General features: G+C 44.7%; 2 protein-coding genes and 2 long non-coding RNA genes across 8 annotated transcripts; 2 read left to right on the top strand and 2 right to left on the bottom strand.

Moving 5' to 3' along the window:
• The first annotated feature begins 58,282 nt into the window (after nt 1-58,282).
• LOC136621303 (uncharacterized) lies at nt 58,283-67,182 on the top strand. 3 transcript variants are annotated; one of them, XR_010791229.1, is made up of 3 exons: nt 58,283-58,510; nt 66,524-66,669; nt 66,895-67,182. It is a non-coding gene; the product is annotated as an uncharacterized lncRNA (long non-coding RNA). The 3 variants fall into 3 exon arrangements; XR_010791230.1 differs by lacking the exon at nt 58,283-58,510 and adding an exon at nt 63,408-64,625; XR_010791231.1 differs by lacking the exon at nt 58,283-58,510 and adding an exon at nt 66,446-66,464.
• A 3,788-nt stretch (nt 67,183-70,970) lies between these two features.
• On the bottom strand, nt 70,971-73,805 carry LOC136619907 (uncharacterized). 2 transcript variants are annotated; one of them, XR_010791083.1, is made up of 4 exons: nt 73,570-73,805; nt 71,629-71,774; nt 71,305-71,403; nt 70,971-71,215 (listed from the first exon to the last, which is right to left on the bottom strand). It is a non-coding gene; the product is annotated as an uncharacterized lncRNA (long non-coding RNA). The 2 variants fall into 2 exon arrangements; XR_010791084.1 differs by lacking the exon at nt 73,570-73,805 and adding an exon at nt 72,160-72,187.
• A 6,639-nt stretch (nt 73,806-80,444) lies between these two features.
• Nucleotides 80,445-110,808, top strand: LOC136621302 (mitogen-activated protein kinase 12-like). Its single transcript, XM_066596719.1, has 12 exons — nt 80,445-80,616; nt 85,128-85,257; nt 86,606-86,664; nt 87,389-87,500; nt 99,389-99,418; nt 101,160-101,207; nt 102,982-103,096; nt 104,305-104,376; nt 104,679-104,758; nt 106,009-106,087; nt 106,291-106,464; nt 108,822-110,808. The coding sequence occupies exons 1-12, from the start codon at nt 80,498-80,500 to the stop codon at nt 108,881-108,883; spliced, it is 1,080 nt and encodes a 359-aa protein (XP_066452816.1). The 5' UTR covers nt 80,445-80,497; the 3' UTR covers nt 108,884-110,808.
• A 3,070-nt stretch (nt 110,809-113,878) lies between these two features.
• Nucleotides 113,879-133,692, bottom strand: CCDC51 (coiled-coil domain containing 51). 2 transcript variants are annotated; one of them, XM_066596717.1, is made up of 4 exons: nt 133,549-133,692; nt 130,314-130,634; nt 125,983-126,147; nt 113,879-114,682 (listed from the first exon to the last, which is right to left on the bottom strand). In XM_066596717.1, the coding sequence occupies exons 2-4, from the start codon at nt 130,608-130,610 to the stop codon at nt 113,909-113,911; spliced, it is 1,236 nt and encodes a 411-aa protein (XP_066452814.1). In that variant the 5' UTR covers nt 130,611-130,634; nt 133,549-133,692; the 3' UTR covers nt 113,879-113,908. The 2 variants fall into 2 exon arrangements, with proteins under 2 accessions (XP_066452814.1, XP_066452815.1); XM_066596718.1 differs by having other exon boundaries at nt 133,545-133,685.
• Nucleotides 133,693-144,179: the final 10,487 nt, after the last annotated feature.

Here is a 144,179-nt window from a genome sequence, read left to right as displayed (position 1 = left end):
TCCGGAGCGAAAGGTCCACATCATTTAATTCATGTACTGATGTCCATGCTTCTCTATAGGCGGCTTGATTTGCGGATCTTTCACACGGGTGACCAGCACGGATTCCGCAAATCAGATCTGCCCGTGGACATTTGGCCTGAGTCTTCCAGACTCAAGTAACGATGTAATAACTTAAATGAGGACTTTATCTTTCAGACTCAAGTTCACATACCAACCAATACATTTAGACACCAAATCCACCCACATTAGCGAGCGATGTCCCACCTAATGGAAAACCGCGACAGCATAAATCAAAAGAGGAGGGAGGGTGGGGAGTTTTTACTAGAATTCTTCAATTGCTGATGAATCACTGAACTCCAAACTTCTTATAGCTCAACTCCATCCCGCCGTTTTACCCTCGACCAATCAGACCTTGTTGCTAGGCCAGCTGTTCCTCTCCTCTTCTTTCCGCCATTTTCACACTGGCCAATCCGACCCTGTTGTCAAGCCAGCTGTTACTGGGGCAGATATTCAGGAATCTTCCATTGATGATCTCATTTAACCCTGAAATGAACTCAAGCACAAGGTAAGATACCTAAAACTCTCATTACTGAGGGTATATCTACAAGACACTTAACCATTAAACGCCCAGATCCCATGCCACTTTTCTGCCTAATCGCCATTCAGGCTTACACTATCTAAGAGCCATGGAAGCCCTGTACAACACTCTAGAAGGGTATCTAAGTACTTCTGAGCTGTTTTTAAGGCAAAACTAATGAAGAAAATAAAAGAAAACAGAAAGAAAAAGTAAAATGCCATATAAGGAGGAGGAGGAAGAGGAGGAGAATGGATAGGAAGAGGAGGAGTAGTGTAGGAGGAGCAGGAATGAGAGGCAGAAGAGGAAAAATAAGAAAGATTCTTTCTTCTTCTTTTTCCTTCGTATTTTACCTTCTTCTTTTAGCAGATTCGACCAAGATGAACCACCCAATGTTCAGGTCCTCGCCGAACCAAACTTTTAAGAAAGTTCAATCCAAAACTATGTTCAACTGTTTTGGTTCACTCAACACTACTCAAGATACCTGTGGGTGACTGGAGGAGAAAAAAATGTTTAGACTACAATGGTAGAAAGGATTCTTTGCATTAAGGGCGCCCACCCACTGGCGTTTTTTTTCCCTGCGAAATTCGCAGCATTTTTTTCTCTGCAGGGGTCTATGGGACTTGTAATGTTAAAATCGCGATCGCGCAAAATCGCAATTTACCGCGAAATCGCGATTTTGCGTGATCACGATTTTAACATTACAAGTCCCATAGACCCCTGCAGAGAAAAAAATGCTGCGAATTTCGCAGGGAAAAAAAAAGGCCGGGGGTTGGCGCCCTAAGAGTGAAACAGCAAATTGCTGAAAATAAATTCTATATGAATTCTTTTATATGATTCCCAGAAGTTGGCCATTTTTCTTCTTTACTTTCTGACAAACCTCACATTGGACTAGTTTCAGGCTGTATGGCAACTGGCTGTTACAGGAGCCCTCCTCCATTTCTCTTGTCCATGGTATTCAAGTAAATTCAACTGTGCGCCAATACCAGACACAAGACATAGACAAGAAGAGTAATTTAAAGTGGTTGTCCAGTTGTAAACTATTGGTGGCCTATCATAAGGGCCCATGGACATATATTCCATCCATGTGCTGTCCTTGTATTTCATGGACAGCACACAGAACCATTATAGACAGTGAAGCTATTCATATGTGCGAGTTTTCACACGGACTGTTGGTCTGTGTGAAAAGAAAATGTAACATGTCCTATTCCGGTCCGTATCACATGCAATGCCCACCGCCCGCGGAGATCAGACAGCAAACAGACGTGTGCCCATGTGCTGTCTAATGCATGTTGCGCATGAGATTCGTGGGCGCAACTCGCATATGCCCATGTCAATGGGCCCTTAGGATAGGCCATCAATAGCAGATCATTTAGAACACGCCATCCAGGACCCCCACTGATCTACTCTTGGTGAACTGTCCTAAGGACAGGCCACCAATAGTTTACAACTGGACAACCCCTTTAATCAATCGCAGGTAAATACTAGGCATTAGGCCTCATGCACATGGGTGGATTTGAATTGCAGAATCTGTGGCGGGCATCACACCATGCTCCATTTTTCTGCAGGCCCCGCACGGATGGGTTCCATTGAAGTCAATGGAAGCCGTCCGAGCTGCGGCCCATCCGCAAATAACATTGCAGAGAGGCATTGCGGGACCTGTGTCATTGTCTAGCGTCAGCGCAGGAAAATCTGTACTGCGCATGTGTGACGGCCGGACCAACCACAGCACAGAAAAAGTTGGCAAAGACAGGTACTCAGGATAGCTGGTCGCGATCAGGGCCAGATTCTGCTGCCGGATTCCGCATGCAGTATCCGACTCTGCTGTGTGCATGTATCCTTATATATAAAATCAGCTTACAATTTTTTTTTCCATCCACTTACATATTGCAGTTGTACACATAGAGAGACGCAACTGAAGAAGCTGCTTACATGAAGATTATACCCTGGAAGTAATAAAGTAATCTTCTCGTCCATTAACACCTGAAGTAGTCTTACCACAAGAATAGTGAGTGCTGGGGAAAATAAGGAGCCCTGTAAAGACTTACAGCAACCAAGAAACAGACACAAACCCTCAGCCGCCACCTCCCCCCCATTCATGACTCTAAGCACTAATCCATTTTGTAACCCCACTACCAGAACAAATGTCAGGAACCCCCCAATCCCAGCCCCAACTCCCAGAGCTCTCAATTTAAAGAGGATAGCAGAAAAACACGGGAAGGGGAAATGAGAAAGGGCGGCTTTATGTGTCCCCCTGAGCCCAGGCCTGCAGTGAAGTACTGCTCTTGTGTGTTACGTATCTTGGGAGTGCAGAAAAGACAGGAATTGCTGAGAGGAGGACACAGTCAGCCTCTCACTGAGCCCGCCATTCAGTCACCCCGAACACTGGCTCATTCATAACCTCCAGCCTGGAATCTGTACCCGGAGTATTCACCCTGAGCAGCGAAGCACAGGACATGGGGGGAAATACACCCGGCAAGACGGGGACAATATGTTCTGTACACAGACACAAGTCACCTCACTAAAATCACAGAATATTGAGAAACCATGAGAAATCTATCTATTGATCTATCTATTTCACATCTATCTTTCTATCTAATATCTATTTATCTAACTAACTATCTCATATCTATCTATATGTCTATCTAGCTATCTATCTCATATCTATCTATGTCTATCTCATATCTATCCATCTCATATCTATCTATCTTATATCTATCTATCTTATATCTATCTAACTATCTCATATCTATCTATCTCGTATCTATCTCATATCTATCTATCTCGTATCTATCTATCTCATATCTATCTATCTCGTATCTATCTCATATCTATCTATCTCGTATCTATCTATCTATCTCATATCTATCTATCTCGTATCTATCTATCTCATATCTATCTATCTCATATCTATCCATCTATTTCGTATCTAACTATCTATCTCATATCTATCTATCTCACATCTATCTATCTCACATCTATCTATCTATCTATCTATCTATCTATCTATCTATCTCATATCTATCCAAAGGCTCATTTACACGGAGCGATGATTGCTTAAATAGCGCTCAAACAACAGTGTGAGTGACAGCTTTGAGCGATCATTTTGCATAAACTATTAAGTAGCTACTCAGCTACCTAATAGCAATTAAGTGTGCAAATGAAGCCTTTAGATGAAAGCAGTTAATAGCCATAGGGCTCTTATCTGCTTTCAGTTCGTTTGTTCTCTGACGGGAAATAATGCTATTAGCAATAGCCGTGGATAACTACTAATAAGGCTGAACAACGATTTTTAGTTTTGCCTAAACTTAACGATCACCTAGCAGTGCACGAAAAGTGCACGATGGCCATGCGTTTTACGCAACGATTATCGCTCAAACGATCGCTATTTAACGATTTTTGAGCGATCATCGTTCCGTGTAAATGGGCCTTAACTATCTCATATCTATCTTATATCTATCAATCTAGCTCATATCTGTGTATTGTATCTATCTATCTCACATCTATCTACCCATCTATCTATCTCATATTTACCTGTAGCAGGGGTGGTAAATCTATTGCACGTGTGCCAGAGGAGTCATGCAGAGCTGTCCCTGCTGACACACGCCGCTGTCGGACGCTCACCATGATGGTGATTACTGGCTGGGATGCCGCAGCTCCCCAATGGTAATCACGCAGCAGCACTGCTGGCAGCGCTGATCCTGCTGCACACTCTGATGTCAATATGCACCAGGGATCCTCCTCCCCTGAGTCCTCTCTTCCTTGGTTCTATCTTATATCTAACTATCTCATATGTATCTATCTATCTTACATAGATCTTGTATCTCTCTCGTATCTATCTATCTAATATCTATTTATCTATCTAATATCTATCTATCTTATATCTATCTCTCTATCTACCCCATATCTATCTATCTCACTCCCAGCTCAATTATTGCAACTCGTTGCTGATTGGCCTCCCCTGGTCCAGACTCTACCCTCTCCAATCCATCCTGAATGCTGCAGCCAGGCTCATCTTCCTGTCCAGCCGCTACTCAGACGCATCTGCCCTGTGCCGGTCACTGCACTGGCTGCCCGTTAAATACAGAATTCACTTTAGGCTCGCTACCTTCATCCACAAAGCCCTCCACAGTGCAGCGCCCCCCTATATTGCCTCCCTCATCTCAATCCATCACCCAGCCCAGGCCCAAAGGCTTCCAGGACAATCCAGGACTCGCAGAACTTCAGGCGTGCTCTAAAAACGCACCTCTTCAGGGAGGCATACCACATTCCCTAAACAAACTCCTTTCTACCCCCCTGATAACATGCTCCCTGACCTATTGACTGCAATCCCTGCTAGTCATAATAAACGGCTCCTGCAGTCATACCGATTCTGCCTTCACACGGCCAAATGTCTGACCATTGTCTATGGTATAACATCCCTCACTCTCCACCTCGCCATACCGTGCACATCTCCAGCCCTTTACCTTCTGTATCACCCCATTACTTGTAGTATGTAAGCTCTGTGGAGCAGGACCCTCACCCCTATTGTTTTCATCAACTGATAACTATGTAACCGTTGTTCTGTAATTTTTGTATTTTTTGTCTTTCTGTATTCCCCCTGTCTATGTAAGCGCTGCGGAATAATTTTTTAGATCTATCAATCAATCTATCTATCTCATATCTATATATCTATCTAACTCATATCTAGCTATCTATCCATCTATCTTATATCTATATATCTATCTACCTACCTCATATCTATCTATCTATCTATCTATCTCACTCATATCTATCTGTGTATCTCATATCTATCTATTGTATCTATCTAATATCTAATTATCTATCCAATATCTAGCTCTCTGTCTATCCCATATCTATCTCATATCTTTCTATCTATTAGATCTATATTTCTTATATCTATCATTTTCATATCTATCAACCAGTCTATCTATCTCATGCTTATCAATCAATCTATCTCTTTCATATCTATCTATCTATCTATCTGTTATCTATCTATCTACCTACCTCATATCTATCTATCTAAATTGGCTCTGCCTCATTGGGGTTTTTTTTTGCCTTCCTCTGGATTAACAAGGAGGTGGGGTGCAACAGGATGAACTAGGTGGACATTGTCTTCATTCAGCCTAACATACTATGCATGCATCTATCTCATATCTATCTATCTTTTTTGTATCTATCTATCTATCTATCTATCTATCTATCTCATATGTATCTATCTCACATCTATCTATCTATCTCTCTATCTATCTATCTATCTAGCTCACATCTATCTATCTATCTAGCTCACATCTATCTATCCATCTATCTATCTATCTATCTATCTTTTTCATATCTATATATCTACCTACCTCATATCTAGCTATCTATCCATCTAGCTGATATCTATATATCTATCTACCTACCTCCTATCTATCCATCTATCTAAATTGGCTCTGCCTCATTTTTATCTGTCTATCTATCTATCTCATATCTATCTATCTCACATCTATCTATCTATCTCATATCTATCTATCTCACATCTATCTATCTATCTATCTATCTATCTCACATCTATTTATCTATCTCATATCAATCTATCTATCTCATATCTATCTATCTTACATCTATCTATTTCATATCTATGTATCTATCTCATATCTATCTATCTATCTATCTATCTATCTATCTATCTAATATTAATTTATCTATCTCATCTATCTAAGTATCTCATATCTATCTCATATCTATCTAGCTCACATTTATCTATCTAGCTCACATCTATCTATCTCTCATATCAATCAATCTATCTATCTATCTCGTATCTATATATCTATCCATTTATCTATCTCATATCTATCTATAGCAGTGGTGGCGAATCTAAGGCACGCGTGCCAGAGGCGTTACGCAGAGCCCTCCCTGCTGGTACGCACCGCTGTCGGCCGCTCACCATGATAGTGATTACTGGCTGGGGTGCCGCAGCTCCCCACTGGTAATCACGCAGCTGATCCTGGTGCACACTCTGACATCAGTGTGCACCTGGGATCCTCCTCCCCTGAGTCCTCTCCTCCTTGGTTCCGCAGGAGAGGACCAGGGTGGAATGGCCACTGTAGGAGTCACTATTACAACTGAGGCCACTGTGGGAGACATTATTACTACTGAGGCCGCTGTGTGGGTCACTTACTACTGAGGCCACTCTGCAAGTGGCAGCTTGCCTCAAGCTGACTCAGGGTATGTTTACACATGGTGGTAACACTGCGGAATGTCCGCCTCAAAAATACAGTAAAAATCCACACTATTGCAATGGATTTTGACTGGAAATCAGTTGCATACCCACAGCTGATTTCATACTATGCGGCGCTTCCCCTCACCTCCTCCGAGGGCTTCCTGTTTTCAGTGTCCCCCAGCTTCCGGAGGCCTGGTCAGGTGCGGTGCCACTAGTCAGATGAGGCCACTACAAGCCGCTGGGAACCAGAATCGGGGGAGCGCTGACAGCAGGAAGCCTACGGAGGAAGTGAGGGGGAGCGCCACATAGTATGAAATCAACTGCGGGTACGCAACCGAGTTGCAGTGAAAATCAGCCCCAATAGTACTCCAGGGCTCCAGCTAGGAAATAAAACACAGGGCATTCCTCCCTGTCCATTTTGAAACGTCCCTGTAGTTTTTATAATGACGGAGGAAAAAAATCATACGTTGCCATAAGCCGTGCCCCCTGACATGTTGGCACTTTGCTATAAATAAGTGAGTTTGGGCACTCAGTCTCTAAAAGGTTCACCATCACTGATCTATTGTATCTATATTTCTCATATCTAGCTATTAGAGATGAGCGAGCGTACTCGGAAAAGCACTACTCGCTCGAGTAATTTGCTTTATCCGAGTATCGCTGTGCTCGGGTCTGAAGATTCGGGTGCCGGCACGGAGCGGGGAGCTGCAGGAGAGAGCGGGGAGGAACGGAGGTAAGATCTTTCTCTCCCCCTCTCCCGCCCGCTCTCCCCTGCTCCCCGCTGCGACTCACCTGTCAGCCGCAGCGGCACCCGAATCTTCAGACCCGAGCACAGCGATACTCGGATAAAGCACATTACTCGAGCGAGTAGTACTTTTCCGAGTACGCTTGCTCATCTCTACTAGCTATCTATCCATCTCATATCTATCTTTCTATCTCATATGTATCTATTTATATATCTCATATCTATCTTATATTTAACTATCTAATATCTATCTTATACCTATCTATCTTGTATCTATCTAATATCAATTTATGTATCTATCTCATATTTATCTAATATCTATCTATCTCATATCTATCTAACTTAATCTCTATTCCATATCTAACTATCTATCTTATATCTAACTATCTATCTTATATCTAACTATTTATCTTATATCTAACTATCTCATATCTATCTATTTATCTATCTATCTCATATTTATCTATCTATCTTGTATCTCTCTCGTATCTATCTATCTAATATCTATTTATCTATCTCATATCTATCTATCTTATATCTATCTCTCTATCTATCCCATATCTATCTATTTATGTCTCTATCTATCTCATATCAATCTATCTCATATCTATCGATCTATCTATCTATCTAGCTCATATCTATATATCTCGTATCAATATATCTCATATCTATCTTATATCTTTCTATCTATCGTATCTATATTTCTCATATATATATCTATCTTTTTCATAGCATGCTGCACTTCTGCCACAGCTGTCACAACTGTGACAGCTGTGGCAGAGGATTCCTTTATCCCCGCGGTCCCCGCGGGGATGAAGGAAGCTCCTGCCACAGCTGTGGCAGAAGTCCGCGGTATTCTCCCTATCTTTTCATTTGGGCTAGCGCTGCTGCCGCTGGTCCCATTAAAAAGACTGGCGCTCATCCCGGCGTCTTTCTTGCGCTACGAGGCGAGTGTTTTCACTTGCTCTCACAGCGCAAGATAGAAAAAAAATCGCCAGTGGGTGTCCACCCTAACTGAAATCTATCTATCTACCTACTTCATATCTATCTATCCATCTATCTAGCTAAATTGTTTCTACTTCATTGCTTTTTTTTACGTATCTATCTATCTATCTCATATCTGTCTATCTAGCTAACTGATATCTATCTATCTACTTCATATCTATCTATCTAAATTGGCTCTACTTCATTTATTTTTTAGTATCTTTCTATCTCGTATCTATCTATCTCGTATCTATCTATCTAATATCTATCTATCTCATAGCTATCTATCTTTCTTATATCTAGCTATCTTATATCTATATAGTTATTTACCTACCTCATATCTATATATCTATCTACCTACCTCATATCTATTTGTCTATTTATCTATCTATTAAAATTGGCTCTGCCTTGTTTTTTTTTTGCCTTCCTTTTGATCAACAAGGAGGTGGGGTGAAACACAATGAACTAGGTGGACATTGTCTAAATTAAGCCGAAAATACTATGCATACTATGAGTATCTTTCTCATCTATCTGTTTATCTCCTATCTATCTGTCTGTCTATCTCATATCTATCTATCTATCTATCTATCTATCTATCTATCTATCTATCTATCTATCTATCTATCTATCTATCTATCTATCTACCTACCTACCTACCTCATATCCATCCATCCATTTCTCTGCCCCTTTGTGCTGTGCCCCGGTACTCATCACGGAAGAAGACATGTAATGACTGTACCTGGGGTGGGGTGAGTATATAAATAGTCGTGCGGGGCTCCCATCTTGGATAATTCTCTCTCAGTCTTCTCCAGCAGGTCATAAATAGAAAGTCATTTGTTCTGGAAAAATAAACATCACATCAACTGTACTGTAATTAGACAAAGACGCCCTTATTCACAGTCAGGTTGCAGTGTTATTTCCATTGCACCATCAAACACTTTGACATCTCTCATTCTGTCCTTATCCTAACCTAATCCTAATCCTAATCCTAACCATTACTAGAAGACCGCTGCACTGTGAAGGTAGAGAACTATAGCGGTGGAGTTCTGGCTATGTACCATAGTGTCTCAATTTCTTAGGGCTTAAACAGGAGTGTGTCTTTGTACTATTTGGCCTCATACGCACGGCAGGGTTGGACCCCGACTGCGAAATCTTGCAGCAGAATCAGAACCGGCACCCCTAGAGACCCATACTCACCTGTCTGGATCTGCTATGTGTGTCTCGCCGGGTGAGCAGCGCGCATGCGCAGTGCAGCGCATGGCATGCCGGTGCTGGGCTGTGACGTGGATTTCCGTAATACCCCACAGTGCCCACAGCGCGGAATATCGCGGGATGGATGGCTTCCATTGACTGGAATGGAAGCCGTTTGTGCGATTTTCCGCATATAATAGAACCTGCTGCGATTCTCCCCCGCAAGCGGAAAATCGCAGTTGATTTCCACTCGTGGGCAGGGGAGAATCTTTTAATACAGCATGTCTATGGACAGACATTGCTGCGGAATTCGCGGCGGGCGTTTGGCCGTGAATAATCCGTCCGTGGGCAATAGCCCTTATGCAGTCGTGAAATCACAGCCGCATAACAGGACGAAATGAAACCACTCATTTCAATAGTTTCATTTCCACTACTGGGATTCTTGTGCGTTAATAGTACGGGTGAGAAGAGATAGGGCAGGCTTTTTTTTTTTCAAACTTGTGTGCACTAGTACAGAGTTTGAATAGTCTAAAAAACCCAAACGCGGTAAGCGTATTAGCGCATACACCCATGTGGTTTTACCCTCATTGTGTTCAAGATCTTTGCTTCTTGTTGTTAATGAATAAGAAGATTGCTGTGTACATTCAGAGGCCCTCATTTAAATGGCTATTTATCTAATGAGTCCCAGATGTGTTCTTTTTTCAGCATAGACTTCTATGGGGACCTTACGCACAAAAATAGAGCATGCTGCGATTTTTCTGTACTTATCCTGAGTTCCACCCTGTATCATACTCCAGAGCTGCACTCACTATTGTGTTTATGGAGTCACTGTGTACATACATTACTAATCCTGTACTGATCCTGAGTTACATCCTGTATTATATTCCAGAGCTGCACTCACTATTCTGCTGGTGGAGTCACTGTGTACATACATTACTAATCCTGTACTGATCCTGAGTTACATCCTGTATTATACTCCAGAGCTGCACTCACTATTCTGCTGGTGGAGTCACTGTGTACATACATAACTTATCCTGTCCTAATCCCGTATTATACTCCAGAGCTGCAATCAGTATTCTCTGGTGGAGTCACTGTGTACATACATTACTTATCCTGAACTGCTCCTGAGTTACATCCAGTATTATACTCCAGAGCTGAACTCACTATTCTGCTGGTGGAGTCACTGTATACATATATTAGTATTAGAATGCAGAGAGCCATACTATAATATGGAGGAGCTACGTGTTCAATGCAGGGCTGGGTCGAGTGAGTGGCTTGACTATTAGTCTGCATTGAACAAGTAGCTCCTCCATATCATAGTATGTCTCTCCGCATTCTACTAGGGTCTATGGCGATTGAGCCTGGCCTGCAGTCTATCAGGTGTTGCATTATTGGCTTCCTTTTCAGTGAATAATGTCCTTATTTTTTCTCTCACCTCAGTGATTTTAAATTACATCCTGTATTATACTCCAGAGCTGCATTCACTATACTGTTGGTGGAGTTACTATGTACATACATTACATTTTATGTTACATCCTGTATTATACCCCAGTGCAGTATGCACAATTCTACAGACCTAAGACCCAAAACCTCCCTACCCTACCTCCCTTACTGCCACAATGTTTGCACAAGGCTTGTTCTGATAATTAGGTCATTCTGGAATGTCTTTTCCTAACTCCAAATCCCTCTAGTTATAAATTCTGTCTGCCTGCAGCCACCACTAGGAGGAGCTTACCACATATGGATTTATTCTGCAAATTTATTGGGAGCTGTATGTAGTGAGCTCCCCCTAGTGGTGGCTACAGGTAAGCTGCATTTTATCATGAAGTGAAGCATTTGTACCAGAAAAGGAGAGGGGTATGTCTGTACGTTAAATCGTACTTAAAGCTGAGACTACGGGAAGATATAGGTGCAGGAGATGAACACGTGGAATCTCTGTGGGTAGAAATACAGGGAGAAAAAAAATAACAAAATCCTGATAGAGGTTTTCTATAGGCCACAAAAAGCAACAGAAGAAACTGAAAACTTACTGTTAAGGCAGATAGAAGAGGTGTCAAACCGGAACAAAGTAATAATCATGGGGGACTTTAATTATCCAGATATAATATGGGAAGATGAAACCTGCAAATCTGACAGGGTTGATAAGCTCTTGAGAACAATTAAAGATAACTACCTTATCCAACTTGTGCAGGAGCCAACTAGAGGAAGGGCAATTCTATTAGTACTAACTATTAGAGATGAGCGAACGTACTCGTCCGAGCTTGATACTCGTTCGAGTATTAACGTGTTCGAGATGCTCCTTACTTGAGACGAGTACCACGCGATGTTCGAGTTACTTTCACTTTCATCTCTGAGACGTTAGTGCGCTTTTCTGGCCAATAGAAAGACAGGGAAGGCATTACAACTTCCCCCTGCGACGTTCAAACCCTATACCACCCCCCTGCAGTGAGTGGCTGGCGAGATCAGGTGTCACCCGAGTATATAAATCGGCCCCTCCCGCGGCTCGCCTCAGATGCATTCTGACATAGTTCAGGGAAAGTGCTGACTTGCTGGAGTTGCTATAGGGAGAGCGTTAGGAGTTATTTTAGGCTTCAAGAACCCCAACGGTCCTTCTTAGGGCCACATCTGACCGTGTGCAGTACTGTTGAGGCTGCTTTTTGCAGTGTTGCACATTTTTTTTATATATATCGGCCATGCAGAGCATTGCGTCCTCAGTCTGCAGTAATTTTACATAGTATAGGGCCAGTAGTGCTGAGGCAGGGACAGTGAAAAAGGTGAAAGACATATACTGTCTATATAGGCAGTGGGCTTTTCCAAAAAAATTTGGGAAAAAACATTCTATTTCGGCTGCCTGTGACCGTCCTGAGTGTACTGCGTCTCTGCTGGGGGTAGTAGTCCTAATTAATACGCAGCCAGCTAAGTGTTACAGCAGGCTTGCGCAAAATTCTTTCCTGGCTCTGCGTTGGCCGTTACATCACCGCTGTCATCCTGTCCAGAGGGAAACAGTCTGCAGTAATTTTACATAGTAAAAGGCCAGTAGTGCTGAGGCAGGGACAGTGAAAAAGGTGAAAGACGTATACTGTCTATATAGGCAGTGGGCTTTTCCAAACAATTTTGGGAAAAAACATTCTATTTCGGCTGCCTGTGACTGTCCTGAGTGTACTGCGTCTCTGCTGGGGGTAGTAGTCCTAATTAATACGCAGCCAGCTAAGTGTTACAGCAGGCTTGCGCAAAATTCTTTCCTGGCTCTGCGTTGGCCGTTACATCACCGCTGTCATCCTGTCCAGAGGGAAACAGTCTGCAGTAATTTTACATAGTCCAGGGCCAGTAGTTGTGAGGCAGGGACAGTGAAAGAGATATACTGTCTATATAGGCAGTGGGCTTTTCCAAAAGAATTTGGAAAAAAACTTTCTATTTGGGCTGCCTGTCACCGTCCTTAGTGTACTGCGTCTGTGCTGGGGGTAGTAGTCCTAATTAATACGCAGCCAGCTAAGTGTTACAGCAGGGTTGCGCAAGATTCTTTCCTGGCTCTGCTGTGCGTTCCGTAAGCGAAGTCAGCCTCCAACCACAGGCCAATAAGCGGCACATTTAATTACAGCGTTCTGTTTCTGCACTACTGGTAATACACCATGCTGAGGGGTAGGGGTAGGCCTAGAGGACGTGGACGTGGACGCGGGCGAGGACGCGGAGGCCCAAGTCAGGGTGTGGGCACAGGCCGAGCTCCTGATCCAGGTGTATCGCAGCCGACTGCTGCGGGATTAGGAGAGAGGCACGTTTCTGGCGTCCCCACATTCATCTCACAATTAATGGGTCCACGCGGTAGACCTTTATTAGAAAATGAGCAGCGTGAGCAGGTCCTGTCGTGGATGGCAGAAAGTGCATCCAGCAATCTATCGACCACCCAGAGTTCTGCGCCGTCCACTGCTGCAACTCTGAATCCTCTGGCTGCTGCTCCTCCTTCCTCCCAGCCTCCTCACTCCATTACAATGACACATTCTGAGGAGCAGGCAGACTCCCAGGAACTGTTCTCGGGCCCCTGCCCAGAATGGGCAGCAATGGTTCCAAATCCTCTCCCACTGGAGGAGTTTGTCGTGACCGATGCCCAACCTTTGGAAAGTTCCCGGGGTCCGGGGGATGAGGCTGGGGACTTCCGGCAACTGTCTCAAGAGCTTTCAGTGGGTGAGGAGGATGATGACGATGAGACACAGTTGTCTATCACTCAGGTAGTAGTAATTGGAGTAAGTCCGAGGGAGGAGCGCACAGAAGATTCCGAGGAAGAGCAGCAGGACGATGAGGTGACTGACCCCACCTGGTTTGCTATGCCTACTGAGGACAGGTCTTCAGAGGGGGAGGCAAGTGCAGCAGCAGGGCAGGTTGGAAGAGGCAGTGCGGTGGCCAGGGGTAGAGGCAGGGCCAGACCGAATAATCCACCAACTGTTTCCCAAAGTGCCCCCTCGCGCCATGCCACCCTGCAGATGCCGAGGTGCTCAAAGGTCTGGCAGTTTTTCACTGAGAGTGCAGACGACCGACGAACAGTGGTGTGCAACCTTTGTTGCGCCAAGATCAGCCGGGGAGCCACCACCACCAGCCTCACCACCACCAGCATGCGCAGACATATAATGGCCAAGCACCCCACAAGGTGGGACGAAGGCCATTCACCGCCTCCGGTTTGCACCGCTGCCTCTCCCCCTGCCCAACCTGCCATTGAGATCCAACCCCCCTCTCAGGACACAGGCACTACCGTCTCCTGGCCTGCACCCACACCCTCACCTCCGCTGTCCTCGGCCCCATCCACCAATGTCTCTCAGCGCACCGTCCAGCCGTCGCTAGCGCAAGTGTTGGAGCGCAAGCGCAAGTACGCCGCCACGCACCCGCACGCTCAAGCGTTAAACGTGCACATAGCCAAATTTATCAGCCTGGAGATGCTGCCGTATAGGGTTGTGGAAATGGAGGCTTTCAAAGGTATGATGGCGGCGGCAGCGCCGCACTACTCAGTTCCCAGTCGCCACTACTTTTCCCGATGTGCCGTCCCAGCCCTGCACGAGCACGTCTCCCGCAACATTGTACGCGCCCTCACCAACGCGGTTACTGCCAAGGTCCACTTAACAACGGACACGTGGACAAGCACAGGCGGGCACGGCCACTATATCTCCCTGACGGCACATTGGGTGAATTTAGTGGAGGCTGGGACAGAGTCAGAGCCTGGGACCGCTCATGTCCTACCCACCCCCAGAATTGCGGGCCCCAGCTCGGTGGTGGTATCTGCGGCGGTGTATGCTTCCTCCACTAAACCACCCTCCTCCTCCTCCTCCTCCTACGCAACCTCTGTCTCGCAATCAAGATGTGTCAGCAGCAGCACGTCGCCAGCAGTCGGTGTCACGCGGCACGGCAGCACAGCGGTGGGCAAGCGTCAGCAGGCCGTGCTGAAACTACTCAGCTTAGGAGAGAAGAGGCACCCGGCCCACGAACTGCTGCAGGGTCTGACAGAGCAGACCGGCCGCTGAGCCTCCAACCGGGCATGGTCGTGTGTGACAACGGCCGTAACCTGGTGGCGGCTCTGCAGCTCGGCAGCCTCACGCACGTGCCATGCCTGGCCCATGTCTTTAATTTGGTGGTTCAGCGCTTTCTGAAAAGCTACCCACGCTTGTCAGACCTGCTCGGAAAGGTGCGCCGGCTCTGCGCACATTTCCGCAAGTCCCACACGGACGCTACCACCCTGCGCACCCTGCAACATCGGTTTAATCTGCCAGTGCACCGACTGCTGTGCGACGTGCCCACATGGTGGAACTCTACGCTCCACATGTTGGCCAGGCTCTATGAGCAGCGTAGAGCTATGGTGGAATACCAACTCCAACATGGGTGGCGCAGTGGGAGTCAGCCTCCTCAATTCTTTACAGAAAAGTGGGCCTGGTTGGCAGATATCTGCCAGGTCCTTGGAAACTTTGAGGAGTCTACCCAGATGGTGAGCGGCGATGCTGCAATCATTAGCGTCACCATTCCTCTGCTATGCCTCTTGAGAAGTTCCCTGCAAAGCATAAAGGCAGACGCTTTGCGCTTGGAAACGGAGGCGGGGGAAGACAGTATGTCGCTGGATAGTCAGAGCACCCTCCTGTCTATATCTCAGCGCGTTGAGGAGGAGGAGGAGCATGAGGAGGATGAGGAGGAGGGGGAAGAGACAGCTTGGCCCACTGCTGAGGGTACCCATGCTGCTTGCCTGTCATCCTTTCAGCGTGTATGGCCTGAGGAGGAGGAGGATCCTGAAAGTGATCTTCCTAGTGAGGACAGCCATGTGTTGCGTACAGGTACCCTGGCACACATGGCTGACTTCATGTCAGGATGCCTTTCTCGTAACCCTCGCGTTACATGCATTCTGGCCACTACAGATTACTGGGTGTACACACTGCTCGACCCACGGTATAAGAAGAACCTTTCCACTCTCATACCCGAAGAGGAAATGGGTTCGAGAGTGATGCTATACCACAGGACCCTGGCGGACAAACTGATGGTAAAATTCCCATCCGACAGCGCTAGTGGCCGAAGGCGCAGTTCCGAGGGCCAGGTAGCAGGGGAGGCGCGGAGATCAGGCAGCATGTACAGCACAGGCAGGGGAACACTCTCTAAGGCCTTTGACAGCTTTCTGGCTCCCCAGCAAGACTGTGTCATCACTCCCCAGTCAAGGCTGAGTCGGCGGGAGCACTGTAAAAGGATGGTGAGGGAGTACGTAGTTGATCGCACGACCATCCTCCGTGACGCCTCTGCCCCCTACAACTACTGGGTGTTGAAGCTGGACACGTGGCCTGAACTCGCGCTGTATGCCTTGGAGGTGCTTGCTTGTCCTGCGGCTAGCGTCTTGTCAGAGAGGGTGTTTAGTGCGGCTGGGGGAATCATCACGGATAAGCGTACCCGCCTGTCAACCGACAGTGCCGACAGGCTTACACTCATCAAGATGAACAAAGCCTGGATTTCCCCAGACTTCTCTTCTCCACCAGCGGATAGCAGCGATACCTAAACAATACGTAGGCTGCACCCGCGGATGGAAGCATCGTTCTCTATCGCCATCAAAAATGGGGACCTTTTAGCTTCATCAATCTGTGTATTTTATTCATCCTCCTCCTCCTCCTGCTCCTCCTCCTGAAACCTCACGTAATCACGCCGAACGGGCAATTTTTCTTAGGCCCACAAGGCTCAGTCATATAATTTTTGTAAACAATTTTTATACGTTTCAATTCTCATTAAATCGTTGAAACTTGCACCTGAACCAATTTTTATTTTAACTGGGCTGCCTCCAGGCCTAGTTACAAATTAAGCCACATTAAGCAAAACGATTAATGGGTTTCACCTGCCCTCTTGGTTGGGCATGGGCAATTTTTCTGAGGTACATTAGTACTGTTGGTACACCAATTTTTTGGGGCCCTCGCCTACAGTGTAATCCAATTAATTTTTTGCCCACCTGCATTAAAGCTGACGTTACATCAGCTGTGCTGGGCACTGCAATGGGATATATTTATGTACCGCCAGTGGCTTCCTGGGACCCACCCATGCTGTCGGTCCACATGGACTTCCCATTAGGGAGATGTACGTGCCTGTGTATACTTATAAAAAACTTGAGCCTGACTGGGGCATGCAGTTTGGGCCGAAGCCCACCTGTATTTAATCAGACGTTAGCTCTGCTGTCCAGGGCACTGCAATAGGATATATTTTTGTACCGCCAGTGGGTTCCAGGGAGCCACCCATGCTGTCGGTCCACATGGACCTCACATTAGGCAGTTGTACCTGCCTGTGTCTATGTATTAAAAACCCCGGTCTGACTGGGGCATGCAGTGTGGGCCGAAGCCCACCTGTATTTTATGTGACGTTACCTCAGCTGTGCAGGGCAATGCAATGGGATATATTTATGTACCGCCGATGGCTTCCTGGCACCCACCCATGCTGTCGGTCCACACGGAGTTGTAACTGCATGTGTCCACTTCTAAAGAACCCCAGTCTGACTGGGGCATGCAGTGTGGGCCGAAGCCCACCTGCATTTAACATGACATTACCTCAGCTGTGATGGGCAATGCAATGGGATATATTTATGTACCGCCGGTGGGCTCCAGAGAGCCACCCATGCTGTGGGTCCACAGGGAGTTGTAACTGCATGTGTCTACTTCTAAAGAACCCCAGTCTGACTGGGGCATGCAGTGTGGGCCGAAGCCCACCTGCATTTAACATGACATTACATCAGCTGTGCTGGGCACTGCAATGGGATATATTTATGTACCGCCGGTGGGTTCCAGGGAGCCACCCATGCTGTGGGTGCACACAGTATTCCCATTGCGGAGTTGTACCTACCTGTGACTATTTATAAAAAACCGCGGTCTGACTGGGGCATGCAGACACCTTGACAGAATGAATAGTGTGTGGCACATAGGTTCCCCATTGCTATGCCCACGTGTACAGCTCCTGATGGCGGTGGCACAGGATTGGATTTCTCATTGCTTCTGTACAGCATTGTGGGCTATCGCCCCGCCCCTTTTAAAGAGGGTCGCTGCCTAGCCGTGCCAACCCTCTGCGTGTGCCTGCGGTTCCTCCTCATGGCAGACGCACTTATAAATAGACATGAGGGTGGTGTGGCATGAGGGCAGCTGAAGGCTGCGCAGGGACACTTTGGTGTGTGCTGTGGACACTGGGTCGTGCGGGGGGGGGGCAGCATGTAACCCAGGAGAAGTGGCAGCGGAGTGTCATGCAGGCAGTGATTGTGCTTTGTTGGAGGTAGTGTGGTGCTTAGCTAAGGTATGCATTGCTAATGAGGGCTTTTCAGAAGTAAAAATTGTTGGGAGGGGGGGGCACTCTTGCCGCTATTGTGGCTTAATAGTGGGACCTGGGAACTTGAGATGCAGCCCAACATGTAGCCCCTCGCCTGCCCTATCCGTTGCTGTGTCGTTCCCATCACTTTCTTGAATTGCCCAGATTTTCACAAATGGAAACCTTAGCGAGCATCGGCGAAATACAAAAATGCTCGGGTCGCCCATTGACTTCAATGGGGTTCATTATTCGAAACGAACCCTTGAGCATCGCAAAATTTTCGTCCCGAGTAACGAGCACCCGAGCATTTTGGTGCTCGCTCATCTCTACTAACTAACAAACCAGACCGAATTAAGGGGGTACAGGTCGAGGGCACTTGGGGAACAGTGACCACAATATAATCAACTTCCAGCTGTCATTCCATAAGAAGCCTCATCAGGGAGTAACAAATAAACTAAACTTTAGTAAAGCAAAATTTGATCAGCTTAGAACTACTATCAGTAACATTAATTGGGACAGCATCCTTAAAAATATCAGTACAGAGGACAAATGGGAAAAGTTTAAAAGGATCCTAATCACCTCATGTGAGCAGTTCATTCCCTTTAAAAATAAAAGAACTTCAAGTAAAAGGAAAGCAATGTGGCTCGATAAGACGGTAAGAGGGGCAATAAACGAAAAAAAGAAAGCGTTCAAACTACTAAAGCAAGAAAGCAGTGAAGAAGCGCTAAAATCGTATAGGGAAAAAAACTAAAATATGCAAAGATAAGATCAAAATTGCTAAGGAGGAGGCAGAAAGACTAATCGCCAAAGAGAGCAAAAACAACCCGAAACTATTTTTCAATTATATTAACAGCAAAAGGATTTGCAGGGAGAGCACTGGCCCTTTAACAAATAATGTAGGAGAAATCATTGAAGATGATGGAGGGAAGGCAAATCTATTGAATAGTTTCTTCTCAAGCGTATTCACAAAAGAAACGGAAATGCCACACGAGATGCAGGGGAATAAAATGAACGCCTCACAAAATATCTCATACCTAACGCAGGAGGAAGTGCGGAACCGGTTAAAGAAGATTAAAATTAATAAATCACCAGGTCCAGATGGAATACACCCAAGGGTACTAAGGGTACTAAGTGATGTAATAGCTAGGGCGCTATATCTAATATTTGTGGATACTATCAAGACCGGGGTTGTACCATTGGATTGGCACATTGCCAACGTGGTTCCAATTTACAAAAAGGGGACCAAAAGTGAGCCTGGTAACTACAGGCCGGTAAGTCTCACTTTAGTAATGGGAAAAATATTCGAGGGGTTTCAGAGAGACGCCATCGAAGAGTACCTCAAGGAGAACAACGGAATAACTCCTCACCAGCATGGATTCATGAAGGGTTGATCATGTCAGACCAATCTAATCAGCTTCTATGATGAAGTAAGCTCTAGGCTGGATCTGGCAGAGTCTATTGATCTTGTACATTTGGACTTCTCTAAAGCACTTGACACCGTGCCGCATAATAGGCTCATATTTAAATTGAGACAGCTCGGACTGGGCGAAAATGTGTGTATTTGGGTAAAGAATTGGCTCAATGATAGAAAGCAGAGGGTGATAATAAAGTGTTCGTACTCTGATTGGACCACATTCGCTAGCGTGGTGCCACAGGGTTCAGTATTAGGCCCCATTCTGCTCAATATATTTATTAACGACCTGATAGAGGGGCTGCACAGTAAAATATCAATATTTGCAGATGACACAAAATTATACAATATAATCAATGCAATGGAGGACAATGTGCGGCTACAAATGGACCTAGATAAGCTGGGTGCTTGGGCAGAAAAATGGCAAATGAAGTTCAATGTTGAAAAATGTAGGGTTATGCACATGGGCCGGAGAAACAGATGTCACCAATATACACTAAATAGGGTACTGCTAGGGAAAAGTGATATGGAAAAAGACCCGGGGGTACTAGTGGATTATAGACTAAACTGGAGTAACCAATGCCAGTCAGCTGCTGCAAAGGCTAATAGAGTCTTGGGGTGCATTAAAAGAGGTATAGGGGCGAGGGACAAGAGCATTATTCTTCCACTATATAAGGCACTAGTCAGGCTCCACATGGAATACTGTGCACAGTTCTGGACACCGGTGCTCAGGAAAGATGTTGCAGTGCTTGAGGGGGTTCAAAGAAGGGCAACTAAATTAATAAATGGAATGAAGGGACTGGAATACCCAGAGAGGCTATCCAAATTGGGATTATTTACTCTAGAAAAAAGGCGGCTAAGGGGTGATCAAATAACTATGTATAAATACATGAGGAGACAATACAAGGATCTCTCCCATGATCTGTTTATACCCAGGACTGTGATGGTAACAAGAGGGCATCCGCTACGTCTGGAAGAAAGCAGGTTTCATCACCAACATAGAAGGGGGTTCCTTACTGTAAGAGCAGTTAGACTGTGGAACTCTCTGCCTGAGGACGTGGTGACGGCAAAATCCATAGAGGAGTTTAAAAGGGGACTAGATGTCTTTTTAAAGTGGAAGGATATTACAAGATATAAATTGATTAATTGTTCATCTGGGTATACAGGCAGGTAGGAACTATTAGGGGTTGATCCAGGGAACAGTCTGATTGCCATTAGGGAGTCGGGAAGGAATTTCCCCCCCAAAAGGGCTAATTGGCTTTTGCTCTTGGTTTTTTTTTGCCTTCCTCTGGATTAACAACACAGGAGGATAAACAGGCTGGACTAGATGGACACTGTCTTCATTCGGGCTTACAAACTATGTTACTATGTTACTATGTATGTTCCTACTCTTTGTACTTCCATGTTTTGTCTCTATGGTGGTTATTAATGACATTTTTAAATACACCGGACCCCTTTAAATTGTATATATTTTTTACTGTTGTATTTCTTATCTGTAAATAAGCGCACTAATTTAACGCACTGTTTGGCGCACATCTCACTAAGAGGAATCACGTCAAAAGTTCTCCCGCTATGAAAGATCTTTCCGAGGCTGCCGAGGACTGATTCAGAATATAAAAATATCATTATTCACACACACCGAACCGTCCTAACTACCGGTGAGACAGATCCCTCATTAAAGATGAACAGACGCCAGATGGTCCTGAGCGATACGTTATAGACATCACTCTCCAGAGCCGTCATCAGCATCCTCACATACTGAGAGATAAATGACACAATCGCAGATTACGGAACGGTCTGGAAAATTAAAGGGATATTACCCATAAATAAAAGCTGGCCTGACACTTAGCTAAAAATCCTACTGGCTCCTATCAGATGTGTCTATTTTTGGGAAAGCTGGGTAACAGTCAGCATGGCCATTTATGGTTCGATCATCCAGCTTTCTCAGAACCCTATGTAGGAACATTACTCAATTATGCACAATCCAAAACTTCCTGCTTTTTGTTTTTCATTTTGCCCTAGATAAGCTTAGAGACAACCCTGTGAGTTTTAATATTAATTTTCACCCAGCTTTCCCAGATTCCTAAATGGCAACTTTAATTATACAATGATAGATATATTTCAGCAATATCATATTACAGCAGTGGATATAGCATATCTTGACTTCAGCAAAGCATTTGACAAAGTATCTCATACCATCTTTATTGAAAAAATGACCAAATATGGGATTGACAAGGCAACTATTAGGTGGATTCACAACTGGCTGAGTGATTGTACTCAAAGAGTGGTCATAAATGGCTGCACATCCAAGTGGAAGAATGTGGCAAGTGGGGTACCACAAGGCTCTGTCCTAGGCCCAGTGTTGTTCAACATTTTAATAAATGATCTAGAGGAGGGAATTGATGGGAGATTAATCAAATTTGCTGATGACCTAAAGCTAGGAGGGATAGCTAACACTAGGGAAGTGAGAGAGAAAAGATCTAGAAAAGCTTGCACAGCGGGCAGTGACTAACAGAATGGTATTTAATAGGGGGAAATGCAAAGTCCTACATCTGGGCAAGAAAAAATAAAAAAACATATGCAGAATGGAAGGAATTGGGCTAAGCAGCAGCACATGTGAAAAAGACTTGGGTATACTACAGGTAATATGTTACCATGCGGTAGCTGCCAGGGGCGCGAGTGGCTTGTTCGCACGGTGCGCGTGCTCACGGGCCCTGGTGGCAACGTGCGTGCGCGCGCCTGTGAGTGCAGCTCTATGCACGAGCCCTGGTTATGGGATTCTGCTGGGAGGTAGTCGCCTCCCTCTCTCCGCCCCTGGGCAGAGGCTTCTGTTTATAAGGCTGGCAGTGAGGTCCATTCATTGCCAGTCATTGGTTTCTGTTCAGTGTGCTAGCATCCTGCCTCTGTCAGTCTCCTGTGTTTCAGCTTTTGCTTTATCTGCCAGGTTATCCCATCTGCCTCGGTCTGCTTGTATTTTCTGTTGGTTTTTTTATCTGCCCTTCCTGTCGGTATTCTACCCTGTTCCATCTTGGTACGCCAGTGTCCCTCCTCGGTCCCTAGTGAGAGCAGGGACCGCCGCCCAGTTGCCCGGCTGGGGTTAGCCAGGAGTGGAGGCAAGTAGGCAGGGACAGGGGTTGCGGGTAAGTTCTAGGGCAACCCAGGCTGGCGTATCATCCGGTAGGATACCGTAACATAATAACTGGCCCTTAAAATTACCCTGTAGGTTTTTGTTTGCTCTCCAATGGAGACTATGAATGCCATTGCTAGTCAGTCAGTTGCAGGGTCTAGTGGGCGTGATCCAAGATCTGTCCGGTCGTATGGTGGCCCAGGAGCAGCGGGTGTTGGCGCAGGTTTCTGCTGCCCCGTCTATCCCTAAGCCCAAGTGTCCTCTCCCTGAGGTGTGTTCCGGGGAGAGAAGCAAGTTTTTTGTTTTTCAGTAGGCATGTAGACTATATTTCCGGATGCGGCCCGGATCCTCCGGCTCAGAGTCCCAGAAGGTGGGATTGATTATGTCCCTACTGCGGGGTCCCCCCAGACATGGGCCTACCCCTTACCCAAGAGTTCGGCTTGCCTGCAGTCTGTTGATTCGTTTTTTCGGGAACTAGGAGGTATTTTTGATGAGCCGGACCGGGCGGGGTTAGCAGTGACTTACCTTATGGTTTTGCGTCAGGGGCAGCAGTGTGCTGAAGACTACTGCTCTAAGTTTAGACAGTATGCCGGTGAAACCTCCTGGAACGAAGGTGCCCTTAAAGATGTGTTTTTGTTGGGTCTTTCTGATGCTGTCAAGGATCTAATTATTTCCCATCTCGCTCCCGCAACACTTAATGAGGCGATGGAATTGACAGTAAAGGCTGACTGAGATCTAGAGAAAAGGAACGTCAGGCCTGTAAAACTAGGGGGTCCTGCAGACCCGCTCCTACTTCTCCCGTGCCAACTCCTGGGGCCGAGCCTATGGAAGTGGACCAGCTAAATTCCAGGGAACGGCGACGGTTCCGGATGACTCACCATCTTCGATTCTGCTGTGGGGAAGGCGGACATCGGGTAGCAACCTGATCACAGAAACAACGGCAACATCAGTGTGAACTGGCGGAAAAACTACAGATCCTAGGCGATTGTCGGGAGGATCACCTAGGATCACAGGTATTCCTTAAGTTGTTGGTGCCTTGTCAGGTTGGCTTCCGAATTTTTGTTTGGTCCGGTCAAGCCTTTATTGATTCAGGTGCTGCCGCCAATCTGATTAATTTAAATTTTGTCAGACCTCTGATGACTGAATTTTCCATGCTGAAGCCCCCCATATGCTTCATCAGTATTGATTTGACCCCACTCTTCTTGTTGTTTTTTTTCATCTACCCTTTCTGACGGTATTCTACCCTGTTCCATCTTGGTACGTTAGTACCCCCTCTCGGTCCCTAGTGAGTGTAGGGACCTGGCCACCCCCGCCTGGGGTTAGCCAGAAGTGGAGGCAAGTAGGCAGGGACAGGGGTTGCAGGTAAGTTTTAGGGCAACCCAGGCTGGCGTATTATCGGGTAGGATACCGTAACATAATAGATCATGGATTGAACATGAGTCAGCAATGTGATGCAGCAGCCAAAAAGGCAAAGTGTTATTTAACTCAGAATTTTAAGCTGGGGATTCATAGTGACAGATAAACAGGCACTTTGGACCTGAGAGCTTAAACACATGACTGTGCTTGCAGAGATGAAAATCAGGGCTGCAAAAAATTACTAAATGAAACCATTGATTTAAGTGGTTTCGTTTTCACTAGCGTGATTCTCACGTAATATTACTACTTGCAAGAAAAGATTGGACTTGCCTTATCTTTCTCGAACATATGTTTTATACGTGCAAGAAAAGTTAGATCCTGCCTAGAGATGAGCGAGCGTACTCGGCCACGCCCCTTTTTCGCCCGAGTACGGAAGTACTCGAAAATCGCGGCACTCGGGCGAAAAGATTAGGGGGGCGCCGTGGGTGAGTGGGGGGTTGCAGCGGGGAGTGGGGGGGAGAGAGAGGGCTCCCCCCTGTTCCCCGCTGCTACCCCCCGCTCCGCCACGCCTCCCCCCGCTCCCGGGCGCCCTCGAATCTTTTCACCCGAGTACGGAAGTACTCGAAAATCGCGGTGCTCGATCGAGTAATTACTATAACGAGTAGGTTCGCTCATCTCTAATCCTGCCCTATCTTTCAGCTTTCTTTTTTGAACAGTTACATTTCACTGCTTTATGTGCAAATACTCTATGTTGCACTTGCCATCATAAGAAAGCCCCGTGGATGTAAAGCGTTTTCATGTGAAAACAGTTGTGTCTGAACAAAGGGAATTTCCTCCCCTTCGCCAGCTTTTCAAACGCCATGCCACAGCACAAGAGTTTAAAATAAACGCAGGAATATAGGTCCTGCCCGATCTTTCCAGCACATAGTAGTCACTACATACTGGAAAAATAGGGCAGGTCCTATCTTTTCTCGCCCATAAAATCCAGATAGTGGAAAGGAAACATCTGAAATCCATTGATATCAGTGGTTTTGTGTTGTTCCGTTATGTGGCCGCATAACGGGAGCAAACCACGTTCATCTGAATCTACCCTCAGACCCTCATCTGAATCAGGCCTTTATAGGGCCTTAGGTGCGCAAATGTGCACTAAAATAGAGCATGCTGCCGTCTTTTTCGCGTGCACAAAAACGATAATTAAAATAAACTCATTTAAATGAATAGTTTCTATTCTCTGCGTATTGTGCGTGCAAATTTTGCATGTGAGGCAGCCCTTAAGGCCCATTTAGATGGGACAAACTGTCGGGCATACAATGCCCGACAGTGCGACCTAGTAAAGCTTGCTCCTGCGCTGTTACACAGGAGTGAGTTTCGCTGGCACCTCCATCGCGGCCAGCGGGGAGGTGGGGAGGCTAGGAAGAGTTCTTCCCCCAACTGCCACCTTTCAATGCAAGCAGCAGTCGTTCACTACTGAACGACTGCTGTTTACATTGAACGGCTAGATGTTCACGCTTCTGCATGCTGAAACTGAACGACTCTCGCTCAGTCCTTGAGTCTCTGCATGCATTTACACGGGACGGCTATCATTCAAAACCCTGAAGGAGTGCGAAGTTTTGAACTACCACCAACAATAATCGTCCCATGTAAAAGGGCCTTTAAGTTTCTCTGGGTCTCTCCATCCCCTGGAGCCCCTAGTAAACGGAAGCCCCAGCCAATTGCCCACTTTGTCCAACCGCTAAAACCTGACTGCAGTTTTACTGCAACTCAAACTAATAATAAAGTATTTCGGCTATTTTCTGTCCGGCCACATCGGATGACAGAATCTTCATATTTGACTTCTTTTTTTTGGAGGATATTTTTGGAGGGGCTATTTTGGGAAGAAAACATATTTGCCTTTGGCAGACGACTCTGATCTCAGAGCAAATTTCCATTGGCAAATATTCACCGTTCCAAGTGCTTGTGAAGAGCGAGCGCAGGACCTGGAGCTGAGACTGCAGAACCCTCCACTGCTGTATGTACAGCTTGTGCGGCCCTGGGGAGCTGGAAGTTAATAAGAAAACATCCCTTATAGCGATATAAGGTTGTATCCATTATAATACACATTGGGGAACTATTTAAAGGGGAATGCCACCTATTACATCACACAATAGTCAGCAGGAATCCTCCTTAACCTGCAGTTTGGATACGTTCGGCCACTGTCACTGGTCACATAGCCGAAAATTTGCACTCCTGTAGAGTAACACTCCTAATGAAGGGCCAGTAATATAATTGAAATCAGCTCTGTATGCACCGACTTTCTGGCACACTTATGCTTATCTTATGTCGCTAATAATGAAAGCAGCAAGGGCGACGCTAAGGCTCAGGGGGGGAAGTCTATACTCACCTCCAGCGGCGTGTCGTCCTCCCGATGGTCTGCGGCGCTGCTGCAGGCTGTCGCTCCCTCCTCCACGCCAACAGAGCATTGCTTTCTGGATGCGGAGCTTGAATGCCCCGCCTCCAGAAAGCTAATGCTCTGATTGGCTAACTCAGTGCGGCGTTAGCCAATGAAAGCCGGCGCAGGGTTAACCAATCACAGCCATTCAATGACATCACTGGCGGTCACTATTACTGCTGGGACCACCGGGGGTCACTATTACTACTTGGACCACTGTGGGTCGCTATTATTACTGAGACGACTGTGGGTCACTATTACGACTGGGACCACTGTGGGTCGCTATTACTACTGAGACCACTGGCGGCAACTATTACTGCTGGGACAACTGGGAGTCACAATTAGTACTGGGACCACTGTGGCTCGCTATTACTACAGAGAACATTGTGGGCTTCTATTACTACTGGGGGCACTATTACTTCTGAGACTACTGGGGGCCACGATTAATACTAAGACCACATAGGCCACAATTACTGTTGGGGGGCACTATTACTACTGGGACCACTATTACTTCTGGGGGAACTAGGACCACTGGGGGCCATTATTACTACCAGGGCATTATAGGGCTACTGAGAGGGGGCACGATTACTATTGGAGATGCTTGAAACTAAACCCTCCAATTTTATTTAGTATGAAATATTTTTATCCTATTTTCTATTATCTATACCTGGGTGTGTCTTATAGTCCGAAAAATACGGTAAATGTATTAGACACAAAACTCAGTCGTCTTAAGTACATTTTAACCCCCTAGTGACATAACTAATTGTAGCCTCAAGAGCCAGTAAATCTTTTACCGTTTTGTGTTCCGGTGGTCATAACGTTTTATTTTTTTCTCAGTGCAGCTGTATGACACCTTGTATTTTCCAGGACGAGTTCTAGTTTTTATAGGAACCAATTTTGGGTACATATAACATGATGAATAACTTTTTGTTTTTGCTGTGGAGCAGTGAAAATAAAGCAATTGTTTTTTGCAATTTATTTTTATTGCTCTCACAATGTGGTATAAATATTATGTTACTTTTTATTCTACAGGTCATTCCGATAATGACAACGCCATATTTATAGAGGTTTTATGATGTTTTACTACTTTTGCACAGTGTAAACACTTTTTTTATGAAAAGACTTTTTTGTGTGGTGACACATACCTGGATCAGAGCATTTTTATTTCTTAGTCAACAGAGCTGTATCAGGCCTGATTTTTGTAGGACAACTTGTAGATTTTATTGGTACCATTTTAAGGTATATATGATTTTTTTTTAAATTCTCCACAGAAAACGGCTATTTTGGAATTTTTCTTTAGTTATTTTTTTAATGACATTTTCTGTGCTTTTCTCCGCTCTCCCCCGCCCCTCTTCCCCCCTGAATCTGCTCAGACGAGTATGCAGTTACTCAAGAAGAGCGATGCTCACTCGAGTAACTGCCTTAACCGAGCGTGCTTGTTCATCTCTAGTGGTGATACCAGTTATGTGTAGGTTTTTCTTTTGTTCTTTTTTATTTTTCAATATTTAAAGCCTTGTGTAAGGGGGAAAAGTTTTTACATTTTTTTTTTTGTAAAAACATTTAGATGCCACAGTCAGCAATAACTGCAGCATCTACTGGGTTAAATGATTAGATGAGCAAGTCCTCATAATTTCACACCTTTTCTGGGGAAAACCCCATATGTGACAAACAGAGAGCAAGTATGTTTTCTGATTGATGTTGGGTGATAACATAAACAAGAATTCATGTCATCTCTCCCTTGAGGGTAGAGGTGAGAGCCAGGAGAATCACTGATCTTCTCTGCTATGGACTGGTCTCCCCTCTCCCTCCATTGCTGATGTACACACACTAACTGAAATGACAGCTGTAAATTTAGTTTTCCTGACTAAAATTCAAATGGCTGTAGCCCTGGTTCTGTAGTGGCTATGGACATAGAATTAGAGCTACAGCCATTTAAAGTAGAATGAGCTCTGTTCGTCCAAAATTGTATGTCTTTTCCCCTCAATTCTAAATTGCTGGGGGTTATAAACTTCAACACAGGCTATTAGAACAGTAATCGCGGCTTAATGCAAAATGTTCATAGATAACAAGAATACTGTCTGTGACCGGTGGACTGGCAAAACTCCAATCCTGCTCTTTAATAATTCCCGTACAATCAGTCACAGTCTTCGGTTACATATATGAACGAGCGTTACCATAAACCATTTCAAAAATGTGTAGTTTATCATGTTACCCTACTAGTAGGCCTGTGCAATCCCTAGAAAGTCACTGTTGGTGTGCACACTGTTCGTCTTTCAATGAGGCTCACCTCACTTACAACTTGATGCTGAAAAAATTCTTGATCCGTTGTACCCATGGCACAGTTCCAAACTCTCCCGCAGATTTTTGTTCCTCAATTGGAGTCTCCTCTGGAGCTTTGGCTCTCACTGTCTTGGTTGCAGTTCCTTCACAGATGTAGACAGTCTCCGAGTGTGCAATTAGGGGGAATTCACATCACTTTATTGCTTATGTGATGAGCTTGGTTCTGGTGCTATATTTATGTTATGAGCTTGATTCTGGGATTGTATTATCTTTTAATTTAGGTTCTGGTATTACATCTATGCAGTAAGGTTGGTTTGTGCTGTATTTTTGTACTAAGCTTAGTATTGATATTGTATCTACGTACTGAGGTTAGGTTGTGCTGTATTTATATGAGGAGCTTGGTTCTGGAGCTGTGTTTGTTTTTATCTTGGTTAGAAAATTGTATTTATGCACCGAGCTTAGTTTTGGTGCTGTATTTCTGTACTGAGCTTGGTTCTGGTGCTGTATTTATGTACTGAGCTTGGTTCTGGTATAGTATTTATTCACTGAGCTTTTCTCCTGTGGGTATGTACTATCTTGCTGCTTTCTGCACAATCAAAATACTGTTTATTAGGGCAATATATAACTTTTTTTTCTAATGATGGTTACAGGGGAGGTGGAGAGGAATAAAATATTCCACACAGGATGCGATCTAACTTAAGGGCAGCACTGATCAGGTTGACACCCAGCTTTCCCAAAGCCAGATTTACCTTGAAAAGTAAAGGACAACTTTACACAAATTAACATTTTTATTTTCCGTCCATGCTCGTCTCTCTGGGATATCTCGTCTTATTCTTGTGAGGTGAATAAAACCCACAAAGCTCGCCCGGCGCTTCCCCATTCCTAATCTTTAATTAGGATGAACCAGTTCTCTCTTGCATTCTGCAGAACATCTCAGAGGAATAATCACCAAAGCCTCGGAGCTAATGTGGTGCGTGGGAAAAAATTTGGGCTCCCTCGGTGCCTCCCCTTGTGTCAAATGCTTTTGAGGCAGCACAAGAATAAGCACAGGCAGCCAGGGAAGGAGAAGAGAGACAATTGTATCCCATAACAACGGGAACCAGAGACCTAGTGACCACTGCGCACCGCGCTAATGACTGCAAGCTCTGCGGCCAATCATCGGTGCAGCTATTTGTAGGGAGGGTGTACAGGGCTCAAAAATGATTGGAATACTAAGCCATCTTCCGAAAACAGGGCTCAGCTCTGGCCCTCCCTAAATCTCACGGGTGACACCGCTGTGAGCGACTCCAGAATACTTAACACTTCGGTGCATCCAAGCAGCTAATTGTCAACATAAGTGGAACTCATCGTTCTCTTTTTATCCAGGAATTTTTTGCGCTTACCGTAGTGAGATGAAAAATGCTGTCAGGGCATGCTGGGAGTTGTAGTTTCACAACAGCTGGAGAGGGCGGAATTAGGGAAGTTTTATTGATGTGATTCTCTACCGTGGCAGACTGATGTGAAATACTTGAAAATGGTCTTTTTTTTTTTTTTTTTTAAGTTCCAAATTTTTAAAAGGTGTGTATATTTTTGCAACTCGCTTTTATTGCTGCAATGGTCTGAAAATATAACCATTTTCTAAATAGTTTTGATTTGAAAATATTGTTTTCTGCGTACAACACCTGTGCAAACTGATGTGTCTCCATGGTTTCAGACTCCAAGAGGATTGTAGATCTCAACACAAAATGATGCTTATTGAGGTTGATGGAGCTTGATGGTAATTGATGGAGCGCCTCCCGCAGGAATCTGGAGATCATAAAATGACCATATTTGCATGCAAAAAATATATGCGCGCAATGTGCATGAAATAGAACCCATTGATGTCAAAGAGTTCGCTTTTATGAACGTGTTTTGCGTGCGCAAAAATAAGACCTGCTCTTGTAGACATCTATGGGAGGTGCGCAAATGCAGACTCAATACGCACGCAATTATGCAATACGCTGCACAATTATGAGGGAAGAACACACCTGTACATCATTAGGCGAAAAAGCCTTTTAAATCATGGAGGGGGGGAGAGGTAGCGTGTGTTACTGACTCAGTGAGAGCAATTTGTATGGTACTAAGCGTCGATACACACGCAAATCTACTGCATGAAACCTAGTTCATCGCGCAAATACGTTGCGCTGAATCATACGCAATTTCACATACAGTAGTCTGAAGCCACCCTTAGTTTAAGAGTGCTTTAACACATTGGACTGGTACTGAACACTGGACTGGTACTGTATGCCTAACAATGAAACTAACCCTAACCCTCCATACAAGGCAAACCTCTGTCCCAGGCAGCCTACCATCATGTTGGGCGACAGCTGTTGTCCATGGCTGTGCAGCAGGGAGAGGAGCATGGCGCATACTCGCAGGGGTCCACTACTGGAGATGACAGTACAACGGAGAGAGCAGCGGGGACCCCAGTGACAGTGCTCCCGGCTGCAGCGTGCGCCGCCGGAACGGGAGCCCACATTGGCAGTGCGGCATGGAGAGGAGCCTAAAGAACATTTACAGCGCTCCCCGCCAGCAGCGGCAGACCGGGGAGACAGGAGTGCAGGTGCCAGTCCGCTGAGGAGAGCAGCAGGGAGCTCAGTCACAGTGGTCCCGGCTTCGGCAGCAGCAGTGGCGAGCTATGTGACAGCGGTCCAGGCTTTAGCCGCGGCCACAGGCTGCATGGGATCAGTGTCCTCCCTGCTGCAGTACTTCCCAATCGGAAGCTAGTGGTGTGACAGGGGCGTTCCCTCCTGCTAAGTGCTGTCACACCCCTAGCTTCCGGTGTCGACAAGGTACCACAGTACTCATTGGACTATTCCACGATGCAAAAAACACCACACCAGATCGCCAAGTCTAATATACAGATTTTGACACAGATTTCTAAATGACTTAAATCTACCAGTAATTCTGCATATAAAACACGCGCATAAACAAGAAAATCACATGCAACACGCACATACACACACAGTGAAATCAGTCCATTTTGCACAGACCATAATTTCATATGCCAGTGTGAATGAGCCTTTAGGCTACACAATGACTTTGGCCATGACAGAGGTCACATGACCAAAGACTGTCTTGTAGCCCTACAATCTTCCACTCTCCTTTGAAGGCAATCGGGTTCACAGCATGAATCGCAAGTTACAGTGAACTTAATCTGAAGATCACAAAAATGCAACATTAGTGGTCTTTCTGCGATCTGGACATTGCAGTCGGGACTACCTGCAAGGCACACTGACTTTAATGAGAGTATGAGGTTGCAGGGCAAATAAGAAAGGCGGAAAATTATCTCTACAGCGCCATCTATTGGATGGCAGCATTCCTTCAGATCAAAGTGACTTTATAAGTCGTATCAATGATTGGGAATAAGAAACCAATCCAAAAGACCATGCACAGATAGACTATTTCGAAGTCATTGCCCCTTATCAGTGTGCAGCAGGCTTCAGGCTTCTTATTTGCATAAATTTCCCAGAGGAGCATTGCCTTATAAGTCTCCTTACTCATCTTTTAGCTGTCCCCACACCCCTTCTAAGTGTTCTCCTTGGAGAGAGACTATACCATCCTCTAGGTATCTCCACACACTTTTTGGATGCTCTCCTTAAGGAGACACAACACTGCTTCTGACCCAGGTTGCAGGGCTGTGTAGCAAACTTTGGTTGCATAAGTTTGGTTTTGGTACTTAATGTATTGAGCTTGGTTCTGTGGCTGTATTTATGTTATAAGCTTGGTTCTGGTGCTGTATTCATGTGATAAGCTTGGTTCTTCCATCTTATCTATGTACTAAGGTTGGTTTGTGCTGTATTTTTTTCTACTGAGCTTGGTTCTGGTGCTGTATTTATGCACTGAGGGGGTTCTAGTGCTATATTTATGTTTTGATTTTGGCTCTGTTATTGTATCTATGTACTGAGGTTGGTTCGTTCTGCATTTATGGTACAAGTTTCATTCTGGTGCCATATGTATGTGATAAGCTTGGTTCTAGTGCTGTATCTATGTATGGAGCATGGTTCTACTGCTATATTTATGTTTTGATTGTATCTATGTATTGAGGTTGGTTCATGCTGTATTTATGTTATGAGCTTGGTTCTGGGGCTATATTTATGTGATGAGCTTAGTTCTGGGGCTGGATTTGTGTATTGTGTGTTGGTTCAGGTCATGTAACATCTGTCACCGTCAAAGTCACCATATAGCGCTATCCTTAAAGGGGTTTTCTTTATTAAAAAAAAAAACTATACTCTCCCATACCCCCCTCCAGTCTCCTCACCACATCTTCTCCTGGTTGAGCTTCTGTAGTGCCCCAGGGTCACATCATTGCATACTGGACGTCTTGTTATGAAGGCTGCATTCCTCACATTCCTTCCAGCCGAGATACTGAAGGTCACATCCCTGTGCTATAGTGTTCAATGCCTTGGAAGGAATTGTAATCTATTTCAGAGTCAGCTCGCATGAGCAATCTCTGAAGCAGATAGGTAGTCCCCCTGCTGGCCTGTGAGCTGTGACATAACGTACATTTGCTGGCAGGCAGAATACGGCCAACCAATGTACGTAACCTCACAGGAAGGAGAAGAATCAGGCAGCTGAAGGTGAAGTGATCCCCCTGGACTGCAAGAGACAGGAGACGGCGTCACTTAACCTAGTAAGCAGACTGATGGGGGAGGAATAGGTAAGTACAGAATTTTTCTTTTTTTTAATGACAGAACCTCTTTAAATGAACGATTTCCTATCTGATTGTTGAAATTGGGACCCAGGGGCTATGGGGCACATTCTGAAATCCTGCTTTCTACACCCAGATAGTTTGTCCCACTTCTAGAAAACGAACTAGACCACTACTTTTTTTTTGACAGAAGGCCTTATAGCACTCTCTTCTTAGTAGCTCATATGAAGTGTACTAGTCAGTAGGGGGCAACAAAGCCAATGATGAGGCTCCATCCAAGTAAAGAGAGTCTGAAGTCTGTGGTCTACCTAAGGCATGATGAGAGTTATGTTCAAAATAAAATAATAGGTCATTATTAGCAACTATTTCATAAAATGCCTCTACCATCTCACCGGGGAGATTCTGCTACAGCCAAGATGATATTTGCATTAGTGCCTGGAATTGATCTCTAAATGCATCCCGGCAGATAAAGTGTTAAATATAAGTTGGAGTTGTTCTGCTGATCAATGCATTGATATGTGTACAATATACCACAGAACTCTCTGCACTGTACTCCAGCCTGGAATCAGCTGACCGCCATTCTGCCCTGTTGCCATGGAAACTCGAGGCATAAAAACGCTGAGTCTTCTGCTTCAAGGAAGGAACGGTTAATGAGGATTAGTGCAGAGGTAATGGGAAATTAGATTACCCTGTCACCTCTCGCCGCGCTTCACAGCCAGGTGCAGGTGGGAAGATCCTCGATCAAGGAGCTGTCAAGCGTATTTCCACCCGGGGTTGCATTGAATTACTTTGATCCCATCAGGGTGATAAAGCTGAGAGCCCACCATCCAGCTATACAGGTGCATCACAACTTTAATTGCGCCTTAAAAGGGTTACATTCATATGGGACAAGCCTGTATTAACTAGAACAGCCGCTATAAAAATCACGGCATTGACAAGATCACACTCAGATGTAAGCGCTGAAGAGGATGCAGCGCTTGCATGAGTGACGAAGTTCCTTAAATAAGTTGATCATCAGGGATCCTAAGCGGTGGACCTCCACCAATCATGAGATTGTGGGGTGCCGTTATGGTGTTTTGGCAGCCTGAGACCTTGTGAAGTTCCCCAGTGCTGCCATGTATTTCTGCCTATTAAGACATGCCTGTTGCCTGTGGCACATCTTAATAAAATGCCTGTAGAAATACATTATACTGCAATATTGAAGTATTGCAGTATATTGTATAAACGATCAGATGATTACCAGTTCAAGTTCCCTGTGGGACTAAAAAAAAAAAGTGAAAATAACTTAAATAAGGTTGTTCTAATTATTACAGAAAGCAAAAAATTTTAAGAGTTTAAAAAAACTTTCCATTCTTAATAAAAAAAATAAAACAGAAACAAAAAAAATATGTGCTATCGCCATGTCCATAAAAGTATGATCTCTTTATTTATCCCACAAGGTGAACACAACACCATTAGGGCTCCCACCCACTAGCGTTTTTTTTCACTGCGAAATTCGCACGTTTTTTTTTTCTACAGGGGGTCTATGAGACTTGTAAAGTTGAAATCGCGATCGCGAAAAATCGCGATTTACCGCAAAATTTTAGCTTTACAACTCCCATAGCCCAAAGACCCCTGCAGAAAAAAAAAAAACGCTGCGAATTTCGCAGTAAAAAAACGCTAGTGGGTGGGAGCCCTAAGAGTGCAATCAGACGACGGTATATCGGCCGGGTATTCACGCCGGCCAATATACGGCGTCTCTCTGCAGGGGGAGGAGGCTGGAAGAGTCGGGAGCAGTGCCCTGAGCTCCCGCCCCTTCTCTGCCTCCTCTCCACCCCCTCTCCACCCCCCTGCACTATTTTCAATGAGGAGAGGCGGGACTCGGGCAGAGCTAATTCCAGACACTTAGCCCCACCTCTGCCCCACCTCCTCTCATTGCAAATAGTGCAGAGGGGCGGAGAGGAGGCAGTGAGGGGTTGGAGAGGGGTGGGAGCTCAGAGCACTGCTCCCGACTCTTCCAGCCTCCTCCCCCTGCAGAGAGACGCTGTATATCGGCCAGCGTGAATACCCGGCCGATATACGGTCGTCTGAATGCACCCTAATTGTGCCTTTTTGATCACCCTGTCTCCAAATTAAATATTATAAAAAGTGATCAAAAAGTCATATGTGCTCCAAAATGGTGTCAATAGAAACTACAGGTTGTCCCACAAAAAACCTTCCCATAACACCAACAAAAAAATTAAAAAGTTATGGTGACAGAAAGCAATGTAACGAAAGTAACAATATTTTATTCTTTAAAAGCAGTAGAACAAAAAAAATCTTTAAAAAATGTAATTTTTGCTGCAGTATGTACATACAAAACAATGGCGAAATTGAGTTTTTTCTCTCCATTTCATCCCCCCTAGAAATCATTTTACGTTTCTAAGTATATTATCTGAATCATACAACTCATACCACAAAAAACATTCTGTCAGATGGCTTTGTTGATGGCAAAATAAAAAAGTTTTGATTGTTTTTATTTTTCAAGCGGGAAGAAAAAAACAAAATAATAAAAAAAAAATACAGATGAACGTGTTTGCGCAGGCTTTACAAGTGTGAAACTCGTTCTCATGAGCATGTTTCTCGCCGTAAAAGTCTATGGCAGGTTAAAAAAATCAAGGGGGAGAGTGTGACATTGCGGAAAATGCAGGGAAGAGAAACAGCTGCCCCTTATTAGGCTTTAATAGCCATTCTATTCCATGGAAAGGGAGGATCACGCACGCGTGATTACATTACTGTGCACTGACACGTGCGTATCAGCCCAAGCACTGCCCTCTCAAAACCTTGTTCATGCGCAAATACGCTCCGTTGCGATGAGCATATTTGCTCACACGCTTGACTGTGGAAACCCTAAGGGCTCGATTTCCTGGGCCGTTTGTAGTTGGAACTCATGATCAAGTTAGGGCTGGGGTGCATTGGAGGACCCTCCTCAGGAGACTCTAAATCCATTAATCCGGCATATATTTGGGCTTATGCAGTATCGGTCCATGAAATGCACAGCGTTTTCACTGTACGTTTTAACTGTGTATTTGGTCCTTCTTGCAGTTCTTTTGTGCCTTTTTCACGTGTCCAAAAAAGACCCCTCAAAAAGGTCTCATAGATTTCTCCTGCCTTCGCAATGAATGCACATGAATCATACGTATTTGCATGATCCCATGGAGCGTAAGTGCTCCTTCAGACAAGTATTTGTGCAAACACGCTCACCACAGCACAATGTATTTGTGCATGATCGATGTTTGAAGAGCTACATAATCAGGGCTAATTCACACAGGCGTATGTCGGCCGGGTTTTCACACCCCGCCAATATACACTGCTCCTATGATGCATTGGCTTACAATGCATCAGTGCACAGGGGCGTATTTCCGCGGCGTAAAACCGCCTGACTGGGCCCTCTCACACCGGGAGCTGCATAGATTCCTATGGGAGCCAATGACAGCTGCCAGAAAAGGGAGGTGGGAGGGAGTTTAGCAGCATGACTGCTAAACTCCCTTCCCCTTCTCTCCTTTGCCCCTTGCTGCTGTTTCCAATGGGAGGGGGCGTGGCTAAGCCCCGCCCCCTCCCATTGCTGGCTGCAGTTAAAGGGCTGGAAGTCTAGCTCCGCCCCTCCTATTGCAAAAAGCCAGAGGGGAGGAGAGAGGAGGTGAGTCGGCGAGAGGGAGGGAAGGGGGAATATCTCCCCAGGCCCCACAGCATTGTGGCCTCGGCCCATATGCGCCGGTCCCTTTGCCGTTCAGGCTTTTTTACGGCACCAGCGGGCGCACGTAGAATGCCTACGGCCGTATAAGTGGGCCCTTAGCCTGTTTGTCCACATGTCTGTGCATATTACTGTAATATCTGCACATGCAGGGCCAGTTCACACACGCGTCTGACATTCCCTTTCTGTTAAAGACTAATAAGGTCTAGCTGTCTTTTGTTTTTATGTTTTACGCAGTGTTTCACCCTAGTCTCTGCGTATTTGCACACCTTCCATAGACTTCTACGTGCTATGTATGATTGAGGAAAAACATCCAGCAAAAGGGGATCTTGTGCAGCGAACAACTTGTCATCAAAAGGGGTCAGAGGAGGATGTCAGGAATTGTTCTGATAAACAGGCAGTGCACAGTCAAGCACACTGCAGCAGAATACAACACTGATGCTCCAAGTAACAGGTTTAAAGATACAACTTGCCCTTCCTTAGCATGGATGAGCTATAACAGCTCACAACCAGTTTCTGTGCCATCTGTAAAAGAAAGAAAAAAGGCGAGACTCTAGGAGGCAAAAGAGCGCACAAATTGTATCACTGAGCAGTGGGAAAACATCGCCTGGTCAAATGAATCCAGATTTCTGCTGCACCGTGCTGATGGGAGGTCAGAATTTGGCACAAGCAGCATGAATCGATGACACCTTCCTGTCAGCTGGTCAGAACATTTCGGCACCTTCATTTAATTTGCAGCAACTACAAGAAGTTTCCTGTTCCTGCAGAACGAGTGGCCATAAAGTGGCCATTCATTGCATATACAGATTTTACTGCATTCTAAGAAGTTCGTGTAGTGGCCCAGTACATGCTTTCCTGGCCCCCTCCATAATGTCATACATGTATGTCTTATGTAGATGCTTTGTGCAAATCTGTCTTGTCATTCTGTTATGTGTATTGGACAGCTGCAACAAATGAAAGGCTAATGTCTGCAAAGCGCGAGCTGGTTGTCTGTAAATGTATCAATTTATGTCCTGTCACGTGGTATGAGTGAGGCTATAAATGTGAGTGCTTGAGAGCGGGAAAGGAGTTCAGAGTTCCATCTTGGGTTAAATGCAGAGTTTCATCTGAAAGAGCAAAGCACAGAGGCACATGGGGACACCTTCAGCCCTCATATGTTGAAGATGGAGGAGGAAGAGAAATTTCCTGAGCGCCAGGATCAGCATGAACAGTAAGTGAGCCCACCCCAGAGAGAGAGAGAGCGTAAGACAGTCCTAAGTCTTTCGTACACAAGGCCAAGTGCAGAGGTACTCTTCTTCTCAATTGTTCACACCCAAGTGTCCTGAAGTCTTGGACTGCTAGGTGGAGGTACGCGTCTACACTTGTCCCACACACAGGCATCCTGAAGTCTGGGATCGCTGTGTGGAGGTACTCATCTTCAAGTTTGTCTAAATATATTTCCAATTCTACCTGCACTTGGAATACTGTCTATTTTTGCCTTGCATCATTGGAGTGTATATTCAAGTAAAGTCATTTCCCAGCCGATGTGCATGCCGGGGAAGGGGGGGGGGGGGGGGCACTGGAACGGTCGTGTCACCTGTGACAAACTCCACACCTGTTCTACTGTTTATGGGGCATCCCTATCCTAGGGGTATCCGGAAGAGGCCCAGGGCTACCACGGCCTTGGCTGTGTGCGTCCCTCTGGGAGGGAGTGTGGTAAGTGCCACCGTGACAAGCCAGCATCTTGCCCTCCCAGCTCCTCAGCGTATGCCATATGTCCGGGGTCACCCTACGTGATGCTGCATTGGTGTGACAGTGATATTCTATAATGTATTTAGGTGGTATATGGCAGCAGGTTTGGTGGACTCCTGGGCTCCTCTTTCCTTATATGCCGCTCTCCTGGTCTTCCTAGCAATGATAATATAATAGACCTTGTGTCACTTTCAGTTTTCAATAGCTGCATTTACTAAACTTGATTATTTGTGCCTGCGGGAAGTTGTGCGTCCATCACCGTTAATCCGCAAAACACACTGAGATACTGAGATTGTTTTCTGTCAGGTAATTGGAAGGAGTTTAAAGAATGTGACCCTTCAGTAAAGGTGACTGTGCGTCCGGAACTGGAGAAATTACCAGCGATGGGCTCGTTTTACGTATCAGCAGGATCTGGTGTCTTGCAGACATTCATTATTATACATGAGACGCAGCGGGTGCAGGCGTAGAACGCTCTCGTCCTGATACAGATTTTATCTGCCATTAGCATTTTGGTTTGCATCTGTCTGGTAAACTTTTAAAGGGAAACTCGCCATAAAGTTAAACAAGCCCCCCCAACAACCATGAGGTGACCACTAGCCTCCAAATCCAGACAAAGAATGAAGAGATAAGTAACGGCGCGTATAACTCTGTCCCTTCTGTTCTATGGGAGTTACGGAAACGGTTGAGCTAGTGCGCTTGGCTGCTTCTGCAACTGATAACAGTGAATAAAAAGAACCATGGATGTGCACAGCTAGCTCGACATTCAGCTTCTTGCTGGTTCTGGCAGCCAATGAAGGGCCCAAGCCATTATGCTGACTGAAGCGAACTGTGCAATGGCCCACAATTCCAAACCCCACCCCGCAAAAAATAATCATTTTACAAGCATTAAAAGCTATAATACACAAGATACCCAACACATATCTGAAGCATTGAGATTTGTCTGAAGTGACAGAGTAATAGTGACCCTGTAGTGGCCACAGTAGTAAATGACCCCCTTAGTGGCTCAAATAGTAATAGCGACCCCGTTAGTGATCCTAGTAGTGATACTGACACGGTAGTGATATTGACCTTATTAGTGGCTCCAATAGTAATAGTGACCCCATTAGGAGCCCCAGTAGTAACAGTGACCCCCCCTAGTGGTCACAGTACTAATAGTAACTCCCAAAGTGGCCTTAAAAGTAATAGTGGCACCCTTAGTGGTCCTACTATTGGCCCCCTTAGTGGTCCTACTATTAATAGTGGCCCCAGTAGTAATAGTGGCCCTGTTAAGGGCCCCAATAATAATAGGGACCCCCATAGTGATCCCTGTAGTAATAGTGACTCCCAGAATGATCGCAGTAGTAATAGTACCCACAATAGTGTCCCCATAGTAATAGTGTCCCCCTTAGTAGCCCCAGTAGTAATAGTGACCCTCTAGTGGCCACAGTAGTAAATGACCCCTTAGTGGCTCAAATTGTAATAGCGACCCCGTTAGTGATCCTAGTAGTAATATTGACCTTATTAGTGGCTCCAATAGTAATAGTGACCCCATTAGGAGCCCCAGTAGTAACAGTGACCCCCCCACTAGTGGTCACAGTACTAATAGTAACTCCCAAAGTGGCCTTAAAAGTCATAGTGGCCCCCTTAGTGGTCCTACTATTAATAGTGGCCCCAGTAGTAATAGTGGCCCTGTTAAGGGCCCCAATAATAATAGGGACCCCCATAGTGATCTCTGTAGTAATAGTGACTCCCAGAATGATCGCAGTAGTAATAGTACTCACAATAGTGTCCCTATAGTAATAGTGTCCCCCATAGTAGCCCGAGTAGTAATAGTGACCCTGTTAGTGGTTCCAGTAGTAATAGTGTCCCCGGTAGTAATAGTGACCCCTGTTAGTGGCCCCAGTATGAATAGTAGCCCCTATATTGGTCCCTAGTAGTAATAGTGACCCTGTTAGTGGTTCCAGTAGTAATAGTGACCCTTGTTAATGGCCCCAGTAATAATAGTGACCCTTGTTAGTGGCACCAGTAGTAACAGTGACCCCTTTACTGGACCTCCAGCTAGGCAGAAACCCCAGAACATCAAGCATTTAACTCACTCGGTCTGTAGCTCTGGCTTTGCCCTCGCTGCTGCTGTAATCAGTATATGACCCCCTCTCCCAGTATATGTACTGCATACAAGATGGCATCTATGTGTAGGAATGCAGACGCCCAGGGGCAGAGGTCAGGGGCCACAGACTAATCAAAGTAGCGCCAGCCGCCCAACCGGAGTTACAGACCTAGTTAAATGTTGCCCAGTCCGCTCGGAGCCGGCAATTATTTTTCACCAACCATTAACCCTTTCCAATCCACTGTCTGACGACTTCCTACATTCTGATTGAAGCTTGTACAGCTCCAATGTCAGAAGACGTCTGACAGGGTATTCTTACCATCTATTGCCAGCGACTCTGCTGTTGGAGCCTCTCTGGCGCACATACACTGGCTTTAGCCAGCAGATGGCATCGTTGTATAACAGCAAAAAGAGAAAGCCTTTTAGGAAACCCTGAATCCAAAATTGGATTGAAAAGAGTTAATATGATTGCTAAAAAATACTTGCCTTAATTACCGTCTGGGTGGCATACCGAGCGCCACCTCTCTGAGGTCCTGCAAACTTCCACCCAGAGGTGGCATATTCGGTAAATGTTTGAGATGATGGGCATACTATAGTTACCAACAGTCCTGGAAATCAGCTGTATGGCCCCACATGGGCACATTTTCTGTCCTTATTCTGTCCGTATTTTTTGCCTGACTGAATATAGACAGCACACAGACCCATGAAATGAAAATGCTGGATTGAGATATGCATTTTTTATCTTCACCTGTGTGCATGAAAACAAATTACATCATCATGTCCTATTTTCGTCCAAAATCTCCCACTTAGGCTGCTTTCACACAGGCTACACATGTATGTGAAGCCCATGGTTCCTTCACATTAGCTATATTTTCACTGATGCTACCGGTATATTGCTAGAAAAGAAAACCCCGGTATGCTGAATATTGCTGCGATTTGTGATGTTTTATAGTCCATGTTTCCCTATGGACCCTTCCTGTTTATCGCATCGCATTGCACGTACTTTCGTGCTATGCAATACACTTTTAACATTAGAAACTCCTATTAGCTTTCTTATGAGAAAAACGTGCAAGAAAATTGCAGGTAGCAACGACGCGATGCAACATTTTTCACAAGAAAAAAGTATCACTGACGCTACAAAATCGCGTGTATAATTTTTGATCTCCTGTCGGTAACGAGGTCGGGTCCTGAGCTACCCTTAGGGAGGAGATGGTAGAGCCCCGTGACAAAGTTATCTCTCTACCCCGCTGTCTCCTCGGCTGAGGGCCTGCTTCTCAGATGCTGCAGGGCGGAGCTTTGGGGTCACGAACAGGATGATACCTTTGCGCCGAAAGAAAATTTGCAGGAGAAGAATTAGTTCCTCCACCATTAACTGTCACGGATGAGATTGGACCTCCGTGCCTCTGAAAAAGAAAAGTGGATTTTGCCTCCAGCATTAAGCCCTCTGAGCCTTCCAAAATTCAGGGACAAGATCCCTCCAACCCTCTGAGCCTTAAAAGAGGAAAAGGACAAGGTTGCGGGTCCACTGAGCCTAAAGAATTAAAAAGGACAAGGTATTGCCATCTGCAAGATGCAGAGACCAAATACTCCTGCCTCCGAGAAGCAGAAGAAAAGTAAGCAATCTTCCCTTAAACCAAAATTATATGTACCCTAGATGCGCTATAGAATGGAAAACTGATAACCACTAATAAAAATATGCACTTTCCAGATGGCGCTCAGCCTTCTTCCTCATCTACTAAAGAAAAGCCTGCTAAAATTTCCCGCCACAAAATTCCCGCCATTGCTGTAGAAAAAGTAGGGGGGACACGCCCACTGCAGAGCAACATCAGGAGAGCTCTGGGAACCGCCCAGGGGAGGAGTCAGACGTGCTGGTGAGTGAATCTTCAGAAATTTCCCAGAGACCAGTGAGAGAACCCCCACTGGAGTCGTGGCTGCTACAAAGTTAAGGGGAGTGCCTGCTGGCTACCCGCCACCCAAACCCCAATTTTATTTTGGGGATGAGAAGGAGGTGATGGACTGGCTACCATTTACTTCACCTGCAGCTCTAGAAGGAATGACTGAAAACAAGAGAACAGAAGAATGCAGCAAACTGCCTGATCCTATGGGCTTACTCAGACAACCGTATATCGACCGGGTATTCACGCTGGACGATATACGGCATCCCTCTCTGCAGGGGGAGGAGGCTGGAAGAGCCGGGAGCAGTGCACTGAGCTCCTGCCCCCTCTCCGCCTCCTCTCCACCCAGTCTCTGCAATGAGAGGAGTCGGGGTGGGGGCGAAGCTAGGTTGTGCGACTTAGCTCCGCCCCCTCCCTCCCATTGCTGATAGTGCCAAGGGGCGGAGAGGGGGCGGGAGCTCAGTGCACTGCTCCCGACTCTTCCAGCCTCTTCCCCTTGCAGAGAGGGACGCCATATATCAGCCGGCGTGAATACCCAGCCAATATATGGTCGCTTAATAAGCACTATGCCTGTGGAAGTTGTTGCTTCAGTGAAGAAACGGCCTGCTGTTGTGCACCTGCTGGCTGGAAAATTGGTGCAAAGAAACACCTCTGCCAACTTTGCTTCTACTAGGAAAAAAGACAAGACAATTCAACTTTACAGAACCCACCCAGGGTTTGTGCCTTACCCGTGCCCTCCATGGGTCCTCATTCATCAGGACAACAATGAGGTTAAGTGCAGTCTACCAGAACACCTGTGGTCGTACATCATGGAATACGGTGACCAGAACTTTTCCTTCATCTTTGAAGACCATAGAGACAATTGCCCGCAGGATTTATGCAGACCGCGGTGGCAGTCCATATATAAAAAAAAGGCTCCAGCAGCACATAGAAAAAATACCAAACCTGTGGTTGGATCCTTTGAATCAATGCAGCAGCCACAGACGGAGCAGACCAACTCCGTATTATAGTATCACAAATTGAGGAAATGCGGCAGCATTCACGGGTGTAGAAAAAGCAGAACCAAACTTTTATTCTCCCATGGTAAAACAATAGCGACATTTCGATCCCCAATCGGACCTTTTGTCAAGCTTGAATTCAGGGTCCCCTCCAGCATCTTAAATTCATGTTTTATGTTTGTTTTGCATGTGGAAAGAGTCAAATTTATGTATGTTGGATGTTTGCAGGCATGAATTGATTAATCTCTGGAAAATGTATCATTTTGTCCCCTGTGTCATATAAAACAGTGGTCACGTGTGAGCCCAGAGAAGACTTCCAGAGGGTTGAAGAGAGCTCTCCAGATAGTGCAGGGGGTTCCATTTGGAGCTAGTGAGAGGAGGGACATATGAAGGAGGCCAAAAGGTGCTCTGCTGTTCCCGTTTGGGCCTATCTTTTCCAAAAAAAAAACCCATAGCCACTAGAAATGCATGAGCCCAGACATGGGAAAAGCCACGCAAGCACCATGTGTGTCTGGAGAGTGAGAGAGAAACCGCCAAAGAGCGAGGAACAAATGAGTGACTGATAGAAGAGAGAGTTACCGGGAGAGAGAGTGCCTACAGATAACGGCGACTGTGCATGTGCAAATACCCCATGAATCCTCATTGCTTCACCACTGTAAAGAACTGTTTATCAATGTTTGCTACCATCGTTTAAGCCAGTGGTCCCGAACCTTTTTGGCACCAGGGACCAGCTTCAAGCAAGACCATTTTTACAAGGCCCGGCAGGGTGGGGTGGGACATGGGCGGGGCTTTGGTTATATGGGGCGGGGTTATGAAGGTGTTTGGAGTTTAGTGCATACTTATTAATGACATTTAGAATGTCCTGGCAGTACACACATAGGGCAGTATAATATATCCCCCTGCCCCCTGCCTAGCAGCACACACATAGGGCAGTGGGCAGTATACACATAGGGCAGCATATAATTTATCTACCCCCTCCTCCCCGGCAGGATTACCTTGAAAACTGACCTAGGTCCTAACGGGTGTACAGGCGCGGCGGCTGCTGCTGCTTGCACAGAGGCGGCTCTTCCTCCTACTCACGGGACGTTCTGTTGTTGGGCCTCTGATAGTGGCCCCAGTAAAAATAACGACCCCACAGTGGCCCAATTAGTAATATTAACCCCCATAGCAACGTTATAATTATAAGCCCGTCCCCTCAGTAATAAGCCCCCCCTCAGTAATAACAATAAGCCCCCACCTCAGTAATAATAAGCCCCCACCTCAGTAATAATAATAAGCAGCCTCCCCCCCAGTAATAAGCAGCCTCCCCCCTCCAGTAATAAGCAGCCTCCCCCCTCCAGTAATAAGCAGCCTCCCCCCCTCCAGTAATAAGCAGCCTCCCCCCTCAGTAATAAGCAGCCTCCCCCCTCAGTAATAAGCAGCCTCTCCCCCCTCAGTAATAAGCAGCCTCCCCCCCCCCCCAGTAATAAGCAGCCTCTCCCCCCCAGTAATAGGCAGCTGCCATCCCTCAGTAATAAGCACCCACCCCCCGAAATAAGCAGCCTCCCCCTCCCAGTAATAACCAGCCCCCCCAGTAATAGGCAACCCACACACCTCAGTAATAAGCAGCCCCCCCCAAAATAAGCAGCCTCCCCCCAGTAATAACCAGCCCCCTCCCCAGTAATAACCCCCCCCAGTAATAAGCAGCCCCCTCCCTTCAGTAATAAGCAGCCCCACCCCTCAATAATAAGCACCCCCCCAAAAAATAAGCACCCCCCAGAAATAAGCAGCCCCCCCCCCAGTAATAAGCAGCTCCCCAACCCATATACTTACCTCTTCCTTCCTGTCAGCGTCGCTCCCTCTCTGCTTGCCCTGAGCCCAGGTCACACTGATGTCAGTGTGTAGCCCAGCACGCTTCCTCCCCGGGTCCTCTCCTGCGGAACTAATGAGCAGGGGACTCGGGGAGGAGGTCCTGGCTGCACACTGACGTCAGTGTGCGCCGGATCATTGGCAACAGCGCGATTACCAGCGGGGACACCCCGCTTGTCTTCTGCATCCTTTGCTGGCAGCGCAAGGTGATTGCTCATCTTGAGCGATCATCTTGCACTGTAAATGACACAACGATTATCGCTCAGAAGTCGCTTGAGCAACATTTTTTGAGCGATAATTGTTGTGTCTAAATGGGCTTTAGTGTTGAACGATTATTAAAATAATCGGGTTGGAAGTGAGTGACCTGATTTTAAAAAATAATTGTGAATCGGGACTCCTGATTTCGACTTGCATTAAAATCAATAGGAGTAAAAATTGGCTTCTCTATTTTGTCTTTCTGGAGCAGTAGTGGTGACGGCAGCAGTAGCATCTCAGTGGTTAGCACTGCTGCATCCCCACGGTGTGGTCCCAGACTCAAATCCCCTTCAAGATGAGATTAAAACCTAGAACTTCAGCACTGCAAGGCAACTGCACCAAGCCAACACATTTGTCCCTCCCACTCAAAGCAGAGAGACAATATTTTGGAAACTTTCGTTAAAAATCGGATCGGGATGTTCCAATTCGATTTAGCAAAAATCAATCCAATTTTATCACCCTGGCAATCGCAACGAGCAACACTAGTTAACATTCCTTTAATTATTGGTCATATACCCACTCAGTCTGTCACTGTCCAGTCACTGCTCTCTAAAGAAGACCCAACTGTGCTGTTCCTCTGTTATTCCTCCTGGAAACATATATGAATAAATCAACAGCTGGTTGTTACAATTCACTTAGTTAGTGTTTGTATACCCACTCAGTCTGTCACTGTCCAATCACTGCTATCTAAAGAGAATCTAGCTGTACTGTTCCTCTGTTACTCCTCCTGAAAATACATGAATAAATTGACAACTGTAATTCCTTAGCCTATGGTTGTGTCCCTACTCAGTCTGACACTGTTTAATCACTGCTGATAATATTAAAAAGTTTATGGTAACATCCAGTGGTCAATGTATGTATAGGGCACCTCTTCTATATACTCACCTCTCTGAAGAAATCATTATAATCTTGTATTCTGTCTCCTATAATAACCTCTCAATTGTAACGGAGCAGAACAGAAATAGGAACTGCAGTAGAAATGAAGCGCTGGTCCACAGCCAATGCCAGGAATTAGTTGGACACTTTACTATAACAGAGCAGTAATTTGAGTTATGACGGTCTAGTCAAAACACAGTAATGTTACTTCAAGGAGACGACGACTGCCATTTTAGGATATAAGAAAAAAGAATTTCTGGAAGTTAACTGTTTAAGTGTGTTTTTTTGAAAAAAAAAATTCTTCATTTTTTGTAAAAGTTAAAAAAAACTTCAGTTAATTTATTTTTCACTTTTTAGACCCCATACAGGACTTGAACTTTTTTGCTTACTATATATATATATATATATATATATATATATATATATATATATATATATATATATATATATATATATATAGTATTTCTGTAGGCATTCTATTAAGCCCTGCCACAGGTACAGCTTAACGGGCAGAAATACATGGCAGACTTGGGAGCCATCACAAGGCCCTAGACTGCCTGAACAGCTGAACAGCTGCCAGTGATTTTGTTGTTGGGGGTCTGCTCAGGAAATTGGAGTTATTCTTTGACCCCTATATATGCTCGACTCCTAAGCCCGTTCCTTACTACCTCTGCGCACATCTGATGTTTATTTATGTCAGGTTACACGAAAGGGTTAACATAATGTTAAAGATTATTTAAATTTTTGAACAATCTATTTTTCTATAAATGCCCAAATTCTTGTGATTACATGACAGATTCAGATCCTTTTGCTTAAAGGAGTTATACCAAGATCACAAGGTATCCTCTAGCTACAGAATAGCAAATAACTCGCTGATGTGAGACCTCCACAGATCTTGAGAACGGGGGTCCTATGTCCCCCTCAGCCTGTCACTGTGGGGTCGCTTCTCCCCCTGCAGTAATGTCAGAATGAATGGAGCACTGGCTGAGCCTGCGCAGTCGGCGATTCATTAATTTCAATAGGGCTGACAGAAATACTCAAGCGCTTGCCGTTTGGCTACTTCCGGCCGTCCCATTGAATGAAGAGTCAACGCTCTTGAGTGACCAGCACTCCATTCAGTCTCCTCCTCACTGCGGGCGGGTGCTGTAAGTCCGCATAGAGGAGGGCGGGTAACACGGCATCCTCGTTCTCACTCAAGATCAGCAGGGGTCTTTGCGGTGAGACTCCCAACGATCAGCAAGTTATCCTCTATCCTTGAACTTTAGGAGTCCAGTGGGCAGACCTATCAGTGACTGCAGGTATGTGTTATGACTTTGCATAGAGAAATATCTGTCAATCACTGATAGGACCGCCCACTGGACTCCTAAGCTCTAAATGAACAGAAACTTATATCAATAAATGACAAGTTATGTGGAATCTTCTTCCATACAACTATATAACAATCTGCTCAGCTCCTCCTGCTCTATTATATGCTGCCTACAGATTCGGCTGCACGCTCAAAGTTTAAGAACCTAAAAGTGTTTTTGTGATCAGAAGGTGGATCTATAAGTATTTACTGGACTGTACAGATGTACATATATAAACCTGACCTGATGCCCTTCTGTTATCACAGCAGAAGGACTGGACAGGAGGCAGCGCTGGACTTCAGCAGGCATCGGCACTGGCACTCTGCAGCTCTGTCACATCAGATTAGTGCAGTCGAGCTTTTCCTCTATGAGAAGTTTCACACCATGCGCTGGCGTCTACGATGCAATCACCGGCAATGCTTTCTTGTGCTGTAACTGAGCGAGATGATGGCGGGGAGGGGGGAGAGGAAGGAGAACATCCACAGGGAAGAGAGAAATGATATACACAAGACCAGGGCCAGGAGAGGGAAAACTTCAAATCACTCGCTGCATGTGAATACACCCTTACTAAGATACCTGAATTCGGCAGATCAATCCCGCGAACCAGATAAAGCTTATCTAATGTGTGATGCTGAGAGTGGGGGGTCAGCCAACAATGGCAGCCATTACAGCGCCTGTGTGGCTAGCTTTCTGACATAGGTTGGCATAGGTTGATGCTCCTGGGCCCCGGTAATGCCGAATTTGTTCTTCGGCTCCCCCAGCTATATTAACTTTCTGACATTATGCTTTTATATTGCTTCATAATAATGCCACTGTTCATAATACAGCGCCTTGCAAAATTATTCACACCCCTAAAAAGTAATCCGATTTGCCTGAATATTACTTTGTAGCTTTTTCTTGTCTTGTCTCATTTCTATAAATGCTGCTTTCATTTACTTAGTCCAGATTCACATGAAAGTAAGTGTATTTGCATGCGTTTTTGCGGAATGAAGGCTTGAACACATAGGCCTGATTTTGTCCTGTTTTTATGGCCGTAAAAATAAATGGAGCAGTTTGAATTATCAAAAAAACAAACAAACAGGTTCATGCGCGAATACGCTCTGCAGCAATAAGCATATTGGAGTATGCACCTGTCTGTTTAAGCCCTGAAAATTGGATATTTGCGCGCGCAACTGTATTTTTTACTGTACTGTTTGCGCGCACAAAAAAATACGCACTGATGCTCCCAGCCATTGAAATGGCTGAATTCTTTAATTATTGCCAAGTGTGTTCTTTTCCTGCTCTATTTTAGCACATTTTAGTGCTTTTTAACACAGCTCATCACACATCGCAATGATGGGTTACGTTAAAAAAACGCTGTTAAACACTGTCACATGCGTTCAAATATGCTGCGTGAAATTGGTGTTTTTGCCGGGTGGTTTGCCATTGTCTACCCCAGACATCTTTGCCATTGACACCCCAAAATAGGACATCGGTGGCCAAATACGCCAGCCGATGTTTTGATACGGCCAGAAAAGATAGGTCTTGCCCTGTCTTTTGGCTGCGATCAGCTGGCTTCTATGGGAGCTGCTGGCAAAGGAAGAAGTAGGGGGTTTAGCGCTGTTTAACTATGTCAGCTGACTCTATTGAGGCAGTGAAAGGATTTGTGAAGATTTCTCCTGACTGAAGGAATTCTGGGCTGCGGCGTATAAACGCCACCCCAGGCCATGTGAATTGGAGAGAAAACATGAGATTTAGACGCGACTTGGTCACGGCTTTTTCTCGTTCATGCAATTTTCGGCAGCGGTCTGGCCAGCCGAAAATCGCAATGCTTGTGTGAATGAGGCCTAAACGTAATAAATCTACTTATTCTTTATGGGGTTAAATACTTCTGCAATGCAAAATAGAGATTCAAAAGATTTGCTTACATGGTGCCACCCAGTGGACAAATGTAATATTTCTCCCGTAGCTAATAAAATGTTTAGATTCATGTGCATATCTTTTGAACAGAGAATCTGTTATATATATATATATATATATATATATATTTCCTGAGAACCGTTCTGGTATATGGAAGGCAAATGTTGCCAATTATCCAATGTTCCTGTATGACGGCGCTTTATGCTTTTAGCTTGGGAGCTCATGTATTAATTCTTTGATGTCCTCAATCTTGCCTCTTGTGGTTTTCGCAGCCGCCTTCCTTCTTTCCCTACGTCCTTTCATATAATCCTCTTTTTCCCTATCAGGAAGCCACAGACACCCGGCTCCTGCTGGGTTTATAGAATATATATTATTTTTTCTGGCTTCTAATTTAACCTTCTGCCCTGTGACTGCTACAAATGCTCGCCTGCAACACACTGAGATCTCCTGAGGCTTGTCCTGACGCGGACTCTGCCTCCCCAAATCTCCGGGACAGGTTCTACCAGTTACAGTTTAATATGCTCCTGCCCTTGAATTTTCGTTGGTAAATGTGACATGACTGAGGCGGATGAACATTAAAGAGAAAATCATTAAAGAAAACCATTAGAACTTTATGGAGATAGTTGCTGAATGATTGGATTCATGTGAATCATTTCAATGCTGGAGCAAGAGAAATGTGTTGCTGCCACCTGGTGGATAAATCAAGAATATATTTCCAAATAATAATGAGTTACATCCTGCATCACGCTCCAGAGCTGCACTCACAATTCTGCTGGTGGAGTCACTGTGTACATACATTACTTATCCTGTACTGATCCTGAGTTACATCCTGTATTGTACTCCAGAGTTGCACTCACTATGCTGCTGGTGGTGGAGTCACTGTGTACATACAGGGGCTTGTTATTTGTATAGCGCCAACTTATTCCACAGCAATTACAGATAATTTATTTATGACCCCTCCCCCCAGCAAGCTGGGTACTCATTTTACCGACTTCGGAAGGATGGAAGGCAGATTCAACCTTGAGCCGGCTACCTGAACTCACAACCTTCAGGTCATGAGTAAGAGCCTAGGACTGCATACTGCTGCCTTAACACTCTGCGCCACACGAAGCCCAATATACATTACTTATACTGTACTGATCCTGAGTTAAGGTTGATTTACACGCAACGATTATCGCTCCCAATTCGTCCAAACAACGGCTTTTGAGCGATAGATGTTGCGTGTAAATGTGTGCCCGTCGTGCACTTACCATGCACTCTTCGTCCATCGCTGACTTCAGGTCAGCATGAAATCCATTGTTCCTGATAAGAGGGACAGCATGCTGTGTTCTCCATGGCCAGTGCTGATAGCATTGTATGCAGCTAGCAGCCTGTGGAAGAACAAAAGCGGTGTATTTAGAAAACAGGCCACCTGCTGTTCTCTAAATACATGCAAATGAAGCTAGTTAGCTACTAATGGTCTGATTAGCCCATTAGTACCTATTGCAAAATAATCGCTCAAAACTGTCAGTTTCTGACAGTCATCTTTGCATGTAAATGGGCCTTTACATCCTGTATTATACTGTACAGCTGCATTCACTATTCTGCTGCTGGTGGAGTCACTGTGTACATAGATTACTTATCCTGTACTGATCCCAAGTCACATCCTGTATTATACTCCAGAGCTGCACTCACTATTCTGCTGGTGGAGTCACTGTGTACATACATTACTTATCCTGTACTGCTCCTGAGTTCCATCCTGTATTATACTCCAGAGCTGTACTCACTATTCTGCTGGTGGAGTCACTGTGTACATACATTACTTATCCTGTACTGATCCCAAGTCACATCCTGTATTATACTCCAAAGCTGCACTCACTATTCTGCTGGTGGAGTCACTGTGCACATATATTACTTATCCTGAGTTACATCCTGTATTATACTCCAGAGCTGTACTCACTATTCTGCTGCTGGTAGAGTCACTGTGTACATACATTACTTATCCTGTACTGATCCCAAGTCACATCCTGTATTATACTCCAGAGCTGTACTCACTATTCTGCTGGTGGAGTCACTGTGTACATACATTACTTATCCTGTACTGATCCTGAGTTACATCCTGCATTATACTCCAGAGCTGCACTCACTGTTCTGCTGGTGGAGTCACTGTGTACATATATTTATCTTGTACTGATCCTGGGTTACATCCTGCATTATACTCCAGAGCTGCACTCACTGTTCTGCTGGTGGAGTCACTGTGTACATACATTACTTATCCTGTACTGATCCTGAGTTACATCCTGTATTATACTCTAGAGCTGCACTCACTATTCTGCTGGTGGAGTCACTGTATACATACATTACTTATCCTGTACTGATCCTGGGTTACATCCTGCATTATACTCCAGAGCTGCACTCACTGTTCTGCTGATTGTCATTGGAAAAAGTTGACAGGCACACCACCTAACAGCCTACCTCATGTAATACAAAGTAGCACTGAATTAATAGCTTGCAAAGAAGAAGGCTGAGAGGAGACTTAATGTCTGTCTACAAATATCTATTTCCATTCACGGATTGGAAATAGAGATAAGAAGAAATAAAATTCAGAGTGGGGAAAAATATATTAAAAATGGTGCAAAGGAAAAGTAGAGTAGTTGAACCTGGCAACCAATCAGATTCCACCTCCCATTTCAGAAAATTAAAGCAGGGACCTGATTGGTACAAATGAACACTAACTCTACTTTTCCTTTGCACCAGTTCTGATATATTTCTTCAAAAGTATTTAGGGAATTTTCAGTTGTACAATGGAAACTGGATTTGTCACATTGCACCTGCCAGCCTATCTACGGGCAGCATGTTATACAGCCAGAGGAGCTGAGCAGATTGATATATAGTTTGGTGGGGAAAGACTGAGTAGAACTAGTAATTTATTGATTAAAGTCAGGTTTCTAAATCCAGGGGGCGGTCTCAGCCAGTGATTTACAATCCGCTGGAGACTGCCCTCTGGACTTCTAATCCAAGATGGAGTATATATTTCAATCAATATATTCTAAGTTCCACTTAATCTTTTCCCATAAAGGTATATATCAATCTGCTCAGCTCCTCCTGCTCTATATCATGCTGCCAACACGTTCAATGTGAGAAATACACACTAATTTATTTACATGGTGTTTGCAAGGTATAGATTAGCCGTACAGAGATCCAGATGCCAGGGAGTTATTAAGGCTATGCTCCTGAGAACAGTAAGCAAAATAGTCTCTTCCGGCATAAAGAAAACTGTCTGCACTGCCACCCATATTTGGTACAGTAAGCTGATGTTCGATTCTTTAAAGGGATTCTTTAAAGGGAACCTATCACCAATTTCCAGCATGATATACCGTATATACTCGAGTACTAGTTGACCCAAGTATAAGCCAAGTCAATAAGTTTTACCACAAAAAAACTGGTAAAACTTATTGACTCGAGTATAAGCTGAGCTATACTCGAGTATAGACTAGGTGAAAGAAACCCGCAATACTCACCTCCCAGCCGGCGTCTGTGTTCCCGGCCCGATGGTCTCCCCGATGGTGCTGCAAGCTGTGCTTGAGAATTCTCCCTGCTGTAATCTCCCTGCTCAGCTTTGAATTTTTCCCGCTGTCAGCACTGTGTAATTAAGCGCTGTGATCGGATCAAGTGCCAGCCAATCACAGCCGGCGCTTGATAAACCAATCACAGCCATTCAGTGAAGTCATTACTGAATGGATGTGAGGGGCTTTTTCAGCATAAAAAAAGTGCTGAAAAACTCGGCTTATACTCGAGTATACACGGTACCTATGTCAGGTAGATAGCAATGATTTAGGAAACAAGCCACATATGTTTTTCTGGTACCTTGTAAAAAGGACTTTTAATAACTCCTGTGCCAAATAACTTATTTTCACCGAGGGCCACATCAGCCTTATGGGTGCCTTCAAAGGGCCTATTGTAATTGTAAGACAGTATAGTAATAGTGACTCCCATAGTGGCCACAGTAGTAATAGTGACCCTAGTAGTAATAGGGTCCTCATAGTGACCCCATTAGGGATAGAGACCCCCATAGTGGCCCCAGTAGTGATAGTAATCCCATAGTGACCCCAGTAATAACAATGACCCCCATAGTGGACCCAGTAGTGATAGTGAAACTAGGCCTGGGAAATCCCTCTGTCCTCCCGTGATTCCTCCCTGGCATTATGTAAATTATTACGCACTGTTTCAAGTTTGTTCAAATCCTTCTGCAAGTAAACGGCTTTACCAACCGTTCCAGGTTCAGCCATTAAAAGTCAACTCTGTGTATTGGACTCTTTATTACATCTTCTTGTATTCACCGCAGGGGACGGAAAGGTGGCGTCACACGTGACAAAAGACTAAGGTAAACCGCAGTTGGGTTACCCCCATTTAATAGTCTGTCCTTGGCCCCTTGGATGTGTCCCTGGTTACCCTCCGAGGGGGAGATGGCAGAGCCCCATGACAAGGCCCAAACTCTATCCCATTGTCTCCTAGGCTGGGGCCCGCTCCTCGGATGCTGCATTCGCACACAAAACATGACGGTTCACACCTCAAGTTTGGCCACCTGCACAGACATACAGAACAACTCGCTGTTCACACCAACACACAAGGCTATGCATACCACATAGAACAGGAACCCCACCTAGAACTCACATGCATACAGATAGCAAACTATAGCTAGTCCACGTTAACCACACCAAGGGGATAGAGAGTCAGCCACTGTGCTGACATACATAGTGTCAGGCATCACCCACCTGACACACACATAAGACATCAGATGTCTGGAGGCCGCACCTGTAAAGGGATAGGGAGAAACCTGTGGGTGTATGCAACGGTGCGGTCACCGTGGTGGAGAATACCTCACCCAGCCAGCTCATTTAAAGGGGTTCTGTCATTACAATCTGTATTTTTTTTCTCCAGTAAATCTGCCCCGCTGGCACAACCTGTGGTAAATAACACATATAAAACGTTTTTTTCAGAAGTAGTACTTACCTAGGCTCCATTTTTCACCTCCATGCTCTGTTTACATCTTCAGCCCCTCCTGCTAGGAGGTCATCTCCCAGCACCCCTTGCTGTGCTGACCACTTCCGCCCTCACAAAGCTACTTCCGCCCATCCAGTGCAGTGAATAGTCCTGCCTGCAGTCTACCAAAATCTGCTAGTGTTTCTCCCTGGGTCTCTGAACACCCAGAGTTTCCCAAGGGCCTCCAGATCTTCCCTGCAATCTCACAGTAGCCACTCACTGTAGTCACTCATAGCAGTCACTCATAGCAGTCACTCATAAAAATCACTCCACATGGTAAAAACAGGAATATTCCCCATGCAATGTATTGTATGAGTGTATGTATATATACATTTATCTATGCGTATATGTATCAAGATGTGTGTGTATAGATATATGTATGTATGTGTGTGTGTGTATGTATATATATATATATATATATATATATATATATATATATATATACACACACATACATACACACACACACATATAATATGTATAGTAATATATCTACACACTGCATAGGACATGTACGTTCCACGATTACACCCATGTGCGGCTGCCCTCAGAGAGACAAAAAAGTGCACAAAAGTGTGCGCAACTGCACTTACATCTGTGTAAAGCTGGTCTTATTGTATGTATATATGTATGTCCTGTTGTACCGCCTCTAGCTTGGATACAAGATGTGATACAGGGGGCATGCAGGCTCTAGTACCCTGTTGTACCACCTCTAGCTTAGATACAAGATGTGATACGGGGGGCATGGAGGCTCTAGTATCCTGTTCTACCACCTGTAGCTTAGATACAAGATGTGATACAGGGAGCATGGAGGCTCTAGGACCCCGTTGTACCGCCTCTAGCTTGAATACAAGATGTGATATGGGGAGGCATGGAGTCTCTAGTACCCTGTTGTACCACCTGTAGCTTAGATACAAGATGTGATACGGGGAGCATGGAGGCTCTAGTACCCTGTTGGGCCACCTCTAGCTTGGATACAAGATGTGATATGGGCGGGCATGGATACTCTAGTACCCTGTTTACTACCTCTAGCTTGGATACAAGATGTGATACAGGCGGGCATGGTGGCTCTAGTATCCCGTTGTACCAACTCTAGCTTCGATACAAGATGTGATACAGGCAGGCATGGAGGCTCTAGTATCCCGTTGTACCACCTCTAGCTTGGATACAAGATGTGATACGGGTGGACATGGAGATTCTAGTACCCTGTTGTACTACCTCTAGCTTGGATTCAAAATGCGAAACGGATGGGCATGGACGTTCTAGGACCCTGTTGTATCGCCTCTAGCTTGGATACAAGACGTGATATGGGTGGGCACGCTGCCACTTGGGATGCATTATGCATTGACACTTGGGGGTCAGGATAACAGCATGCTGACAATAGAGGGCAATGTATAGCTTTATGTCTTTGGTGATGTTAAATTCATTCTCTGTGGCTGATTTTACACAAGTGAGCACTATATCAGCCCGAGAAACTCAAACCAATATCTCGCATGGCAAATATGCGAGTGTGTCTGCCAGTGCAGTGCGCCTTGTAAGAACAATGCATTGCGATGTGTGTATGTGTGTAAAATATATACACATACATACATACATACAAACCAACACACACACACACACACACACACCGCTGTAGGAGCAACTGTAAGAAACAAAATAAATGGTGGGAATATGGCGGCCGCCTGATCTTTCACGCACATAGTATTCATAGGGGAGGTCCTATATTTTCTCAGTCAAGTATTAACGAGAGAGAAACCACAGTAATCATAGGCTTAGTTTTGTCCCAATATACGGCCGTGACAATCATGGCCGCATAAGGGAAGAAAATTACATTCGCCTGAAACCGCCATATACACACACACAGACAAATAAAGCTAGATAGATATATGTGTGTATATACACATAAACATATAGATGAATAGACGCGGATGGATAGACGGGCAGACGCAGACGGATAAATGTAGACGGATAAATACAGACGGATAGACGGATAAATATAGACGGATAAATACAGACGGATAGACAGATACAGATAGCATATATATGCATATATATATATATATATATATATGCATATATGCTTTTTATATATATACTTTTATTTTTATATATATATATATATATAAAAAAGCATATATGTGTGTGCATATATATATATATATGCATATATATATGCATATGCATATAAATATATATATATATACATATATATATATATATACACATATATACATATATATATACACACATTTATATGCATATATATATATATATATGCATATATATATATGTATATATGCATATATATGCATATATATATATATATATATATATATGTATATATGCATATATATATGTGTATATATATTTATGCATATGCATATATATATGCATATATATATATATTTATATATATATATGCACACACACATATATATATATGCATATATTTATATATGCACACACATATATGCTTTTTTATATATATACTTTTATTTATATATATATATTTATATAAATAAAATATATATATGCTTATATGCAGAAGCTTGCATTTCCATTGGCTAATAGAAATATATTCTGCCTGACAACAGTGTCAGGGATACATTTCTATTGGCCGAGAGGCAGCAGAAGCTTGCATTTCCATTGGCTAATAGAAATGTATTCTGCCTGACAACAGTGTCAGGGATACATTTCTATTGGCAGAGAGTGTGCACGTGTAACGTGCTCCCAGGCGAGCGCGAGCGCGCCGCAGACTCGCGCATGCGCAGTCGTGTGCCGCTGTCTCGCGCGTGCGCAGTCGCGCCGCTGTCTCGCGCGTGCGCAGTCGTGCCGTTGTCTCGCGCGGCTGCATATTAGTAGTTTACACTGCGGTTATTCCTGCTGCCGATTCCAGCCAATGAGGTGGCTGGAATCGGCACCATGTGACCTCCCATTGTGCACGAGCAGTACAGTTCAGCTGCCGTGCACGATGAGAGCTGTGCCCGCGCCTCACGTGACCGGTGACGTCACCGGTACTTGAATTTGCCCGCGAATTCCGAGCCTACAGAGGAAGCTGATGGTTGGAGCCTTTTATACTACTTTCAACGTGGTGAGTACCTACCTGAGATTAATGTGCTGTGTGCTGCTGTGTGGTGAGTACCTACCTGAGATTAATGTGCTGTGTGCTGCTGTGTGGTGAGTACCTACCTGAGATTAATGTGCTGTGTGCTGCTGTGTGGTGAGTACCTACCTGAGATTAATGTGCTGTGTGGTGAGTACCTACCTGAGATTAATGCGCTGTGCGCTACGTGTGGTGAGTACCTACCTGAGATTTATGCGCTGTGCGCTACGTGTGGTGAGTACTGTGGGAGATATCCTATATGTTCACCATTTTGTATATATTTTCTGTTATCAACTGTGAATATAATGTATTTTCTATAATGGTCTGAACTTCTGGGAGAAGGGAACATCACCTCCCCCCCACCTCCACAGCTAGTGCCGTGTGCTCAAGAACTGGAAAAACCGGTTCTAACTGGCAGAAAGCACATGGCTTAGGAATGTCTCTGTCCTTGGCAAACAGAGAGGAGATACAGGATGTTTCTCTCATGAAGCTAAATTCAAGAATGAACTGAGCGTGCTCACTGAAGTTCCTCCCAGATGGATGAGATCACAAGCTACCTCACAAATACCTCCCTCTGAGAATAACCAATCGGCTCCCTAAATACTGTAACTGTAAATTACTTCATTTCCTGTGTTAAGATTATTTAAGTTTACGCGCGCTGAATAAAGACAGAGTTTGCTTTTTGGGGCACATGATGTAGCCGTGTGTTTCTTTGAAAGGCTCTCCAGGCCTGCACATATTATCTTAATTTGGAAACGCACAGTATATCTAAGATAGCGAATTTTGCGCTAACAAATTTGGAGGCACTGCTGAGATAATGAAGATACAGAGATATGAAGATATTTCATCGTTATCCGGACACAAGGGGACTTCGAAGCAGAGACGGACAGATAATGAGCTCAAACAAGGTAATAAGTTATTCTTGTACCTGTCCCATCTCTCCCTCTCTGCTATGATCCGCCCCAGGCCGGGTGAGTTGAAATATGATAAGTCTGTATCTAAAGAACTATGAAATAGATATACTGTGTTGTTTTTATGTTGTCTGTGAAGAAAATGTCCTGAGTGAAAGAAGGTGTGAGCTATGGGGGTTTATATATATTCTCTGTAGAAGTGAATGGTGTGAGCAGACTGTGCAGGTTAATAAGGAACAAAGAATGTGTAGTATAACTTGTTAAAAGAAAGCAAAAAGGAAAGTTGATATAAGCAATTTTAGCTGAAGGTTATAGTAGTGAGAAAAGTTGCTGACAGTGTCCATGCGGTGATTTTCCATTGTTCAACATGTGGCTGAAGAGGTCTCCCTTTGTTATGTGGGGGGAGGGGTGCACATGGAGTGCTTGCATCTGCCATGTCTGCATACCTCAACTCAAGGGAATTTGGGCTTGGAGTAGAGATGTGGGCTAGCCAGAGATTCTGCTCCGATTATGGCAGGCCAAACGGGCTGTTGAGGTTCCACAATGTGGTGCCAAAAGTACAGATCTGTGCCATGAGGTGCAGGAGTAGAGAATCTCAATTAATTAAGGATTTTTCCAATTACGACAAGATGGGCAGGGGTGAAATTGTAAGTGCTTATTAGTGGTAAGCCAGACCTGTGTCGTGAGTTGTGGGAAAAATCGTAAATATGACTCGCAAGCAAATTCAGTGAGATGATGTTTGTAAACATAACTGGACACACAAAAATGGGAAAGGAAAAAGCAAGTCAATGAGTTAAGGAAAGGTAGAAGGTTTAACAATGAACGGTGATAATGGCTGCTATCTGGAGTGGTGAATATAAGTATGTGGGTGGAAATGGGCATAAGTTGTATTGTGTTTGTCATTGGATAGCCTATTCTGAACAAAATATGTAAAAACCGCGGTCCATAAGAGTTTTTCTTATATATATACTTTGTTCAATATGGAAAGTCCTATGAACAGTAAATACAATCCCAGTTTCTACTTCACATGAGATACTTAGCAGTCTGTATATATGAGTGAATTAAAAACCCCAGTGAGTGTGAATTTGTGTGTAAATAAATGAAGGGCCCGTATGAGAGTTAGATTGTGTTATATGGTATATACTGTTCGGAGGCTAGAAATGAAATGAGGCAAGAAAGACCAAACGCTGAGCCAGGCCACAGGGGGTGGAGCTAGGTGATGTAAGGAGATGGAAAGTAAGAACAATAGGAAGAGGTTTTTGCTCCACCCTCAACACAGATCAGCCTAGGAGAGAAGTGTGTCTGTTGGTATATATATGTATATTGTGGTAATGTATAGAGGGGAGGTCACTCTTAGACTCCATGTAAGTCTCTCACTTGAACAAATGTAGGTGACCAAAGGAGGGGCATCTAATTTTATTCCTGAGGGTAGTTGTGTGAGATAATAGTCCAGGGTTACCACAGTATATTTATATATATATATATATATATATATATATATATATATATATATAGGTTCTTTGAGTATGTGGAGAATTTAAAAATATTGAGTCGTGTTAATTTGAATATTATTCAATTAAGATACTAAAATGAGGAAATCGTGTACTTGAGACATCTGATAAGTATTTTAGTCAAATTAATAACAAAAGTTCTATTTTAGAGTGTATCTCATTTTCAGTTAACAACAGTATTTTACATGAAAATAGTTACATTTGAAAAATAAGTACATTTTTGATGCCAGTAATTGAGTTTTATCCCGAATGGTATCAGGGATACGAGTCCCTTAGTAAACCAGTAGTTAACCATCATTTGTGCAGTTGTTATGGTTGCAGATTGTAATAACAATATTTCCTCTCCTGTTTACAGTATGTTTTCGTACAGGTACCAGAAATGATGTGGGGCCCCTTAATATCATGCTTCCTCAAGGGGTCATAAAATACTGTATAGAGTGCAAATTAAACATCTTTCAGCTTCCAGACTAGCTATGTATGAGACTGCCCTGCTAGCACCCTCACATATCGCAATCAAGAGGGGTATAGTTCCAAAAATGCCATTTCATGTCTTTTACTGAATTCAGAAGGTTGAGAGGAGGGGCAACAGGTGCAGACCATGACATTTAATAGCAAGCACATGATTGTCGGAAGATTAATGAAAAGAGAAACTGGGTGTCCTAACAATAATGTTGTAACTGCCATGATTAATGTAAATCTTGAGTCTTACCCATAGATGGTTCCAAATATCGGTGAAATGGACAAGTAAAAAAAGCTATGCAGTGGTAACCGACAGAATGAGGTAATAGTACAAAAACCACTCTTTCCCTCCTGAGACACTCAGTTACTCAGGAAATAGAGGTGATGGCGCTCACTGAAATATGTAAGCTGGCTGCAGGTAAGACTGTTTGTGTCTGCACCGACTTAAGGTACACATTGGGAATCGTACACGATTTCACATCCTTTATGGCACAGTGGAAGTTTCATGGGATCCTTGAGTAAGCCAATCCAGAATGCAGAAGCAGTGTTTTTGTTCTACAGGTTTTAGCTCTTTCCGCACAGGTGACTTATCATCAGAGTCCAGGCTTATGCCACAGAGACAACCACTGAGGCTGGAAGGAACCAGAGAGCAGGCACCGCAGCAGCCTGACTTCCCTTGAATGAGGTAACGGCTGGTAACCTGCTTGCACCTGAAACAGGTGTAGATATTTCTCTGTTGCTTGAATTACAGGAACAGGCCTCAAAAGAAGAAAAAGGAGGAGTGAAAAAGCGAGCGGAATGCTACTGGGGTCTGGCAGAAAGGTAAAAGCCTGTGCCTCCCCTGCACGCTGTACTCCATGATGTCACACCTGATCCCTGAGCTAACCCATTCATCCAAGGAGGTAATGTGTGATATGGTGTCTTCTGCTTGGCTTACCCCAGGGTTCAACACTGCTGCAATAGGGTTTGTACAGGGATGCATAATATGCGCCCGTTACAATCCAGGCCAATTGGTCAAGGTACCTTCTCGGTGCGAGCCAGACTATCTGTATCAGTGACTGCAGAATGATAGCATACAGCTACCACAGGTAGGTGTTTGGAGTTGTTGGTTTGCATAGACCTCTTTTCATGTTATTTGGAGGCGTGGCTTGAGAAATAAAATATAAATAAAAATAATTTTTAACACGCCAAAAATATGACCTAAGAATATGTTTTATGAAAGTAATTTTGAATATTTGGGTACACCAGAAGTAATAAGTAATAAAAAAGGTAAACATTTTATAAGTCATCTACTTGGTTAGAACCACGCCTAAATATATGACTAAGTTGAGTCCCTATGAAGGTTTTGTTTGGTAATGCTGCTGTAATAGGCCTACGCTTATTCCAGGCCAAAAAGGAGGGCCTTACCTCCCAAGTGAGTGCCTTATATCAGGAGTTATATCATCTGTCACTCATAAATGTGTATTCTCCATGTTTCCAGATCAAAATGCAAAGAATCCTTTCAAGTGCTGTTAACCACTACGGTCTCAGTGAAACTTCAAGAAAAGCTAATTTGGGTTCATGTCAGACATTGAATAAAGATAATCAAGGAAGGAGACAAATGTGGCCCATAATCCTTTGTTATATGTAGGACCCCTGCGGTCATTGGGCTGTCATTTCTCTTCTTCCTCATAAGGGATGTGGTAAATACATAAGTATTGATGAAGAGGATTATGACAAATCTAGGAATATTGCATTGTGGTGCAAATATAATTGGCTATTTGTAGCCCTCCATTTTGTCCTTCATCCTCCGTTTTGTATTTTCTTTTATTCTCCATTCTGCATTTTACATACGAATAGCTATGAACATTCATGTGGCCTTCAAACCTGTTTGGTGTAGGAAGCTTTGATGTAACTGTGAAATGTGTATGTGACTTGTTAGTTCTTTGTATAAGATAGAGGTCTAACATATGTATATTGGTCTTACTTATACAGAACAATGCTACCTGCTTTTACTACAATTCCATTTGTATAGGTTTGTTTGAGCTCTGTCCATATACATTGTATGGCCATGAATCTGTTGAGTCTTGTTAATCCTGTGATACCATCAGCATTGTCTAGGGAATTGAGTTGTTGATTCTGAACCTTTGATCAATGAAACTGGCTACTTCAGATGGTGGGGGGTCTCAGACTGATAACATCTTGGTTTACAAAGCTTGGGTACGACTAAGCAAGTTTTAGTGTATAAAATAGGACAAAAATGTCAACAGATGCAATAAGGTAGCAGTAAGTGTACCAATGTTTCAGCCATATTGTGTAATCAGACCAATGTTAACATGTAACAAACAATATAACCTGAGATCACACTTGAAAAGCCGATCACAATAGACATGTTATATCATCTAAACTATGAACAAGGTGGCTTATGCAGAAAACGTGGAATAAAGATCAATCTTTCAGGAGCCATCTACCTAGAATACCGTTGGGAAACTGTAACGTGTTGTGAGGTATTTTCCTTATCCTGGATATCACCCAGCAGTAGGCAGGGATAAGGAAGGTGACAGCTAGGGTCCCCTGTAGGCGGTAGGGAAAGGCCCGAGAACATAAATAGGAAGGAAAAACTATCCAGGAGAATGAAAATACGCACAACAAAGGAGGGAATTGTGGGAGATATCCTATATGTTCACCATTTTGTATATATTTTCTGTTATCAACTGTGAATATAATGTATTTTCTATAATGGTCTGAACTTCTGGGAGAAGGGAACATCACCTCCCCCCCACCTCCACAGCTAGTGCCGTGTGCTCAAGAACTGGAAAAACCGGTTCTAACTGGCAGAAAGCACATGGCTTAGGAATGTCTCTGTCCTTGGCAAACAGAGAGGAGATACAGGATGTTTCTCTCATGAAGCTAAATTCAAGAATGAACTGAGCGTGCTCACTGAAGTTCCTCCCAGATGGATGAGATCACAAGCTACCTCACAAATACCTCCCTCTGAGAATAACCAATCGGCTCCCTAAATACTGTAACTGTAAATTACTTCATTTCCTGTGTTAAGATTATTTAAGTTTACGCGCGCTGAATAAAGACAGAGTTTGCTTTTTGGGGCACATGATGTAGCCGTGTGTTTCTTTGAAAGGCTCTCCAGGCCTGCACATATTATCTTAATTTGGAAACGCACAGTATATCTAAGATAGCGAATTTTGCGCTAACAGTACCTACCTGAGATTAATGCGCTGTGTGGTGAGTACCTACCTGAGATTAATGCGCTGTGCGCTGCGTGTGGTGAGTACCTACCTGAGATTTATGCGCTGTGCGCTACGTGTGGTGAGTACCTACCTGAGATTAATGTGCTGTGTGGTGAGTACCTACCTGAGATTAATGCGCTGTGTGCTGAGTACCTACCTGAGATTAATGCGCTGTGTGGTGAGTACCTACCTGAGATTAATGTGCTGTGCTGATGTGTGGTGAGTACCTACCTGAGATTAATGTGCTGTGTGCTGCTGTGTGGTGAGTACCTACCTGAGATTAATGCGCTGTGTGGTGAGTACCTACCTGAGATTAATGTGCTGTGTGCTGCTGTGTGGTGAGTACCTACCTGAGATTAATGCGCTGTGTGGTGAGTACCTACCTGAGATTAATGCGCTGTGTGGTGAGTACCTACCTGAGATTTATGCGCTGTGCGCTACGTGTGGTGAGTACCTACCTGAGATTAATGCGCTGTGTGGTGAGTACCTACCTGAGATTAATGTGCTGCTGTGTGGTGAGTACCTACCTGAGATTAATGCGCTGTGTGGTGAGTACCTACCTGAGATTAATGTGCTGTGTGCTGCTGTGTGGTGAGTACCTACCTGAGATTAATGTGCTGTGTGGTGAGTACCTACCTGAGATTAATGCGCTGTGTGGTGAGTACCTACCTGAGATTAATGCGCTGTGTGGTGAGTACCTACCTGAGATTAATGCGCTGTGTGGTGAGTACCTACCTGAGATTAATGCGCTGTGTGGTGAGTACCTACCTGAGATTAATGCGCTGTGTGGTGAGTACCTACCTGAGATTAATGCGCTGTGTGGTGAGTACCTACCTGAGATTAATGCGCTGTGTGGTGAGTACCTACCTGAGATTAATGCGCTGTGTGGTGAGTACCTACCTGAGATTAATGCGCTGTGTGGTGAGTACCTACCTGAGATTAATGCGCTGTGTGGTGAGTACCTACCTGAGATTAATGCGCTGTGTGGTGAGTACCTACCTGAGATTAATGCGCTGTGTGGTGAGTACCTACCTGAGATTAATGCGCTGTGTGGTGAGTACCTACCTGAGATTAATGCGCTGTGTGGTGAGTACCTACCTGAGATTAATGCGCTGTGTGGTGAGTACCTACCTGAGATTAATGCGCTGTGTGGTGAGTACCTACCTGAGATTAATGCGCTGTGTGATGAGTACCTACCTGAGATTAATGCGCTGTGTGATGAGTACCTACCTGAGATTAATGCGCTGTGTGTGGTGAGTACCTACCTGAGATTAATGTGCTGTGTGGTGAGTACCTACCTGAGATTAATGCGCTGTGTGTGGTGAGTACCTACCTGAGATTAATGCGCTGTGTGGTGAGTACCTACCTGAGATTAATGCGCTGTGTGGTGAGTACCTACCTGAGATTAATGCGCTGTGTGGTGAGTACCTACCTGAGATTAATGCGCTGTGTGGTGAGTACCTACCTGAGATTTATGCGCTGTGCGCTACGTGTGGTGAGTACCTACCTGAGATTAATGCGCTGTGTGCTACGTGTGGTGAGTACCTACCTGAGATTAATGCGCTGTGTGCTGAGTACCTACCTGAGATTAATGCGCTGTGTGCTGAGTACCTACCTGAGATTAATGCGCTGTGTGCTGAGTACCTACCTGAGATTAATGTGCTGTGTGGTGAGTACCTACCTGAGATTAATGCGCTGTGTGCTGAGTACCTACCTGAGATTAATGCGCTGTGTGCTGAGTACCTACCTGAGATTAATGCGCTGTGTGCTGAGTACCTACCTGAGATTAATGCGCTGTGTGGTGAGTACCTACCTGAGATTAATGCGCTGTGTGGTGAGTACCTACCTGAGATTTGCGCGACGCCACCTGACGCAACCTGTCTTTTTTTGCAGATTTGTGCGCTACGTGGGGAGACGCGGCCACCCGAGATTTGTGCGCTTTTTTTTGCAAACTTACGTGTGGAGAGGATCCTGACGTTTGGACGCGTTTTGAGAAGAATTTCGCTTCGCTTGCACACAAGCTGACATAACTCGTCGAGGTAAGCTGCTGCATCTGCTAAAATTTTCATTGCGTGCATCTGCTCATATGTGCTTATTTTGCGCATATTTGCAGGTTTTCGTGTGTACGTGTATATATAATATATGATTCTTCTGACCAGGTTGGGGGAGTAGTGGTCAATGTAAGTGGGTAGAGCGGATCTAGGGATCAGTAATACTGGTGTGATGTGACTGTTAACCTGCTGATTTTTCGTTATTTCCTGCAGATCTGACGTCCTTGAGAATGGGAAGGCTGGCGGACAGTGAAGAGACCCTCGACGTTCAGCAATCTTGAAACCCTTCGTTTTATGGACTGCTTTTTGCCGGTGACTCACCTTTTTTTTTTTATAAGCTTTTTGGAGTATCCTGAAAAACTGCGCAATATTTTACACCGATTGAGTAAACAGAAAAGATCCCCAAACACAGCGGCCTTTGGTTTATCAGGGAATGACACTTGGTGTAAAATCCACATTTTTAATAAATAATAAAACGTGATTTGAATTTGTTTTACCTTATTTATGTTTTCAGGCTCCTGATTACCCACGCTGTAAGGCCGGCTGCGACGAGCTCCACCATGGAATTCCGGGGCGGAGCCCATCACGGCAGCCCCAAGAGACCCCAATACTTACCTCTGGTTCCGGAGTCCCGCATGACGCCTCAGTGCGCATGGGTAATAGAGCGTGAGACGCACCGCAGCGGCATGTGACGCGGCTGGCGGTAGGCGTAGAGGCGGTTTCACGCTATTTTCCGCTGTGCTACAGCGGAAAATAGCGTGAATGGACGGCTTCCACAGACTGCAATGGAAGCCGTCCGCGCGTATACCCGCGGCATTTTACGGTGCGGAATTCCGCTGTGAAATTACGCACCGTAAGCATTGAGCTATTAGGTTGAATACCGTGTTTCCCCGATAGTAAGACACCCCCCGATTGTAAGACGTATCGGGGGTTTCAGGGGGGGTCGGCCAATGTAAGCCGTACCCTGAAAGTAAGACATATGTCTTACTTTCGGGGAAACACGGGGGTATTGCCGCCTCCCTCTCATCTACGGTAGCTGCGCGCCGCCTCCTGCCCACTTCCGCGCCGCCCCCCCTCCATACGTCACCGCGTCTGCCGCCTTTGGCCTCATGTCCACGGGGAAAATCAGGCCCGCTACGGATTCTCCATGTAGAATCTGCAGCGGGTCCCTCCTGCCCCGCGGACATGAGCGCTGAAAATAGGAATAAATCAGAATTAACTTACCTCTCACACGCTCCGGATACTTCCTTCGCTGCGGCGTCATCTTCTCTCGTCGCGGCCGGATCTTCTTTCTTCGGCTCGGCGGATGTGCATGATGACGTCGGTGACGTGCCCCGCACATGCGCCGGGCCGAAGCAAAATGATCCGGCCGCGACTGAGAGAAGATGGCGCCGCGGCGAAGAGAAGAACCAGAGCGTGTGAGTACAATTTGATTATTGTGTCCCGCGAGACCCGCATGAAAATGGAGCATGGTCCAGATTTTTTCATGCTCCGTTTTCCAATATAAGACATACCCCGAAAGTAAGACATAGTAGGGCTTTTGGGGATAAAAAGAAAGTAAGACACTGTCTTACTTTCGGGGAAACACGGTAGAGACGTCTGTGGGAAGGAGCCTTAAGGCCTCATGTCCACTAGCAAAATGGAATTGCGGTTTCCGCAGCGGATTTGCCCCTAGGGAATCATTGGCCATCCCGTCCATTAAACTGATTTTTGCACCCGCGGATGGAATTTTAATAGAATTGCGTTTTTCATGCGTGGGAGAAAAAACCGCGGCATGCTCCATTTTACCGCGGATCGGCCACATTGCTATCACATTGACAGCAATGTGTGCGTATATCTGCATGAAAATTATACAATTGAAAGCCGATTCTACGCGGATTGTATTTTTCCAGTGGACATGAGGCCTAAGGCCGCCTGCAGACGGCCGTGTCGCATCCAGCTGCTCGCAACGGGACCCGACCTGAGCGCCTGCAGAGAGCAGTGCGGAACTCGCCCACTCCCGCAGCTCTGTCTCATGTGCCAGCAGACGCCACATGCGCAGAGCCGGCAGCCAGCGAGTGGCGTTTCTGTACGGGGCTCTGCGAACCCCGCACAGAATTAGAGCATGGCGCGGTTTGTTTTCTGCGCGTGATTGCGCGTAGACAAACCACGGCCTTCTGCATAGGATTGCGTATTGAAATGCAATCCTATGCAGGCGTGTACAGCCGGAAATGTATGGTGCTGCGTCTGGCATAGACTGAAGTGGCAGCGGTGCGCACTCGTCATCAGCTGATTGGCAGGGATTCTGGGAGGCAGATCACCACTTCACTGCGCATAGATCATCAGTACTGGAGTCCCAGGGAACACTTTTAACCCCTTGCCACCGCAGCACGTGAATGTATGTATATGTTAGGAAGCAGCTTTCTGGAATGGACTTGCATCTACATCCTACAGATCTGAGCCCACACCATCTACTGCTGAAGACTGTTGCTAATGACAGTTGGCCTCCCGCAGCCACAGAGGGGATGGGTGAGACATATTCCCGCTGTTAACCCTTTCCAGTCCAATGTCGGGCCTGCCCCGACATCATAATTTCCCTCCAATGTCGGGGCAGGCCCGACACTGCAGTGCAGGAGTGGATCTGCAACCGATCGTCAGGCACATCGGGTGCAGATGCACTCCTGCACTGGTCCTCATCGAAGACCCCCGAGGAGAAGGCAGAAAGGGATTTTAATCCTTTCTGCCTTCTCCTTTACACATTACTTAGCGCTATGTAATGCATAGATTCTGGCCGGCGATCATGTGACCGCCGGTGTTACCTGACCCCAGCAGTCACATGATCGCCGAACCGGGAGGCAGAAGGAGAGTACTGAAGACGCCGGACAGGTAAGCAGGTCCCTCCCTGCACCCTCCTGAACTCTGTCAGCTCAGGAGGGTGCAGGGAAAGTGTATTTTTTCTCACCCATTCTCCCCAGAACCAATTTATTTGGAGCTGGGGAGAATGGGTGAGAAAAAATAAGTGGATTGGAAAGGGTTAATGCTTTGCATGCAACGATTGCTCTTATTTCATTAGGTTTTTGTATGTAATCAGATATACTTCAGTCTAAGCCGACCTGAGTATAAGCCAAGGTACCAACTTTTACCCCAAAAACCTGGGGTCAATTATTGACTTGAGTATAAGGCAAGGGGTAATATTAGGTACCTCGGCTAACACTGGGATCGGCTATACTCGAGTATGCATTGTGGCTGCTGCTACAGGCCAAGTGGGCAGTATTGTCCGGGTCTCCTGGACTCATGGTTAGTGTGGGGACTAGCGGTATAACCAGGAGCTTAGAAGTTCGCCCGCTAGCTTCACGTTTTGTCTACAATGTCAAGTAATACCTGTTCTTTATAATCAGCCTGTTAGTAGTGGTTGCATTTTTGGCTTCTGTATGCAGTGTTTTCTATCTCTGTGTATTCTGTTCCGTCTCTGTTATATGCCATGCGTGTGTCCTGTTCTGTGGCTCCTAGGATCAGCTATGGCCCAGTTCCGAAGACCGCTGGGCCGCCCTCTTATTTGGGGATGTATATGCTTAGGTTGGGCCACTGTTGACACCCCCCCCCCCCCCCCCTCTTTAGCACAGGGTTAGTTGCATGGATTCCATGTGAATCTCCTGTGTTTCCTGTGTGCATGTATACTACTAGACTACTAGTCCTTTGGTCACGATTGAGCAGACTGCCAACACCATCTGCCCACACGATCATAACAGTCTGTTCAGAAAGCCACATAGTACTGATTACATTTTGGGTCCCATTTGTGCATACTAACATAACATTAGGGCCACAATGGGTACATTTCTGAAAACAATACAAACAGGGGTATCCATTTTGGGGTGTCAGTGCACATGAAAATGATGATTTTTGGTGGAAAAAAATTTAGAATAGCACATTAGCCGAAATAAAGCCTTATTATAATTTTTTTTTATCATAATTCCATTAATTCCTGAAAATGTGTGATCTAAATACTCCTGACACCACTCAGTGAACACATTAAGGGGTGTACTTTGTAAAATAGGGCCATTTTAGGGGGTATGTATTCGGACACCCACGAGCCTTTGCAATCTTGGCTCGGTGGAGGAAAAAGGATTTAGCAAAATGAGGAAAAATGAGGTTCAACTTGAATGTCTCCAAAATGGTTCCAAACAAAGGATGTTTTTGCAAATGTGCGTCCAGAATAAAGTGAACAGATGGAAATATGTTGGCAAAGATGTGTAGAGTATGCTTGCACATATGAGATATAACATTTGTAAATGTTAAAAAATTACAATGTCTTCAAAACTGTCAATATTCTTAATTTTAATTAATATACACAACTTCTAACTGCCCATTTTTACCACTTAAACGAAGTACAACAAGGCACAGAAAAAACAATGTAAGAATCACTTCGATTTGCAAACATGCCCATCTTGAAAGCGTCCTACTGAGCCAACATCTAGGACCGCCAGTCTCTCTGCTGCTTCAACAATGATTGTGAGCAAACGCAGTGTGGTAATCTTGAAATTACTTATCAGCTCACCTGTAAAGAAGAAGGAAAAAAGTTTGCAAGAAAATAAATAAAAGCTTAGTCTATCCAAAAATACCCCCCCCAAAAAAAAGGTGAGTCACCGGCAAAAAGTAGTCCATAAAACGAAGGGTTTCAAGATTGCTGAACGTCGAGGGTCTCTTCACTGTCGGACAGCCTTCCCATTCTCAAGGACGTCAGATCTGCAGGAAATGACGAAAAATCAGCAGGTTAACAGTCACATCACACCAGTATTACTGATCCCTAGATCCGCTCTACCCACTTACATTGACCACTACTCCCCCAACCTGGTCAGAAGAATCATATATTATATATACACGTACACACGAAAACCTGCAAATATGCGCAAAATAAGCACATATGAGCAGATGCACGCAATGAAAATTTTAGCAGATGCAGCAGCTTACCTCGACGAGTTATGTCAGCTTGTGTGCAAGCGAAGCGAAATTCTTCTCAAAACGCGTCCAAACGTCAGGATCATCTCCACACGTAAGTTTGCAAAAAAAAGCGCACAAATCTCGGGTGGCCGCGTCTCCCCACGTAGCGCACAAATCTGCAAAAAAAGACAGGTTGCGTCAGGTGGCGTCGCACAAATCTCAGGTGACGTACTCACCACACGTAGCGCACAGTGCATTAATCTCAGGTAGGTACTCACCACACGTAGCACACAGCGCATTAATCTCAGGTAGGTACTCATCACACAGCGCATTAATCTCAGGTAGGTACTCAGCACACAGCGCATTAATCTCAGGTAGGTACTCAGCACACAGCGCATTAATCTCAGGTAGGTACTCAGCACACAGCGCATTAATCTCAGGTAGGTACTCACCACACAGCACATTAATCTCAGGTAGGTACTCACCACACAGCACATTAATCTCAGGTAGGTACTCACCACACAGCAGCACACAGCACATTAATCTCAGGTAGGTACTCACCACACAGCAGCACACAGCGCATTAATCTCAGGTAGGTACTCACCACACACAGCGCATTAATCTCAGGTAGGTACTCACCACACAGCAGCACACAGCGCATTAATCTCAGGTAGGTACTCACCACACAGCGCATTAATCTCAGGTAGGTACTCACCACACGTAGCGCACAGCGCATTAATCTCAGGTAGGTACTCACCACACGTAGCGCACAGCGCATTAATCTCAGGTAGGTACTCACCACACAGCGCATTAATCTCAGGTAGGTACTCACCACACAGCGCATTAATCTCAGGTAGGTACTCACCACACAGCGCATTAATCTCAGGTAGGTACTCACCACACAGCGCATTAATCTCAGGTAGGTACTCACCACACAGCGCATTAATCTCAGGTAGGTACTCACCACACAGCGCATTAATCTCAGGTAGGTACTCACCACACAGCGCATTAATCTCAGGTAGGTACTCACCACACAGCGCATTAATCTCAGGTAGGTACTCACCACACGTAGCGCACAGCGCATAAATCTCAGGTAGGTACTCACCACACAGCGCATTAATCTCAGGTAGGTACTCAGCACACAGCGCATTAATCTCAGGTAGGTACTCAGCACACAGCGCATTAATCTCAGGTAGGTACTCAGCACACAGCGCATTAATCTCAGGTAGGTACTCAGCACACAGCGCATTAATCTCAGGTAGGTACTCAGCACACAGCGCATTAATCTCAGGTAGGTACTCAGCACACAGCGCATTAATCTCAGGTAGGTACTCACCACACAGCGCATTAATCTCAGGTAGGCACACAGCGCATTAATCTCAGGTAGGCACACAGCGCATTAATCTCAGGTAGGCACACAGCGCATTAATCTCAGGTAGGCACACAGCGCATTAATCTCAGGTAGGTACTCACCACACGTAGCGCACAGCGCATAAATCTCAGGTAGGTACTCACCACACAGCACATTAATCTCAGGTAGGTACTCACCACACGTAGCAGCACAGCACATTAATCTCAGGTAGGTACTCACCACACGTAGCGCACAGCGCATAAATCTCAGGTAGGTACTCACCACACAGCACATTAATCTCAGGTAGGTACTCACCACACGTAGCACACAGCGCATTAATCTCAGGTAGGTACTCACCACACGTAGCGCACAGCGCATTAATCTCAGGTAGGTACTCACCACACAGCACATTAATCTCAGGTAGGTACTCACCACACAGCAGCACATTAATCTCAGGTAGGTACTCACCACACAGCAGCACACAGCACATTAATCTCAGGTAGGTACTCACCACACAGCACATTAATCTCAGGTAGGTACTCACCACACAGCACATTAATCTCAGGTAGGTACTCACCACACAGCAGCACACAGCACATTAATCTCAGGTAGGTACTCACCACGTTGAAAGTAGTATAAAAGGCTCCAAGCATCAGCTTCCTCTGTAGGCTCGGAATTCGCGGGCAAATTCAAGTACCGGTGACGTCACCGGTCACGTGAGGCGCGGGCACAGCTCTCATCGTGCACGGCAGCTGAACTGTACTGCTCGTGCACAATGGGAGGTCACATGGTGCCGATTCCAGCCACCTCATTGGCTGGAATCGGCAGCAGGAATAACCGCAGTGTAAACTACTAATATGCCGCGCGGCTACCTTCATTCCGCGCTTCCTCACAAGACAATGTACGCACACGTCACTAGTGACGTATGCGTACATTGACCTGAAGGAAGCGGAAGGTAGGCAGTGTACGCTTTTTGACCGGATGGAAGAAAATCGGGTGCTGGAGGTCACGTGACCGAATTGACAAGCGGCTCCAGGAGAAGATTTGGGATAAGAAGAAGAGGTAAGCAGGCTGCCTGGGGAGCAATAGGTAAGTATAAAATTTTTTGTTTTTAATGACAGAACCCCTTTAACCCTCACCTGGGAAGCTGTGCTCATGGAAACCTGTAGAACCACAGGTCTCAGATGCACAACCTAACACTGCATTTATATTATGAGCTTGGTTTTAGTGCTATATTTATTTACTGAGCTGTTTCTTTCTGCTATGTTACATACTATATTTACATAAGATTGGACAATTCCTTTAAGTTAAAAACTATATTGAAAACAAGAAAACTGGGATTTTCGTATTTTCTCTCCCACAAGACATTCCATTAGACAACCCTCCCCCAACCTTACCCTAAACAAAATCTTCCTACTAGTAATTACTGTGAGCAAAAAGCACCGTCTCTTCCCCAGGAGTCGCCGATAGTAACTACAGGCTGATTTCTGCTGTGTTATTTGTTACCATCTCCATGATGTTATAATGCATTACAAGGTCAAGCGCCTGCTGTGGAGCTGGAGAGACTTTTATGGGTATTGATTATAAGCGCAGACAGTAAAGCCTGTCAATACGGTACATAAAACACATCCCCGGCGTTTGTTTAAACCACCTTGGCTTTTACCGATAAGCCCTGCGAATTATGTCATTATTGACATTTACATTAAGCCAGCCCTGGAACAATACAAAACACCACAATATAATTCCCCTTAGTGTGCCCACCACAGTATGTAAACCCCATAGTGCCCCTCCCAGTAGAGATGCCCACCCCCACAATAAAAAAAAGCCTCCAAATGCACCGTAGACCAGTCCAAGGAGGCAAATATCTGGTCTAGTTGTTTAGATAGATTGTGTGGTAGCAGCATTGGGTCCAGCCACTCACCAGCATTTTTAGTGGTCTTGGGTAGGGCCATATATGCTGCAAAGTCTGATTGCTTACGTGATACAAGAGAGAGGGGCTTTCAGCAAAATCTTGCATTTCAGAACACTTTAATAACTGTACAAACAGCAACACAGACATAAAAGATCATATGTCTCACCGGTAGGAAAAACTTTTAGATGGCTGGGTGACACTGTAAGACCTCTCCTGGCAGGTGCACCAGTTTTATGTGCAGTTTCTCACTCGCACTCAGCAACTTTTGCCATAGCTTTGTTTTGCATGAGTATAGTAACATAGTATGTAAGGTCAAAAAAAGACATATGTCTATCCAGTTCAGCCTATTACCCCGGCAATGTTGATCTAGAGGAAGGAAAACAAACCTAATGATGTAGAAACCAATTTTTTCCATTTTAGGCCTTAGTCAGACGGGCGTTTTTCGCGCGATTTGCGGATCGCATGACGGATGCGCATCCGCAAATTGCGTGACCGCTGCCCGAAAATCGCCCGAATATCTGCTCCTAGCCGCGTTTCATTAGAAACGGGCCGGAGCTGTCCAGCGCATTGCATTCAATGGAGCCGGCAATACAGCCCGCTCCATTGAAAGCAATGCGCTGCGGGCGAGTGTGGGATGAATTGTCGGGAAGGGCTTAAATATATAAGCCCTTCCCTGCAATTCATCCAGAAAAGTGTTAAAATAAAAAAATATATATATACTTACCTGCTCCCGGCAGCCGGAGTTCCGCACGGCCGGCCTGCAGTGGGTGTGAAGGGGGTGTGAGTCAGACCTGCCCCCTGATTGGCTCAGCGCGATCTGCGATTTCTGTTCTATAATTTATCGGACGAGCGCATAAAAAGCGCTCATGTGTCCAATACCATTGCAAAGAAATGGTTTTATAACATCGCCGGGCGCATGCGCATGCGCAAATCACGGCAAAAAACGCCCGTCTGACTAAGGCCTAAGGGGGAAAAAATCCTTCCTGAGGCCTCGGTCAGACGACCGTTTTTTACCACGATTTGCGGATTGCATGACGGATGTGCATCCGCAAACCGCGTGACTGGGCCGACGATTCGCCGAAAAATCTGCAGCTAGCAGCGTTTTTGGCGAAACGGGCCCGATCAAAGGAGCTCTGTCCGCCCATTGAAATTCAATGGAGCCGGCAATACAGCCGGCTCCATTGAAAGCAATGGGCTGCCGGCGAGCGCAGGATGAATTTTCGGGAAGGGCTTAAACATATAAGCCCTTCCCTGAAAACCATCCAATAATGTGTAAAAATAAAAAAAATATATATACTCACCTTGTCCCTGCAGCCGGAGTTCAGCCGCAGCCGGCCGGCAGTTCTCCTGAACTGCTCTGTGTAGTATTCAGTAGGCGGGGATTTAAAATCCCCGCCTGCTGAATGGGCTGCCTCTGATTGGTCACAGTCCTCACCAATCAGAGGCAGCTCTCACTCACCCATTCATGAATTCATGAATGGGTGAGTGAGTGCTGCCTCTGATTGGCTGAGCGCAGGGACCAATCAGGGGCAGCTCTCAGCTGTCATTCAATAGCTGAGAGCTGCCCCTGATTGGTCCTTGCGCTCAGCCAATCAGAGGCAGCACTCACTCACCCATTCATGAATTCATGAATGGGTGAGTGAGAGCTGCCTCTGATTGGTGAGGGCTGTGACCAATCAGAGGCAGCCCATTCAGCAGGCGGGGATTTTAAATCCCCGCCTGCTGAATATTACACAGAGCAGTTCAGGAGAACTGCCGGCCGGACGCGGCTGAACTTTGGCTGCAGGGACAAGGTGAGTATAATTTTTTTTTTACACATTTTTGGATGGTTTTCAGGCTAGGGCTTATATTCTTAAGCCCTTCCCGAAAATTCATGCCGCGCTCGCCGGCAGCCCATTGCTTTCAATGAAGCCGGCTGTATTGCCGGCTCCATTGAATTCAATGGGTGAACATCGTTCTTCTCTGCCACAGCTGTTACAGAATGATCTTTACAGTATATGTTCTCAATGGGGTCGGCGCTGCTGCCGCCGGCCCCATTGAGCGCATATATAGAACACAAGGAATCGCAGAACGCAGATAGGCGCGATCTGCATTTTGTCGTGTCCTATAATTTATCGCATATCCGCATAAAAAGCGGACATGTAACCGATCCCATTGCGAAGCAAAGGTTCTATATATGCGCAGGTCGCATGCGCATCCGCAAATCACGGCAAAAAACGGTCGTCTGACCGAGGCCTGATACCAATCTGGCAATTGGAATAATGCCTGAATCACCGACCCTTATGAAGTAATTAAGACCTATAACATGCAATATTGTAACGATCAAGAAAGCTGTCCATGCCCCTCCTGTACTCTTTTATCGAATTCGCCATTATAATGTTCTCAGGCAGAGAGTTCCATAGTCTCACTGCTCTTACAGTAAAAAACCCTCTTCTATGTCGGTGGAGAAACCTTCTTTCCTCTCGATGCAGAGGATGCCTCCTTGTTACCGTCACAGTCCTGGGTATAAGTAGATAATCGGAGAGATCTCTGTATTGTCCCCTAATATATATATATATAACCTCTTTGGGTATTGTAGTCCGCCCATTCCATTTATTACTTTAGTTGCACACCTTTGTACCCGCTCAAGCTCTGATATGTCCTTCTTGAGTACTAGTGCCTAATACTATACACAATATTCCATGTGTGGTCTGACCGGTGACTTGTAAAGAGGAAGAACAATGTTCTCGTTATGCGCCCCTAGACCTCTTCTGATGCACCCCATGATCGTATTTGCCTTAACAGCAGCTGCCTGACACTGGTTGCTCCAGTTAAGCTTACAGTTAACTAAAGCCCCCAAGTCCTTCTCCATGTCAGTGTTCCCCAGTGGTTTCCCATTCAGTGTGTAATGGTGACATGGATTTCCCTACCCATGTTTTGCAACCTTACATTTTCAGTGTTAAACCTCATTTGCCACTTTTCTGCCCTCAACTCATCCAGATCCATTTGCAACCGCCTTGCGTCCTCTCTTGTGTTAATTTCTTTATATAGTTTTGCATCATCTGCAAATATTGATATTCACTGTGCAATCCTTCTACCAGGTCATTAATAAAAATATTAAAAAGAATAGGGCCCAGTACCGACCCTTGTGGTACCTCATTAGTAATGATGACCCCCTCCAGTACTGCCCCCTATGGTACCCCACTAGTAACCACCTCTCTAGTACTGCCCCCTGAGCTACCCTACAAGTAACGATGACCCAATCAGAGTATGTGCCATTTATAATCCCCCTCTGCTTTCTATCACTGACCAGTTACTCACCCACATTCTCGCCCAGAACTCAAATTCTCACTTTATATACCAACCTTTTATGCGGCACAGTATCAAACACTTTGGAAAAGTCCAGATACACAAGATCCAATGACTCTCCCCGGGCCAATCTAGAACTTACTCCCTCATAAAAGCGGATCAGGTTGATTTTACAGGAGCGATCTCTCATAAACCAATGCTTATATGGAGTTATACAGGAATTTTCCTTGAGCTACACCAAGATAGCATCTCTTAGAAACCCTTGAAACATTTTACCCACAATAGAAGTACGACTTACCAGCCTGTAGTTTCCAGGTTCACTTTATGAACACCTTTTTGAATATCGGCACCACATTGGCTATGCACCAATCCGGTGGAACAGACCCAGTCATTATTGAGTCCTTAAATATAAGAAACAAAGGTCTGTCTATCACATTACCTAATTCCCCTAAAACCCGGGGGTATATGCCACCAGGACCCGGTGATTTTTCTATTGTAATCTTTTTAAGACATTTCTGCACTTCTTGCTGGTTTAAACTGATGCCATTTAGTGGAGAGTTTACTTTATCACTCTAATTCTCATCTGACATTTCATTTTCTAATGTAAATACACTGGAGAAAAAGCTATTTAATAGATTTGCTTTTTCATCATCACCCTCTACTATTTTTCCCACATTATTTATTAAAGGGCCAACACTTTCAGTATTAATCTTTTTACTATTTATATAATTGAAGAATAGTTTAGGGTTAGTTTTACCTCTTTGGCAAAGAGTCTCTTTGTCTCCATGTTTGCTGCTTTTATCTGCTTTTTACATACTTTATTTTTTTTTCTTATAGGTTTTTAGTGCTTCTTCACTGCGTTTTTGTTTCAGTAGTTTAAATGCTTTCTTTTGGTTATGTTTGCCCTCTTTACATCCTTATTGAGCCACATTGGTCTCCTCCTATTCCCAACCGTTTTATTCTTGTTCCGGTACGCTTACAATTAGTATTTATGATATTTTTAAGCATTTCCCATTTATTATCCGTACTCTTAATTTTGAGGATATTGTCCAAGTCAATAATGTTAAGGGCATCTCTGGGCTGGTCAAACTTATGCTCCTCCTCCAAGGGCCTGCTGTAGTCTTCCCTTGGATAGCATAGCTCAGACACTTGAGTTGAACTTACTGTGAACTCAACATTCTTATGCTTTTATATGCTTTATGGATGCCTGCCTACAGAGTCATTATGCCTTACGCAGAGCATAATAGCAACACATACACTTTAGTGTGTAAACATAACATTAAAGAAATTAACATTTTTTTCTTTCTATAGGCTACCTCCTTTCACCCCTAGTGATGACCCTTAGTGCCATCTCATTAATCCCTCCTTAGTGCCTCTACTGCAGTATGATCTCCCCCTAGTTCACCCATTGATGTCCCACCACACAATAAAGATTTCCCCTTCATTCCCCCACATAGATAAAGTGCATCCAACTTAAAATAAGAAAATTGAATCTCACTTATCCAGCGATGAATGGATGACACCACTTTGCAGGTCACCTCTGGACCGTGCTGTCTGCGGCTTGTTGCACCAGATGAAAAGGCGTCACTGCTCCAATCCGCCACCCAGAAGGGGTAAATATGGAGAAGGCTGCTGATGGCTTTCTGCTTCACTATTGTATTTAACTGTATCTGCATCCTTAGGACACAGCTGAAATCGTTCATTTTGACTTGCTTCCTGGGACAGAGGGACAGCACCTGAAATCCAGGACTGTCCCGCTGGATCTGGGACAGTTGGGAGGTCTTAACCATTTCATAGATATACTTGTTTCTGGAAAAGCGGAGTGAATACCAATTAAGCCACCTTTACAGATCCCATTTATATCACCACCCAGATTTTCTAGAATGTTGAATTGCAAATCTGCTTAGTTATTTAGTGGTTGCCTGTCAAATAACTGCAATGAATCAATTCCCATTATATACCATAGGATGGGAAATCAGGATAATCAATTTGCTCATTCATCTTTCCCAGGAACATAAAACTAGGAAATAAATTTAGCAAAAACCATCCGAAAATGACTCAAGAACTGTTATCATTTTATGGGGGCATTTACTTAAGAAATGCATATCCGGTTAACCTGACACCACAGTAAGGTACGTTCTCCTATACAACCGGTGACACGTGGGGACAGGTTCTATAATCTCCTGGAATCCTCATCCTAGTGAATTCTTTATGTGAGACTTACGTGACCTTAAGGTTATAAACTGAGGAAGTCCTCTTGTTTACATACCTGGAGGAGGGGGAGGGGCCCCACCTGCGGAAAGGTAATACTCGCTGGCGAAATATCTACTCACTAGATTCAAGACACCATGGAGCCTGCACCCAGGAAAGGCTTCTACTATGAGGAGATCAATAACACCAAATGGGAGGTTCCTGAACGATACAAGGAGCTGAGGGCGGTTGGCACTGGGGCGTACGGGACAGTCTGGTGAGTGCTGAACACAAATTAACTGCTACGTAAGATCTGAGAGATTATCTGAAACGTGAGATGTCTCTTCTGGCACTGAAATGTGATGAACACTTTTAGAGATAGAAGAGAGGCCTGGGAAATACATGACATAGAGTTTATACTATATAACAATATATCACACGACACAATGTAACATAAATATTCGGGAAATCCTTCTTATTGCATGAAATGACCAGAAATGCATGATTTAGCCTCTGTTCACATTTCCGCCTTCTCCTTCCATCCTTGGGGTCCGTCATAAATTCTAGGGGGAAAAGCACAGCTTTTTTGTCTTTGTTTCTTTCTTTCTCTGTTTTCTTTCTTTCTCTCTCTGCCTTTTTCTTTCTCTTTTTATCTCTTTCTTTCATTTTCTTTCTTTCTCTCTTTGCCTGTTACTTTCACCTCTCTTTTTCATTTTCTTTTATCTCTCTCCTTTTTCTTTCTTACATCATCTCCTTTTCTTAATTTCTTTCATCTCTCACATTTCTCTCTTTCTTTCTTTTAACTCTCCCTTTTCCTTCTTTATTTTTCTTTCTTTCATTTATCTCTCTCCTTTTCTTATCTTTTTATTTCTTTCATCTCTCTCCTTTTCTTTCTTTCCCTTTCTTTTTTTCTTAGTTAGTTTTTGTTAGTTTTTTTTCTCCCTCCTTTTCTTTCTTACTTTCATCACTTTGCTTTTATTTCCTTTCCCTTTTTTTCTCTTTCTTTCTTTTTCTTTAGTCTCTCCTTTTTTTCTTTTTTCTCTCTCTCTTCTTTTCTTTTCTATCTTTATTTCTTCTATCTCTTTCCTTTGCTTTTTCTTTCTTGTATCTCTATCCTTTTCTTTTCTATCTTTCTTTTTCTTTCTTTCTCTTTCTTTTTCTTTCTTTCTTACTTTCTTTCTTTCCTTCTTTCTTTCTATTTCCTTCCTATTCCCCTTCTTTCCTTCTTTTCCGTCTTTTTTATTCCAGTTTCTCTCTTTTATCTAACTTAAACTCTATTCCTGAGACTGCTCTGCATACACAATTGTCATTCCTCACTGTAAGGGCTCATTTATACGGGCATAATTTGCGCCCATATTACATCTGTATTTTTTTACGGTCGTATCACGGACAGCCTAAAACACAATTGTTTTCACTCGTATATTCGGACGTGAATTTTTCCCACAAGTATTTTATGCGCATGAATTAAATAGCAACATGTCCTATTTTGGTCCATGTTATGTATGAAAATCGCCCATACAAGTTTATAGGAACATTAAATATACACAGGGAATACGCATGTTACATGTGCATTCACTGCATTCTTACGCATGAAACCAGGAGACAATGGGGGAAAAAAAGAAATTAAATAATCCTTCTTGTGTTTTTTTTTTTTTTGCACGCGTGAATGCACATGAAAAAAACTCTGCATATGCACTATATTTGCACATACACATGCAATGCAAACAATGTGGTTTTCACGCACCGAAACTGCAAATGCCCATGTGAATGAGCCATTACTCTAGCATTACATTCATGAACTAAATTGCTCAGTATAAACAGAATTATAGGCTCTATAGGATGACTACATATTGTGTCTATGACCATAACCTATGAGGCATCTTGGAATTAAAGTCTCTCGAAACGTCCACATTCCTGTAACTTGTAGTCTAATTGGCTAGAAAACTGTAGAATACATTCTTCAGCAATGATATACTATGAACACATTTTTAAAATGGTTTACATTTCCGCACACAGTGGCCATGCATGCTAGATCCCAGACAAAATACAGTCATGTGAATTGACCCTTATGTAACATTTAGCACTGCTGTAATATAGTAAGAGAGGGGCATTTGCCCCACTACTCTATCAGGGTCCGCCGCATTAGCTGCAACCTTTGCACCACTTATAGTGGCGCCAGTGCATAAATATCTATCTGAACTGATCTACCTCCAGATACCAATATCATATGCTACTATGGCAATATGCCCACACAAGTAGTTAATGCCCACTGAGCGACAGTCTTCCAACTCTTTAGATTTAACCCTTACCTCTCCTCTCCTCGCACTGGAAGAGAAGACATTAGGAGTCCCTCTGTCGTGTCTTCCAATTAACCGGAGTAAGCAGCTGGCAAATCTCGTATTTAGGAAGATAAATACATTGGGAATTATTATGAGCCAAGTTAATGAGCTGAACAGTGATGACTGCTCAACGTACCATGACAATAACATTATGCGAATAGGGTTCTGATGCTAATACAATTGCCCGTCTCTCTCTTACTGATGTGGAGGAGGAAGATTTGTCTGGCTTACAATGTACAATACAGCTCATTAAACAGAGCCCGAAAGGTCCTATAGCAACACCTGTCCTTAATTAGGCTTTAATTACAAAATCATTACACAAAAAAATTATTTACAGCATTTTTGTTATGGTAAATATCAAATTTTCTAAAAAATTGGCAATAGGGGGCGCAACTTTGCTGCTCAATGCTGGTTTTAATGGCAGTGATAATTGTAAACTGACCATTAATTACAATTATGATATCTATGGTATTAAATAGATTTTTTCACTCATTATTAATTAACGGCAATCTTAAGGGTTCCAACCCACTTGCGTTAAAAACGCATCGCACAAAAATCGTGAAGCACAAACTTGCGATGCGTCTTTTACATTAGAAAGTCCCGTTGACATACGCATTAAAAAAACGCAGCAATATTGCAGCGTTAAAAAACTGCGAGTAGGTTGGAGCCATAAGAGGGGTACCAGGAAGTAGAGGTGGGGTTACCCCTTTTTTTCTAGAAAAAGCGCCATTCTAATCCTCATAGGGGTGGCTAAGGATGAATTCTACTCTCATGGTTAGGGTTCATTCACATGGGCGTATGTGTACAATGCTGCAAGTAGAGATCGTGTATGGGCTGCGATTAGCACTTCACATCCCCTCTGTGACTTTTTTTTTTAAATTCCCCGCTCTCTGCAGAGTGGGGCTGCGTATTTAAACGCAGCCCCTTTGCAATGCCTGTGATGGACAGCTTCAAGGGCTGCGTCTGATACGTTGAGAAATAGAGCATGCTATGATTTATTTCTCCTGCGTATTATACACAGTGTCACCTTGCAGTTCAAACGCAGGTGTGAATCGATAGAAATAAAAAAGTCCACAGACTTTCATTGACTCCATTCACTGCGTGTTACACAGGAAAATAAGCGTGCGTATTACGCGGTGACAATAAGCCCGTGTGAATGAGTCCTTATAGCAGACCTCAGGCTTTATTCTTACGAGCGCATATACGCCACGTTTTCACGCCCAGGTGTATATACGGTACCCATGTGAAGCATTGGTTTGCAATGCAGCTGTTCACATGGGCGAATATTCGGCACGTAAATACGCCGGCAGCGTGAAAAATAGAACATATAAGCGGCCAGCGCATATACGCTCAGCAAAAACGTAGTTCTGGAACTATGTTTTGGCCAATATACGCTGGCGGGTCCTATAGACTCCTATGGGAGCAGGGAAAGAGAAGGGAGGGGGAGGCATTTTTGCAGCGTTCAACGCTGAGAAAAGCTTACAGGTGTCTCTATATAGGCACTGGCAGGCATCCCGAGGATTTGGGCAGAGCGAAGGTTTTTTTCGGGGTGCGGCATATTTTTTTGCTTAAGAGGACGCTCGCTGTCGTGTGAATGGCGCTTCTACAGAGCAGGCGTGAAAACTAGAGATAAGCAAGCGTACTCGCTAAGGCAAATTACTCGAGCGAGTATCGCCATTTTCAAGTACATGCCTGCTTGCCCAAAAAGATTTGGGGGCCGGCGGGGGAGAGCAGGGGTTAACTGTTTCTTTTTCTTATGTTAGGGAGAGCCAAAAAATCAGTACAAGGTGCCATTTAACCTACGACTGGCACTGCTCACTGTCCACATACACCCACGGACTGTTGTAAAGTCCTATGTTTTGTGCTAATTACTTCTCAAGAGGTATGCTGGACTATTCATCACTAATGGATATATATTTGGACAGGTTTTACAGACTGAAAACCTGACGGGAATGGTTTGGTTGCGGAAAAACAGGTCACAAGTTCCCTATAACTTTTGTGTAAAGTTCTTAAAGGGGTTGTTCACCTTTGGTTAAAAATGTTCACTGATAATATGTTGATCAGAGTGTGTCCTGCTGCTGAGCCCTCCAGTGATCAACTGTAATCTGCAGGGAAACTTGACAGGAAATTATTTTCCTGCAGCGCCACCACAGGAGAAAATATGTATTACTCAGTTCCAATTGAAATCAATGGGCTGTTTGTTTAATGGACGGACATGGTGGGTCCTCCAATGTGAAAGACTCAGAATATTCTTTTATGATATTTGAAATTAGTTTTCTACAGTAGACAACCCATTTAAGGTGAACATTGGAGAACATTAATATTAATGACATATATAGTTGCAATGCTCTTCAATATTATAATTGGACAGAGAGTGACAGGGGTAGTGATTGGCTAATAACCTGCAAGGCATTTGCTATCCAGAAATTGACTTGATTCATTTTCACAGCTCAGCCAATGATACCGTGACCGGAGAACGTGTTGCCATAAAGAAATTACTCCGTCCATTCCAGTCCCTGTTACATGCCAAAAGAGCCTACCGGGAGCTACGTCTACTGAAGCACATGAACCATGAGAATGTAAGTTCAGAGCTGAGATTGCCAGGAGATTGACCCAGGCACTAATTAGCAGCTCCATGCCAGTCTTGCCAACGTATGGACTGTTATACAATGCCTATAGCGAGCTAGTAATGCAGAATGCTTGGCTATCTCCACAAAACAAGTCCACCTCTCAAAACCTGGATGTGGAGGCCAGCATAACATGGTGAAAGGACGTGGTCTTCTGAGATGAGGGGGCTCTTCAGGACTTTTACCATTTATGACCTATGCTCAGGATAGGTCATGAATAGTTTATTGGAACTTGTGATCCCCACCGATCAGATGATCCCCAGGCCAGCTGTCATTGTGGACAGCACTCGAAACAGATAGCACTGTCAACATTGCAGCAGTCTGGTTTGGTACTACAGACACAGCTCCTACTATGGTAATTGTGCCTGCAGTATCCCACTGGGTCGCAGCACTATGGTCAGTGATGTCTGCTTCCAGCGCTGTCCGTACTGAAAGCAGTGCTGGGAATCAGCTGATTGATGGAAATCCTGAGCAGTGGACCCCTGCCAATCTACTATTAATGACCTATCCTGAGGATAGGTCATTAATAGTAAAAGTCCTGAAGAACCCCTTTAACTTCATGGGTAGAGAACCATTGGAGTCATGGTCACCGAAGCAGTAAATACATGAATTCAAACAAGCCAGGAGATCATGTGAGGATAAGGGGATCGGTCTTCACCTCGAAGAACCTAATCAGTTACATTAGAAAGTTTCTTAACTACTTAAGGAAGACTTATCATAATGTAGGAAGCCATAGCTTCTCTTTACATTCCCATACATTCCTTACTGATAACAGCCAATTTAGTTTCAACAGTCCTTTCTCCTCTATCATTAACCCCCAACCATATCTGAGTAGTACCAAGAGTGATGTTATTACATATGCATTCCATTACCATTAGAGCGCTGTAGAATGTTTATAGTGACGCTGTTTTCAGTATCCGTCGAGCAATAATTACATATTACAAAATCGTCTAAAAGAATTTTTGGAAATAAATCATTAACTTGAGAGTGTCCTGGCTAGAGAGTGCAACTTTTTAAAGGAAAAGTCCAGGAAGAACGTATTTACTGAGTTATGCCTAGTGCAGGACATGAGGGAGCGGAGCATGACTCATTCCATTGTTATGTTCTGCCCTCTCAGGCCCTACACCAGGCATATCAGATATATTGGTGAACATGTTGCAATCCACTTTTTAATCAGGCAACATCATGTTAATCATCATTACAGTCATCTTTTTCTTGAAATGGCTGATAACATTTAACAATAGATAAGATATATTTTAGGTTACCTGTCCTATCTTGATGAACAACTATCTGTTTGCAGGTTATATCCCTCCTCAATGTCTTCAGTCCTGAGGAGTCGATGTCATCTTTTCAGAATTTGTAAGTAGAAACGATAATCACAATCTGCATTTGTTAACCTAAAGCTTTGTTCACATGTTGCGATCATATGATTTTTTTTTAAACAGAACAGGTAAAATGTAAATGCATGTCATAATATTTTTTATAGATGCAGTTATAGATCTCCATTTTTCTGACACAAAGCTCTAAATCTTCTGCATAAACATACAGTTTAATGATAAAATTCTCACTTCCTGTAGTGACCACTAGAGGGAGCTTAGGAGTTTACTGCATACAACTTAAGCTCCCTCTAGTGGTAGCTGCACGCAATCAGAATTTTAGCATAATACTTTATGGGGCACATGTACTAAGAGTGGCATTTGACACACTGGTCTTAGTAAAGTGCCCACTGGAGTAAGACATGTCAAGTTGATTAAGCTGCACACTCCACTTAATAAATGTCTTGCTTGTCTTGTGTACTGCTAGAAAGTGAAATCTTAATATGTTTGTCACATTTGGTGGCACCTTTGTAAACCAGACTGAAACATATTTGAGCTACGACGTAAGTTTTAGCTATAATGAATTTGAGGAGTGGCAGAGAACAATTGCCGATAATATACTCCCCTTTCCCTCCTGCGGTCCTGGAAAAGAACTTTATCCCCAAAACCGGAGGTCCCTTTTTTAAATTAAGCTATTGTGTGAATTCTATCATTTGTCCCAGTTCTACGTGTTGGATATGATGTGTTGCTCCTTAATTTATCTCTAGTTATCTAGTTATGCCATTCATCCCTTTGGACTTGTCACGGATCTTGAAGATGCAGAAACTCAACAGCAGCACTATCGTCTACCTTCTCTATCAGATCCTTCGAGGCCTCCAGGTGAGTGATACTTATAGGGTAACTACACAGTAATGTATAGCAACAACAGATCTTCCATCATAGATTAAAATCAGTCTTTTGCCTCCTATTTTTTAGTGCTTCGTCCTTTTCTAGCACTATAGCCATGTTAGCAATATATGGGGAAAGAAGTCAGAAACGCTCTTTTCTCCTTAGGGAGAGCAACTATATACTATAAACTAAGTGAGGAGACTCAAATGGCCACGCACGCTCCTCTGGGTAATATGCAAATAAGGGAGATGGAATAAATCCTCCACAGTGCCACCTATTGAAAGGCAGCATTCCTTCGAGTCAAAGTGGGACTTTTTATACAAGTCTTCTTACAATGACTGGGAATCAAAAGCAAAGCCAGACTCCATGTACATACAGCTGTTTCCGGGTTATTGCCCATCATCAGTGTACAGTAGGAGTCTGGCTTTTGCTAGTGAGAGGCCTGGGACAGGGGTCAGAAACGCTCTTTTCTCCTTAGGGAGAGCAACTATATACTATAAACTAAGTGAGGAGACTCAAATGGCCACGCACGCTCCTCTGGGTAATATGCAAATAAGGGAGATGGAATAAATCCTCCACAGTGCCACCTATTGAAAGGCAGCATTCCTTCGAGTCAGCACATTCCCACTTTGACTCGAATTTGCATATTACCCAGAGGAGCGTGCGTGGCCATTTGAGTCTCCTCACTTAGTTTATAGTATATAGTTGCTCTCCCTAAGGAGAAAAGAGCGTTTCTGACCCCTGTCCCAGGCCTCTCACTAGCAAAAGCCAGACTCCTACTGTACACTGATGATGGGCAATAACCTGGAAACAGCTGTATGTACATGGAGTCTGGCTTTGCTTTTGATTCCCAGTCATTGTAAGAAGACTTGTATAAAAAGTCCCACTTTGACTCGAAGGAATGCTGCCTTTCAATAGGTGGCACTGTGGAGGATTTATTCCATCTCCCTTATTTGCATATTACCCAGAGGAGCGTGCGTGGCCATTTGAGTCTCCTCACTTAGTTTATAGTATATAGTTGCTCTCCCTAAGGAGAAAAGAGCGTTTCTGACCCCTGTCCCAGGCCTCTCACTAGCAAAAGCCAGACTCCTACTGTACACTGATGATGGGCAATAACCCGGAAACAGCTGTATGTACATGGAGTCTGGCTTTGCTTTTGATTCCCAGTCATTGTAAGAAGACTTGTATAAAAAGTCCCACTTTGACTCGAAGGAATGCTGCCTTTCAATAGGTGGCACTGTGGAGGATTTATTCCATCTCCCTTATTTGCATATTACCCAGAGGAGCGTGCGTGGCCATTTGAGTCTCCTCACTTAGTTTATAGTATATAGTTGCTCTCCCTAAGGAGAAAAGAGCGTTTCTGACCCCTGTCCCAGGCCTCTCACTAGCAAAAGCCAGACTCCTACTGTACACTGATGATGGGCAATAACCCGGAAACAGCTGTATGTACATGGAGTCTGGCTTTGCTTTTGATTCCCAGTCATTGTAAGAAGACTTGTATAAAAAGTCCCACTTTGACTCGAAGGAATGCTGCCTTTCAATAGGTGGCACTGTGGAGGATTTATTCCATCTCCCTTATTTGCATATGGGGAAAGAAGTCATGGTGTAGGCTGACTTGCCCTTATTTGGGAGGCAGCTTGCTGCAGCAGAAACCTTCCTCTCCCTTCTTTGTCTGTAGGTGCCCATACACATTAGATTCAACAGCTTTAAAGGGTATTCCGGGCATTTAATCCCTTTTAGTACCGATAACTTATTTTCAGGATAAGTCATTAGTAGTCTATAGGCGGGGATCCGCCACTCAGTACTCTCAGCAATCACCAAATCCCATCCTCTGCAATCACTGCAAAGGGGCTGAACTTCCACATTGGGTCGGAGCCAGAAGAGCTATAGAAGGCTTTGCTTCCATTAAATCAATGGGGGATACACCTTTTATAGCACTTCCGACTACTACTTCAATGCAGATGGAACAATCATCATCTAGCCCACTGCAGTGAAAAACAGAAAGATCATTAATACTATATGCCCAGAACACTCCTTTAAAGGAGTTGTGCCAAGAGCACAACCCCTACTCATAGGTCCTATTGGGTATATGAAGGTCACAGCAATGTCCCCTACTTGAGACCCCTCTCTATGACCCAGAGAGCCAACTAGAGCAGCAGGCATTCAGGTGGACCTTGTATCATCCTGGCATAACAGGATGGCCATTCATATGAATGGCCATCCTATAATACTACATTTCCTCGCAGCATACTGCACCAGAAATGTGTGGCTGGCTGTGGCTTCCCAGACAAAATTAGCTGTAGGTGGTGAGAGCGGGACATAGGGTAATTAGCTGTTCACTCTGGGTCCCGCGTTCTCAGAAGGGTTGTGCAAAATGCTCTTTTAGTCACTGAGTGACCAACCATCTAATTAGTATAGGAGTGTCCTGACTCCCCTCCAATGGTAGATGTTGCAGGGAAATAAGGATCAGGCATGTTGAATTTTAACATGCCCAATCCTTAGCTTTCACAGGAGATAAGCTGCTGCCAGAGATGTCTAGCAGCTGCTTACTCCCCTTTCCCTTTCTTGGCAAAGACAGGGAACCAGCACCATGATACCCTGTTCCCCGATTCACAGCTTTATGCCATTGGCAGTTCTTCAGTACTGGCTGCCATATATTTCATTCTGACCATCCCTTTAAGTGTGACACATGCCAGGCCGTCCCAGAACAGATGTCCATTAATGAGGAATTTTTATAGTTTATTTTTTTGGTTCCTTTTTAGCCACAGTTTGATAGCAGACGTATGTTCAGCCATTATCATTATCGGGCGCGCTCGGCTGGACGTCTCGCAGAAAGTGAATTAGGTTTAATTATACAGCTGTTCATCAGGATCTCGTACTGCCAGTGTTTCTTGTGGGAAAAGAACAACCTAGATATTGTCAAGGGAGAATGGAGGACAAGTTACAAAAATACTCTGGGACAAGGGGAGTGACACGAAACATCCAAAGATCCCATGTGACTTCCCAGCAACTCATCAGCTTGGCTCGGAAACCTCTCTTGCCTACGATTCGCATCTTATCAGCAGCTCTAGACAAATAAATAGTTATCGCTGTGGTCTACAGACGTGTTCTGACACTCTCCAGGAATGAGTCATACAAGTCTCGCTAGAACAAAATAGACTCGGCGCAGACGCATTCTAAAACATTGACATTGTAATTCAGAGATAACGAAAATAATGACATCTTAGATAATGTTTATACCCAACCCAAGTAAGATGCAAGGGTCTAAATATAGAATATTACACTGAAATTTCCTGTAATATAAGGGGTTAATGGTGCAATAGGTCTACTCAGAAACGGTCATTGCTCAATAGGGAAGTCTTTTCTCTTCTTCGTACATTTATCTTCCACCAAAACACAAGTCTTCTGATGGACTTGGACAAGCAGGGACTAGGTAAACAAGGAAATGACAAACAATGTGACCTTACAGCCCACCAGGATCGGGAAGCCCTCCCCAGGCAAGTCGTGCACTCACTCTATGACCATGAAGGATAAGGCTATTCCTTCTAGGTCGTCCAGGCAAGGTCACACTAATTTGAGAACCTCTTGCTCTATGACCAGGATGCTCCATGGCCTGCTTACAGCAAATTTTTCACTATGCCCAACTTCTTGTTCCTTTTTTTTATTGACCCAAATAGTAATAGTGTTCCCTTTTATTGCATACAGTAGTAAGTTTTCCGAGTATATAGACATTAAATAACCAGAGGGGTTGTGGATCTGGGTCTTGGAGTCAGGTAGGAACTTTTAAATATTGATCCAGGGACTTTTCTGACTGCTATTATGGAGTCGGGAAGGATTTTTTCCACCAAATGGGGTAAGTTGGCATCTGCCTTATTGGTTTATTTTTGTCTTCCTCTGGATCAACAAGTGGGGGGAGGAGAACAGGCTGAACAACTGGATGGACAGTGGCTTTTTTCAGCCTTGTATACTATGTTACTATGTTAGTAGTAATAGTGACCTCACTTAGTGACCCCCCACCCCTGTACCTCCAGTCAGGAAGCAACTACACTATGAAGTACTTTAATTCACTCGGTAACTTCGGAGACTCTAACCCCTGACCCCTCCAACAAAACATCAACCTTTCTGCACATCCTATATGCAATCTGGACACCAGGAAGAGGGGGCAGATTCTCTGATTACATCAGCGTCGGCCGGACCAGAGTTAGAGAATGAGTTAAAGGGGTTGTCTCGAGGAAGCAGTGAATTTTTTTTTTTGCCCAGTCCCCCTAATTAAGCATACATTACTAAGCCCCCCTGTAAATGACTTTTCTAGCTGGTTTGTACTTACAGTTCCAGCGTTTCAGCAACTTATAAAAATTTTCCCAAGATGGCCGCCGGCTCTTTTCCCATCGCTTGCTGTAGCCCGACGTGCGCGCTCCCGAGACGCTACCAGCTGTGTCTCCCTGACAACCAGACGCCCCGCAGCCGCCGACCGAACCCCTGGATTGAACGCGGCCGACCACGGCACACAGTCACCCACCGCCAGGCAGCAGCTAACCGGCGCAGCCCCCCCCCCCCCCCCCGGCACAGCGACAGCCCCCCCATCACAGCGACAGCCCCCCCATCACAGCGACAGCCCCCCCATCACACCGGCAGCCCCCCCCCGGCACAGCGACAGCCCCCCCGACACAGCGGCAGCCCCCCCCCGGCACAGCGGCAGCCCCCCCCCCCGGCACAGCGGCAGCCCCCCCCCCCGGCACAGCGGCAGCCCCCCCCATCACAGCGGCAGCCCCCCCATCACAGCGGCAGCCCCCCCCCCGGCACAGCGACAGCCCCCCCATCACAGCGGCAGCCCCCCCATCACAGCGACAGCCCCCCCCGGCACAGCGGCAGGCCCCCCATCACAGCGGCAGCCCCCCCCCCCGGCACAGCGGCAGCCCCCCCCCCCCCCGACGCAGCCCCCCCCCGGCACAGCGGCAGCCCCCCCGGCCCATCACTGACCTGGGCGGCAGGACGGCGGGACAGCTGGGCGGCTTCTCGGGACAGCTGAGCGGCTCTGCACCTTCCTCTAACAGAGGATGGTACAGAATGGCCGCTCCAGCGCGCTCCCGAGCAGTGACAGCTCGTCTGCGCATGTGCAGAAGAGCTGTAGCGGGGAGCACACTGAAGCGGCTCGTGCTGAAAGGAGAAGACCGGACTGCGCAAGCGCGTCTAAAAAAGCAAGCTGCCAGCGAATTTAGACAGAACCATGGAGACGAGGACGCTAGCAACGGAGCAGGTAAGTGAATAACTTCTGTATGGCTCATATTTAATGCACGATGTACATTACAAAGTGCATTAATATGGCCATACAGAAGTGTATAACCGCACTTGATTTCGCGAGACAACCCCTTTAAAGTACTTCATGGTGTGGTTGTGGCCCGGCCACGCCCACAGCTAACAATTCCTTTTTACGGGCCATTAGTATGGCCGGTATTAAAATACTGGCACCAGCTTTTGGATTTAATTACCGCCTGGGCTGGTGATTTACCGGCTGGGTGGCAATCCTAGACATAACACACACTTTTCCAGCAAAGAAACAACCACACTCTTTTATACCAAACTCTTCTATGTACTGAGGTTGGTTAGTGCTGTATTTATGTTATGAACTTGGTTATGAACTGATGCTGCATTTATGTACTGAGCTTATTTCTGGTTCTGTATTTCTGTTGTGAGCTTGGTTCTGGGGCTGTATTTATGTTATGAGCTTGGTTCTGGGGCTGTATTTATGTTATGAGCTTACTTCTGGTATTGTACATATATCACAAGCATGGTTCTGATATTGTATCTTTATCCCATGGTTGTGCTGGTGCTGTATTTATGTTATGAGTTTGGTTCAGGTGCTATATTTATGTTATGAGGTTGGTTCTGGTGCTGTATTTATGTTGTAAACTTGGTTCTGATGCTGTATTTATGGACTGAGCTTGGTTGTCATATTGTATCTATGTACTGAGATTGGTTCTGGTACTATTTTTTGTTATGAGTTTGGTTCTGGTCCTGTATTTAGGTTATGAGTAGAGATGAGCGAACGTACTCGGTAAGGCTGATTTCGCAATCGAGCACCGCGATTTTCGAGTACTACACTACTCGGGTGAAAAGATTTGGGGGGCGCCGTGGGTGAGCGGGGGGTTGCAGAGGGGAGTGGGGGGGGGGGGGAGAGGAAGAGAGCTCCCCCTGTTCCGCGCTGCTACCCCCAGCTCCACCACGCCATGCCCCCCGGCAACCCCCGAATCTTTTCACCCGAGTAGTGAAGTACTCGAAAATCGCGGTGCTCGATTGCGAAATCGGCCTTACCGAGTACGTTCGCTCATCTCTAGTTATGAGCTTGATTCTGTGATGTATTTATGTTGTCAGGTTGGTTCTGATGCTGTATTTATGTTATGATCTTGGTTCTGGGGCTGTATTTTTGTGCTGAGCTTGGTTCTGGTGCTGTATTTTTGCCATGAGCTTGGTTTTGGTGCTACATTTATTTTAGAAACTTGGTTCTGGTATGTATTTATTCACTGAGCTGCTCTGGAGTGGGTATTCTGCTATCTTGCCGCAATGTATAAAACAATTATAATCATTACTAAACTGATTCAACCCCTAAAAATACAATATAAAGGGGAGGTGAGAATTCTGTCACCTCTGTTTAACACGCAAAGGTTGGCAGAACCCATGGACATTCCTCTGGGCTCTGCATAGACCAACCACAGGGTCCAGCTCTAAGTTTGCCTTTGTTCTAAAACCTGAGCCTGCATTTCAATATATGAAATAGGAATTTAAAGTGGTATTCCTTCTGTGAAAGAAACATGGGATCGCCAGTTCTTCTCCAGTATGTTGGGAGTCATCCCCCTTCATTTTGTAAATTGCTTAACAGGGGTAATAGCTTCTAAATCTTTCCTAATGCCAGTGCAAATTTACATCTTTAAATGGGACACACACAAAGAGGCTGAAATAAAGTGTCCAGAAGCTCGGTCTCTGGCTCTGCATTGCTGTCAATGGCGTGAAGAAGTCAGTTTTCTTGAATAATGTGGTTCCTTAATTTATAGGCGAGTCACATTTTTCTGCACAACGCTCCTCTCCTACTGCAAACGTGCTCATTTTATGATACACAATCGGATCCCGGGAAGACTTATGGTCGCCCTGCATCGATTTGTTCCCATGCAGCAAATTTATTAACGTATCTCAACAGCAAGATGGGTAAAAATCAATCACAATCAGCTCTGTAATCATAAAAGAGAGTGACTGCCACTGGATGACTCTTACCTAAGAGGGATGATGCTGCCGCAGGGGTCATATAAGGAGTCTATTATCCATCACCCATCCAAAATCTCATTATCAGGGCTTGAACAGACGAACGTGTTTTAGTCCCGTTATGCGGCCGTGAAGATCAGGGCCGCATAGCGGGATAAAATGAAACCATTGATTTAAATGGTTTCATTTTCACGTACTCTTTTATCAGGCGCGAATACTATGCCCGAGAAAAGATAAGACTTGCCCTATCTTTCCCGTACGTAGTATTAACTTCGTGCAGGAAAGATCGGGCAGGACCTATCTTCCCTCTGCTTTTTTTCAAACTTCTGTGCTATGGCACAGAGTTTGAAAAGCCTGAGAAGGGAAGAAAAAACCCAGTTCATGCACAACTATACTCCATAGCGCTGAGCGTAGTTGCACATATGGCCGTGTGAAACCGCCCTGAATCTGTATATGGATTGAGTCCATATCTGCATGTGTCTGACTGATGTGGTTTTCCCACGTCAATTCTTTTTTTTTCTTTGCATACCCGTTATCACAATCTGTACGAGCAAAAACTTAATTGGAAACATGAGCAAGAATGAAAAGTATTATTTATTTCCATATATTAATACTTAGTGGGGCTCCTTTGGCCCCAATGACATTGGATATTCTCCGTGGAATACGTTCTACTAATGCCTAATACACTTCAGATGGTATTAACGTTTCTTCATTCTGCAAATGTCTAGCAAGTTTTTTCAAAGCTGGACGCTGTTCATATTTCCTGATCCGACATGCTAGTTCGTCCAAAAGATGTTCAGTAGGGTTCAGGTTGGGACTCTGTACAGCCTGTCCAATCGTGGAACATCCATATCCTCAAATCAATGTAAAACCGCGTTGGGTTTGTCACAAGGCGTGTTGTGTTGTTGGACGTATGGCTGACCATTCCCAGAGTATTGGCACATTGTCGGCAGCACATTATCGTCTACTGGTGGCGAACCTATGGCACGCGTGCCGGGGAGGGCACACAGAGCCCTCTCTGCTGGCATGTGCACCGTCGGCTGCTTACCATAATAATGGTCACCACACAGTGGCGCTGATCCCGGCGCACACTCTGACGCCAGTGTGTGGACCGGAGATCCCCCTCCCAAGACCTCTCCTACATAGTTCCGCAGGAGAGGACAAGGGAGGAAACATTCTGGGCTCACACACTGACATCAGTGTACACTGGGATCAGCGCCAACAAGAGGAGGAGCGGCGCTGACTACAAGGAGTTGGTAATTATATGGGTTGGGTGGTGGCTATTATTACTGGGGTTGTTGTGGGATTAATATTACTACTGGGGCAAATGTGGGGTTAATATTACCGAGGAGGTTAATATTATTACTGGGGCCACTGTGTGGTTAATATTATTACTGAGAGGGTTAATATTACTACTAGGGCTAATGTGGGGTTAATATTATGACTGGGGCTACTGTGGGGTTAATATTACTGAGGGGGTTAATATTATTTTTGGGCTACTGTGGGATTAATATTATTACTAAAGGGGTTAATGTTATTACTGGAGCTACTGTGGGGTTAATATTATGACTGGGGCTACTGTGGGGTTAATATTACTGAGGGGGTTAATATTATTTTTGGGCTACTATGGGGTTATTATTTTTACTGGGGCCCCCATTGGTGCAAATTGTGACTGGAAATCAATCGCATATCTGCAGCTGATTTCATACTATACAGTGCTCTCCTCACCTGGGATTCCAGTTCCCAGCGGCCTAGTCATGTGCGACGCCGCTGGTCTGGTGAAGCCACCACAGGCTGCTGGGAACCAGAAACAAGGGAGCGTAGACAGCAGGAAGCCTTCGGAGGAGCATAGTATGAGATCAGCTGTGGGTATGCAGCTTATTTCCAGTCAAAATCTGCACCAATGGTACTACAGTAGGGAAACAAGCACACAGCGTTCATTGCTGTCTATTTTGAAGCAGCCTTGTTCTTTTTTATAATAACGGAGGTAAAAAGGGTTGCAGTTTGGGCACTCGGTCTGTAAATAGTTTGCCATCACTGGTCTAGAGTGTCAAGGTTCTTGACACTACAACCAACGGACTGAGACCATGCGACGTAAAACATCACCAGACTGTAACGGAACCTCCGCCGTACTTACCTGTTGGCACAACACACTCAGGCAGGCGGTGTTCCCTTCATCACTCCACACCCAGGTCCATCTATCTGATGTGAAGACGGAGTGGCATGATTCATCACTCCATAGAATGTTCTTCAGTTGCTCAACTGTCCAATGACGACACATCTTGCACCATTGTAGGCGGGATGATGCATTTTGCTTCTTGATGGATGGCTTGTCTGCAGCGGCATAACCTGTATATCCAATAGTGTGCAGTTCCCATCACAACCTATGGCTGACACCTCCAAGGGTCTGCTTCTTATGTAGCATGGTTTAAGACACGCCACATGCTAATAAGACATGATCCATTCTACTCCTAGGGATGTCCAAATACTTTTGGTAGGATAGCTGTTTATAGTGGCTTCCTGCACCTCTTTTTACAGTAGGAAGCACATTCCATATAGAGATTTATTGTTCCGGGGGAGTAAGCAGTGAAAATTGAGAATATATCTGTCCTGCTCCTACATGTTTATAGTCGACTCCCTCTTAATAAATGGGTTGCATCACATGGGAATTTTGGAATGTGCGATACAATCTTATGTAGACGGGAAATATCCTAAAAAGATAATAAATACTTCACATGGCCGGTCAATCCTCATAGCTCCTGTAAGAGCCCCCCGCATGTGCTATTTATAATACTGCTGTCTTCTTACATGGCAGAGGGGCCAATGGGACTGGGGGCAACTGCTACTTCTGCATGCACTAAGGACCTGGTGTCACATATAAATCTTGACCTTACATTTGTTATATTATAGGCGATTGTGGCTGGTACTATGATGTAAGCATTCTGGTTGTTGGGGCTGTGTGGCTGGCACGATTACATGCTAAGGGCGCTTTCACATGTATTGGAATATTCTGCAACATGCTATGGAATATTCCACTTTCAAAATCTGCACCAAAATCCATGTCTAAATGCAGAAATCAGCCACTTCCAAATCCACGTCAAAATCTGCATGTGAGAGCAAAAACACAGTGCAGTAGGCGCAACTATGAGCGTAGCTGCGCCTGAACGAGGAAGATTACTTCTTCCTCGCCGATAGTTCAGACTCTGCACCAGATCGCAGGAGTTTGAAAAAAGAGGTGGGAAGATAGCGGCTACCCGATCTTCCCCAACGATGTGTTCAGTACATGCGGGGAAGATATGGCATGTCCTATCTTTTCTTGTCCGCACAAATTATGTCCGAGAAGCCCCCGCAGTGAAAGCGAATCTGCTGAACTCCTATTGAAATCAGTGGTTTAGTTTTGTCCCCTCATACAGCCATGATTATCATGGCAGTATGACTGGAGAAAAACACCTCCATGTGTTTAAGCCCTTAGTGCTTATTCAGATAACCGTATAAGCAAATACGCTCGCCTTAACGCAATGATGTATGCAGTGAATGTGGGTGATTTGCGCGCATATTGGCATGTAGTACTGTACTTTTGTGAATGAAGGCCTGTTCACACTTCCACCCTGATTTAGCCGAATGGGCTCCAGATGTGTTCTTTTTTTCATAGAATTGCGCATTTGTGACCTCCCATAGACTTCTATGGGGCCTTTGCTGCACACTATGCAGAAAGATAGAGTAGGTCCCATTTTCCTGCGTGAGCACGAAATGCACGTACAAAACATGAGAACGAGCCCATTGACATGAAAGTGTTCTATTCTCTGCGCTTTGCACACTAATATTTTACCTACGCAGAAACGCACACAAATACAGTCATCTGAAATAGCCCTTAGACATGCGGATTTTGGTGTGGATTTTTCTGCACGGCATGATATTCTGTAGTGTCTTGTGGAATATTCCATGACACGTGAAAGCGCCCTAAGGGCTCATTCGCAAGGGCATATACAATTTTGGTCTATGAAAGGAATGATGTACACAATGTGTCTATTGCATGCATTTTTCTGGCATATGTGTGTTTCTTATATTCGTGTACCATCCTTGTGTCAATTGACATCACTTTTTTGTTTTCATTGTCTACTACCAAAATGCGTAAAAAACACAGCACGCCTGCATAAAACATTCATGTTCGCTGCGTGTTTCTTTTTTTTACACTCCCATAGATTTTCATAAATGCTTCATAAATGCATGTCTAAAATGCAAAATGCTACTCCAATTTATTTTAATGGGTCCATGTGCTGTCCGTATTCCGCCAATAAAAAATGTGAACAGCACACGGACAGAAAATATGCCGGTGTGAATGGGCCCTAAGGAAAATTTGCATATGGAGTTTTGTGTGCAGAGTGGTAAAAAAAATCTGATGCAGAAAAAACTAGAATGCTACATATTATGCATGGAAAAAAACAAGGTGACCCTCTTAATTCGCTCTTGCAGCATCTGGTATTGTAGCTCATCGCCATTCATTTGATTACTGCAATACCACATACAGTCCAAGGGCAAAAGTAGCGCTGTTTCTCCTGGACAACCCACATTATCTTTGTTGATGTATAACATTAACACCCTTCATTCTCTTTCTTCCTCTCCAGTACATTCACTCTGCCGGCATCGTTCATAGGGTAAGTGGACATTTATGTAAAATCAATACCTGTCAGATCTGTACAAGGATAAAGGCCACTAATGCAATGTTAAAGATGGGGATTGCCCCAGAATCACAATGATCGATTCAAGCTAGACGTGATTGGTTGCCAGACCCTCACCTACCATGTGCTATTCAGAATACTGGTGTCTTCTTAAAGGGAACCTATCACTATTTCTCCACTTATTAATCCATCCATGCTGTTTAACAGCTGATAAAATGGACATTTCCATAGTTAGTTTGCTAACCGTGCAGGTCTGAGCATACCTGTAAAATCAGTGTTAATTTTCCATCATGTAAATGATGGGTGATCTGTAGAAATAAGCGAGCCTACTCGGTAAGGCAGTTACTCGAGCGAGCATCGCTCTTCTCGAGTAACTGCTTAGTGATCCGAGCAGGCTCAGGTGGGCTGCGGGAGGAAGAGTGAAAAAACATTTCTCTCTCTTCCCCCCGCAGCTCACCCGAGCCTGCTCGGATCACTAAGCAGTTATTCGAGAAGAGCAATGCTCGCTCGAGTAACTGACTTACCGAGTAGGCTTGCTCACCTCTAGTGATCTGGTCCTGTGGATGTGCCGGACCATTGGTGGTGGACCCTGCCTGACCATCTCGGGAGACCTGCGTGCCTTTCCAAAAACAGCTCCACTTTGCTAGTGACATCAGACGTTCTCATCGCCGTCATGGGCTACATTTTGCATATGCGCCATGAAAATCGTAATCAGAGTGCAGTTTCATCTGTCTCCTGTTCTGGGAAGCCTCATTAAATCAATTGCACATGCGCCGATCACATTGCTCAGGCACTTGCGTAAGATTTAGACCATGACGGTGATGATGTGCACAGAGTGGGGCGATGTTTGGGGAGGCATCAAGGCCAGTTTACCGCTGATGGACTGTATCACACATAATTTGCATGCAGTGCGGGAACACATAAACCTTTGATTTTACAGATAGTTAGCAAACTACCTATATAAATGCCCATTTTATCACCTCTTAAATGGTATAGTAGGTTTAATAGTTGTAAAAATGGTGATAGGTGGGGCAACTATCATCCCAATAGTGGCTTGATAGAAAGTTGTTCTGTGTAAACACGGCCTCCAACCGGGTGACGAATTAAAATTTATTCACTAGTAGCTTTGTTTCAGCTCACCTAAAAGTACTCGCTAGTTGATTAATTATCATCTGGTGTAAACAGGTAATCGCTGTCTTTCAATAACTAGTCAACAACTTTGCAAGGAGGTGTGCAATTTTTTGGGATGCACCTCCTACTGAACGCTGATTGGCTCCTGCCCGTTTTTGAACATTTTGCCCTCCCACTTAATGCTCATTTGTTCCTAAAAACACATAAATACGTGTGAGAGATCCTCAACTGAACAGTCCCTTCTGGTCTTCAAAGATACACTCAATGCTGCAGCCTCTCGCTGGTTTGGCCTTTGAAGGAACACTCCATACTGCGGCCTCTCATAGCAGTAAATTACGACTTTGTGCACATATTTAGGTGTGGAGCATGACATAGGGATTCTCTGCCTGATAGTCTTTGACTCCTTGTATCTTGCTTCGATCCTTCAGACCTTGTGTTAAGCAGAGGTGGGACTAATAGAAGGGTGGGGCTTAAAGTTTTAATAATAAGTGTGTGTTCCCAGACTTCATCATCATTAAAGTGTCTCTAGAAGTAAGTTATTTACGAACTCTTTACAGTATTGAAAGCCAACTTTGTTCTATTGCAGGACCTAAAGCCGAGCAATCTCGGAGTAAGTGAAAATTATGAGGTCAAGGTAGGCAAATTTCATAAACTATCTTGAAATGTACTGGACTTTGGAGCAGATTATATAGTGGGTCAATTAAAAGAGGGGCCTTTCTGCTCTCCCGATATTGTTAGTTTTATAAATTCTGTAGCATCTCTTCTTAAGACTCAGTATTGTGTTATTCCTCCTGGAAATGCATCGTTAAATTGTCAAATGGGCACTAACACTCAAATTTTTTTATTTTTTTTGTTCAATATAGTTTTATTAGTTTCATGGTATAAACTTAACAGGGAGGAAAAACATTTGTGTTATCTCAAAACAATGACAGATAAACTTTGACAGTGAAACTTAATAAATCTCAACTTGAAAAATGAAATATTTGTCTATGATATTTTGTAAAGCATATGGACATGGGGATGAGGGGTGGGTAAGATGGAGAGAGGTAAGAGAGGATAGGTATTTATGACGCGGGAAGGGGTGGGGGGAGGGTCGGACGGAAATTTCAGGATTGTCATTTCTGTTTACGATTGTGATTTAATCGAGTTACTCACAGGTCCCTGTCATATATCCATATCGCCCAGGTGCGGTAGAATTTGTCATAGCCTGACGGGTCATCTAGAAGCCTCATTCTCTCCATACGCTCTATTTCGTCCATTGCTCCCACACATGCACCTTTAGGTATTTCCGTTCCTTGTTTCCAGAACCTGGGTATCACCTGTCTCGTGGCCATAATGAAGAATTTCAATAAACCTTTTTTTAAAGAGGGGGCGCCGTCGGGCAGGATGGACAAGAGTGCCAACTCAGGCGTCAGGGCCAGATGTTCTCTACTCACCTTCTCATATAGACGCTTCATGTCCTGCCAAATGGAGGTGACCATGGGACATCCCCACCATATGTGAAGCATCGAGCCCTCGTCTGCCCTACAGCACCAGCAAATGTTCGGGGTTGATGCGAAAAAGGCATGTAGTCTCTCCGGGGTCATGTACTACGGAGACAGGATTTTGACGTTTAGCTCCTGTAGTTTACTGGCTATGGACATCTCGTGTGTAAGTTGAAATGCCTTACTTCAGAGCTCCCCAGGGAAGGACCGACCCAGGGCCCCCTCCCATGCGCCTATCCACCCGGGAAGGTGGTCGTCGAGTCTTTCTTTAAGTAGATGGTCGTATAGCAGTGAAACTGTATGTCTGGGTATCTCCGAAGCAAATCATAATTCCTCAAAGGGGGTAAAGCCTCTGTTCCAGCCCTAATCAGGTTTTATTTTTTCCAAGTAACTGCGTATCTGGAGATATTGCATCCATGAGACCGGGGTACCTCCCAGGTCCCCCCCAAGTCCGCCAGGCCGCGCAGACCCCCAGAGTCCACCACTCCCCCCACCCTGGGCTCAACCCCCGGTGGCAGAAACCCCAGGTTGTGCTGTAAGCTGTGGGTTACCAACCAATGGAGTAAGGGGTCCCGGGACCGACGTCTCTATTGCTCCCCGCCCTGCCTCCAGAAGTGTGTTCATGAGGGTTGAGACCTCTATTTTTTCCCACTTGACCCTTCCCGGCATCCAGAACGCTCCCCTCGTCTCAAGAGTGTTGTTTTCGCTTTCGATTTGTACCCAAAATTTATCTGCCCTATGATGGAATAAGTCTAATATGAGGGTGCATATTGTCGCTTTGTGATATAAGCAAAAATCGGGGTAACACTCAAATTTTTAATGGCAGGTATCCCTATAACAGTCTGAAAGTGTTGAATTATATTCCCTATCTAGAGAACCAGCTTTTCTCCCATCCACAGACATTCTTGTTTATAATACTTTCAGATTTTGGATTTTGGAATGGCACGACAGACAGAACCTGAGATGACCGGATACGTGGTGACACGCTGGTACAGGGCGCCAGAAGTTATCCTCAACTGGATGCATTATAACCAAACAGGTGATTATAGTCATTTTTCATTAGAACCATGGGAAATCCAGGCATTGCACTTCTAACATGGATGCAGACATGTGCCCGTATTAACCCTTTCCAATAGAATAACCTGCCACCCGCAAACTCCCAGCTGTTATTTATTTTGGGTGGGAAAGCACGTTGTGGAATCCTTTGAATCACTCAACAGAAACACATAAAAATGAACTGTCATGATGATTTTATTAACAATTTTTGTAAAATTAAACATGTTATGAGTATTTCACATCAGGAAGATCATTTGAAATAATCCTGTAGGGGTAGAAGAAGTAAATGATCTCATGCGTTTCGACGAGATGGGAGCGGAGGAGAGCGACTCCCAGGTAACATTCCATCATACCTGGCAGGCGTGGTCTACCTTCAGAGCTTCTGAAAGATTCAAGGCCTGGGTGGCCACGGGGCACCTATAGAGGGCTCTGGAGCTCCCTCGGGAAGCCCTAGTGGGGCATGGGGCGACTCAGAGCTGCGCCCTGCCGCCTTAAACTGTGTTCAAAGATTTAATGGTCATAACACCCCCAACCTTACCCTCCTCACTACCCCCCCCCCCCCCCCGAATTCCCCTGTCTGTCAGTTATGTTTGAGTTGTAGTATAAGTTTAGTTATATATAGACAGTATACTTCTGCCCAAAAAAGGAAAAAGACGCATAGCAGAACTCTCAAAAGTGAAAAGAATTTATTTACATATGTCAATACCACTACTGTACGTACCATTCCAATTTATTACGCAATTGACAAAGGTATGCTTGTATATCTGAAACTATGCAAATAAAATACTTTTGAACGGAAATAATCCTGTAAATGTGTATATTGATAACACATTTATATAAGATGACTCTATTAATTTCTATGATATCTATCTATCCATCCATCCCTGTAATACAGTGCCATACAGAGGCATTCTATAACAGCATACAATGTTTATAGTATATGTTTCTAACACTATGCAGGACAGCTCTCCGATGTTAGAGGCTGTTCTGCATATGTATATTACAGTATGCAGGACAGAGCTCTGTCCTGCATAGTGTTAGAAACATGTGTTGGACCTCGCCCGACATTGGAGCTATGCGGGGAAATCTCATTGTCGGAAGAGGTCCGACACTGGATTGGAGAGGGTTAAGGCAGTCTGAAAGAAGCCTATAACATGCAGCATGAGCTTTTGGCACTTCTTCTCTTTACAGTGGATATTTGGTCTGTTGGATGCATTTTGGCTGAAATGATCACTGGGTGCGTCCTGTTCCCCGGAGGAGATTGTATCCTTTCTGAATTGACATACACAACTTTGTAATACAGTAAGCTCTCCCTAATGGTGGCTGCAGGCAGCAAGGATGATATATAGGTATATACGCCTATAGCCTCTTCTTCCTTGGGGCCTATATGTACTGCTGGAAGTCCTTACAACATCAAGGCGAATCTCCACGTTTCTGGTATACGTCCCATCATCTGGATCTCTTCCTATACAAGCTGTGATTGCCCGGCCAAGGTTTGCATTTGGCCACAATATTGCACCCAGTATGACAAGCTGCAGACTAGAAAACCTTAATGTTGACTACAGATTTTGATGAGTTGAACAAAATTATTGAAGTAATAGGAAGTCCCAAACCTTCTCTGATCAACAAAATGGAAAGCAAACACGTAAGTGGAGAGTTTTCACATCATTTCCATAACAGCTCCATAACATATACAAATAATACTCCCCTATAGTGCTCATATATCACTGCCATATACACTGAATGGCCACTTTATTACAGACCCCTACCTGGTAGTGTGCTGAAAGTCCTTTCGCCTTCAAAACCGTAGCAATTCATCATGGCGTAGATTCAACTAGGTGTGGAAATAGTTCTGCAAGAATATCGGCCATTGTGGACAGGAAGTTTTGCAGTTGCCGCAAATTAGATGGCGGTGCTGACAAGTTCTGACCAGCTGACAGGAAGGGGGTCATCAATTCATGCTGTTGCACAAACTTCTGACCCTCCCATCAATGTGGTGCAACAGAAATCTGGATTTATCTGAGCAGGTGATGTTTTACCACTGTTCCATGATACATTTTTGTGCTCTTTTGTCCACTGGAGTCCCACTTTTCTGTTTTTCTTCATGGCGCTGGAATTGGTCATCTATTGTTTTAGCCCATCTGTGCTCAGGAACTGCAAGTTGTGCATTCAGACATGTGAATTGGAGCACCAGCGTTGTATTCAGCTACTCTGGACTGTGCATTGTCTGCACATCAGAACAATTCTTGACATCCTCCTGTGACCCCTTTTAGTGCCAAGTTGTTTCCGTCCACAGGATCCCCTTTCGTTGGATGCTTTTCCTAGATCGCACTATTCTCGGTATACTCTCCTCACTGTTACATGAGAAAACCCCACAATGTTGGCCCGGCTAGTTTAGCACCGATGACCAGGCCTAGTTTGAAGTCACTCCGATCGTTGGATTTTCCCATCTAAAGTGAATTCACACAGAAACTGATCAATGGAAAACTTGTCACGTAATTTTATGCTGCACTCTTGGGTCATATGTCTAATTTCTATACAGGAAAGCTCCAATCATGACAGGGCCAGCAGCTCTAAGAAAGTGGCCATTCAGTGTTATATTATTATAACAATAATGCCTTACAGTGCCCTAATAATGCCACCATATAATGCCTATATGGTGAAAGGTTTAATAGTAAAGTCCCTGGTGGTCCAGGGCAGTGAAGATTTGCATGCTCGACCCTCGGGCTGCCTCTGTGGCTGCTGTCCTTGGGCCCTCCCTAGGCTATAGGGGCCCTGGACGATTGCCCAGTTCACCACCCCCTAAAACCAGTCCACATATGAAGGATAGGAATGAACCAACACTCATGAGAATGCACCAATAACAATAATAACCTACTCTGATTCTATCTACAGGCTCAAAACTACCTAAAATTGCTCCCAGTGAAACAGAAAAAGAATTTTAAAGAGCTCTTCCCGACAATGAGCGCATTAGGTACATTAAACTCTCTCTTCTCTCCATTTGCTTTGCTGTTGAATACAAACTATTGTTCCCTGTTATTGCTGAGGGGCTGGGTATGACTTGAGTTCTTCTGTGCCAAGCTCCGCCCCTGCAGAACCCATTCTAGACATGACACGATATATCAACTTTCTAGGACCTTGTGAAGATGGTAAATTATGTCCTTCATGTTTCTACAGAGACTGATCTTCTGGAGAAGATGTTGGACTTGGACCCGGAAAAGAGATTATCTGCAGTGGAATGCCTGGCCCATCCTTACTTAGAGGAATATCGTGACTCAGATCCGGAATTGCCCGCCAAAAAATATGATGACTCTTTTGAAAGTCTAGATCTTGCAATTCCAGAATGGAAAAGTAAATGTTACGCTATATAAGAGCTCCGGCATGCTCACATTTTAGATTCTCAGGATGCGCAAATTTGTAATATACTTTTTGTTTCAATTCATCATTTACAAGACCTCTGCTTGCTGTCGGTGAAACATTCCTCATTACAGTCAAATGTATATTAAAAACAAACGAACCTGTCCTGATGTCCTACAGAGGCAGGTGTACAATTTTCAGTCTCTGGCTGTAATCAAAAAGGTTTCCATTAAGGCTGGGTTCACACAGGGTGGATTTGCCACGAATTCTGCCTGGCATTTCGCAGCGGGAAATCCGCCTGCGGCTGCTAATCCTGGGATTAGCCAGCCATGTGGACTAGATTTCTCAGAAATCTTGTCCATACGGGACGGCGAATCCGTCGCAGCAAAGCCAGCAGAGGCCAGTGCTGCAGCGCGGACTTGCCGGCTGCAGCATGTCCATTTTTGTTTTTATTCAGCTGCGGACGCTCTCTCCTCTATGGAAAAGCTGCTAAGTGCCGTAGCTTTTGAAGCAGCGGTCAAACTGCGAGATTTCTGCCGGGATTCCGGCGTGTGTGAACCCAGCCTTACAGACAGCAATCACTTTTTTCTTTTGCACAAACATCCAAATTCCCAGCACTGCACATCTGCTGAGTTAAACTATGAAATTCACTACCACTAGGGGGCACTTAAAGGGGTTCTCTAGGACTACAGACAGCCTTGCTTAGCTGCTTCTGTAATCCGGATCAACCCCAAGCACTGCATACAGGAAGAATGGAAGTTTTGGGGGGCTATTCTAAAGGTAGATGTGGTTCTCATCTGTTATGGCATATTCCATGGATGGAAATATTTATGGGTTTTCTAGGGAAATACTATACAGGATAGATCATCAATAGTTGATCGGCTTCTGCTCCAACCTCTGTGTATTTGGAGTGGAAGCCTTCGTGCCAACCTCCCATGTAGTGGCCGGAGCTTGTAACTGCAGGCACGGTTCCCATTGATTTCATTGAGAGCCGTGCCTGCAGTTACAAACGCTGGCCACTACACAGAGGTCGGCGTGGAGGCTTCTGATCCGACCTCTGTGTATCTGCGCACTGACAGCATGTGGCGGCTCAGCTTATCGTTCAGGGTCCCAAGCGACGGACCCCTGCCAATCAACTACTGATTATAGGTCATCAATAGTATTTCACTGGAAAACCCCTCCATCTATTACTAACAGCAGAGTGCAACTACAGTGGGGGGGTTGGGACCCCGGGACCCCTACTGATCAGTTAGTTATCGCCTATCCTGCGGCTAGGGAATAACTTAATGCCACAGAATTACCCCTTTAAGTTCATGGGTCAACCCCTTAAATAGTCTGGATTCCACGCTGGTACACTGTAGCAAACACTGATGGTGTATTTAGCTTACAGACACAGAGGTGAAGGGCTTGTTGGCTTATTGCAATGGTTTTCTTGCTCTATTTTTGTGCGGTGTGCGCACGGACGGCTTCCATTGAAGTCAGTGGAAGCCGTCCAACCTATAGCCCTTCCGCAATTAACATTGCGTAAAGGTCACGGTACCTGGGTTATCGCCTAGTGACGCCATGGGAAAATCTGTACTGCGCATGTCCCACGGCGAGCCGTCCAGCCAATCCACAGTACAGGCAAGGCATAGGGTCGGATTCCGGTGCGGAACTCTGCATCTGGAATCCGACTTGCACGCAATAACGCAATGCCCATCGCGCAAATACACAGTGCAAATGTGCGTTGAAACGCCCCAAAACCTGTGTGATACCCGTATTGGGAGTATTTTGCGTCCCATATTTTTTACAGACGTAATAAGGATACCATAAAACATCGTTGATTTTCATTGGTGTGTTCTGACATACGTTTTTTATGTGCGTGAAAAAATTGTAGCACGCCTTGTTTTGTATTACAGACCAAAATCACTCATTCAAGTCTACGAGAGTGTTTATAAAAAAAAAAAAAAAACGCAGCAAATATGCATGCTACATATGTACACTTGAAGCCAGGAAGCCGTGTAAGAAAAAGAGGTGACATGAATTGGTCCTCCTTGTGTTTTTTTTTTTTTTTGCACGCGTGAAAAATGCAGTGCATATGTACACAAAAAACCTAAATGTATACACACCAAATGCGCACATATACATTGTGTGAAAATAGTACGATTTTCAATCACCGAAACTGCACATGCCCCTGTGAATGGACGCTAGCACCTTCTAACTAACAGACTGATGCTATTGTTAGAGTCAGCGTCCGTGAATGTTTTGCTATTTCTTTGTTTTGGCGCACGCAGCCCGCACTACTCTGATTATGTTGCTAATGTATCTGGAGGGGAACCTGACAGCGACATTTTTCTTTTATGTTTACACAGGTTTAAGTCACATGGAAATCATGACGTTTGAGCCCAAGAAGCCGAGCCAACAGGCTACATGACCACATGCTGGCACTACGCCTCGGCATCTCCATGGCAACCACGCCCGGGACCCTTGAGAGGATTCCAGAGCTCCTGAATATAAAAGCAATGAGCGCTCTGGAGACTCAGTTCCCATCAGCCAGGGCCAGCTATGGAGAGACTGCGCCTGCTTCATAGACAACTATTTGTCGTATATAGTACAGGGTGAGGCCTGGAAAAGTATCCCGCCAGCACACGATTCTGAAAGCTGCGTAAAAGAAAATCTCTGTTTCCCATAGCAACCAATCACAGCGCAGCTTTCATTTTACCTCAGCAGTGTAGCAAATGAAAGCTGTGCTGTCATTGGTTGTTAGTTCTTACACTGCTGAGGTAACATGAAAGCTGCGCTGTGATTGGTTGCTATGAGCAACAACGACAGATTGCCTTTTAGATGGCTTTCATAAGGCCTCTTTCACACGGGCGCGGTGATATCACCGCTTTGTACATACGATGTTGTAGTGTCAATGATGCTTTTTCTCGCATTGTCGCTGCTAGCCACGATTTTCTCATACGATAATAGGACTTTCTAATGTTAAAATCGCATCCCATGAAAATTGCACGTTTGTACGATGCGATACGATAAACAAGGAGGCTCCACAGGGGAACATGGGCTACAAAACATCACAAATCGAGGCAGTAGCATGCCACGATTTTTTTTCTAGCAATGCAGCATCAGACAAAACATTGCTAATATGAAGGAACACATTGGAAACCATGGGCTTCACATACATGCGATTTGTAGCGTGGTCACATCGCTACAAAATCGCGCGAGTTTGTAGCCCGTGTGAAAGCAGCCTAATAGTGTAGTGCTGTGTCCCTTTTCTGCGGCTCACCCTGTAGGAAGCCCCTTAGACTGCTCTCACACAGGGTACTTGTTACTGCGATTAGCGTGGCGTCCCAAGTGCCGCGCTAACTGCGGTACAACGACGCCATTGATTTCAATGAGGCCTCGCAGATCAGTGCTCAAATACTGTGCTTTTCACATTGGCAGGGTGTGTTAAAAACCGCTGTGAAGCGCTGTAACGTGTCCGAAAATGCCATGCAAAATCGCATTAAAATGCTGCGGTTTTGCGTGGCATTTTCTGAACGCATGTGTGAGAGCAGCCTTAGGCCTCATGTCCACGGGGAAAATCAGGCCCGCCGCGGATTTTTCATGCAGATTCCCGCAGCGGGTCCCTCCTTTCCTGCGGACATGAGGCCTAAAAAAAAGAATTACTTACCTGTCCGGACGCTGCGGATCTTCTTTCTTCGGCCCGACATAAGTGCTCGGCACGCCGGCAGCGTGCCGCACGCATGCGCCATGCACTCTATTTATTTTTTAACTCCTGCTCTCCCTCGCTGGAGAGCAGGAAATTCAGCTGCGGGTGTGCCGCGGATCCGGACGGCTTCCATAGGCTTCAATAAAAGCCTGCAAGAGACCCGCACTAAAATGGAGCATGCTGCGAATGTTTTCCCGCACACGCAATCCGCGCCTCAGGGGAAAATGACATCCGCAGGTATTTAATTACCTGCGGGTGTCCAATGCATCCCTATGGGTCACGGATCACGCTGTGGCTTTTAAATGTTATTTTCCCCGTGGACATGAGGCCTTAGGCTCCTATTCACACAGGGCAGTTCAGTTGCAATAAAACCCGCACCAAAAAATGCATTTGCAAAACTGCGTGTTTTTTGCTTCATTTTACTAGAAACATAGTAAAAACACTTGTGTTTCATCAATGCACTTTTTGGTGGAGTTGTTACCACAACCCAACCACCCCGTGTGAATGGAGCCTTAGTGTCATGTGTACAAATGTTTAGCAAGTCATAAAGTTCTGGAAACAGCGCCACTTTTGACCACGAGCTTTGTCTGGTATTGCAGCTTTAATCTAATTAAAACCAAATACTGATAAATACTTTTTAAACTTTTTATTTTCTGACTGAAGATTTTTTTAAATTCCATTTACTGTAGATCACTATAGAGCCGGCCATCTACCCTATGGGGCCAAAGAGATATTAAGATAAGTGACTTTCGGGATCGTTAAAGCGACCTTCCAGGCCAGGACAAACTAAGATGACCGAATACGTCTGCCTACCTGATGCAGGCAGTACATTAGTATACATCGGTAGCTTAAAAGTTCCTTCACATGCGCACTGAACTAGGCTCGTCTGCGGGTTTAGCAGTGTATTTTAACGTACCGTGTCTGCCCGCAGAGCAGGTTTATTTGCGCACAGCAAACCAGACGCTAATTTAGTCTAATAAATTCCAGATGTGTCCTTTTTGACGGGGGATTATGCAACATATTACACATCTCCGTGCGTATTGCGCGTGCATTTGCGCATCCCCCATTGACTTCTATGGATACAATTGGTGCGCAAATGTGCAGAAAAGTAGAGGATGCTGCTTTTCTTAATTCTTTTTTTTGAGCGACCAAAATGTGCGCATAAGTTTTATGCGTGCAAACAGACCCTTGTGAATGAGCCCTATTTTTACGTAAAAAATTGTTCGCCCCAGCAAATGAGCAAACGATGACACAAATGCATAAAATGAACGATAAACAAACGAATTATCGCTCAAATGTTAAACATGTTTACATTGAATAATTATAATCCAAACTCGAACGATGCGGCTATTTTTATTTTTTTTTAAACGATAATTGTTCTGTGTAAGAACATTCTAAGGCCGGCTTCACGCAGACGTATTTGTGCGTGCAATACGCAGTGAATGGAATCCATTGATGTCAACAGGTTCGCTCACATGCATGTTCTATCTTTTTGCGTATTTGTGCACCAAAGGTCCCCATAGAAGTTAATGTGGGGTGGGGGGTGCGCACACAATATGCAAGGAAATGTGTGAAACGCTGCGTAATTGTGCTGGAAAAAGAACACATCTGGAATTAATAAACCATTTCAATCGGTTTGTTTGGCGCAGGCAAATGAACATGCTCTGCGGGCAGAAAAAGAACAGTACAGTACGCTGATACGTGCGCAAAACAGCGTTGCTCATGGCTCACAAACGTTGCACTAAGGCGTGTGCAATTGTGCTTACATCTGGCTTACTGGCGGGCATTGCTCAATCAAAGCAAGTGTAGTGTCTTATACTACACTAATATACAGTGTGCAACAGGTAATCAGAGGCTTTAATAAAAGTCTAACCCATGGAGGTCTCACTCCTGAGTCCCCACTGATCTCAAGAAGAAAGACCCCGTGTCCCGCTCCACGGTGGGGAGTTCCAATGCAGAGGTGGCCTAGCAGGCTCAGTGCTGCTCCATTCATTTCTATGCAGTGCTTGGACTTTGCCATCTCTGGTAATCCTACGGAAATGAATGGAGCTGCACCACACGTAATCAGCCGCCACCACGCCATTCAACATCGTCCTCATTGAAAATGAGTGCAGTGAGAGGGACCTAGAAGTCCTATTCTCGATGGGGGTCTTAACAGCAAGATCTACACCAATCAGACTGATATCATGTATACTGACTAAGGGTGCATTCACACATGCGGATTTTGGTGCGGATCCTCTACAAAATCTGCAGCATATTTTCCACTGTGAATTGTGGTGCCGATCTGCACCAAAATCCACGTCAAAAATCGACAGCATTTGGTGCATATTTTGATGCTGATCCACAGCTTTCAATTGAAGTTGGTCCAGATTTTAGCACGGATTTTTGAGTGTTTTTGGTGTGGCATTTTCTCTGCGGAAAGTCCGCACCAATTCTGCGATGTGTGAAAGTACCCTAAGGCCTCATGTCCATGGGGAAAATCATATCCGCTGCGGATTTGTAACGCGGATTTGGGCTGCGGATGCACGGTAATTGTCTTTTATTTTTCATGCAGGAGATCAATTGAGCTATGTGCTCTATGAGCTCCCGCACGCGTGATCCGCACTAAAATGGAGCATGTCCATTTTTTTTCATGCTCCAGAAATTTTTTAATTACCATCCGCGGGTATTTATCTACCCACGGGTGGTCAATGCATTCCTATGGGTCGCGGATCCGCGTGCGGGAAAAATGCAGCAGATTTTAAGTCTTATTTTGCCTGTGGACATGAGGCCTTAAAGTCGATTCCAGGATAACCCATTTAAAGGTCTGTCAGTGGCAGGGACGCTGACATAGGGGACAAGTTACACATGCCTTTGAAGATGTTGTGCACCATATTTAAAGGATGAGAGTGAGGTGCGGTGCATGGTCCATTGGCGATATCGGTCTTGGGCTTTCTGCATTAAGTGATCTTCAACCACCTCCTCTGGCTCGAGTGACAGCTCAAGTATGAAATTAGCAGCCAATCAGGAGCCAGAGGGAGCGGTCGATAGCATCTACATGTGGACGGGGCAGTTTCAAAAGCGGATTTCAGGCTTATAAAACCGCCTACAGCGACAGAATACTGATGTGAAGCCATTTTCAAAACTTATTTTGGTATGGCTCCTGAAGAAAGCATACCTGTAGAAAGATCGGTTTAAAATTCCCATGTTGCATGCCAATGGATGCCGACCGGCCAGGCTGAACAGTCTCTGCAGTCTGGAGTTTGTCTCATAATCCCAATCCTCTCTGACTCTAAGAGCAAATATCCAGAGTGACTGAAGTCTTGCGCATGTGCTAGAAGATTACGGACCGCCACATTTGCAGATCATTTGTACCTGCTGTGGGCAGAATCAATGCACTCACCTGCGCATGTGCCAGTCCGCAATCTTGCATGTGATTTCAATGACATCTACATCAGTCAGGGTGGGTTTATGGAAATAGCTGTGGGCAGCAGAGATGGTTTGGCTCGCCCACAAGAGATAAGTGATGACAACTTATCTCCCTTTCTTCCATTAGAAGAACACATAATGGCTATATTGGTTAATTCTTCGCTTCCAGGACACACGTATAACCTAGAAAAGTCTGATCTGCCCATTTCCTATGGATAGGTTTCAATTGTTGGGGTAAATGCCCATTCGACACTGTAGAAAATGTAAATCCAAACCATAAAGAAGACACAAATTTATGTAAAAACATAGTTAATTCTAGGAATGTTTATTTACGCTAGATTAGTTTCCTCTAAGTAATACGTACAATATGGGGAAGGATATAGCTAATGCAGCACACGTGAGTGCGGTGCTGTATATGGAATTTCTGTTGATCTGATAGCCTAGTCTCTCCTCCACATCAGATAATTCAAGTATAACGTTCTGGAGGGAACCTTCTGGCCCACCAGCCCCGGAGACACCGAAGACTGATCCTGCTGGCGTCTTCAAGGAAACCTTAGACTTTGCATTCTGCATCTCAGTAGCTATCTTATCAAGACTCTTGTCCAGGTCTTCATATTTCTGCTCCAAACCTTCCAAGTTTTTCCCTGTTTCTTTAGTATACTCCATGTGTTCCTTAATGGCCGCTAATACTTGATTTACTGACCCAGAAGACAACACTTGAGACCCCAAATCTCCACTCTGAGGGTCTTGACATGGTGGCAGAGCAGCTGGTACCATGCTTCTTAATGCTACAATGAGGTCCCCAAGATCCTTCTGTTGGGACTGGTGCACAGACGCATGCTCGTGGATAGCTTCCTGTAAGCTGATTGGTCCCTTCTGTGCTTCCAGGAGCAAAGTCTTCAATTCCTGGAGTCGGACGCGGTTAATGTAGGTTGATCCCATGACCCCAATGATGGCCCCCAGTATGGACCCGATGATTGACCAGTTTTTAGTCCGCTCGGCTCTGGCCCTCTCTTTTTCATGACTCTCCCTCACGGACGCGGAGAAAAGAGCAAACTTCTCTCTTTCCGAATCCTCGGCATTGATGTATGAAGTTCTTAACCTTTTTTCCTCCTGGGTAAAAAGTAAGAGATGTTATTGGAGTAGCTGCTGGTAGTCTGCTACACTTACTGTGTTAGAGTCTCAGATTGCTGAGCTGTCCCTCCTCCCTCCTTTACACTGCAACTCTGCTTGTTCAGATTGGCTACATAAACTCAGTCAATGCATACACCAAATATTTCTAACCACCAATGAGAAGAATATAGTTATCAGGTCACCGACCTACAGAAAATTCCCCCATACATATTGATGAATAGGCAAAAGTGACTAGATCAGGTTTCTTCCAAGTGAGTCTTATCCTGGGCGGCTGGGACACTTTAGTCTTGTCATAGATGTACCAAAATTGTCCTTCACCTTCAAAAATTCAGCTTGACAGCCCTCACCCAGTCGCATATGCCCTCAACTGGACAGTACCAATATGGAGCACAGTTGCAAATTAGGCTAGTCCTCAGGAAAGTCTCCGGTACATTAACTATTGGTGATGTCACTATAAGGGCCACTCTCTAAAGATGACAGAGGTTTTGATTAAAGTTTCCATCCCTGAATTCCACTGATGAATAGGGTTTTGCTCATTATGTTGGCTGTCTATACCAATTAGGCCGCCTGCAGACGAGCGGGTCGGATCCGGCAGCGAGAAATCTCGCCGCGCGATCCGACCCCAGAGCCTGCAGGGGCGAGCGCGTACTCACCCGCGCCTGGCGGCCCCGGCTCTTTGATGTGCCGGCTGCCGCGCAGCCGGCGCATGCGCAGACCGGAGCCGGCGGCCGGGTGAGTGCGTGCCCCGCAGAAAATTAGAACATGCCGCGGTTTGTTTGCCGCGCGAGATTTCGCGCGGCCAAACCGCGGCCGTCTGCATAGGAGTGCGTATTGTAATGCAGACTTTCAGCGGCGGAAATCCCGCGGGAAATCCCGCGGCGGGATTTCCGCTCGTCTGCAGGCGGCCTAAAAGGGAGAGATTTTCATCTTGTTACTTTTTTGATTTTTCAAATAATTTGCGCCGAGCTACCAGTTTGGGGTTTTGCACTCCTCTATACGCTCACGCCTACTTAGGTGGTGCTTTTTCTGGTTAGGCAGCACCTCCAGATTCTCTGGCATACACCTAACTATCATGGCCCTTGTCTCCAGTTTTGGGCCGTTTATATTCTACTGGTTTTTGCTCCACCCCTTCTATCAATTTCGCATCTATAGTACTGTTCAAAGCTTCTTCAGTCTGCAGTAGTTAAATAACAGAGCTCTTAACTTGCCCTTCCATGCTCCCCCACCACCGCCGTCTCGCCAGCTCTCTGGTCCACAATGAAATTCCCTTCCTGGAGGAGAGTGATGACGACCTAATACTGAAGGGAGATGATGATTGGCTGTAGCAGTCACATGGCCCTTTTGTCGAGGGATATCATATCTAAACCAGAAAGTGAAGTTCGCTAGGGACTAGAGAGCTGTCAGGGGAGCGTGGAAGGGTTTGTAGGAGCTCTGTTACTTTACTGCGGGAGACTGAAGAGGCTTTTGAACAGAGGTATGTACCCCTTTAAGGATTTTCCATGTGCAAAAGTAGTAACACATAAAAAACACGGAATTGGTATCGCTGTAATTGTGCTGATCCACAGAATATCATCATCTAATTTTTATTACACGATGAATGCCGTAAAAACACAGCCCAAAAAACAACAGTGGAATTCCTGCTTTTTTTCATCCCTCCACCCTCCCAAAAATTAATAAAAGTTACACAATCACATGCACCCCAAAGTGGTAGCCTTGAAAATTACAACTTGTCTTACAAAAACGAGACGGAAATCCCTAACAGAACCTTAAAGGAGATCTGAACGGATCTTAATATAACTTCAGTTATGGGATCCCATTAAGGGGTCAGACACATGATTCACACTAACCTACCTTTTTCTTGCGTCAAAGTTGCCACAAAATGCAGCTTCATAGTAAAGGACAAGGTATAAAAAGATCACTTCTACTTCGTGTTCTGCTTTTCTATCTATATATATAAAGACGAAAGCCCTCACTGACTCACTGACTGACTGACTGACTGACTGACTGACTGACTGACTCACTCACTCACTCGCCAAAAGTTCTCCAACTTCCCGATGTCGTAGAAACATGAATTTTGGCACAAGCATAGATTATCTCCAAAATAGGAAAAGTAATTGGGTCCCAACTCCATTATTCAATTCTAGCGCAAAAGAATTGGCGTCGAAATTTAACGTACATAATCTAAATCTCTCACTTCCCAATGTCATAGAAATTTAAAATTTGGCACGCGCATTGAATATGTCATAAATAGGAAAAGTTAATGGGTCCCAACTCGATTATTCAATTCTATGCGCAAAAGAATTAGCGTCCAAATTTTACGTACGGAATCTAATTTTCTCACTTTCCGGTGTCATAGAAATGTGAAATTTAGCACGGGCATTGATTATGTCATAAATAGGAAAAGCTAATGGGTCCCAACTCGATTGTTCAATTCTATGCGCAAAAGAATTAGCGTCCAAATTTTACGTACGGAATCTAATTTTCTCACTTTCCTGTGTTATAGAAACGTGAAATTTGGCACGAGCATTGATTATGTCATAAATAGGAAAAGTTCATAGGTCCCAACTCCATTATTCAATTCTAGCACAAAAGAATTGGTGTCGAAATTTTACGTGCGGAATGTAATTTTTTCACTTTCCGGTGTTATAGAAAGGTGAAATTTGGCACGAGCATTGATTATGTCATAAATAGGAAAAGTTCATAGGTCCCAACTCCATTATTCAATTCTAGCACAAAAGAATTGGCGTCGAAATTTTACGTGCGGAATGTAATTTTTTCACTTTCCGGTGTTATAGAAAGGTGAAATTTGGCACGAGCATTGATTATGTCATAAATAGGAAAAGCTAATGGATCCCAACTCAATTATTCAATTCTATGCGCAAAAGAATTAGCGTCCAAATTTTATGTGCGGAATGTAATTTTCTCACTTTCCGGTGTCATAGAAACGGGAAATTTGGCACGAGTATTAATTATGTCATAAATAGGAAAAGCTAATGGGTCCCAACTCCATTATTCAATTCTATGCGCAAAAGAATTAGCGTCCAAATTTTACGTGCATAATCTAAATCTCTCACTTCCCAATGTCATAGAAACATGAAATTTGGCACAAGCATTGATTGTGTCATAAATATGAAAAGTTAATGGGTCCCAACTCGATTATTCAATTCTAAGCGCAAAAGAATTAGTGTCTAAATTTTATGTACGTAATCTAATTCTCTCACTTCCTGATGTCATTTTATATGAAGGAAACGTCGCATGGTTACCTCCACGTGGTGTTTCCTGGGTAACGCAGAGAACTATGCAAAATGGTGAACATATGTTTTTCCTCAGTATCTCTAAAGTAACCACGACTTCATAAGATTTTCCGTGTGAACACCAGATAAACACCAGTACCAAATTAACTCGGGCGAAGCCGGGTATATCAGCTAGTCTATATATATAAAGACGAAAGCCCTCACTGACTGACTCACTCACTGACTCACTGACTGACTCGCCAAAAGTTCTCCAACTTGTCGTAGAAACATGAATTTTGGCACGAGCATAGATTATCTCCAAAATAGGAAAAGTAATTGGGTCCCAACTCGATTATTCAATTCTATGCGCAAAAGAATTAGCGTCCAAATTTTACGTACATAATCTAATTCTCCCTCTTCCTGATGTCATAGAAACTTGAAATTTGGCAGGAGCATTGATGATGTCATAAATAGGAAAAGCTAACGGTTCCCAACTCGATTATTCAATTCTATGCGCAATAGAATTAGCGTCCAAATTTTACGTACGGAATGTAATTTTCTCACTTTCCGGTGTCATAGAAACGTGAAATTTGGCACGAGCATTGATTATGTCATAAATAGGAAAAGCTAATGGGTCTCAACTCAATTATTCAATTTTATGCGCAAAAGAATTAGCGTCGAAATTTTAGGTACAGAATCGAATTCTCTCACTTCCTGATGTCATTTTATATAAAGGAAACGTCGCAAGGTTACCTCCCATGGTGTTTCCTGGGTAACGCAGAGAACTATGCAAAATGGTGAACATATGTTTTTCCTCGGTATCTCTAAAGTAACCACGACTTCATAAGATTTTACGTGTGAACACCAGATAAACACCAGTTCCAAATTAACTCGGGCGAAGCCGGGTATATCAGCTAATATATATATAAGAAGAAAGCCCTCACTGACTGACTGACTCGCCACTAATTCTCCAACTTCCCGATGTCATAGAAACTTGAAATTTGGCACAAGCATAGATTATGTCCAAAATAGGAAAAGTAAAGGGGTCCCAACTCGATTATTCAATCCTAGTGCAAAAGAACTAGCGTCCAAAGTTTATGTACGGAATCTAATTCTCACTTCCTAATGTCGTAGAAACGTGAAATTTGGCACGAGCATTGATTATGTCATAAATAGGAAAAGTTAATGGGTCCTAACTCGATTATTCAATTCTAAGCTCAAAAGAATTAGCATCCAAATTTTACGTACATAATCTAATTCTCTCTCTTCCTGATGTCATAGAAACTTGAAATTTGGCACGAACATAGATTATGTCATATATAGGAAAAGTTAATGGGTCCCAGCTCAATTATTCAATTCTAAGCGCAAAAGAATTAGCGTCCAAATTTTACGTACGGAATCTAATTCTCTAACTTCCCAACATCAAAGAAACTTTAAATTTGGCACGAGCATTGATTGTGTCATAAATAGGAAAAGCTAATGGGTCCCAACTCGATTATTCAATTCTAGCGCAAAAGAATTAGCGTCCAAATTTTTCGTACAGAATCTAATTCTCTCACTTCCCAATGTCAAAGAAATTTGAAATTTGGCACAAGCATTGATTCTGTCATAAATAGGAAAACCTAATGGGTCCCAACTCGATTATTCAATTCTAGCGAAAAAGAATTAGCGTCCAAATTTTACGTACGGAATCTAATTCTCTCACTTCTCGATGTCATAGAAATTTGAAGTTTGGCACAGGCATTGATTATGTCATAAATAGGAAAAGTTAATGGGTCCCAACTCGATTATTCAATTCTAAACGCAAAAGAATTAGTGTCCAAATTTTACGTACGGAATCTAATTCTCTCACTTCCTGATGTCATTTTATATAAAGGAAACGTCGCATGGTTATCTCCACGTGGTGTTTCCTGGGTAACACAAAGAACCATGCAAAATGGTGAACATATTTTTTTCCCGGTATCTCTAAAGTAACTACGACTTCATAAGATTTTCTGTGTGAACACCAGATAAACACCAGTACCAAATTAACTCGGGCGAAGCCAGGTATATCGGCTAGTTTATTCATATGTGCATGGGGTCATTGTCTAACTGTAAGGGGGCATCGTTCACATAAGTGCATTTATCAGTGTACTCCCCATTTGTTAACCCATTTAGTTTAAGACATGTTCTCCACTTTAGACAATCATTTTTTGTCAGAAAGATTCCTTTAAAAATAAATTTCTTATAGAGTATCCTGCTTATGGGATCCCCAGTGGGCAGCTGTAATCTATGAGGGAATTCAGCAACAAGTTTTCAAATTTCTACAGCACCTCCACAGGGAAAATGCGGCATTGCATGATGTCCATCGAAATTAATAGGCTACCTGCATAAATGCTTAGATGTGCCAGATCCTCCAGTGAAGTAGACAGTCTTTATACTAGCAGTCTGCTCTGGCTGAGGTCTTAGTATGTGGACCCTGACTGATCAGACTTTTATAGTATATCAAATAATAATAATTGAAAGACCTTTAAAAAGGGGGTATTTATAATATAATACTTCTCCTGTATTCACAAGTGCCTGATCAGTGGTGGTCCGACCACTAGGACATCTAACGATCAAGAATGCAGTCCTAAGCACTCACTAACGACCTGAAGGTTGTGGGTTCAATCCCCGCTTGGTTCAGGTAGCCGGCTCAAGGTTGACTCAGCCTTCCATCCTTACAAGGTCGGTTAAATGAGTACCCAGTGGAATAAGTTGGCGCTATACAAATAACAAGTCCCTTTCCCCCCTTTGTAATAGAGGAGCAGCAGCACATATGCGCAACCACTGCTCCATTCAAGCAGGGGACACAAGATCCCCGTTCTTGTGATCAACAGAGGTCCCAGTGGTCAGACACCTATCACCTACCCTGAGGATAGGTGGTAAGTCTTGATGCTGGGAATACCCCTTTAAATGATTTTATGCAAAATGACCCATAGCTCATAGCTAATATCACTGTAGTGCGCCTGCCTCCAAGGGGTTAACTTCCGCTTCGCAGTTTATATTATGTTCTCATTAATATGTTCTCCGCTTCGAATCCACAACACATGTTCCTCATGATGCTATTGATTGGATTAGTGATGGTCTGGATGGGCAGAATTTAATTATTAAGCCGCATATTTGAGGCAGAGTCACCGGCCACGAGAAAATGAAACTCACAGGAAACCCGAAAGATTAATGTCCCTGGGAAATAATCCGAAATCAGTCTAATTAATCGCACAGTGTGATCCTAAACAGACCCCCACCCCCCTGCCTCAGACAATGGGAATCAATATTTTACTAATTAGAAAAGACAATATTGGGCTTATCTGTACAATTAGTAACCACAAGGTATCGCTTTAGGATAGGTTATACAGGATTAGCAAAAAACGTCTGCTTTCTTGTAATAACAGCACCACACTTAGCCACAGGTTATGTGTGGAATTGCAGCTCAGTGCCATTTACTACAATGGAGGTGAGGTGCGATACCAGACACTACCTGTGGACAGATGTGGCACTGTTTTAGAAGGAAAGCCCCATGCTTCTCTAATCTTGTACAAATCCCTGTACAAGGACTTGCTCTTCTCTCAAGGAAATCGATCACCTGCATTTTATCATTTTAACTAATCCTAACCATAGTTTTTTTCTGGTACATCCTGTCAAACTAGTGTTTTTCGGTGGCGAACGCTCTATGAAAATTGCCACCAAACAGCCCAACAGATTGTCCGCTCCCTCTGACTGCTGGTGAGAAACAGAATTGCACTAAAAAACTGTAAAATTGGTGCAAGCCTCTGAGGAGGAGGCAGAAGACAATGGCCACGAAATCAGACGCTCTTATTTATTAAAACCAACAGTAAAATGGAGGATGAGTATAAAGAAAGTAGGGGGATGGGGGGACAAAAATGAAGATAAACTATATAAATATAAAATGCATACACATAAACGTGCTGAAAGTACATGAAAAATACATAAACCACTAAATAAGTAAAAACTGCAGCAAAAACAAAGGTCATAAATATTAAAAAATACAACAATCAATGTAGAAACATGTTGTGTGCACTGTGAAGGAATGGAGAGCATGGGTACAATACACGGAAGAGCCTCAGTGGCGACGGGCCTAAACGTTAATGGAATGCATTGTACCCATGCTCTTCATTCCTTCACAGTGCACACAACATGTTTCTACATTGATTGTTGTATTTTTTAATATTTATGACCTTTTCTTCTGCTGCAATTTTTTTTACTTATTTAGTGTTTTAGGTACTTTTCACGTACTTTCGTCGCAATTTTATGCTCACACATATATGTGTATTCATTTTTTATTTATTTATTTTAGCTTTTTGTTTCCGCGCCCCTCCTTTCTTTATCCTCTGCTCATCCCCTATTCTTCCCCAGTCACTGTAGTACCTATCCCAGCTGATTAAGTGTTTTCACCCCAAAACGCATTTTACTGCTGGTTTTAATAAATAAAAAAAAAACTTCATATTTCATGTCCATTGTCTTGCGCCAATTTACCAGTTTCTGCCCACAATACTGTTTCTCGCTTGACCACGCTTTCCTAGTGTAGCATTCATCTGGTTGGTAGCACCTCCTGAAACAGGGAGTCATTGTCCGTCAGCCCGCTCTAGGATTTTGACCTGGGGTTAACACCTGGGGTCAGGGTCACCTCCTTGGGTTTTCGCCACCTTCAGTTTTTCTACTTCCATCTGGTTCTCTCAGACCGGTCTGGGCTCTCTTTATCTCCTGCCTCTTTATGGCTGAACGTCATACTTTCATCGACCCAGAAACAGCGTATATATGGTACTTTTGGGACTACGTGTATGTGCAGTATAAGCATCGGTTTTCTGGTCATCGTGCGCACGCCCCTAGAGGTGAGTGTGTGGGTCACTTTTAGTCTGTGGAACATAGAGCATTTTCAGCTCTGAACTGGGGATGGCAATCATCAGGCAAGGAGTGGGGTTTGGCTGAATTGACAGATGCAGACCCCAAGCTAGCCCAAGGGAGCGAACCACCCACTGGACAGTTCCCAGGCACACCACCGAAAAATAGAGATTTCGGGGTTATGCGAACCCTATCAGAAAAAAGTGATGTACATTCTATTCATATCGCTCCCTGATGGTTAGGATTAACTTTAAAGATGAGGGAGCACGCTCGTTTGAGGTTGATGCTCGAGCGAGCATCGGACTTTTCGAGTAACTGATTAGCCATGCGCGGGGGGGGGGGTAGTGAAAGGAATCTCTATCTCTCTCTCTCTCTCCACCCCCCCCCCCCCCCGCTCCCCGCATGGTGCTCGGACAAGTAATCAGTTACTTGAAAAGACCGATGCTCGCTCGAGCATCAGCCTTAAACGAGCGTGCTCGCTCATCTCTAATTAGCTTACATGATAACATGCTGGTGGCAAACTTTCTTTAAAGCAACATAGATGACAAGATTTCTGCAATGATCAGATGTGAGCGTCATTCTAACTTCTCCACGGTAGCTGCACAGTTACAGATTGAGGCTCGTCAAACTCAATGCCGAGAGTTGTAGTTCCATAGTTGCGGGAGAAAGAAGAGAGGATCTGAAAAGCATTTTATATATCACAGGAAACAAACTGGATTTGTAATATCTTCTACCAAACTTTTAAAAAGGGGCTAATTTTAGATGTTTTCAACAAGGAAATGTTTCTTCCTTATAAAGAAAACAAAAAGTATCAAAAGGACGAGTGAGACCCTATGTCCGCTAATAACCGTACTTCCTCCAAAACCATCGATTCTTTTTATATAGCTGGGAAAAACATAATGTAATACAATTCCCAGCCTCTAATGATGAGAACACACAATGGACCGAAGAATCATTAATTAATACAATGCATTGTGCCCATTAAAATAAAGTTACAGAGTCCACACTGCTTTAATACTTGGTGCTGCTGTGGATCCTGTCTTTATCACCATGTCACTTGCTATTGCTTGCGGTTTCCTTCTCACATTATCCTACTCCTTCAGTCTCATGCACCCCTTCCTCACTAATAGCCAATGTCAGCCTTACATTAGATGCCACATTGTGTACAATCCCCCCCTTCTTTTATTATAAAGAAAGAAAACTACATATATTAAACTGTTCAGCAGTCTGCCTGTATTCTACTAGTGCAGAAAACAGTAAGATAGCAGCCAGCATAGCCACACCACAACAGCTCAGTGCATACTGTACCAGAACCAAGCTCTTATTATAAATACAGCACCAAAACCAAGCTTACAACATAAATACAGCACAAACAAACCTCAGTACATAGATACAATACCAGAACGACTCTGTAGCAGTCCAGTTTCGTCTTTCACAACACCACTGAAAACAGATGTGACAGTGGATGGGTGTCAAAAGCAGTACACTTAAGGAGCAGCACAAGACCAAATGTCCTTCAGTCAAGTCAATGGAAATGCTTCCGACAGACACAGGGGTGTACCGATGGCGCCACCTGTCTCTGGATGGCGGACAACGACACAGTTGGAACTGCGCATGCTTGCCGGACGATCAGACAATCCTCTCTACTGGTGGTCAGTTGAAGATGTCTTGACCCCGGTCACCTTGTGTGCCCTCACACATCCACTGGTCCCAACACCTTCTAACGGTCTGGTCAGAATGGGTGGCCGGCAAGTTATCAATACGCCCATCCAGCTTCTCACATTCTAATAATGCGGCCCTCCCAGACTCTAGTAATGGGGTGACATCTCTTCTCTGCATCTAGTGGTCAACAAGCTCTACACAAGCGGAAGAAGAGGTCACTATACACAAGGAGCCTCTGAGAGCCTCTTTATAGGCCAAGTGGGGAATCACTTTTAGGGCCTTAGGTGACAAGACCGTTCATCTAATCACCACAACTCTAATCATTTACATATCTGCCTGAGATGGAACTGCATGCCCAGTTTTGCAGCAGAATGACAACTTTTTCTAGGGGCTGGATTTATTTTGACAAAGTGTATAACATCGTCTGAAATAATCTGCGCTAATGATGCTGCTCCTTCCAAGAACTGTCATGTGACCTCCCACTTGTCTGCAATCACCTTCTTAAATCATAGCATGGTCTCGGTCACAGACAGCTCTGTCTTCTGTAATTACATGAGTAAACAGGCCACTGCCTGTTGCAAAATCAGTGCACCCTCTCCATAAATACTCTGTGCTGTATGCATCCGGCTACTTCCCCTCCTTATTTCAGGATACCTTCCCTGTCACAGACAGCCCTTACCATACTAATGTAATCACATGAGTAAACAAGTTGGTGCCTTCCTCAAAACCAGCACACTCATTTCCTTAAACACTCTGTGCTGTATGGGCCCTCTGTGTCTTCCCATCCATCTCCAATCCCCTCATTATATCATGACATGAACCTGGTCTTCTCTAACCACGAGTCAACATATCACAGCCTTTTGCAAGATTGATGTTCTAATCTCCTTAAATACACTGTGCTACTATGCCCCCTGCTTCTTTTTGGATCTGTGTCCTCCAACTTGTCTTAATTCCCTCCTTTATTTAGGACATCACAATTGTAAAATCACAATCTCGTCACATGCAGTCATGTCCTCCCTAATATAATAAGTCACATTGCACTTCTACTTATCTTCTAAAATACTTTGTGCTACTTGTGGCCCAGCTTATGCCAGGATCTGTCATGTGACCTCCTACTTGTTTCCATTCCCCTACTTAGGTCATGATGCGGCCCGTCATGAACAGACTTGTCCTTACAAGGTCACTGCTTTCTGCAAGATCAGTGCAGACATCTTCTGAAATACTCTGTGCTGCTGGGGAATTCTGGTCCTTCTACTATACATCTGTAACCATTCAAATGTCTCCATGCTCTTCGCCTCTTTAACGTCTCAGTCCGTTCCTCGTTAATATAATTACAGCAGATGGGTCACTGTCCCCTACATGATCAGCACACTCCTCTCCTGCTGTTTGCGTTCTCATTGGCTGCCAGGTGTTCTGACCACGCCCACTTTAGATCGGAATGTAACAATGTCACACTTTACCGACACCCATATCAATTCTGATTCCATCTGAGCTCTTATTTACCTGCAGAAGTTTGTGCTCCAGAGTGGCAAGCTCCAAATACTGGACATCGTCACGTGACACTCTGTCCAGTCGATCCCGCACTTCTTTCAGTTTCAGCTGCTGCGATTCCACATTTTCACGAGCTTCCCGCACTATCCCACGAGCCACCATGAAGTCTTTCTCTGCCTGAAGAAATGAGAAACGATTCTTAAAGGGAATCGGACATCTACTTGTAGCCCTGTCAGCTAAGCTTATTGGCTGAAAGTAGGTGACAAGTGAAGTCCAGGGATGCAAGTGTTATACTTGCCTTCTCCATCTTTCCATTGATGTGAACGTTGAAAGCTGCCGCTATATGCATTGAGCGACAGTTTTTAGCGCTCATACCGAGGGGAACGATGGCGAAGGCAAGTATAACACTTACATCCCCGGACTTCACTTGCCACCTACTTTCAGCCCATAAGCTCAGCTGACAAGGCAACAAGTAGGTGACAGATTCCCTTTAAGACATTTGTATTACTCCACTACAGCCAATAGACAAAAATAAAGCAATTTTGCAAAATTTCTTGGTTAACAATCTGCTATTATTTTGTGTATGCAGCTCCTATGCAGAGTAATGTACAATACTGTGCAAACATTTTACGCAGGAGAGAAAAAAATGCTGCAGAGTAGGAATGCTTTCAAAAACAGAAGTGTTAGTAGTTTCTTTTTGTCTATTAAAATGCAAAGTGACTGAACAAAAGAGGAATCTAAATGTCATCAATATTCGGTGTGACCGCTCTTTGCCTTCAAAACAGCATCAGTTCTTCTAGGCCCACTTGTACAAAGTCAGTGATTATAGTCCAATATAGGATTAACCAATTATACCAAACAGGTGATAATGATCATTATTTTCGTATGTAGGTTGAAATACAGTCATTAACTGAAACAGAAAGAGTTGTGTAGGAGGCTTAAAACAAGATGAGGAACCAAACACTGCTACAAAAGGTGAGGTTGTGGAAGACAGTTTCATGTTACAAGATCAAACACCATGGAAAAATTGAGCACAGCAAAAAGACACAAGGTAGATATACTGCATTAGTGTGGTCTCTCCAAGGTAAAGATTTCAAAGCAGACTCGGGTTTCAAGTGCTGCTCAAGCTGTTTTGAAGAAGCATAAAGAAACGAGCAATCCTGAGGACCGAAGAAGCAGTGGTTGGCCAAGGAAACAATGCAGCAGATGAAAGGCACATCATGCTTACTTCCCTTGGAAATCAGAATAGGTGCAAAAGTGACATCAGCAGAGAAGTGGCAGAAACAAGCAGGACCCAGGTATACTCATCTACTGTTCAGAGTGGTCTTCATGAAAGAGTTGTGGCCAAAAACCATACCTTTGAAGTAGAAACAAGGTCAAGCAGCTGAGCAGGAAAACAGAAGCCGAGGTGCAGAAAAATGTCAGCAGGTGCTCTGGACTGATGGGTCAAAATGTAAAATATTTGTCTGTAACATAACACAGTTTGTTCAGTGAAGAGCTGAAGAGCAGGACAATAATGTCTACAGGCAGCAGTAAAGCATGGTGGAGAGCGGTACAATAATGAGTATCTGCAGGCAGCAGTAAAGCATGGTGGAGAGCGGTACAATAATGAGTGTCTACAGGCAGCAGTAAAGCATGGTGGAGAATGATACAATAATGAGTGTCTGCAGGCAGTAGTAAAGCATGGTGGAGAGTGATACAATAATGAGTGTCTGCAGGCAGTAGTAAAGCATGGTGGAGAGTGATACAATAATGAGTGTCTGCAGGCAGCAGTGAAGCATGCTGACAGCAGCACAATAATGAGTGTCTGCAGGCAGCAGTGAAGCATGCTGGAGAGTGTCTACAGGCAGCAGTGAAGCATGGTGGAGAGCGGTACAATAATGAGTGTCTACAGGCAGCAGTAAAGCATGGTGGAGATCGGTACAATAATGAGTGTCTGCAGGCAGCAGTGAAGCATGCTGGAGAGCGGTACAATAATGAGTGTCTGCAGGCAGCAGTGAAGCATGCTGGAGAGCGGTACAATAATGAGTGTCTGCAGGCAGCAGTGAAGCATGCTGGAGAGCGGTACAATAATGAGTGTCTGCAGGCAGCAGTGAAGCATGCTGACAGCAGCACAATAATGAGTGTCTGCAAACAGCAGTGAAGCATGGTGGATGTTTTTTGCAAGTCTGGAACTGCATTTCAGTAAACAGAGTTGGGGATTTTGTCAGGATTAATGGTGTCCTCAATGTTGAGAAATACAGGTATATAATTCATCATGTAATATCATCAGGGAGTTTTCTGATGATATTAAGAACTATCTTCAGCATAAAGAAGAACAAGGAGTCCTGGAAGTGATGACATGGCTCCACAGAGCTCTGATCTCATCATCATCCAGTCTGTCTGGGATTACATGAAAAGACAGAAGGATTTGAGCAAGCCGACATCCACAGAAGATCCATGGTAAGTTCTCCAAGATGTCTGGAACAACCTCCCTACCAAGTTCTTTCAAAACCCGTGTGCAAGAGTACCTAAATGAGCTGATGCTGTTTTGAAAACAAAGGGCACACCAAATACTGATGGGATTTACATTTCTCTTTTGTTCAGCCTCTTTGCATTTTGTAATTGACAAAAATAAACTATTCACACTATTTTTGAAAGCATTCTTACTTTGCAGCGATTTTTCCTCAGTACTGTATCTCCATAGTAACAGATCACAAACAAAAGGGAGTTTGATTGTAAATGTTACCTGTTCAGTTCATAGGTTCCTGGTGTGGCACAGATTTGTCTGGGGAAAACACAGGGCAACATGCCAGTAGCCAGACGGACCTCATTATAGTCAATCGGGTCCGTCTGACGCTGTTTGGGTCCCGCACTTTCTTTTTTTCTGTTCATCGGCTCCTAGGACGGAGCCAAACAACGGAAAAAGTAGCGCAGCTGTGAACCCAGCTTTACAGAGAGCAGTGTATTGTGGAAGCGTAGAAGACAGTTAGGGCTCATTCACACGACCGTGATTTCAGCATGCATACGCAGTGCACTCGCTGCCATACGCGGTCTCTGCAAGCTCACACACACTGATAAAACGCTACGGGACTCCCTCAGCGTTTTACGGATACGGTCGTGTGAATGAGCCCTTAGGGTAAGGACATATGATCTGGCTGGCTACACACAGCCAAACCAAACGTGTCTCCGGTGGTCAAAGGCTGCACAATCTGCATGGTAGATTAGGCAACCATTGGGAGTGGATTGGCTGCATGCGGCCAGCCAAACTACTTGTCCTTAGCCTCGCAGGTCACGTCTGACAGCGCGGTAGAGCTTAACTGTTGTCTGTTTCTAAGGGCAACCAGAAGAATTCTAAAAGCAGCTTTGGATGGGAATAGAGAACAAGCTGTAAAGAGGAAGCAGACTGTCACTAATTAGGATGTATTCAGATGGCGCAGTTAAAAACTGCATCTGAAAAACTCTAAAGATGAAGGAAAAAACACAACCAAATCGAAAATGGCAGCAAAACATGTTGTTTTAATGTAGTTTTTTTATGTGGTTTTAATCGTGCCATCTGAATACACCTTTAGGCGGCCTTCATACTTGGCATATTTGCTGAAGGCATTCTGCTGTAAAAAAACAGCAGTGGCAAAATCCGTGCCTAAAAATTCTGGGTTTTGCCATGGTTTTTGTAGCGGATTTTAACCCTTGTATTTAGAGGGTTAAACAAAGCAGTGTTTTTTAAAAACATTGCTTATCAGGTGTGGAAATTTTGCAGACCATGTGAAGCAGATTTTTGACATGTCCTCCCAATGCTTGTACTGTGAATGCTGTGGAATTTCAGTAGCAAAATGCACTGCGAAAGTTCCGCAGCGTTTACGCTATGAGCGAAGGCGGCCTTAGGCCCAATGTCCAGGGGCGGATCGCATTCCACATGCGGAAGCCCGTATCGGAATCCGACCCTGCTCGTGGCCGAGGACACTGCTTACCCGTCCAGGTCTTTTGCGTGCCTGTTTGGGTCTTCTATTTTCTTCACTGTGGATGTGTGTGGAAGCGCCACTGCACGTGCGCACTGGAATTTTTTTTTAAACTCCTGCTGTCCCGCAGAATCCGCAGCCCGGCCGCAATTCATTTGCGGCCAGGCCGCAGATCGGACAGCTTCCATTGGATGCCGTCTGTGCTGGAAAAGAAATGAAATGAAGCACGATGCGATTTCTTTTCTGGACCAAAAGGTCTGCAAAACAAGTATGCATGCTTTAATCCATGCACGGAACCCCATGCTTCCCTATAGGTGGATCGCCCGCACGGATTCCCCAAATCAGATCTGCCCGTGGATATTGGCCCTTACTCCCAGCCTTGTGCTCAGTCACCTGCGGTCTTACCTCAGCTACTTTCCCTTGAGCTTCTCGAACTTCTACCAGTCCTGCAAACTCTTCGTATCGGTCCCACCAGTTCTTGGCCGTGGCAGACGCTTTCTGCATAGAATTTCGCCCCACGGTTTTACCGGTCTCCATCCATCTCTGTAAGGGGGTGACAGCAGAGGACTCGGGAGGTGGTCTGAGGTCTGGAGGTTTGGGCGCAGAGGAGCACAGCGTCCTTACACTAAGCAGTTTGATTCTCTGGGTCAGTAGTACAGATGGAGGATGAGGAGGCTTCATGCCGTTGCAGAAATGTCTCATCCGGGGGCGCTGCTGACACACAACCTGCAAGAAAACAGATTTCAGCTTCAAATGAGATTGTCAAGTGAAATAATATGGAGTATTCCAATACTCTGGCATCCAAAGGACCGGCAGGCATCAACCACAAGAGGTCTACAAAGTTATATTAGCCCGCCACCACATAGGCATCGCATCTGATATTACTAGCTGATGGAGACCACCCACCGCAGTTGGCAGTGCCAGACCTTCTGGTCCTTTTGACTGGAAAGCAGCTGCGTACCTCTTTGATGCCTAAGGTCAGCTACACACGGACGGATTTGTACACGCAATACACAAAAAACAGAACTCATTGATTTTAATGGTTTCATCCACATTTCCGTATTTTAAGCATACATTTCGGTTGCATGCAAAAACATGAGAACATACTTTCTGCGTACGTGCACACCAAAAGTCTCCATAAAAATCAATGGGGGTGTGCAAATGAATGCGCAACACTGCGGGATTGTGTTGGAAAAAGAACACATCTGGTACTAATTAGCCCTTTGAAATCGGTGCGTCTTGTTTGCATCGCGTAGATGAATATGCCCTGCGAGCAGAAAAATTACGTCGATATACGCAACGCAAAAATGCCTTGTTCAGTCTGCAAATATACTGCACTAAGGCGCGTGCGATTGCACTTATGTCCGTTTGAAGCGCCGTAAATGTCCGCATCAAGATACATATTTTCAAAAGAATACACTCTAAGGGTTAATTTTTTTTTTGTGGCAGCGACTGGGCCAGTACCTTTTAATTATACATTTCATATACTGTAGACAAAAATGGGTAGAAATACTGTTAAATTAAAATTTTCTTCATTTTTTTTACTACTACCGTAGTTCAGTGTAATAAATTAAAAAAAAAGGGATTTACAGAAGAAAAAAAAATACTAATAAAAATACCAAATCCGTGTACCCCGAATAACTTATCATCACTGCATTACCTGGTAACAACGGTCGCCATATTTATTGCTGGGCATTTCCTGGCATTAGCTTTAACCACCATGTTTACCACTTTTCATTGCTGAGAGGTGATTATTACGCCCTCCGTCACTTCAGTGCGGCCCGATCCCTTTACTGGCGGAGCGATATGCAGTGACATTTGGCATTAGAGTGGAGGCGATAAGGCACCTTTACACGGAACGATTATCGTTCAAAAAATTGTTGGACCGCGCAAATTTGACCGATAATCGCTCAGTGTAAATACGGCCAACACTTGAACGCCCATCAAGAATTTGTTTGCTTCTTGTTGTCCAATTCATACAGGCATAAAAAAAAAATAACCATTCGCACTTTGTTGCGAGTGAACAGCGATGCTTTAGTCGCGCACATTCACTGGTGCAGTGAATGTAAATGACTGAACGATAGGCGAACGCATTCGCTAACGATATATCTGCCTGTATAGACAGGCTGCATGAGTGAGCCTTAGGCCGACTTCCCACGGGCAAGAAAAATCATGCGAGATTTGTGTGTTATGAGACGCACAAATTTGAACCCCAATGAGCAATGCTTCCCTGCATGGCACCGCGATGCGGGAAACATATAGCGGCATGTCCTATCTTTCTGTGTACTTTTACATCGCAGCGCCCATTGTCTTCAATGGAGCCGGCAGCAGCATCGCACCACGTGCTACGTGAACGCGATGTGATGCCTGGTCTTCCATTCAAAACAATGGGAGAAACTCCGCAATCCTGTGAGCCACAGCGGAGGATCACTTCTTACCCGAAGTGATGAGAGGCTGTTTTAACATAAAAACGCCTCGCATCTGTGGGGAATTCACATGTTGGTGAGCGCGATCTTGGACTTTCATTGGTCCATGCTCCCCGGCATGTAGACACTGCGTGAAACAGATCGCAGCATGCTCTATCTCTCTGTGTACCACGCAGTGTGAGCCCAATACACTAGTATGGGCAGGATATGATACGCTGTCTGTGCACGTCCGTGTGCGTGTGATATGCGGGCATGTGCAGTGCAAACCGCAGCCACACGCGGTCTCTGCCATCAAAGTATATATTTGCAAAATGGGTAAAACACTGCGGGGAGATCCATAGCGCTTTACGCATATGTCTGCAAGTATGAGCCCTAACGCTGCAGACTGCATTACTCTCCCGTCCAAAAAAAAACAAAACAGAAATCTAATCAAACTGAAGCATTTCTGGTTTTTGAAACCCTATTGAAATCAATGGGGAAAAAAATAGTTTTTTTTCTTTGTTTTATTTTAGTTTCTCTCCTCTAAAAACAGAGCAGACAGTCGGAAATCCTGAACTGACCCTAAGGCTGGCTGTCCACGGGCGATGTGAAAACCGCAAGTTCCGTGGCGATAAATCGCACGTGGAGCTTGCATGACACGTTTCCATAGGATAACTATGGAAAGCGCAGCCTACTGCACATGAGCGGAGAATCATAGTTATTTTGTTCATTGCCTTGTCCTAATGTAGCAGAGCTAGCGCCATTCCCGACTTCTGTAGTTTACGGCGACATTCTTTGTGGCAGGCGGCTGATCCTTCTAATTGTAAAAACATCCCAATAAAACGTATAGAAGTGCAATATAAAATATGCAAATCACAACATTATATACAATAGGCCATCTGATGTAGCAGAGCTGGATGTGCTGCTAATATCTTAGTTAATTATAAACTCAGCTACGCTACACTGACGCACTCAGCTACGCTACACTGACGCACTCAGCTACGCTACACTGACGCACTCAGCTACGCTACACTGACGCACTCAGCTACGCTACACTGACGCACTCAGCTCTGCTATGTACAGTCATTTAAAATGCACTGCTCGTAACAAGCAAACACCAATACGTTAACTGCTCTCCCTCACATAATGGAGGCACGGTGATTCTGTAGTCATTCATGTCATTGCTTTAGCATTACAGCAAAGTGACCTTCCATATTTGATTTCTTTGTACCTGCCTTGTTATGTGTGCTTACACATTCTTCTATCTCTCCAAGCCAGAAGGATCCTTGAACAGATGACACGGAGGTGACAAGGCTCTGTATGAACTTCAAACTCTTCCTGCTTATCTTGAGAGTACCAAGATGGCCGCTGACAGGTTTCCGCTGTCTTAGCAGATACTAATAAACGCAGAATGGGTACAGCAAGATGGCGTCAATCATCTTTCCCGTGATTCCAAGGACCAGCAAGGTTACCAAGATGGCTTCAATCATACTCTCGATAACCTCAAGAAATAGCGGGGTGTACCAAGATGGCTGCATTCTGAATCTCAAAAGGCGTCAGATAAATTATAACCAATAAAATCCGCAACCATTACTATTTTTTATTAAAACTGTGCCATATGCTATCATTTTCCCTAAGATATTTGCAAGTAAAGATAGAAAAGTCTTCAGTTCAGGCGATGAATAGGCAACTACATCCGGGTCCTTTGTGTAGTATTAGTGAATTAAGCCGGAAGTGCTTTGGTTCAGGCAATCCTTTAGTCACCTTTTCCGGCGTAGTGTGGGGTCCTCATCGTCCAGTAACCGCGGAGATGTCTGGCAGAGAAGGTTGGTGATTCAAATTGGGTGCGGCGGGATCCGTTGCCATCCTGCATGGGAGTTGCCAGGGACAATGGGCTTTCACCACGGCAGCCATAGTTGGTGCATTTACAGTGCGCTTCTACTATTATTGAACGCTTAGATACGCCATGATTAGACTTTATTATATCTAAGCAGGCTGAACTAAGGGGGTGATGTGGGACTACAAGTCCCAGCATAACACATGATGATAGACATGTGCTTGTGAGGATAAATGTTTGGGGTTTTTAATCTGTCCATAGCAGCCGATCAGATAACTGGTTATAAGGGTGCAGAATGAATACCGGCCTCTGATTGGAGGATTCTACGGACATTCTGGTTATTGGGATGGCTAGCTGTGATGGTGACTCTCCTGTTTTCCAGGTGGGAAGAAGAAGCCCTTGAAGCAGCCTAAGAAATCTGAAAAGGACATGGACGAGGTAAGGTCTGTTTTGGACTGGGGGGGGGGGGGGGGGGGGGGTCTCACTTTCTGGCTGTGTATAAAAGGGATCATTCAAGCTGTGATGTATTATTAACCCCTTAGGCCGCTCATAGTGGATGCTTTTTACTGTGGTGTCCCGAGCGCTTCTAATGCTGTGATTTTTGAGCACTGTCTGTTTTCATTATTTTATTTGCACCTCATCACAATGATGGGATATATTAAAAAGCGATGTGACATGCATTCAAAATTGCGGTAAATTGGGTTGGTGATTGGGTGCCTTAAACCATGTTTAAAAACGCGTGGGTGAGTGGCCTTACAGTGGGTGGGATTTAAAGACCCATCCATGTGCTGCGGGAAAAATACGCACAACACGTGCGGAATTGAAATCTGCAGTCCATTTCATTACATAGTATGAACGGCCGAAAAAGACGCATGTCCATCCAGTTCAGCCTCTTGGCCCTGTGCTTGCAGAATCATCCTTTTCTCTATGGGGGGGGGGAGAATTCCTGCGGATAGGGGATAACGTAAAATTCTGGTACAGCCCCTTTTAGCCCTGCAACAGTCAGGACTTAATAGAGAAATCCATGGCCCTATGCTGCCATAGCAACCCATTGCCACCTTACAATGTCATCATGGCGGAGCCTTTTGGGAGAGGAAGCCCTCTCCCTCTTGTCAGTGCTGACAGCAATATCTAAAGGATTAATGGCCTAGATTTGCAAAGCCGGTTACTCTGGCCAGCTGTCAGAAAGCCGTCACCTGCTAGGTATAAAGCTTGCTTGACGTCTGCGCGCGTTCCATATAAACCCCATTCCCATCCGCTGTAGATGTTGCCAAGTGGTTAGCGGTAAATTTAATAGACTTGGACTTAGCGAAGTTTAATAATGTAATTTTTATTTCCCTTACACCCATGAGACCGCCTCCCATCCGGACAGGAAACGGAAACCTCCCAGATCTCTTTAAAGGCGGGAATGCCCTTCACTTCCTCAGTTGCTCTTTCCTGTCCGTGGGACATGTTGCAAAATGCTGAGATAGCGGTTTGGCTACCGCTGTTCTTCCAGGGATTTCTCCTGATCTCTTAGGCATCATGGCCACGGGCGGGTCGGATTCCGTGCAGGGAATCCCACACGGAATCCAGTAGTACCTGCGGCCGGTGAGCCCTATTTACCTGTGTTTCCCTGGCAGCAGGATGCCCAGCATCCGCGTGGATCCCTTCACTTTTGGGTTTGCTGTACTGCGACTGGTCCTCACAGCGCGCCGTCAGACATGCGTAGTACTGTGTTTGTGTTTTGGCAATATGTTGGGGCCAATGATGTTGAGCTTGGGCTCAACAGTGCCTTATTCTGCTCTGTAGGTTACCGACTTAGACCGACAATACCGCCATGTTTCGGACGCTGTTTTGTGTCTACGGAAGTGCGTTCTAGCCAGGCTGCGGATCTCCTGACCCAAACTCTGAGCATCATGGGGATGTACAATGCTCGGCTCAGGACACTCGTGGTCAGCCCCGGATACACTTCTGTACTATAGTGTTAACGGCGTGTAATAGCCCTAATTGCCGGGATTACACATATACAGAAGTGTGATTTAGTGCAGTTAGACTACATGTATTCAGTGTATTTACATCAGTTGCTTGAATTGTTGTCTTCCTCTGTTCTGACTATTCAACAATCCGCACCGCTCAGCAGTCGCTCGGGTCTATAGGTTGTGTAATGCAGAGCGCATATGTCATGTAAATAGGAATGCTGACTGAGGTAGCACCCCTCTCCCCACGTGCCAGGTGATTCTGCAGGGGCCACACAGTATATAAACTCTGCTCGACCTTTGTAGAACTTTTTAAAAGGGTTTTCAGCGACTCTTAATATTGGTGACCTTTCATTAGGCGAGGTCATCCATATTTAATTGGTGGGGTCCAACGCTCAGGACCCCCACCAATAATACCCTGTTAGAAGTGACTGTGGCCCTTTTGTTGAGTGCCACAGCCTCTTTTCTGGATGTCGTATCATGTTCATTTGTCGCTTGGCCTATTTGCAACTTGAATAGGATTGAACTGCTATACCAGACACCGCTGCTACGAAATATACCTGGTATGCAGTGTAGGGGCATGTCCACACGGTGGAATTTGCTTTTGAGTGTCAAAAGCAGACCTTCCACAGCGCAAAATCCACCCCATTTGTTGCAGAATTCACCCCCTCATTTGAAGAAGCCGAATCCGCACCGCAAATCCACTGCAGCGAATTGACGTGCTGCGGTTTTAAATTCTGCATCGCATGTCAATTTCTACATGGATTTTGGATAGACTTTCTCCGCAGCATGTGAAAATCTAACTTGCATTGCTGCTACTGTAAATGCGTCAGATTTTCCGTGCAGACAGTTTACACTGCAAATCTGCGGCCAATCGGTCCCATGTGAACGTGCAATAAAGGCCATCCTCTGGTGGGGATCCTAAGTGGCAGACCCCCACCAATCAGATACTGATGACTTATGCTAAGGATAGGTCGTAATATTGCAGTCCTGGAAAACCCCTTTAAGTTCTACTTATCGTTTCTCTGCTTGTTGGTGAATGAAAGCATTCAAGGTTTGTCTTGTAAAGCTGAAGAATATACAGTTTGCTTTAAAATGTCTTATTTTACAACTTTGTAATTAATGTTATTGACGCTTCACTCCTGGTAATCTGCGCTCCTTAATTTCTTACATTCAGGCTGATGTTGCATTCAAACAGAAACAGAAAGAAGAGCAGAAGAAGATGGAAGAAATGAAAGGCAAAGCGTCCCAGAAGGGCCCTTTAAGTAAGTGACGGAATGTAGTGGTGTATGTAGCAGGATCCGTGTCCTGTGTAATCAGGAAGGACTAATGGACGTTCACAGCTAAAAACCAGACTGTCCCAACTCCTTCAGGTCCTTTCTGTGTGATGCATGCACCTCAGGGGTACCTGTCTTCTCTGCATGGGGTCCTAGCTGAAGCGGTGCTCATTATGTACGATGCAGCCTTATCATATTTGGCTAAGGCCTCCCTCACACAGGCGTTTGTTACAGCGTTTAGAGCTGCGCTAAACACTGTACAACACTCCCATTCATTTCAATGGGGCTGCTCACACAAGGCTGAAAACGCAGCGTCTTCAACGCTGCCCTTTGACAGCGGTGCTTTTTCTATTTTTGGCTGTTTTCAGCCCTGTGTTGCCCATTGAAATGAATGGGCAGCGTTTTCAGTGCTGCCGAAAACGTGGCACAACTTGGTACTGTGCTTTTGGCAGCGTTAAATGTCCGAGCTACACTACCGGAGTCAAAATAAAAAATCAATGCTCCCCTTACAGGTGATGTTGCTGTCCCTGGATTTCGAGACTTGTCAGCTGTTAAAGGATCTCTTGCTAACGATGGAGATTAGAAATCCCCGCCTCCAGCGAGAGGTTGCTCTGATTAGCTGAGTGACAGCCATCGCAGCCAGAGCTGGATGCGTCCAATCACAGCCATTTATTCATTGAATGGCTGTGATTGGACACATCCAGTGCTGGCTCTGATTGGCTGAGCGCCACTGAGTGTCAGCCGGATGAGTCAATCAGAGCAATCAGCTGTATTCACAAGGTCCCGAAGCGACGTCGGACAGCAACTTCACCATTTAGGGGAGTGTTTATTGAATTTTTTTTTTTAAATCAGCAGCAGCCCTGGTTGCGGTTTCAGCTGTACTGAAAACACAGCCCAAACACTGGCATAACGCATGCCAGCACTGCTGAAACTGGGCGGAATATGCAGTAAATGCTATGTTTCTGCGAACGCCTGTGTGAGGGAGGCCTTAGGAATTTTGAGAATCATTTCCCTGTAGTGAAGGTGACCATGCACACTAGATGTATGTGGGCTGCTGATCATGGACTGTATAGGGCGGCTTCCTAAGCCTCTCCAGAGTAAATGTTGGAGGACTGCTATCTGAGTGAATGCAGCAGAGTTGTGCATACTCGGCCACCTCTGCCATATGCTTCAGGATGAGCTGCAGCTGGACACCCTACATAAAGGGGTTGTCTCATGGCAGGTTTTACCTCTTAAAGTGGTTGTCTCGCGAAAGCAAGTGGGGTTAAAGGGGTTGTCCCGCGCCAAAACGGTTTTTTTTTTGTTTTTTTTCAAACCCCCCCCCCCCCGTTCGGCGCGAGACAACCCCGATGCAGGGGTTAAAAAAGAACACCGCACAGCGCTTACCTGAATCCCCGCGCTCCGGTGACTTCTTACTTACCTGCTGAAGATGGCCGCCGGGATCTTCTCCCTCGGTGGACCGCAGGGCTTCTGTGCGGTCCATTGCCGATTCCAGCCTCCTGATTGGCTGGAATCGGCACGTGACGGGGCGGAGCTACCAGGAGCCGGTCTCCGGCACGAGCGGCCCCATTCAGAAAACAAGACCGGACTGCGCAAGCGCGTCTAATCCGGCGATTAGACGCTGAAAATTAGACGGCTCCATGGAAACGAGGACGCTAGCAACGGAACAGGTAAGTGAATAACTTCTGTATGGCTCATAATTAATGCACAATGTACATTACAAAGTGCATTAATATGGCCATACAGAAGTGTATAGACCCACTTGCTTTCGCGGGACAACCCCTTTAAGTACTTCTGTATGGCCATATTAATGCACTTTGTAATATACATCGATCATTAAATATGAGCCATACAGAAGTTATTCACTTACCTGCTCCGTTGCTGGCGTCCCCGTCTCCATGGCTCTGTCTAATTTCGGTGTCTTCTTGCTTTTTTAGACGCGCTTGCGCAGATGGGTCTTCTCCCTTCGGCTCGGCTCGGTAGCAGCGGCGTTTTGGCTCCGCCCCTTGTATGCGTCATCTTGTAGCTCCGCCCCGTCACAGGCTGATTCCAGCCTCCTGGAGGCGGAGCCAAAACGCCGCTGCTGCCGAGCCGAAGGGAGAAGACCCATCTGCGCAAGCGCGTCTAAAAAAGCAAGAAGACACCGAAATTAGACGGAGCCATGGAGATGGGGACGCCAGCAACGGAGCAGGTAAGTGAATAACTTCTGTATGGCTCATATTTAATGCACGATGTACATTACAAAGTGCATTAATATGGCCATACAGAAGTGCTGAACCCCACTTGCTTTCGCGAGACAACCCCTTTTAAGTCTATAGTGACATATAAAATGTATGATGTGCAAAGAGGCAGACTTCCTAAAACTGGCGCTTTATACGCTCATCTGAGTAAAGATTGTGCTTAAAGGAAGTTCACCAAATCTATTAAAGAGTGACTGCATTTTTTACAAACTTTTGACAGGTCAGTTTCATGTCAAAAGTTGTGATCAGTGGGTGGTGGTACCGCTGCTGAGACCCCTGCTGATTGCCCTTTGGCCATTTTTTGCCACCTGTCCTCCTTCCTTTTCACCTTTTACATGTTATAGGGGAAAAAAACTGCTTGTTAAAAATGCATAAGTGCTTGAGATTCATGGGATTGCTTAGGCTGCCATTACATGAGCACCAGCGTTTTCCTTATAATTGTTCGGCTGCACCTGCAAGCGCTGGTGCAGCCCAGCAATTGGCACGCATACACGCGTGTTTACCCCATTTAGTAGCACTAATTGACAGGCAGATGCAGCCCAGCAATTTCAGGAAAATGTGAACGCTAGTGGTATCCACTAATGGCGTGTAATGGCGCCTTTACAAGTGTTTATAAATGCTGAAGCAGCTGTATCACATCTATATGTCCTTGCCTGTAAAATTAATTTATTTTTTTTGTCATCAGGTGGAGGTGGAATAAAGAAGTCTGGAAAGAAGTGATCTACCCCTTGTTTACAGGACTGCTTCCTGATGTAAATCCTGAATTGCCCCCCAGGAAGATGCGCTTTGCTCATAGGAGCACTTGTATGTTTTATGTACAATGTAAAATTTTTCGCTTTTATTTTTAATGCAATTACATTTGTGTCACAACCAACATTAAAAGGAGGATAAACAAGAAATGACTCCCGTGACTTCTGTCCCATAGGAATGTGTGACGTAACTGTATGAAATTGAGGTTAATGAGATGTAAAAGAGAAGGGAGTGAAAGAGTGACTGCATTTGTGTGGCCTCTATATAGCCTCAATGTTCTCCCTGACTTTTTTTTTTTCTTCTCATGAAGTCAATGGGGTAAGGCTTCATTCACATCTGTGTCGAAGACTCCGTTCAGAGCTTCTGGCACAAATTTGGCAGAAAATCCAAAATCTAACGGCACAACACACTGCGCTGTTTTTTTGGTTTTTTTTGGGAGGGGGGGGGGGTAGGGCGATGTGACAGCGCTACAAAACGCATGTATGTGGAGCCAATGGTTTCCTTCACGTTAGTGTTTTTTTTTGTTTTTGTCTGACATGTTGCTAGAACTAAAAATCGCAGCATGCTCTATCTATATCTGTAAAGTCTTGTAGCCCATGTTTCCCTATGGAGCCTCCTTTTGCTTATCGCATAGCATGAACTTGCAATTTTTGTGCAATGCGTCTTTTTTAACATTAGAAAGTCCTGTTAATTTTCTTGTGATTTAAATCGCGGGTAGCAGCATGACTGATTCTATAAAAATCGCATGTATAAAGCTGCGAGTTTTGTAGCACTGATATCTAGCGTAAATTTATAATGGGGGTTTGGTCACTTGTTGCCTGTCATATCTAACACTAAGGCCGCCTGCAGATGAAATTCCGCGCAGGGATTTCCGGCGGAATTTCCGCCCCTGGAAGCTGCCATAGGATTGCGTTAACAACGCAATCCTATGCAGACGGCCGCGATTTCGCCGCGCGGCAAACAAATCGCGGCATGCTCTATGTGCGGGGCTCGCAGAGAAACGTCACTCGCCGGCCTCGCTCTGCGCATGCGCCGGCACATGAAAGAGTCGGGGCCGCAGGAGAGGAGTGCCCACGCTGCTCTCTGCAGACGCTCGGGTCGGGTCCCGCTGTGAGAATTCTCGCAGCCGGATCCGACCCGGCCGTCTGCAGGCAGCCTTAAACCTCACCTATTTAAAAAAAATTAACTTCTGGGCCAAAATAAACCATAAATAAGCAGTTCTGGCACAAGCAGATTTTAAAAAAACTCCCCATGGACTTCATGCTAGATCTAGAAGTTCCACATTGCAGGACTCCCTTTTTTTTCCAGTAAAATTCTGGACAGGATGACAGCAACTAAATGGACCCCATTATAGTCAATGGGGTCTGTTCGGTTCCATCATACAATGGAACCGTTCAACCAGGGATTCCATTTTCCTGCTGCTACTAATGGAGCAGGGAAATGAAATCCTAAAAGGAGATGTGAATGTAGTCTTAAAGGGCTTATCCCACATCACTTTCAAACTAAAAGTCTGCTGCTATCTGTCCTGTAATGAGTATTTCGTAAAACTTTTTTTCCCTTTTTTCTTTTTTTAAACCTCCATGTGTTCTCCTTTTTGGTTTTGCAGCTAATCTGTGCTACTGGGGGTGACTCTTGATAGAATCTGTCTCCTTCACCCTCTGGCAACTGAGTATAGTCCTTTCTTACTACCCCTGTAGAAAACTGCTCGCTCTTGTCAAGCAGACAGCAAGCTATTTTTTTTGGCTGCCTTGGAGTATGAACAGAGGATCACTAGGCAGAGACCTGGATGTGAGCAGCGACTGAGCATGTGTCCTCCTGCACTCAGCTCATTAAGTGGACACCCTGCTATACATTGAACACTGGGGAAACCATACTTGATACATTATTTACATCTCGTTAGGATGGCATTCATTCTTTGATAAAACCTAAATGCCTTCCTGGAATACCCTTTTAGCCTAAATCTATCAAACCCTTTCTTCTGTGTTGGACATCCTTGTTCCATAATTGAATGTAATAGTATATTCTCAAGTTCTTGATAACGTTTATTTAACATCTTGTATATGGGATTTGCATCCATCTGTACCATATATGGTCATTGAACGTACATTAATAAATGGAGCTGTGATGATTTCGTAAAGAGTTATAGTTAACAATAGCAAAATTTGTCATCAAGTACACTTTCACACTAATGCCCAGTGATGACCATAATACTCTAATGCTGCATTCATATAGAACCTGTATGTTTTTGCTAGTGGAGGGAGGAGGGTTACTGGTCTTCATTGAAGAGATCCAGGCAGTATGGATACTTGTTTGAGGCAGTGCTTCATGGGAAAGATGGTATGCAAAATAGTTTGGCTCCAGAAGAAAGAACACTTTTCTCAAGCCAGCCAAACAAGAGACTTCTCCAAAGGGAATTTGGTTTATCTGATGAACAAGTTTTCTCCCTTCCAGAGGAAAGTTAAAGGGGTTTTCTGACTTTATTATTGATGACCTATCCTGAGCATAGCTCATCAATAGTTGATTAGCAGTAGTCCACCAGTTGGGATCCCTGATGATTAGCTTTTTTCTGGGCCCACTCTTAGTACATACAGCTCTCTCCATATTGCAGCGGCTGGAGTTGGTACTATAAACACAAGCGGCGCTGCCTGCTTCTGGCTCTGTCTGCAATGAGGTGGGGCTGGTGACCAGCTGATCAACAGGGATCCCAATCCCAGAACTCTGCTTATCAGCTATCGACCCATCCTGAGGTTTGGCCAGCAACAGTACAGTCTCAAAAAAAAAAACCCTTTTTAATTTACATAGTATTCCCCCCCCCCCCCCCCTCCCATATGAAGCTTTGCCTGCAAAACAAGTCTGTATACCACTTGGATCTCTTCAATGAGGTTAACCCTTTCCAGTCCAATGTCGGGCCTGCCCCAACATCATAATTTCCCTCCACAGCTCCAATGTCGGGGCAGGCCCGACACTGCAGTGCAGGAGTGGCTCTGCACCCAATCGTCAGACACATCGGGCGCAGATACACTCCTGCACTGGTCCTCATCGAGGACCCCCGAGGAGAAGGCAGAAAGGGTTTTTAACCCTTTCTGCCTTCTCCTTTACACATTACATAGCGCTCAATTAGCGCTATGCAATGCATAGAGATTCCGGCCGGCGATCATGTGACCGCCGGTGTTACCTGACCGCCGGCGGTCACATGAACGCCGAGCCGGGAGCCTGCACCGTGGGGGAACCTGCTTACCTGTCCGGTGTCTTCCGCATTCTCCCTTCTGTCTCCGGGCTCGGCGATCATGTGACCGCTGGATGCCACCTGACCCCAGCGGTCACATGATCGCCGAGACGGGAGGCAGAAGGAGAATGTGGAAGACACCGGACAGGTAAGCAGGATCCCCCACGGTGTAGTGAGCATCTGCACCCTCCTGAACTGTCAGTTCAGGAAGGTGCAGGGAAAATGTATTTTTTCTCACCCATTCTCCCCAGCTCCAATTTATTTGGAGCTGGGGAGAATGGGTGAGAAAAAATAAATGGATTGGAAAGGGTTAAGCTGTATCTAAGACCTCTCAACTAGTAACCTGCTCTGTACTGATGATGGGGAAAACCTCAAACAGCCTGTCCACAGATGGGGAGGGGGTCGTCTCTTCCTTTTGGAGGAGTCTCCAGTTTGCCTGGTAAGAGGTTTCATGTTGGAGGAAGACTATTATACATACACTGTGCTGAAACTAGAAGTAAGAAAGCCTGTCTAAATGTTTTTTTTTTGCTTGCTGCTTTTAATGAGATTTTCTTTGCAAATAGTTTTGATTACAAAAA

This window comes from Eleutherodactylus coqui, chromosome 3, assembly GCF_035609145.1.
Source record: "Eleutherodactylus coqui strain aEleCoq1 chromosome 3, aEleCoq1.hap1, whole genome shotgun sequence".
Classification (NCBI taxonomy): domain Eukaryota; kingdom Metazoa; phylum Chordata; class Amphibia; order Anura; family Eleutherodactylidae; genus Eleutherodactylus; species Eleutherodactylus coqui.
This window is presented reverse-complemented; position numbering and strand designations above follow the sequence as displayed.

Bases quoted from the DNA above. Each gene is read 5' to 3' on its own strand.
- LOC136621302 (XM_066596719.1), top strand. From the start codon at position 80,498: ATGGAGCCTGCACCCAGGAAAGGCTTCTACTATGAGGAGATCAATAAC. The intron at 87,501-99,388 runs GTGAGTGATACT...CTTCCTCTCCAG, and splicing joins AGATCCTTCGAGGCCTCCAG to TACATTCACTCTGCCGGCAT. The intron at 99,419-101,159 runs GTAAGTGGACAT...GTTCTATTGCAG, and splicing joins CTGCCGGCATCGTTCATAGG to GACCTAAAGCCGAGCAATCT.
- CCDC51 (XM_066596717.1), bottom strand. From the start codon at position 130,610: ATGAGACATTTCTGCAACGGCATGAAGCCTCCTCATCCTCCATCTGTA. The intron at 126,148-130,313 runs GTAAGACCGCAG...TCATTTCTTCAG, and splicing joins CTCAAGGGAAAGTAGCTGAG to GCAGAGAAAGACTTCATGGT. The intron at 114,683-125,982 runs GTAAATAAGAGC...CTTTTTACCCAG, and splicing joins TGGAGCACAAACTTCTGCAG to GAGGAAAAAAGGTTAAGAAC.